Raw genomic sequence first — 137,653 nt, 5'->3', positions numbered from 1 at the left:
CATGGATGGATCCATGGTGGACGGATGGAAATGGAGATAGACATGGGCGGCCTAGCTAGCTGCTATACTGACTGACCTGCAGGCTGGCCTGTCTCTGGCGACGGCCGGCGTCGAGGCTGTTCGATCTTAGTACTAATTGGAGCGCGGGGTTAGAAGGAGAAGGATGATGAGGAAGAGTGGGGAAGGGGAAGGGGAAGAGGCAGCTTGCCGGCGGCGTCTTCGGCGGCGGGGAGGAGGAGGGCGCGGCAGAGCGGGCATGTGGCCTGGCCCTTGTCGACCCACTTGTCGATGCACGCCTTGTGGAAGGCGTGCGCGCAGTTGCCGAGCTCCCGGACCCGGTGCCGCGCCTCGAGCGCGCCCAAGCACACCGCGCAGCACGCCGGGGCCGGGGCGTTCCCGGCGCCGCGGCGGCTCCTGAGGTCCGCGTACCGGACGGCGGGGAGCCGCGCCTTGATGTCCGCCGGCGCCGCCATGGCCATGGCCGCCGCCCCCAGCGAGGGCGAAGGCGAGGGCGACGAAGAATCCTCCGCCCAGAGGTCCGGCGGCGGCGCGTAGGCAGGGTGTTCGTCCGAAGTCGGCGGCGCGGCCAGCCCCAGCGACGAGAGGCAGAGCAGCACGGCGTGGCGGAGGAAGTCGAGCAGCTGCAGCACCAGGATGAGCGGCTGCGGCAGGATCACGCAGTAGCACACCGACGGGAACCCCATGGCTGCCGCTCGCCCCGCACGCTCCAAGCTACCAACAAAGAGAAATCCCAGCACGGAGGAGAGATCGGAGGAAAGGAGGGGAAGAAGAGGGGGGGAGGTGGATGAGAGAGAGGTGGGGTCTATATATAAGAGAGAAGATGGAAGAAGAGCGCTCCTTGTTTAATTTTGTGGGCAGGCTATGTTTGGATGGAGAAGAGAAAGGAAGGGGAGGGGCTATTATTTTCTAAGAGTAGTGCTACGGGTACAAACAAAACAAAACCATAGCTATAAAACATGTCAAATGGGAATTAGACGGGCTACGTGCACGGTTGGACGAGCCTACACACCTTGTCTGCCCGTGACAACGAGTGCTACGTGCATGCTCTCTCTCTCTCCTCAACGAAAATATCGAATGGTCCATGGCGCATCGGCATCGTTACATAGCGGATATGTAGTGTGACATCTCTTGATTTAGAGATGGACAAATGCGTGATGTCGATGTTGCTTGTGAGTTTTTTCTTCAACATAATCATTTTTTGTTGGCATAAACCTATGTTCTGATTCTTAACTGCAAGTTGTCTCGGTCGAGCAAGTTGTGGTGACGATCATCGTTAATGTTCGGCTTTTTTTTCTTCTTTTGAACCCACGTTCTAACTTCTAGCTACAAGTTGCCATGGGAAAACAAATTGCTTTTAGCGATCATCATGGATGTTTGCCCTATTTTGAGCCAAATGAACTTCTTTCATACGCATGACGGATATATATATATATATATATGCACATAATGTCATCGTCTTTTGATCATTTCCCCTCGTGATCGTCATCTTTGCTGGCACAAATCCCATGTTGTGACTTGTAAAATAGAAGCTCCTTTAAGCGAGCATATCTGTGTGTGGTGATCAACTTGCATGTTTAGCTTTTTCCTAAACCACACGAATTTTCTCCGTGTGGACATATGCACGTAATGTTTCCATCGTTTGCAAGGTCATTTTCTAGCATATTCATTTTGTCGACATAAAAACAATGACGTTCCAACTTCTAACTGGTTGATGTCTTAGACAAGCAAATTGGGTGTAACAATCATCATAAATGCCCCCCTTTTTTTTTCTTCAAAAACCACATGAACGAACGATGGGCATTTATATTCGTGTAATGTCATCGTCCTTTGCAAGGTCCTTTTCCACCATGTTTGTTCCTGCTCCCTCGCATATATGTTCCTAACTTATAACACTGGAGAGCTTTAGTGTGGTACGTGTAGCATTTACAGGGTTGCTGTTATGTATATGGGCCGCACGTACGCGCACACATGCGCTGTCTCACTTGACCGCTGCCGCCGAGAGCTGTTTGGTTACATGAGATTCCCGTTTGAGCTGTTTCGTCCATGGACGATCCCAAGTTAACACTGTGGCTTCGACCCATCGATCGGTCGGTCGGTTGGGCACTGACTCGGATGGAGATCTTTACCGATCTACTCTCTATCACCGATATATCCATCGATCTTCCCGTTCTCGAGATCGGCGGTGCTTGGATCGGCTGAACAGTTGAGGAATCTTCTCTTTGCTTGTACGTGTGGTTTGGTTTGGTTTAGGGCTCTGTAGGGTTGGGTTTGGGTTACTGTAGATGAATCAGATGGATGGATGGGTTTGGTTGTCCTGTTGGGTTGATTAGATGGACGGTGGGCAAGCCATGTGTGCGGTAGGGCCGGGGCAGCTCAGGAAAAGTCATATGGGTGTGCGTGCTTGTGGGGTAGAGAAAAGAGGAAGAGAGGGGACTCCGGCCTGCCCTGGCCTACAAATGTTGGCTCGGCATTATTTTGGGCATGGTTTTGTTCCAGATAGGTGACAGGGGCATGTGCACTTTCCTGTCACGTAGCTGCAGCTAAATGACGCTGATTTTGTTTTTGAAAAAACAGAGGTGCCGCTTAGTTGGAATTCGAGTGGCTGGAACAAAGGTGTGGTTGGCAATATATAGATCCCTAAAATGAGAAAATGAAAAAAGATTTTCTCTTTGCGCAATAACAAAAGGTGGCTACAAATTTGATACAGTACTGATTCGTACCCGAGCCCGGAAAATGAGCGACATAATATAGGGCGTGTCTAATTGGCGGTCGTCCATGGGCTTTTAGAGCACCACAATCGATTTCGCCAGCCCCTTTTAAACCATCGGAAACTTTTTTTCGTCGGTGCAGATCCTTTGGCTTAATTGGTGCCGTGTGACTTTGGTGGGCTCTCTGGCTGTGGACCCCACATTACAGTGACTAAAAGGGAAAGAGACCTACATTAATCTAAGCAGGTGTCAAAGTCTTGTAGTACGAGTAAAAAAATAAAGAGCAGGCATTTCATCATCGTACATATTCTGGACTTTCAAGAAAACGTGAGAGGAAGAAAGATAATTAAGGCACAAATTCATGAAAGAAAGAACTACCAAACTTAACAAGTAACATATTTACCCATATATTTATGGGTTTTTCTTACAGAAAGAAAGCACGAGAGAAAGGAAAGATAAGGCACCCCTGAAGTATCAACTAGCCGATCAATTTTTTTTTGAGGGAACACCAATCAAATTACGCTAGCTGAATTAGCAAGCAACACCGTTGCAGAATCTAATCCTAGATCAAAATAAACGTCCAGCCGGAGTACGTCCGTTGTTGCTGTTGTTCTCGCCCATCAACTGAAGCAACATGTAGTTAGTATACATCTTTGGCACTAGCTCTAAAGCTTGTTTAGGTTCCATCATTAATTTGATTAACTATAAAAATGGCAATGTTCCATTATTCTTCCCTACATGCTTGTCACTTACCATCTGGTCAAGTCTGTTAGACTGAGTTGGGCTACATGCAAAAGATGCGCAAGCAGGAAAAAAAAACAGTTTAATCTCAATAATTGTATACCTGGAAGTTTTCTTCTTGTAATAATAGTATACATTTTCTTTGGGTCTCTCGTGAAAACAAAACAAACTGTGTATTCGCATAGATTAGGAATTTTCATGGAAAAAAACAAATGTACTCTCTCTGATTCTAAATTCTTAACTCAAATTTGCCCAAATATAGATGTATCTATTCTTAAAATGCGTCTAGATACATGTAACATTTCGACAACAATTTAGGATCGGAAGGAGTACTAAATAAGAAATTTTCGTTTTGCAGAAAACAGACATTTCATCGAATTTTGCATGTTGATATTACATTCTCGTGTTGCACATGTGAGAACTGTTTGGGATAAAAATTCCTAGACACATCTTCTATTTTATTTCTGTTTAGAAATAAACTAATCAGTCAACAGTCAACACAAGAGGGTATGTAGTTCTGTATGGTAGCCCAACTCAGTCAACAGTCGTCGACCGGACGATCGCATAGACGACAAATGTGTAAATGGAACCAAGGGAACAACGGTGCCCTAGCAATTAGCCAAGAACTAATGACAGGAAAACCAAGGCACAGCCTGGAAGCTAGTGATGGCACGACGGCCATGGCAGCAGCACAGCAGGCCGGACTCATCAGTAGTGCGTGGCCTGCATCCCATGCATGCATGCCTGCCGCGGCAGGAGGAAAGGAAAGAAAACCCTGCCGCCGGCAGCGGACCATGATGCTGTTGTTCCATGCGATCTTCCGAGCAATAACATAACAACAATAATAACAAGAGAACGGCTGGAAATTGTTCGATTGCTTGCACGATCCAGGGCTCAGTTTTATCGTCCTAGGATTCTAACAGTGCTCTGTCAAAAAAACAAAATAAATCTAGCAGCAGCGCTAATTACACCGCGGTTTTGCGCCCGGCCCGGGCGGCCCCCGGCTCCTTCTCTCTGCCTCGCAAAAGCGGAGCAGAAACAAAGCACCTCGGTACGTCACACCCATATTAGCATCCCAACACCTAGGATAGCGATCGATTAATTAAGTTTTCTTTTTTATAAACAAGTGGTTGTTTTGATGATTTGATCCGATCCATCGAGTGGCTGACACTGAAAGTAAAATACTCCAGTAGAGAGAGCAGAGTAGTGCCCGGTGCCGGTGCCGTGCGTGCGTGCCCGCTTCTTCTTCATCGTTCGTCTCGACAAAGCATCGTGGCCGTCCCCAGGCCCACGCCAGGATCGATCCATCCATCCATCCATCAGGATCAGATCCATCATCCTCGTCAGCTATTTTATTTTAGCCCCCTGCGAATAAACTTATCAGACCAGCTCGTGCTCGTGCGTGCAAGCTCGCGTCAATGATTCCTTGCTTGCTTGACGACTCCTCTCACCTCACTCACTCGGTCTTCTCTACTCTTTTAAATACTCTCATCGCCTGGAAACCGAGAAATTTCGCACGGACGGACGGACGGACGGAGATATTTGACCTTTCATTTCTTTTTCAATTTCGAATAATTTTTGGGGTTGTTTGAACAAGCTTAGCTTAGCTTCGGTCGGTCATGCCTTGTCTTAATTATGAGCAGCCGGTGCACGCGCTAGTTTGCTCCGTTCGTAAGTTTTTGTTTTGTTGACGTTTTAATTGAAACGCCTTTTTGGTGTGTTCGTATATATAGATGGCCCTCATGATTAAATTATCATCTTTTTTCGGTTGTACGGGTGTTTCTTTTTCGTGTCCCTTGCGGGAACATAAAGCAAAGCTAATTTCAACTAATCGGTCCCAATTAATCAGGGGGGGAATATTTAGGTGTAGCACATTCGGTGGCCAACTAAAGCCAAGCTAAATACTGGTGGATGACCAGCTACGTTTTACTCCCTCTCTTTCTTAAAAAATATCATGTTAGATTTCATTAAGACAATGTTTTGACTACAAATTATTATATTAAAGTGACACGTGGTTTATATGTCATGAAACCACAAGTATCATGAAGTATTTTTGATAACGAATCTAGCGATACTAATTTTATGTCATATAAAACACATCTTGATATAGTAATTCATCGTCAAAACCTTATCTTACTAAAAATTAATATGTCATTCTTTAAGAAACAGAGTAAAGTAATTAGCAATGGGAGATGATGATATATAATAATGGGCACGTTGCATGAATTTTGGTCGGATTAGCTTAGCTTTTGCGGGCCGGGCATTATTGCAATTAATCAATCGCCATAGCCGTCGTCGACACTCTCTCTCCTGTTGTACGAGAAGAGAAGAGCCAAATGGAACGAACCGTTGCTAGTGTTGCTGCTGTTGGCAGTGGCGGGATGATTAAACAAGTCGAGGAGAGGGATTAATTAGCAGGGGCGAAAGTGTGGTGTGTTCCCCGGGGATTAGGGGATCTGTATGAGCTACATTTGGCACACGATCGGAATGTGGATGGAGTGACAGAAGAAACACCGGACCAAGTCTGCTTGCAAAGAGAAGTGTCGTGGTGGTGTCACGGCAGATGTCATAAGATGACTTATGTTAGGACCGATGGACGAAAGAGGAATTGGAGGAGGGAGGACGTGATTAGCACCACGCACAACACAAGAGCACACACACGGTTTACCCAGGTTCGGAGCCCTCTTGTTGACACTATTACAAAACGGTCTATATGTAACGGCACATCAGTAACGGGTCCAGCGCGCCGTTACTGATGAACAACATCAGTGTCGGTCGCGGCCGCGACCGTTACTGATGAACAGAGCAGGGTCTGCCTCTCCCCGCCCAGCCATACATCAGTGGCGGTCGCGCGAGGCGACCGCCACTGATGAACCATCATACCTCGCGAGAGACATCAGTGGCGGTCGGTTAAGAGACGACCATCACTGATGAACCACGCATCAGTCACGGTCGCCCTAACACGACCGTTACTGATGTACCTACATCAGTAACGGTCGCCCAGTCCCGACCGCCACTGATGATCGTCGCGGTTTAAATACGCTGGGCACAGCCGCAGCTGGTCGCGCTGCGCGTCGTAACGGACCAGCTGCGGCCCCTTTTTCTCCGGCGACGACGAACCGTTGCTCGAAGCCACCATGGCCGCCGGCGAGCCCACCAGGTAGCGCCTCCTCCGCCCCCCCCCTTGCATGCCGGCGGCCGCCATCTCCATGGTTGGCGGGCGGCCATGGCCGGCGAGTTCCGATCTTCGAGCCCGAAGCTTCCCTCTCCCTCCCGATCTGTCTTGCCGGCCTCCAATTTCTCTCCGAAGTTCCCCAATTTCAAATTTTTGAGCTCGGGTGCCGGCCAAAATGCGGCCTCCTCGTCGTCGCCCGGAGCTTCCCTCTCCCTTGCGAGCTCTCTCTCCCTTCCGATATTTCTCGCTGGCCTCCAATTTCTCTCCGAATGTCTCTAATTTCAAATTTTTAGTTAGCCCCGGTTAATTAACACCTTAATCACCTTGTCAATGATTAGGCTAACTATTTTGCTTTGTGTTTTATTGAGTATTGTGTTGTAGATCGAAGGACCGTTATTGGATGTACGCCAAGGAAAGAATCAATGCTCGATGGATAACCGAACGGACGGTGTTTTCTGGAATCGCGGAAGGTGATATGGAACAAAAAGGACTTGTGATGATGCGTTGTCCATGTCGCAAATGTGGAAACACATGCATGATGAAGCCTGAAGATGTTCAGATGCAGGTGCTGGCATCGGGTTTTGTGGAAGGTTATTCTCGCTGGACTTGTCACGGGAGGATGCGGTTGATGTCGGTAGCGGTAGCGAAGATGATGATGTCCTGCGGTATGATCTGGCGAATGATTCCAAGGAAGAAACAAGGGCTGATGAGGAGGATAATGTGGAAGGTGAAAGAGCTCCACGTGGCAGGATAATGTGGAAGGTGAAGGAGCTCCACGTGACACTTGTTGAGTTACCTTGCTTCGGTTTTCCACAGCCAAACAAGTTGCCCGAGAGCACATACGAGGCGAAGAAGATTACATGCCCGCTTGGATTAGATTGCGTGAAACATCATTCATGTCCAAACGACTGCATGGTATACATTGGAGAGTACGAGAACCATGAGAGCTGCCACATATGCGGTGCATCGAGATACAAGAAGAAAAACGCGAGAGCTGGTGAAGACGATGGGGAAGAAGTGATGAAGGGCAGGCCGGCAAAGACTGTCTGGTATCTTACGACAGGTGGCCGAGTTGAGCGTTGGATGCAGAACGTTAAGGATGCGAGGTATCTCGTCTATCACGATTCGGCGTAGGCTGCATTCGATCCTGACGGGCACTACCGTGTGGAGGAAGCTGGGGTCCTAAGACACCCTGCAGATGTGACTCAGTGGAGGAACTTCGACACGGCATTTTCTGATTTCGGGGCAGAGCTCAGAAACCTGAGGCTCGGTCTCAGCACTGACGGGATAAATCCTTTCGGAAACATGAACAACAAGCACAACACATGACCATCTTGTTTGTCTACAACCTTCCTCCATGGTTAATCATGAAGAGAAAGTACATCCACATGTGCATGCTCTACAGGGTCCAAAGCAGCCGGGAGCTGACCTAAATGTGTATCTGTAGCTAGTGAAGGATGAGCTGAAGCAGCTTTGGAACCCTGGCAGAGTGGTTTGGGACGCAAACAGGAGGGAGTACTTCATGATGAGAGCAGCGCTTCTGACCTGCGTGCATGACTACCCCGCGAATGGAAATACTTCATGCCAGGTGACACATGGCTACAACGCCTGTACAAAGTGCGGGGAAAACACGACATCGGAGAAGTTGCCCACTTCATCCAAAATTGTTTACATGGGCCCCCGAAAGTGGTTAGATGCTAAAGACCCTTGGAGGGATGACAAGGAAAGGTTCAATGGGAAAACGGAGCACGGGACAGCGCCGAAGGAGAAGTCTGGTATGCAAATTCTCGAAATTGTGAACGATCTTGAAGTTGTCCTCGAAAAGATTGCTGCGAAGAAATATAAGGAACCTGAAGGCGTCGTGTGGAAAAGGAGGTCCGTATTCTGGGACCTGGAGTACTTGGCACATTTAGAATGCCGCCACAGCATAGATGTCATGCACGTGGAGAAAAATGTATGCGACAACGTGCTGGCGTTGCTGATGAACATTCCAGAGAAAATGAAAGATGGACCCAATGCACGGAAGGACCTGGAACTCATGTCTATCAGAAAAGAGTTGTGGGGCAAAGATCAAGTGTCAGCAGCCGACAAGAATGGTTTCGTGACGGTGACCATGCGGTGTCGTCTTGCATGTGACAACCTGTACAAAGACAAGTTGCATAGGATGTGCTAGTGCCTGCAGGGCATTAAAGTCCCATCAAACTACTCGTCGAGCATCAAGCATCTAGTTGACATGAAGAGTCACAAGCTATCTGGCATGAAGTCTCACGACAACCATGTCATACTCACTCAGTTACTTCCAGTCACCATCAGAGGTATCATGGAGCCGCACGTAAGGGAGACAATCATGAAGCTTTCTGACTTCTTTGACAGCATCGCGCAGAAGTCAATCACCGTTAGACGATGCCAGATACCGCAGGATAGTATGATACAGATTCTATGCGAACTCGAGATGTTCTTCCCTCCATCATTCTTCGATATCATGGTCTATCTAATGATCCACATATGCGATGAGATCTTGTCCCTAGGGCCCTCGTTCCTGCATAACATGTATGGCCCTGAACGATACAACGGGGTTCTGAAGCGCGACGTTCGTAACAGATCGCATCTGGAAGGTAGCATCGTGGAAGGCTTTAGGGCAGAAGAGTGCATCGAGTTATGCACGGATTGGTTGGCCAATCAGAAATCAATAGGTGTTCCCGAATCACGGCACAAGGGCAAGCTCAAAGGCGAAGGTGGCCTTGGACATACATTCCTTAATGTCTATGGAAGAGGAAGTGAAGCTGACTTTGAAAGAGCACATTTGGTTGTGTTGCAAACTGTCGATTGCTGCTGGCCTTATCAAGAAATGCACATGGAACAACTGCGAAAAGAAACTCTAAAAGAGGAGAAGTCTGGATCCACCGGGAGCACAATAAAACATTCGCAGCGTGGCTGAAGAATTATTGGTACGACAGGGAGATGACCAATGAATCAGAAGAGACGGTTGCATGTTTGTCACGGGAACCTGCTTACCACGTCTCTACTTGGCAATCATATGCGATCAACGGCTATAACTTCTACACTACGTCTCAGGACCGTAAAAACACATATCAAAATAGTGGTGTAGTCATGACTTCTAAGACGCCGACCGACGAAAACAGCAAAACCAAAGCGTTCTTCGACGTTATCGAGGAGATTGGGAATTGGAGTACACGATCACAAAGATCCCAATGTTCCATGTAAGATGGACCAAAGGTGACAAAGAAAGTCATAGGTTCACAACGATGGTGCTACCTCCTGAGATCCCTCGTGAACAAGTTGATGTGAGAAAAATCCCAACAAGAGAGGAACCATGGGTCTTTGCTAAACAATGCAAGCATGTATTCTACATAGACGACCCGGCAAATAAAGGTCGCGTAGTAGTAAGAAGAGGGAAAAGAAGCATTGTTGGAGTGGACGGAGTTATTTCACAAGAAGACTACGAAGGTTTCCATGATCCGACAACCGCCGCAGATGACGAAGAAGCGGAACACACGATATTAACGAGGAAAAGGAGAGGGAAAAGAAGAAGTGATGGGAGCGAGAGCGAGAAAATACCACAAAACCCTACCTCAGAAGCACTACTGCGAGGAGTCAAGTTATGACTTACCGAAAGAAGGAGAAGCACTAGTAGTCACATTGTAATGTACTCGTACTGAATTTGAATGCAAACTTTGTACCAAGTGAAATTATGTGTGATCGATGTACTTTTGTGTATGCATGTGATGAATTTTTTGAATTTAATTTAGCACAAATACTAGAGAAAAGAGAAATGCATGAACTTATTCATCAAACTTTAAATACATGAATTCCATGATGTACAAATACTAGACAAATGGAGTCCATGTCCTATGCTCATCAGTAACGGTCAGGATGCTATGCGCCCGTTACTGATGAGTGCCTATAGTCATCAGTAACGGTCAGGCTTCTACGCGCCCGTTACTGATGAGTAGTTGGGCATTGCACATAGGAGAACATCAGTTGCGGTCACTTTCTAGCACGACCGTTATTGATGATTGAATGATCATCAGTAACGGTCAGCTCCTTTACTCGACCATTACTGATGTGCTTCAGCATATAAAAGAACACCCCAAACCCTAGCCCGTCATTCTTCTCACCTCTTCTCGCCTACGCGTCGCTTCACAGCCGACCAGCAGTGGGCGATCTGACCCTTGCGCGGGCGTAGCCCTGCCGGAATTTCGCGCCGCCGCCGCCGTCCACCCCGCGCTGCCCGAGCCTGCCACCGACCTCCTCATCCTCCTCCTCGCCACCGCGCCCGAAGCCCACCGCCTCATCGTCCTCGCCACCACGCCCGAAGCCCGCCGCCTCGTCGTCCTCGCCACCGCGCCTGGAGCCCGCCGCCACCCCGCGTCCTTGTCCCTGAGCCCGACGCCGCCCGACACCCGAGCCCGCGCCCTCCTCCTCTGACATAGGTTAGGGTTAGGGTTAGGATTTGATTAATTCCCCATCAAATTAGGGTTAGGATTAGGTTCCCCCATCAAATTAGGGTTAGGATTTGAGTGTGTCAAATTAGTTGCTGTCATATAAATGATAGGAGAATAATGCTATCATATATGTTGTCATATATATGCTCATAGGAGAATAATGCTCATATGAAGTGTGTCAAATTAGTTGCTATCATATATGCTGTCATATATATGCTCATAGGAGATCGAATAATGCTGTCATATATGCTGTCATATATATGCTCATAGGAGATCAAATAATGCTATTATATATGCTGTCATATTTGCTATATCATATATATGGGCTATTCCGTGTTGTTTATGTGCTATATAAATGTTGTTTATATGCTATATACATGCTGTATATGAATTTTTGCTTTGAAAAGTGCTTCATTTATGTGAATTTTGGGCCCGACCATCGTGTCGGGTCATTGGAGAAGGGGCCGGCCATCGTGCCAAGGGGGTACATATGCGGGTGGGTTTTTTATGCAGGTTTCGAGCTCCTAGTAGACAAAATTTGCTAGTTTTTTTAGCATAGGTCATGTCAAAATTTTCGGCCGATATATATTTAATGGTTTTATGGCATTGGTACGAAATGGGCAAGAGTAGCTAGAAATCAGTTCTTGAGGACGTAGCTCGTGAGGAGGTACATCGTGTCGATGAAGAGTCTTCATCGGGAGACCAAATTGCCCGCTCTGGCGGCGAACCTAGCTCTGGCGAAGGTAGCTCTCGTTCAGAAGAGCGCGACAACGAGCGACGGGTGGAAGAGAGTAACCCGTAGCCTACTGCTTCTATGGCTAAGAAGCCAAGGAAGAAGACGCCGAGGGGGAGCCACAATTTGAAGGAGTTTTGTTACGTGGTCACCCGGCACTCAGACAGAGGTCGCCCGGAGTCGCCTGAGAGGGCACAGAAGGCCTTCGCAACCCCCTATGGAGCCGTTGCACGCAAATATTGCAAGATCACCGACGAGTGGAGTGACATCTCCGAAGTCGTTAGAAACACGTGCATCGCGGACGTTGCAAGGAGGTTCCAAGTCACTGATGAGTGGCGCGAGCGATTCCTAGCGTCCGTCAACATAGCAGTGCGGAATGGTCTTCCTAATTGAAAAACCACTGCTATAAAGTGGATGGACAAACCCTATGAGATCATCAAGAAGAAATGGCCGTCGATAACTGATGAGGCCGAATGGGAAAAATTCAAGAAGGAATCGTCTGACCCTGCCTTGATTGCGAAGAGTGAACGTATGAGGGCGTTGCGCGCGAGGAAGCCCTTGAACCACAGGCTAGGGAGTGTAGGGAAAGAGGGGAAGAAGAAGGTCTGGCGCAAGCAGGACCGAATTCTCGAGACGGCAGGCAGGGTGCCTCCAGTGCATCACATGCTGGAGGACCAAGGTGCTAGAGAATATGCACGTCAGCACATGACACCAGAGGAGTGGGCGGGCATTGAGGCAATGCAGCCGCCTGTTAAAATTTTTACGGTAAGGGTCCACGTGCATTAATTTGTTTTTGGCGTTAATTATGACACTCATGATCCATATAGACTCACGTCCTATCTTATATGATAACAGGAAAATGCCCACAAATGGGAGGAGAGCAAGAGGTCAGAAACATCCGCCGACTCCGTGCAGAGCAAGAGGTGGGAGTCGGCTGTGACAGCCGGCTTGCAAAAGGCGGAGCACACTGGCCGTGTTCTAGGGGAAGGCGAAGGGGCTTGCTGGGATGATTATTTCCCGCCTGCTCCGAAGCGAAGCAGGGTCCAGAAAAAGCTCCCCGCTTCTGCTGAAATAATAGAACAAGCTAAGGCGGAGGCGCGAGAGAAGACAACTATGGTGTGTCAAGAGGTGTCAAGAGAATATGCAGTGCAAGCCGTCCATCATTTGGTGTCGGCATTGGCCAAAGACCACCCCGCCCTAGATGCCATACTCGGGGGAGGAGTGGAAGGTTTGAGGAACCTCCTTCCTCCTCTTCCTCCACTTCCCCCGCGAAAGAGCACCCCGCTGAAGAAAAGCGCCACCTCCGACACACGTATGGAAGATGATGACACATACACCCCAGGTTACAGCCCGGCTCCTAGAATGGACAACCCCCCCGCTAGCCAACCGGACCCAAGCGAGGGCATCCGGAATAACGATCCGGGTCCGAGTGACAACATCCTTGTAAGCATACTTTTCAAACTCTTTTTCACTCCTTACCTTCATGAATAAAGATCTTACACACATATGCCTTCTTCTTGTTACGCGCAGGCACCGGTGAAGTGTCATATCCACGTAGACAAGCCTGGGAAGCCTGTAGGCGCCATTGGCCGCCTGATGCCCAGACAATCACCGCCACTGGTGCACGGCATTTTTATGAACGACACACAAGTGAGTGTGATGGTGGACTCCGTCGTCGAGGACCATCGTGATTATGCTATCCCGCTACCTCTGGAGGAAAGCGTGTATATTCTAGGCGGTTGTCCAAACTACCGCATTATGTGGCCTAGGACCTTGGTATCTCTCTACAACCAGCGCCGGCCCTCTATGACTCCATCTCCCTCTGCCCACAAAGGTGCTTCTCAATCATTGCTCGGCCTTTCCCCTAGGATATTTCCTCCTGTCGATGCCGGCGGAGATGAAGAGCGAGTAATGTCGATGCCTCCACAGCTCAAAGATAGTCAGACCACAGGGTCGGCACAGGCTGAAAGCGTCCCTCCTACCTTCTCTCTCTTGGTGCCGCTGAGTCCATGGATGGCTGCAAGATCGATGACAAGTACAAGGCAGAGGAGCAAAAGGCATGGGACAATAAGAGGAGGCATAAAAAGAGAGGGCGCGGCGGCAAGACCATCAAGGACTCCTCCAATGTCAATCAAGATGAGATGCACTATGTGCCTGACATAACTGGAGTCTGGAAAGACAATAGGCCTGGCATTCTCATGAAGAACCCCCGTCAAGGCCAGAGATTCGAAGACGGATCCTACTTCGTGGCTAGGGAGTTTGACCGGGTGCTTATTTACTATCCTGAAAGACCGATGGCCACCGAAGATTCCCTGCGTGCCGTGTCCAGAGAGATGCAAGAGCTTCATCAGTTCTACATGCAAGCATCACCTAGTTCTCAACAACATGCCCAACAAATCAATATTCGAATCCCACGAGACTATGGCTTCTTTGACTAAGAAACGGGGAACATTCAGGAACGTCCTATCACCTTTGGTGTGGAGTTCAACGAACTATTCCATCTCTTCAACCGCCAAAAACTTGATATCAACATCTTAAGGCCGTGGTGTGCCTACCAAATAAGGGAAATGCGGCGAATGGAGGTAAAAAAGTAGCCATTTTTTAGACCCCGCGGTGTTCAACTACGGTGACATCGGTCTTGAGCCAGAAAAGGATCCATCAACAACCCTGGCATCTAAATACTTGGTGGCATGTCTGGAGAAATACGCGGACCACGACTTTATCCTCTTTTTCCTTAATTTGGAGTAAGTTGAATTTTATATATGGAACCATTTGTTTTTTCTAATTCAGTCTTTCTTATACACCCTTAGATACTAAAGTTTGTTTCTTTTGAAAACAGAGACCATTGGGTGACATTACTCATTTGTTTGCCTTGGTCCACGGTGTACTACTTCGATTCACTACTTTCGAAGAAGGGTGTTCGAGGTCGGTACTTGAAACCCATCAAATCACTCATTAACATTGTCTGGAAAGTGGCGACCAAGGGAAAACTAGCTGGTAAAGGCTATAAAGACGAGCCTCACCACAACCACAGGTTCCCTTGCCAGCAACAGCTGTCCGGCAGTGTGTACTGTGGCTACTACTGTTTTCACATCCTTATGAAGAATGCCAACATGTTCAAGCCTGAGTGGAAGGGGTCAATCGCGGCTGTGGAAGAGTACTGGTGGCCCCGAATGACAATGGCACACCGACCTAAATGGGTCGTGTATAACATTCAAAGGGAGTTCGCCCATCTCATCAACAATGAGGTCATCAAGCCTAGTGGGGACTTCTACGAACGCGTGGAACAAGTGGTGACTAGGGTTCACCCACAACAATAGCTTCAAACTTGAAATGAGATACATTTGTATTCTTTATATGCTTCTATGAAATTTTCACACTTGTAATCAATGTCGTGAAGTGAGATACATTTGTACTCTTTATATGCTTTATATGATGTGGCTTTATATACATTTGTATGCTTTAAATGATTTGGCTGTGTATTTTTCTGTGTTGTGCTGTGATGTGTATTCAAATATATATTTTTGTGTGTATTTCTGTGTATTTTCTGTGGTATTAATTATTTTTTAATTAATAAAAATGTATCAGTGTTGGACGCCCGCCCGACACAGATGTGGCAAAGCGACCGTTACTGATGTACATATCATCAATGACGGGCGCGGAAACATGACCGTCACTGATGATGGTCTTCATCAGTAACGGTCGGGTCGGGCCTCCCGCCACTGATGATGGTACATCAGTAACGGTCGGAGCGACCGTTACTGATGATACCCATCATCAGTAACACGAAGTTAGTAACGGCGGCCCCGACCGTTACTGATGTTGTTTTTCGACCGTTACTGATAAGCCTTTCTATAATAATGTGAGGTAAAACTCCTACTCTTGCTTTGTAGTACTACCCGAGATACCGAGGGCTACAATGGTGCTCCTTGAGCAGTTTTCTTGAGGAGAAAGAAGAAGAAGGGGAAAACCCTAGATCACTAAGTGAAGGCCCCTACTCTGGAAGGGGTGGTGCTCCTATTTATAGGCCGCCAATGTCACACTAACATGTGGACCAAAAGCTAACATTATCTTCTACGAGGCCCGCCGGGTACGCCCCATGGTTCCCTCCGGGTTACACGGCAGGGACAAAACAACTTTGCTTTTCGTAGCGTCAGGCGGCGCGCACTGTAGCCACGCGCCGGCCTTCGTCATCGGTCCTTCTTCGGCGCTTTACTGTGCAGCCGCCTGGCACCACGATGTGAGCAACGACTGCTTTCCCGTGATAAAGGGGGCGCTGATTTACTTCGTGCCATGTGCTCAGGATAAGACCGTTGACGCATCTCGGCGCTGGCCGAGATCAGACTGCTTGTGCTTATCCTGCAACCACATAAGACAAGATAGATATGCCGGCATATCCTTGTGCTTATCCTGCAATGCGGCTTAAGGATGACGGCGTACTTGCATGGGCCAGCTTTGCTCTCGTTATCTCGGCTAATGTGTGTCGTCATAACCCTACCCGGGGTCATCCCCCCGACACTAGTCCCCGAAGCTGTTGCGGTTCGGCAGGAAAAGATGTCGGGCCACGACAGTTTCCCACAACTCAAGCCACAAAAGCCTAGTAGGGCTGATCCAAGGAAGATGCCGAGATAATCTCGAGCATTCTTAGCCGAGATCAGGCAACTCCGACATATCTAGCCGGCGTGGTTGTTCAGCCCTAAGCCGAGATTCCTTTCTTCATCGCGGCCGGCAGTAGAAAGCCTGTTTCTGCCGACATTAGTGCCACCTGTCGCTCACACCCTGCGCTCTACTTAAACAACGGGAAGATAAGATCAGAAGTACTGCCGGCGCGCCTTTTGAGGTGAGCGTGTCGTCCCATCAGACAGTAAAACCAGCAGGTCATTTAAGAGGGGAATTTCGGTTCCCACGCGGATCCTTATCTCCCCGGATTCGGCGGGATTTACTGCGCCACGTCGCGCAGTAATCGCGCGCGTGCGTCGTTTATGGGGTTAAGTCTAACAGCCCAAGAGCAACTTCTACATTTAAACCCTTGTGTGGACCTATTTGTAATTTAATTCTTGTTGCATGACCATTACATTTGCATCCATGCCATGCCATGTCTACTTTTTGTGTCACATGAGTTTTAAAGTTACATCTCAACTTGTGGTTTGAATTTGATAGAAGATTCAAATATGAATCTTCCCTTCTTTGAGTTTGAATTCCATTTCCATAATTTATAAAAGAGAGTCAAATGGATTTTTCAATCTTTAAATCCATTTGAACATTTTCAAATACTAGCACTATATTTTATGCTCTCCTATTCCTCAGCTCTTCAAATTGGTATTTGAATTTTGAATCCAAAGTTATTTGCAAAAGAGAAAACAGGAAAAAGGAAAAGGAAAAGAAAAGAAAAACCTTACCTGCTTACCTCGGCCCAACTTCGTGTGCAGCCCAGCCGCCTCGGCCTTTCCCTTCGCGCAGCCCCGCAGCGCCTCGGCCTAGCTTCTCCCGCAGTGCCTGCAGCCCAGCTCGGCCCAGCAGTCTCGCGCGCCTCCCCGCGTTGCGCTTCCCTGCGTTGAAGGCGTATTTCGCGAAATAAGCGTTCTCTCACGAGCTTCTTCTTCCCTCTGCTTTCTTCCTCCTGGCCGGTGGAGCCCTCGCGCGCCACGTCGTCGAGGGCAGCGACACCCACCTCCCTTCCTCGCCTACTTAAGCTGCGCCGCGCCTCCTGCCTTCCCCAGCACCAGGCAAACCCTAGTTAGGGTTTCCTATGCCTCCTTCTGCGCCGCCGCCGTCGCCTTCTTCTCGGGCCGTGGACGCCACTGCGTCGCGCCGCCGCCTCCGGCCAAACCACGACGCCCCGACCGCGTCACCGAGTGCGCCTCTTCATCCTCTACGCGTTGGTGCAAGGAATCGGAGCGAGATCGCCTACATCGACGCCTAGGACGACTTCTTCCTCTCCAGCCGCCGCCCGTCTCCGACGAAATGCCGGCGAGCACGTCCATGTAAACCTCGTCAGCTGCCTCTCACATCACCGGGTGAGCTTCTCTCTCTCCCGCCGCTTTCCTCGTCCGTTTTAGTTCACCGTAGCCTAGCTTCCGACGAGACCATGCCCTGGACGCCGCCGGCGAGCTTCGGCTCCGTGCCATGTGCACGCTCCAGAGGGGCTTGCACGGTGTCCTTCGTGTCACCTTGCCCTCTCGATCTCGCTAACAAGGAAAGGCCACGCCTTGTTCCTCCGCCGTGCCGTGTGGTCACCGACGGCGAGCGGTCGACGTGGCCGCCGCGCCCACAAGCTGCTAGCTTGGGTTCGTTCAAAAGGACGTGCACCCTTTACCTGTTGAGATCCGATGCTCTACCGCAGTGGCTTGTGCCTCCGTGTTCGATTTGGCCGACGCAGGTTCGATTCCCCTCACGCGGAATAAAAACCCCATTTTTGGGATTTCACCAGCCACTGACCTGGTGCACCGCTGCGCCCGGTGGAACGAGTCCACGCGCCTGTGCCGCATCAGCGCCACGTCAGGGTCCACACGTCCGTGACCGTGGCTTGGACCTGACCGTGTGCGTTTGGGTTTACTTTTTGGATTTGCTTTTAAATTCCAGAAATGTTTCAAATTTTGTTTAATTCCTAGTAATTGCATGCTAAATCCAAATTGAGCAAACCATATATGTTTTGGAATCAGAAAAATGCAAGGAATTTAACTGTGCATTTAGATTTACATTTTGAGGTTTCAAATTTCAAATCTGTGCCAGATTTGAAATTCAAACATAAGAACTTGTGTAGCTCCTAGTTTAAAATTGGTAATGAATTTGAACCTTCTGTAAAAATGTGAATTATTCCTTGGAACCTGTAATTTATTACCATGTTACTGTTTAATATATTTGAGCAAAGTGTAACCACTGTTACCATCCATCTTACCATCTAATGAATAATCTTTTCCACTCAATGGTTAGCACTCTTGTTTAAATCGATTGCATCATTCTATCACATACCATGCATCCTTGATTGCGCATTGCACTCTATGTATGCTTATTCCTACCTACCTTGTGTGTTTGGATCTTATCATTAGCGACTCCGACTTACTCCGCGACGATCTGGGTTTCCACACTTCTTTGGATCCCCTCTCTCGGTGCCCAGCGACCGAGAATCCAGGCAAGGAGCCATTCCTTGAACATGTTGTTTATATCCGATGCCTCTTTCTCATTCTTTACGTTCTCGGTTATTGTCACGTTGCCTCTAGGTTTGCATAGTTTTAGTCAGCTCTACTCAGATGCATGTTGTCTTGTTCCTTATCCTATTACCATGTCACATGTTTGTTATTGCCCTAGTTGGTCATTAGAAGTTTGCTTAGATTGCTAGTCTAGTGTCCTTACTTGGGGTTATACAATTGCTACATCCACCTGCTACTTTCTGTATGTATTTGCAATTATTAAGCGGTGACCTGTTATTACATGCACAAGGCAACGATGGGAGGCCGTGCTAACGCATTGGTGTTTGTTCCATTGGCGCCGACCTAAGAACTGAGTTCTCGTTTTCGCCGACCCAAGAAACTTCGCGCTAACCGTTCGTGGGAGAATATATGAGTTCCCCTTCGGTTTAGTACTCGTTTCATAGCTCTTCCAGGGGCCACATAGTTCGGGCGTTCCATTTGGCATATCGCATATACATTGGTGTTGTGTTTGAAGATTTGTTGGTACTTTGCATACATATAGGACTGCGGCACACGTCTGGAGTGGTCATTCTGCGGACACTGAACCACTACCAGCTGTTCCCGCAACTCTTGAGTCCGTACGACGCTTCGGCTGGGCTCTCTTCTCGGATTAGACTCAGTTGGGTGGTTCCCTAAATTAGTTGTGGGGCTTGGAAACGTCTTGTCGCTCAATCCTGCCGGCACATGCTTTTGCGTGTGTTCCATGCTAGTGGCGTCAAGGGTTGGACGAACGTGTACGGGTAAATTGGCACACCTTGCAGGGATAAATCTTTCGGAAAGCCGTGTCCGCGGTCATGGACGACTTGGTTGGTCATTACTTGATCATAGAAAACTCATACCAATTAATTAACTTAATCTCTTAAACTTTAGTAGTAATTAGCCTTAATCATGGATATGCTTAAAACTGCTTAAGTGTGAGTGTCCTTTGGATTGCTTCCTCACAGGGTGTTGAGGGGGTGATATGAGGATTGTGTTGTTTGGTGTTTAGTAAATTGGTTAATCACCTCACTTGGTAGACGCTTCTTATCCTCTACTTAGACGATGTCATTAGTGTGTCTCTCTAGATATATCTACTGCTGCATAACCCCACTTTATCCGTCCTTTGAGACTTGTTGCATATCTAGTTTAGATCTCCCGTAAGTCTTGCGAGTACTTTGTACTCAGTTGCTGTGCAACATTGTTTTCTCCAGAATTTCCGGAGGAGCAGGTGAGTGGTTACTTCGTGCAGTTCGACGACGACAGCTTCGACGTTTAGCCAGGAGATTCCAGAGCAGGGTTCTGTGAACTTGTGGCGGGCTCTCCTTTTCAGTTTCAGCCTCTTAGCCAATAATTGTAACTTGTCCGTACTCGGGCCTAATTTGCTTCCGCTGGTGTGGTGATGATTGTGGACATGTGTCCGTGAGTTGTAATAACTTGGTAATTCGCTCCATGTATGAGCTTGACTTAATCTTGTGTCTTAGAAGTGATGTAATGATATCATTTTTGTTCCAACCTGCGGTGAACACATTGCGTGTATGTTGTGAAGTGTTCATCGTAGGGAGGCACTGGGGCTTGATTTATGCGCGAGTTAGCATTTGGGGCTAAATTGCATAAATTCAGTCTCGAGGCCTCACAATTTGGTATCAGAGCCTCGCTGCCCTTAGGTTTCTCCCTGGTTAGGAATGGTCGAAGTTGAGTCTAGTAACTATTTTCATCTCTAAACTATTTGAAAAATGGAAAAGTAGACTCTGATTTTTTTTCTTTTCCCACCCACCCACCCTTCTTGTTTTGGAAAATAACCTCTTTCCTCAGTTTATAAACTAGGTATCTCGGGGTTTGTTTTCCGTAGTTCCTTTTAGTTGGTGGCATTCAAGTTCTTTTGTGGTTTTCATTGTCAGAGAAAAGACCATTCTTTATTGTTTAGCTCATATCTATAGTGCATAGATAAAGCTAGTTCTTCCAAAGTTCTAATCCTGCAATCACTTTCTTTCAGATGTCGCTCTACACTCCTCCTCGTCCACAAGTGGTCTTTATGTCCAACTGTGAGACAACCCAAGGTTTTCCTGAGGTGCTCCGTGAGATCATGAGGCAAATCGGTTTCCGATACCAGCCGAAGTACACGGTATTCGAGGATTATCGTTACTTCAACCAGGAGTACTACCGTGCCGTTGTCCGCCTCCACCAAGACGTGCCTTCAGAAAATTTTCCAATGCACAAAGCAGTGGGAACTGGGCATACCATCAAGTTGGCCATCCAACAGGTGGCGTACATGTGCGTGACCCTACTCCGCAGGAAGTACGAAAGGCTGGACAAAGGACCGTTCAAGAATATCCCAAGGGGCTTCATCACATGCGAGAACAAGTTCTTCACACTTCCAGGCTTGCCTGATGAGAAGGTTGCAAATGACAACTATGATCTCTGCAACTTTGTGACAAGCCAGCAGCACATGATGGCAAACATGCGAGCCGAGATCGACCACTACCGCAAGCAGCTGTGGATAGCACTCGGTCGCCTCTCCATCGTGGTTGATGCAGGAATGTACGAGAATGAAGTTCGCTACCCTCCGAGACCTCCTGCTCCTGAGATGCTCCATGAGTTTCCAGTGGATGGGTTTACTCCAGCACGTGGCCCACCAAGAGTATTCGAGAGTACGTACCTTACACGTCAGTTCCTATACGGGGAACAGAAGGCAGATGCGTACGTGTTCCCATACTCTCCGCAGCTACTCCCGAGGTTCTGACAGCTTTTTCCGGATAGGTCTCTTGTATCCGTAGTTCCATCTATGGCCACACTTCCTGTGCGTTGTGAATGGCAAAATGAGTAGTGTAATCTTTCCTTTAAATTGGATGATTGTAATCACTAAATCTTTGGATGGCACTATGTGATATCTCAGATTTCATGATCAACCTGTCGGGATTCGTAGTCGGTCCACCAGAGGAAATGAAGAACTGGAAACATGACCCCAAAGACTCACTTCCGGAGATCAATGACATTCATGTGGGCATCATCGAGCTCAAGGAGAACGGGATGACGGCCGACGACCTTCTGGCGACATTTGTGTTCCGGCGGGTATGCCCGCTCCAACACCGGACACACAAGATGTGCTTTTATAGCGGCCAATTCGACCCGAATCGAGTTTCAACCGTCTGGCTGGACAAACTCGAAGTCCGGCGCCGAGTTAAAGCGATTGCCAAGACGAACCTGTCCGAGCACTGTGTTTGGGGCATGATTCCGTTCAGCCGGAAGAACCGTGCGCATCCGGTAAGTCTTTATTTGTGTATGTCTTCAATTTTCATCCGTGATGATTGTTATGCTGGCTTCCATCTGACAATGACTTATCCTGGCGCAACCTTATACTTTTGTGCAGAGATTTACTCTTCAGCGCAATGAAGACGGGCATTCGCCGGATAAGCGCTTCGGGAGCGAGCGCTTGGCCGCTGCTCAGAACGATCCGGACTCGGAGGACCACATGCCGATCTCTCATGCCGGCCCCCGTCGTGCCGTAGGTATTGACTCCCAACATCTTCTCATAGATATCAAAATACATATCACCAAAATATTCATGCCTGCATTGACCCGGAAACAGCTGACTCGGATGATCCTGCCCCTGCTGTGGCGTTGGGTCCGGCTGCCGCTACGGTATCGGCCGGCGAGAAGCGCATCGCCGAGACCGACCTCCCCAGGACCTTGAAGCGGAAGAAAACCGCTGGGCGACAGCCAAAGCCGAAGCCCATGGTCGTCGGGTTAGATTTATAGCATTTCGATCTTCCAATGTCGGTATTTTTCTTAATCGTCATGAAGCTGACAAACTTTCATTCTTGCAGGGAGGCCCTAACGGCTACACAGGACTTGCATTGCATCTGAGATTCCGGCATCCTCGTCTCCGCGAGCAGAGCCTTCAGCTCAGGCCACGAGAGAAACCGAGACCGCCGCAGATCCGACATCTCCCGTCCGAGATGTCGGCCCTGGCATCGACGCTTCGAGCGTCACACAAGCTGGGACATCTGCGGCTGGGACCTCGGCAGCCGGGGCTGCTCCTTCGTCGGAAGTGCCTAACGCACAGCCACCGCCACTGGCCACGTATGCTCCTCAACAGCCGGCCACACAACCCCAAGGACCCCAAACAACAGCAACACCGCCGCTGCCGCAAGCGACTGAACTAGCGGCTGCATGAGCCAAGAAGACTAGGAGCTCCGCCATCCCGGCGGGACAAAAGCCTGCGAGTTCTTCCGTCTCGCCATCCGTCCGGGGTACTCAGGCAATTCCCCTTAGGACAGCAAGCAGGCATAGCTGGGGGTCGCTTGGCTAGTATGTGATGGACTGGAACAGCGCCAACAGCTACAAGGTGAACTCCGACACCATCCAGACAGCGCGGCAGAACGCTCTAGTGGGGCTAGCACCTGTGGCGGCGACCCCGGAGTCGGTGTCGGCCCGGATGTTCCAGCCGAGGGTCGCCCTGTTTGAGTCCAGCCGAGCTGCCGAGGTACGGAAAATTCCTTTGAAGTTTTTTACTCTATCTCCAGTATGCATATTCCTAGTCCCCGAGGTTTAGGGCGAGTAAGAATTAATCGGCCTGAAGCTTATCTCAAAAAATTCCAAACACTCTGCAAGACTTAAAAACTTCAAACACTATTCCCTGAGATTCAGGCCGGGTTTAGAATAAACGAACTGAAGTTTAAAAACTTCAAACACTATTCCCCGTGATTCAGGCCGGGTTTAGAATAGTCGGCCTGAAGCTTAAAAACTTCAAACACTATTCCCCGAGATTCGGGCCAGGTTTAGAATAATCGGCCTGAAGCTAAAAACTTCAAACACTATTCCCCGAGATTTACGCCGGGTTTAGAATAGTCGGCCTGAACCTTAAAAACTTCAAACACTATTCCCCGAGATTCAGGCCGGGTTTAGAATAGTCGGCCTGAAGCTTATAGCTGTTGACCTGCCACTGCAATAGAATTAACTGTGGATCATTGTCTTGCAGAGCTGCATGAACAAGCGCACCGCCACCTTTAAAGTTCTGCTCGCAGCACACCGGAAACTGGCGGCGGAACACAAAGCTTTGGTGGCCGAACGGCAGAACCAGAGTAAGTACATTTCCACCGACATAAAAGCTATGTTCAACTATCTATGTATTGTGAAGACTGAAATGTGCCCTCGTACGCAGCTAGGAATGACACTCAAGTGTAGGAGCTCCTGAAGCGCATCGCAGAAGTGCAAGGTGTCACCGAGTCCTTTTCTCGGGTTGCATCCATTTCAATCTTAGAGTCTTATAATCAATGTCTTTCAAACAGGGGAGAAAACTCGGCTGGAGGAACAACACCGAGACGAGGTGGCCCGGCTGAGGGCGCAACTTGAAGTGCAAGCTAAGGCGCACAAGGCTGAGGTAGTTCAACTTACCTTGGCCCTCTCCACTCAAACCGATGAGAAGATCTGCTTGGAAGGCGAAGTACAGAAATGTAAGGATCTTGTCGCCAAGGCCGAGGCTCGAGCCACGTCTGTTGAGGAGGATAAGGCCGAGAGCACCCACACGCTCAACCAGTGCGCTAAGGATCTCGGCAAGATAGATGGACTGCTAGCCAGTAAGTTGCCTGAACTCAAATCCCTTCCGTTGATCACTAAGCCGACAACAAAAGTATGCCGAGATTCATTATTCCTCCTTTGTCCTTGTCATAATTTTTTCCCCACTCTACCAAGAGTGCTCAGGCCGCCGTGATCAGAGCTCGCGGAAGAAGGGATCCAGCCAAGGCATTGCCCTCGCAGTACGATGTGGAGGACTACCTCATCAGCATCTGGACCCGCGTCAAGCCACTGAAGTCCGTCGGGGTCGACATGCTTAATGCCGGCATCCGCGCCTTCCGAGCTTTGTGGCCGGGAGAAGAAGCTCCGAGTGGCATCCCGAAACTAGCCAAGCGTCTCCTGGGGGTGGAGGACCGGCTAAGTGAGTGGCAGGAGTCGGCCGCTCGTGTCAGCGCTGACGAGGCTCTGTCGTTCGTACTTTCCTAGTACGACGGCGTTAACCTCGATGTGCTGCAGTCCATGCGCGTTGCCTCTCCCTTCCTCTCTTACCCGGAGCTGATCGCGAAGCGCCAGGAATGGGCCTACTCCTTCATCCAATATGCTGACGTGCATAAATTCATGGAGGGTCCGATATCAGACGCGGACGAGGAAGCGGCCGAGGAAGATGAAGAGGAAATCGATGAAGAGATTGTGGTCGAGTCGACTTCCACCGCGACAGACGCTCCGAGTGCCGGCACCAACAACCCTTCTGCTTGAGCTTAGCTATGTCGGAACAAACATTTAAAGCTATCAGATCCCAGGGATGCCGGGTGCATATGTAAACAGTTTGAAGTACTTTTGGTTGTGGCGCACAATATTTTTAATTTGCTTATGCCTTTTTAATTATCGAGTTCCCAACCGAATCCCCAAGTTTATTTTTTCTGTTGGTAAAATTATATGACCTCGGTTCTTTGTCTGCCTTGTCGGCGTTTGACGTATGAATCACGAAGTCATAGAATAGTCCTTTCAAAAAGGCTTAAACTCAAAAAACTCGCCTGGAAATGCCCGATATAGGAAGAAAATGCCGGGTTAGGTAAAATAACGCGCATCTCGGCCCGCTCATTTGCTTATTTCCGCAATCGTTTTTCATGTGTTCAGTAATTTTGTACCCATACTCTAGCTTGCCATGAAGCCGGGTTGCGGACAACAGCTAAGTCATAGAGGAGGTTTTCGGTACCGACACACTACTAAACCGACATAAGATTACACAATCAAGCCATGCCGACATACAAATAGATAAATGCAATACAACACTCATATAGCATGGAAGTCCCCGGGTTCCTTTTAAGAACCCGACGGAAAATTCATTGTCTCAAAATATTCAACATAAGGAAAAAAAACGATACAAATACTCATCTCTTAAGTATAGAACGGACGAAGCAAAGCTACATTCCATGGCCTCTTGGTTTCCTCGCCAGACCGGTCTATCCTCACAATGAAGGATCCTTCCCATGGGGGCGACAGTAGGAATCATTGTGCAACGCTTTGCTCACAATGAAGGGTCCTTCCCATGGGGGCGACAGTTTATGCATGCCGGTTGTTCGCTGCACAAGCCGGAGCACAAGATCTCCTTCCCGGAATACCCGCGGGTTTACCTTCCGGCTGTGGTAACGCCTTAGGTGTTGTTGATAGATGGCCGACCGAGATAGGGCCAATTCCAGTGCTTCTTCGAGCAGGTCGACATCATTTTCTCGGGCCTCTTTTACCTCAACTTCCGTATACATGGTCACTCGTGAAGAGTCATGTTCAATGTCGGCTGGTAAGACAGCTTCCGCCCCGTATACAAGGAAAAATGACGTATAGCCTGTGGAGCGATTTGGAGTTGTCCTGAGACTCCATAGCACAACTAGGAGTTCATCTAGCCAGCATCCTGGAGTGCGTTCCAGTGGCTCAATTAGCCGAGGCTTTATGCCGGCTAGAACCATGCCGTTTGCTCTCTCAACTTGTCCGTTGGACTGAGGATGTGCCACTGAGGCGATATCCAGCCGGATTTTCTTTTCCGCGCAAAGTCGCGCAAAAGGCCCTTCTGCAAAGTTTGTTCCATTATCCGTGATGACGCTATGCGGGTAACCGTATCTCAAGATAATGTCTTTCAAAAATGACACCGCAGTCTTGCCGTCACACTTCCGTATCGGCTTTACTTCAATCCATTTGGTGAACTTGTCAACCATGACCAGGATATGCGTCATGCCTCCTCCCGCCCTCTTGAAAGGTCCCACCATATCCAAACACCAAACAACAAATGGCCAAGTGATTGAGATAGTCTTAAGCTCCGATGCCGGCATATGAATTTTGCTGGCATACTTATGGCAACCATTGCACTTCCTGACCATGTCTTCTGCTTCCTGTAGCGCACTCGGCCAGTAGAAACCGTGCCGGAATGCCTTGCCCACCAATGTTCTTGAGGATGCATGATGACCGCACTCTCTCTGGTGAATACCCCGGAGTATTTCTTGTCCTTCTTCCGGCTCAACAGAGCGTTACAAGACGTTAGTAACACTTATCTTGTATAGTTCGCCATTGATAATGGTGTATGCCATTGCCTTTCTCTGAATTTGCCTTGCCGACACTTCCTCTTACGGCAGATTTCCATCCTTGAGATAGGACATTATCGGTTGCGCCCAAGCCGGCACAGGACGAGTTACGAAGACTAGCTCGTCTATCTCCATTGGTTCAACCGCCATTGCTTCAGCCGAGTTAGGACGCTCAGTCCCCGGGTTACCGGAACCGCTGCCGCTGTCAATTTCCATTGGAGTGACATTAGTTTCTGAGCTTGCCGGAATAAATATTGACTCTGATTCTGATGACGGCTTGATGGATGGCTTGCGTAAATGTTCCAATGCAACACCAGCCGGGATGGCCTGATGCGTTGATCCCAACTTCGACAGAGTGTCGGCTGCCTCGTTCTCTGCCCGCGGTATATGATGAAACTCACACCCTTCCAAGTGGCCACTAATCTTCTGCACATGAAAGCGGTATAGCGCCATATTGCCATCCAACGCATCCCAATTGCCAGAAGCTTGCTGGACTACTAAATCGGAATTGCCAAAGCATTGAATCCAGCGAACTCCAATCTCTTTTGCCATCCAACCTCATGTATGCCTCATTCTGCTCGTTAGACGTGTGAAGCAACTCCTTCACACGCAGCTGCTGCAATCGGAGCGCCGCTCCCGTGAGATTTGGCAACTCTTCTGTTGCAGCCTCGGCTGCCCTGAGATTCTTAACAGGGGTGCTGTATTTCGGCTTCAGCGCCGAGGCAAAACTTGGCGACACAACGGGTATCGCCCTACCATCTCTAGCTATCTCAGCGTTCAGGTTTTTGCCACGATTAGGCACTTCCCCAACTCGGCTAGGGTTAGGCATTGCAGTGGAATTGAGACCATGAGCTTTGTTATACTCACGGAGCGAAATATCGAGCTCTTGTCGAGCGCGAGCCACATCGATAGCTTCTTGCAGCAGTTTCTGGCGCTCCACCTCCAACTCAGCCTGCAGCTGGGCCGGGTTAGCGTTTGGTGCTACCGGCAAGGTCAGCCGTTCGATGGCAGCCTAAAGCTGAGTCGGCTTTGCCGGCATAGCGGACGTGCCGGCTTGAGCAGCGATGTTCTCCGACTTCTCCATTGGGAACTTCGCCGTTCTGCCGGATTTGCTTGGGAGCGCGGCACTCTCTGTCGTGCCCTTGCCAGCATCACCGCCGTGAGCCGTCACCATAACCTCCACACGGTCAGTGGGGGCAGTCAATATGCCGGCCGCAAACCGTGCAGACGGCAGGGGGATCTTCGGCCACCACCACCTGCTCAGGGTACCTGCAAGGATTGTCAGTGGTGACATAAACCTCATGCATGCCGAAATTGATGAAGCGGCCTGCGCAGGAAAGCGGCGCGTTGTTGAAGCAGCCCGCGTTGTTGTCGATGAAGCCCGGAGAGCCGAATCTCTGGATCAAACCAGAGACCACGCGCTCTCCGGTGACGAGGAAGCTTCCCATCCGGATGAAGACTCCAGCCAGCGCCGCTGCTGGCCCCACGGTGGGCACCAACTCTCGTGGTGGTATCACGGCAGATGTCATAGGATGGCTTATATTGGGGCCGGTGGACGAAGGAGGAACCGGAGGAGGGAGGACGTGATTAGAACCACGCGCAACACAAGAACACACACACGGTTTACCCAGGTTCGGAGCCCTCTTGTTGAGGTAAAACTCCTACTCCTGCTTTGTAGTATTACCCGAGATACCGATGGCTACAATGGTGCTCCTTGAGCAGTTTTCTTGAGGAGAAAGAAGAAGAAGGGGAAAACCCTAAATCACTAAGTGAAGGACCCCTGCTCTGGTAGGGGTGGTGCTCCTATTTATAGGCCGCCAATGTCACACTGACATGTGGACCAAAAGCTAACCTTATCTTCTACGGGGCCCGCCGGGTACGCCCCATGGTTCCCTCCGAGTTGCACGGCAGGGGACAAAACAACTTTGCTTTTCGTAGCGTCAGGCGGCGCGCACTGTAGCCACGCGCCGACCTTCGTCATCGGTCCTTCTTCGGTGCTTTACTGTGCAGCCGCCTGGCACCACGACGTGAGCAACAACTGCTTTCCTGTGATAAAGGGGTGCTGCTTTACTTTGCGTCATGTGCTCAGGATAAGATCGTTGACGCATCTCGGCGCTGGCCGAGATCAGACTGCTTGTGCTTATCCTACAACCACATAAGACAAGATAGATATGCCGGCATATCCTTGGTATGCCGGCCTGTTAGCAATACGGCTTAAGAATGCCGGTGTACTTGCATGTGCATGATTTGCTCTCGTTATCTCGGCTAATATGTGTCGTCATGACTCTATCCGAGGTCATCCCTCACAAGAAGAGCCAAAGGACCCAACAAAATGTACGGTGCAATGAAGCTCCAGAACCAACAAGACAACGAGTGGTAAGCAGGTACCACTACTGAAGAGAGAGTCGTTTGGTTTGTTTGGTAGGTGTACACATGTTGGCAGCGCATGGGAGGACCATCAATCCATCGTCGTCCCGCACAGCGGGCGAGACTGGAATCACTAAACATAAAACACACGGCAAACAAATGTGCTCGACAGCTCGAGATGTAGTACGGCATTTTGGAAGGAAAAAGAGCTCCTGGAAAGATCGTACACTTATCTACACCTGATAAGGAAGAAAAAAGAACTCCTGTAAAGATTAAGGAAAGATTAAGGACGAGTGTTTCCTTAATCGTCGTCCGCCTGTCAATTTTCTAATTTATCTTTAGGTTTTTCAAAACTCAACCGTCTGACGGAACTAGGATTTTTCCACATTCCCAATTTCTTTTGTCACGGCTCAACCCGCAGCCCGCGATCCAGATCTATCTTTATATAACTACACACACAACCTGCAAACGAATTGATCTAATCGGTCTACACTAATCGATCCTCAATAATCGATCCATGCGTACATCTAATACAACACGAATATGACACACACACACGATCGGATCGATCTACAACAGACATGCACACGTGCAGTTTTCAATCAGGCACATACATAAACAGACATCAATGACGCTTGCATGATATTTCTAACAATTTTCGTGTGCATATGTTTAAGAGCCCGTGACAATACACGGAGATTATACTATCCTACAAAAATGCAGTAATATCCCATCTCCTCCTCCTCCGTTATTGGTACAGAGAAAATTAGCACTACCACTGCCGGAACGTGATCGGGATGGGGTGGTCGGCCGGTCCACTTTGCACTGCTACGGGGGACACTAGTCGGTAAGAAAGGACCCTAAACGCCTAGGTTATTCGCCTTTGCACCACGACGGCGTGCGCGTGCAAAGGGTCAGTTTCCAGGCTGTTTTTGGGGCCGGCCTTTGCCTTGCCGCGTGCCCACCAACGTGACGTGCGCCCCCTGTGGCCCTGTGTTCTGTCTCAGCTCAGCTCATGACACGCAGCTCCATGTCCAACTGTAAGTGTTCCCCTTACTGTGCGATACGGTAAAAGGTCGCACAGTGTAAATTTCACCGAAAACCCAAGAGTTCCGGGCGATTACGTAGTACTCCCTTCGCTGCACAAGAATCTTGTCTCAAATTTGGTAAAAAAATGAATGTATGTATTTTTATAAAATTGTATAAATACATGTAATATTTCGATAAGAATTATGAAACGGAGAGAGTACAGATACTTGCGCTCCTAGCCTCCTATGCATTTGAATATTTCATCAATTTTTCATCGTTGACGTCATCCTTTGCGTCCGTACAATGATTTAAGGAGAGGGTTCAGTCGTGACCTGTGGGGGGAACGCAACCTGTTCGCCTACGGCGTGTTCTTCGTTTTTTTTTTTTGGGCACTCTACGGCGTGTTCCTTTTATCTTCAAAAATCTGTCGGGCCTAACGATTCACAGCCGGCGAACTAAGGGTTTCGAAAAGAAATGTGGGTGCACATTTCTGCTCTTTTTTACACCTAAGCTGTGCTTGTGGTCTGGGCCTGCCCACCGGTCTGGGTTTTCTGTGGCCCATCTCCCCCTCCGCACGATAGGGAGAGCAGCCATTAGCAACTGCTGCACAGCACAGTGAATGAACTTATTATAATCCCGTGTTTAGCTCTGGCTCTTCCTATTCGATGTTTCCCTTCGTGCAGAGTAAATTAAAAAAAAAACCACCGCATTAGGTGTTAGGATTTTACATTGGTACCGGTTTGTGTTTTGGTTGAAAAAACTACCGGATTAGTTTAACCCCTCGGTCGTTAGCGAATAAACATGATTCTGACCGTCGTGGCCCACATGTCAGGCCAGCGGTCCTCCAACTCGTCGTCCAGCATGGCCCATGACTCTCACTGTCTTCTTCTTCCTCGTCCACTCTCTCTCTCAGCGAGGCCCCAGGCTCCAAGCGGCCGCTCGCGCGGCTCGCTGTGCCCCGCGCGCCGCCGCTCGACCCGCGCTGCTCGCCGCCGCTGGCGCCCCCGCGCGCCGCCCACTCGCCTTGGCCGCCGCCGCCGCGCTGCTCCCCCACGCGCCCGCGCGAGCCGCCCGCTCGCGCCGCTCGCCCCCGCTCCGGCAGCCGCGCTGCTCGCCCCGCGCCCGCGCACGCCGCCCGCTCGCCCCGTCTCGCGCCGCTCGCCCCCGCTCCGGCGGCCGCACTGCTCTCCCCGCGCCCGCGCGAGCCGCCCGCTTGCGCCGCTCGCCCCCGCTGCCTGGCCACGATGCTCGTGTCGGGGGGCCTCGCGGGCGTCGCCAGCTGGGTCTGCTGCTACCCGCTGGACGTGGTCAAGTCCCGACTGCAGGCGCAGCCGGCCTCGGCGCACCTGCGGTGCCGCGGCGTCGTTTGTGGTCTTAAACCCTGTCTAGCTGCCTCTGAACAAGTGTTTTCTGAATTTTCATAAGTGTCATGTCTGACACCGTATTTTAGGCTAGTTTCAGTTCAGAGTTTAGTTGCTATTTTCAGCTCGTCAGTGGTTGCGTTTTGTGCGCCCTGACTTAGTCTAGATCGTCCAGCGCGAGGCTCGGATCATGGGGATGGACGTGGTCAGTAGTGGAGCACGTTGCCTGGACATGTTTATATACTCTCGATGAATAAAAAGGAAGAAAAACAGAAAAGCTGCTAAGTTGCGCGCAGCACCAAAATACTCTCGTGCTCTTGCCCTTTCGATCTCTCTCTCGTTCTCTCGAGTTTTTTTGATCTCAGGGCGACAATTGGCATCAGAGCCAGGCTTCATCATGTCTGCCGGTCAGCACACCGGTAACACCCCGCAGCGACTGTCCGTGACACCGCTGCCTGAGCAGCGATGGCGCTCACCAAGCCGCGGACGTAGCAGAGTTCGGCGTGGTGGCGGAGAGATCGTGGTTCAGCGCGAAGTGGTGCGCGAGACCGGCGGCGGGAGCGGCACTCACCTCTCCTTCCCGATGCTCACGCGCGGCGGCTACACCAACTGGGCCATGGTCATGGAGGTGAACCTCCAAGCGGCGTCACTCTGGGAGGCCATCGAGGACGACACGGTCTCCCGCAAGGACGACAAGCAGGCGCTCGCCGCGCTGCTCCGCTCCACCCCGTCGGAGATGCATTGCATGCTCATTGGCAAGGGGACGGCCAAGGCGGCGTGGGAGGCGATCCGGATGGCGCACCAGGGCAACGACCGCGTGCGCGACTCACGCGTGCGGCGGCTGCGCACGGAGTTCGAGACCGTCTCCTTCAAGGACGGCGAGAGGATCGACGAGTTCGCCATGCGCCTCTCCAACATCGCCGCCGTGCTTCGTTCCCTCGGAGATCACGGCACCGTTGAGGAAGAAAAGGTCGTCAGGAAGTTTCTTTCTGTTGTCCCATCTCGTTTCGTGCAGATCGCTTTTTCGATCGAGACCCTTCTCGATCCGTCCGTGCTCACGCTCGAGGAGGTCACTGGCCACCTGCGTGCCGTGGAGGAGCGCTTGGACAGCGATCAAGGCAGCAGCGGCAACCAGCTGCTCCTCACCGAGGAACAGTGGGAGGCCAGGAAGCGCCAGCCCCATGGAGGCGCCACGGGCGGCAGCTCGAGCGGCAGAGGGGACGCCCGCGGCAACGTGCGCGCCAACGACAACCGCAAGGGCGCGCCAGCCCGGCGACCTGCGTCTCCACCACGCGGCCAGAACAACGACGGCGACAGAGAGAGATGCCGCTACTGCAACAAGAAAGGACATTGGGCACGCGAGTGCCACAAAAGGCAACGCGACGAGGCGGCGGCGGCTGCCGCGAACCTCGCCCAAGCAGAGGAAGAGGATGACGGGCCAGGCCTGATGATGGCCTGCGTCGAGGAGGTGTACGAGCGCGTCGAGCCTGTCGCCGTCAACGCCACGCCCACGCCGGTCGTAGAACCGGAAACCGCTGTGTGCAACCGCGGCCAGGTCTTCCTCAACGAGTAGAGAGCTGTTGTCACGCCATCTCTCGGCGACGAGCACGCAAGGGAGACCTGGTTCCTCGACACCGGCGCAACAAATCACATGACCGGCTCGCTCGACGCGTTCGCGGAGCTGGACCGGTCAGTAGCGGGCAAAGTGCGCTTCGCTGATGGATCTGTGGTTGACATCCACGGACGGGGCACCGTCGTCTTCTCCATTGACGGGAGAGATCATCGCGCGTTCACGGAGGTGTTCTACATCCCGGCGCTGAAGAGCAGCGTGGTGAGCCTTGGGCAGCTGGATGAGGGTTGGTATGACATCCATATCCGCCACGGCACGCTCACCGTCCACGACCATCGCCAGCGCCTCATCCTCAAGGTAAAGCGATCCGCTAACCGCCTGTACAAGCTGTCGTTCACCCCAGTCCGCCCTGTGTGCCTTGCCGTGGGCCATATGTCCGATGCCTGGTGCTGGCATGCGCGGCTCGGCCATCTCCACTTCGACGACATTCAACGGATGGTGCGCGGCGAGCTCGTGCGTGGACTGCCCCACATCGAGCACGCGGACGAACTTTGCGAGGCATGCCTCGCAGGCAAGCAGCGACGCCTACCCTTCCCTCAGAAGGCGAAATTCCGAGCGGCAGAGCCGCTCGAATTGGTGCACGGCGACCTGTGCGGGCCCATCACTCCACCGACACCTGGAGGACGCCGCTACGTGCTTGTTCTGATCAATGATCGGAGTAGGTACATGTGGGTGGAGCTCCTCGCCACCAAGGACCAAGCTGCACGCGCCATCGTCAAGTTCCAGCCCGCGGCGGAGAACGAGTGCGGCCACAAGCTCCGCGTCCTGCGTACTGATTGCGGCGGCGAGTTCACATCAGCGACCTTCTACGAGCACTGCGCGGAGACAGGGGTTCAGCGCCACCTCACCGCCCCGTACATGCCGCAGCAGAACGGCGTCGTGGAGCGCAGGAACCAGACGCTCTTGGGCATGGCACGCAGCATGCTCAAGGCCAAGCGGATGCCGAACACCTTCTGGGGAGAGGCAGTGCTGACGGCTGCTTTCATCCTCAACCGCTCATTCACACGGAGCATCGACGGCAAGACCCCGTACAAGGGGTGGCATGGAGTGAAGCCTGACGTGCGCTTTCTGCGCGTGTTCGGCTGCGTCGGCCACGTCAAGACAACACCGCCAAACCAGCAGAAGCTCGCCGATCGGAGCTCACCCATGGTGTTCATTGGCTATGATACAGGTTCGAAGGCCTACAGGATGTACGACCCTGCATCCAAGCGCGTGCACGTGTCGCGCGACGTCGAGTTTGACGAGGACAAGCGCTGGAATTGGGAGGCGCCAGGCGAGCAGCACGTTCACCGTGGAGTACCCTGTGTACGAGACACGGACCTCCACGAGCAACAAGCAGGCCTCGGTTCCTGCTGCCAGCGCATCGCCGGAGCCCAGTGTTCCAGTTCACAGGGGAGCATCATCGCCCGCGACGCCCACGCCTCGCTCCATCAGCAAACCTGTGGAGTTCGTGTCGCCACCAACGACGTGGTCAGGGCAGCTCGATGCTGACGACAGCGTCACTGCGCCACACCGCGTCCGCCGCGTCACCGACATCCTCGACACACCTTCATCACCTCCACGACTTGCAGAGCGCCCGGTGCTGGTGGAAGAACACAGTGATGACGAGGCCCTGCATCTTCTGGAAGGAGAGGAGCCGTCATCATTCGCTGAGGTAGAGCGTGAGGACTGCTGGCGGCACGCCATGCTCGACGAGCTGCAATCGATCGACGACAACAACACTTGGACACTCACCCCTCTCCCTGCAGGCCAGCGAGCGATCGGACTCAAATGGGTGTACAGATTGAAGAAGGACGAGCACAGGAACGTGGTGAAGCACAAGGCCCGGCTCGTGGCAAAGGGATATGTCCAGCGCGCCGGCGTGGACTTCGACGAGGTTTTCGCGCCGGTGGCCAGGCTGGAGTCCGTGCGGCTCATCCTTGCACTGGCTGCACATCACGGCTGGGAGGTGCATCACATGGACGTGAAGTCCGCCTTCCTCAACGGCGAGCTGGAGGAGGTGGTCTACGTGACCCAGCCATCGGGCTTCCTTGCCGACGGCCGTGAACGGGACGTGTACAAACTGCACAAGGCGTTGTATGGCCTGCGGCAGGCACCGCGCGCGTGGAACTCCAAGCTGGACGCCAGCCTCGTCTCTCTCGGCTTCACTCGAAGTGCCACCGAGCACGGCGTGTACGCGAGGGGAACGGATCACGAGCTGCTGATCGTCGGAGTCTACGTCGATGATCTCGTCATCACCGGCGCTCGGAAACAGGAGGTGCTCAGTTTCAAGGAAGAAATGAAGCAAATGTTCAGCATGAGCGACCTCGGGTTGCTGCGGTACTACCTCGGGCTGGAGGTCAAGCAGGGGACGCGGTGCACCACGATCACGCAATCAGCCTACGCCGCTAAGCTCCTCGAGAAAGCTGGCATGGCAGATTGCAACTCTGTGCACGCGCCAATGGAGACAAGGTGTCGCCTCAGCAAGGAGAGTAAGGAGGCAGCGGTGGATGCAACTTTCTACAGAAGCGTCATCGGCAGCCTCCGGTACCTGGTTCACACCCGCGCGGATATTTCGTTCGCCGTCGGGTTCCTGAGTCGCTTCATGGAGGCACCGGCGGGAGATCACCTCGCGGCTGTCAAGCACCTGCTCTGCTACATTGCTGGCACACTCACGCATGGGTGTGTGTACCGCCGCGGCGACGGCGAGACACTGACAGGCTTCAGCGATTCAGATCATGCCGGTGATGTGGACTCCAGGAAGAGCACGTCGGGAGTGCTGTTCTTCCTCGGCGACAGCCCCGTCAGCTGGCAGTCCCAGAAGCAAAAGGTCGTCGCCACATCGTCGTGCGAGGCGGAGTACATCGCAGCAGCAACAGCTGCGTGCCAGGGCATTTGGCTCGCTCGTCTCCTCGGTGAGCTGCTGAACAAGGATGCTGTTCCAACCACAATCTTCATCGACAATAAGTCAGCAATCTCACTCTGCAAGAATCCCGTACTCCATGATCGCAGTAAGCATATTGATCTCCGATACCATTTTATCGAGATTGTGTCAAGAAAGGAACAGTTGCCGTGGAGTTCATCGGGACAGGTGAACAAAGAGCTGATCTTCTGACAAAGCCACTTGGGCGTGTACGTTTCCTGGAGTTGCGCAGCAAGGTGGGGATCGTCGATGTCAAGTCAGTGAGCCAGGGTTGAGGGGGAGATTGTGGTCTTAAACCCTGTCTAGCTGCCTCTGAAGAAGTGTTTTCTGAATTTTCACAAGTGTCATGTCTGACACCGTATTTTAGGCTAGTTTCAGTTCAGAGTTTAGTTGCTATTTTTCAGCTCCTCAGTGGTTGCGTTTTGTGCGCCCTAACTTAGTCTAGATCGTCCAGCGCGAGGCTCGGATCATGGGGATAGACGTGGTCAGTAGTGGAGCACGTTGCCTGGACATGTTTATATACTCTCGATGAATAAAAAGGAAGAAAGACAGAAAAGCTGCTAAGTTGCGCGCAGCACCAAAATACTCTCGTGCTCTTGCCCTTTCGATCTCTCTCTCGTTCTCTCGAGTTTTTTTGATCTCAGGGCGACATCGTTGACTGCTTCAGGAAGAGCGTCCGGGAGGAAGGGCTCCCGGTGCTGTGGCGCGGGCTCGGCATGGCCGTGGCCCGCGCGTTCGTGGTCGCGGCCTACGAGCTCGCCCTCCGGTTCTTGGTCAGCAACAACGGGCAAAGGCTCTTCTCAATCTCCATGGCCATGGCCGCCACCACACAGCTCCCCTTCCCCTTCCTGCTCATCCTCCCGCTGCTCACCATCATGCCATGCTCACCATCACCGCCGACGGGGCCAGGAAAAAGAAACAGGAAAAAAAAGAAATTTTGTTTTTTCGTTTTGACCCTTGGCTTATAGTTATATTAGCGGCGGGATTCGGATTCTGCCACGTTGGCACCACGCTGGCAAGACACGTTGGCCCGACAATAGGCCATACCTGTCAGAAACGAGGTTAGACGCTAGCGAGTGAGGGGTTAGACTAATCCGGTGGGGTTTTTTTAACCAAAACGCAAACTGGTACCAATGTGAAACCCTAACCCGTAACGTGGTGGTTTTCTGTAATTTACTAATGCCTGCGAGAAGCACCGGCCCCCTGCGTGTAAAATTGGTAAGGTGTTTTGTTTCTCGGATTTTAGTTTTGGACAGCGTATCCTACAAGTGTATCTATCATCATCAGTTGTTGAGTCTGTAGTAGAATTGGTGCATGCTGCTGTGTAGTTAGAGTAGTAGTTATACTTTGTCTTTAGTTTGTACTATACTTTTTTCCAGTTTGAGTTGTCCTGGTTTTTGGTTATTCTCTAGAGATTTGTCCGATTTGATTTGCTTTACATGTGATGTGTTTTACTGGACTGACTCACTTGGACAACGATGGCAATGACTTGACAGATATCGGTACCAGGTCAATTAAGTTAGGTGCGAGTAAATCTCATACGACTGAGTTTATAACTTTATAAAATCTACTCCCCGCACCCGCTACCTTTTGTTAATTGACTTAAGGACTTGATGATAACCCAAAGGTCAATCGGTTATCAGTAAACATTGTTTCTAGAGGAAGATCATTGGCACTTCATTTTCACTTGCACATTCAACAGAGAAGAGGAATAATCATGTCATTACATCACTTGTATATATGCAACCTTTTAAGAGCAGCATTATTAATAGTACAGTTCGGTCCGACAGACGTCGACACAACCATTAGAAATTCAGGGTGATCAGCAGATCATGGAGAAAACGAAAGAAAAACAGAGGAAAAGCCAAGCAAAAAGTACATATGCAGATCGACCAAGGCAGAAGTGGAGATCGATCTCATCTCATAATCTCAAATGGATGGATGATTTGATCTACTTGGTGAACTCGATGGCCCACGCGTTGGCGTAGATGTATGTGGCCTTGACGCCGGTGAACCCGGCGCCCCGGGCGAGCTCCTCGAACTCCCTCTCGTACCTCTCCTTGCCCCCCGGGTTGTGGGCGAGCATGATCATGTCGACGTGGAACACCCCTTGTGCCTTTGGGGTGGCCTCCGGGTTCACCGGCAGGATGCACTCGACGATGACCACTTTCCCGTGTGCGGGGAGCGCGTCGTAGCAGTTCTTGAGCAGCGTGGCGCAGTGCGCGTCGCTCCAGTCGTGGAGGATCCACTTCATGAGGATGGCATCGCCCGAGGGGACCTTCTGGAACATGTCACCGCCCACGTGGGTGACTCCTGGGAAGGGGATCCCCTCCGAGATGACGTGGGGGAGGTCGAAGTTGATCCCCTTGATGGCCGGGTGGCGTGCCACGATGGCGCCCACGGTGGCGCCCACGCCGCCCCCGACATCGACGAGGGTGCCAAGGCCCTCGAAGCCCGGGTATAAGTCGAGGAGCTTCTTGGTGATGATGATGGAGTGGTTCTTCATCCCCTCGTTGAACACGCGGTTGAAGCGGGGGTCCGTGCCGTGGTACTCGAACGCCGACATCCCGTATGCCTTGTTGAATGGGATGCCGCCATCCAGGACCGCGTCCTTCAGGTAGTACCTGCAAAATTCATCCAAAGATTAGTTCACGCAGTTTTATTGTTCAAAAACTCATCTTCTATATCTAAGTAGGAGAAACCCACTATTTGATTTTTCTCAACATGGAAGCATGCCACATCATCATGTCATTAATATGTTCACACCAATTTAAAACCCACTACTTGATTTCTCTCAACATGCAAGCATGTCACATCATCGTGCCATTAATATGTCCACACCAATTTAGTGGGAAACTCATATTTTTTGCACATGCATGCTATTTTTTATCAACCTATCCTCACTAAGCAAAGAATCTATCATACAATTTCATATATAGTTTTAGTTTTGAATACTCGTTGCTACTTAATTTCACTCACGTATACTAACTAAAAAATTTCGCCTCTAGTTGTATCAATGCTTGGTCGCCATGAGAAACAAACAATTCAATGCTATTAGTTCCTTGAATCCATGCTAATTTTTCTCAAAATAGTGCCGTCGATCGATAGGAACGCCTCAAACAGTCAAAGTTACGTCTTAGCTACCACCTACCAGTATTATCTGTTTTATGAATCATTAATGGAACATGTAGTCTTGCTTGCCACTAACGGTAAGATAATAATTGATACACTATTGTCTGAAGAGTGGATCAGGTCATCAGGAACTGAATTGTCTGAACCTGAAGTCTCAGCTTGCCTAAGACGTCATGTAGTGGTTGATGAATTCAGCAAGAAAATTCTTCCTTTTTGGGGGTTGGGGATGACTATTCGAAGCAGCAGCAGCGGCATGGCAAGAGAAGTCATCATCATGCGGTCCAACTACTCTGCCACTGGCTAGCTCAGTTTCTACTTTGTTCACACACACACCAACAAATCCCCCAACAATGTTTTCTAGCTGACAGACACGATAAGGATCATCAGATGAAAATCTTGGAGGTTCTCTAGCTAGCTCGTAGCATAACAATTTAGCTACCCCTGTTAATTACCCTGCTACTGGAGCTAACATAAAACCCTGGTAAGCAAGAACAGTTGAACACTACGCCTGCAGGGCGCGCCCAAATGACAGCAAGACGAGAAAATGATCAAAGGCATCAGCTTTACTAACTCACCAGCTCTCCATGAGGACCTTGTCCTGGTTCATGAGCGCGAGGGCGGCCATGGAGACGCCGTCCTCGTTGGGCGTGAGCCACTTGCAGACGGGGGCGGCGGCGTATCGCCGCGACAGCTTTCCATTTTCCCCTTCCTCCACGGCGCACGACACGACGCCGTAGGAGGCCAGGAGACGCAGCATGCGGTCCACCATGTCGGGCGCCGCCGGGTTGGAGGAAGAAGGGAGCTTGGCGGCGACCTCGGCCGGGGTCAGGGACTTGCCGGAGGCCTGGACGAGGGTGTCCAGGAGGCCCAGCTCGATGGCGTTCTTGAGCGTCATGGGCAGGATCGAGGACGACGCCAGCTGCAGCGCGAACATGCAGGCCTCCTCGTCCGCCGTCGCGGCCATGTCCGCCGCCGTGGAACCCATGGATCGAATTGCTGCTGGGGGTTGCTGGCTGCTTCTTCTTTCTGCTTGGTAGGTGTGTTCTTGCCTTCTTGGTGTGAGTGAGCGACTGAGAGGAGATGAGGGTGTGATTTGGGAGGGAGGATGTGGGAGGGGTTATATGGCTTTTCTGCATTCACCAACCACCACACCACACCAACTGAGTTTTTTTCCCCTTCTTCTTCGACTTTGGGAGAAAAGGTGAGGGAGAAATGTGGTACCGGGGAAAAATATGTGTGTGTTTACATCATAGTAGTAGTTGTTGTTGATAAGTGGGGTTGTTTTCCTGATAGTTTTTTATTTTGCGTATACTCAGATCAAATATATACGTCACGTTAGGATAAAAAAGATATACTTGTTGTCGCGAAGGGTTGGTGGTGCAACATCCTGTCGGAGTTACCATCCCATGCACACGACATGAGGATCGTCTGAACCATTATTTCTCGAAAAACTTTCAAGAATTCGAAAGATGGTATTCAAAAATTAGATAAAATAAAGAGGTCAAAGAAACGTGACACCAAACAAAGTATACAGTTACCCCGTTTGGAATGTTTATTTTTTCGTGAGACCGTGAGAGGGACCGGCGGTTGTTCCTGCCCTCTCAAAAGTTGAACTAAATATAAGCACTCTCACTAAAAATATAATCTGGCAAAAATCTACATGCACCACAGCCTACAAGTGGCGCCAGTGAGAAATGGAGATAGCAATGACGAGAGTAGGAAAATTCAGTTTGATCGGTCTCGTGATGGTGATGGAGGGTGGGTGGAACGCATGCAGATGCAGGGTTTAGTTGGAGTTGAAGCGTGAGCAAGTGTGATCAAGTGGCCAGCAATGTGTGTCACGCTTGGTCAGTGATAGCGGTCGACAAGTTTTCATTTTTCAAGTCCGGATTCCTTGTCATCATAGCCTATACACCCGTCGTCAGGATCAGACAAAACGGAAAATAAGAAGAAAAAGGATACTTTTGGTCTCTGAATTTGATCCCTGGCTCAACTCCTAAACTAAAATTTCTCTCAAGATTTTGACATGAGCCTGGTTTTAATTTTGACCTGCTGACAACATGTTATCATTTCACTTTTAGGTTAAGGTCTTTACGGATTCGTTTGGATCAGCTATGCCATGTCCTCAACTTGAGGATTTTGGTGTTTTCATTCTATTAGGGTCATTTTATTATCGGATCTAAATAGATACTCCTTTGATTCTAAATTCTTGATTCAAATTTATCCAAATATGGATGTATATATTCTTAAAAAAGTCTAGATACATGTAATATTTCGACAACAATTTATGATCGGAGGGAGTAGCTTATTTATATACTCTTTCCGTCGCATAACATGTGACTCAAATTTATCCAAATTTATACTAAAAAACATTTAAATACATGTTATATAAAGTCATTTGATATGAAAACTCAATGTCAGAAACAGAAATCCATGCTCCGATGCTCTCAATCCGGTGGGAAGAAAAGTTACTCGCTCTTATCCATAAAAGTGTCAGCTACAAAGTTGTACTGGTAAATCTACTGTAATATTGTACGGAGTAATAAATCTCTGACATTTATATGAATTATGTCTTTATATCGATCCTTTATTTTGCCTGCGGGACCAAACTGATATCGTTAGGTTTGGTGGTCTACTCGCGTGTGCGCGTGGAGACTTTTTGTCCGACCAACCAGGCAGGGCCCCGCTGCACACTTTGACGATGTGAGTGGACAACAAAATACTACAAAATCACTACGAGTAGTAATCGAGAGGAAGACAGTGCACTACTGCACTGTGCAGTACACTCGAGTCGAAATCGACAAAGCAGACGTCGTGGTAAAACAAAATCACAAAATGAACCGGATGCGAAACTATTTCCTAACTTCTAACCCTTTTGTTTAACGCCCGACAGCAAGAAGCTATACTCTATACTCTGTGACTCAACGCCTTTTCTCTCGGCGTTATGACTCTGTCAGCATGGTCAAGTCATCCAGCGTGGCCAGGCATGTCTCCACCCATTAGTCATGTAGCGTCCTTCCATGGGGTGCTATACTCAAGATCTTCACGCCTAGATGAGAGGCGCTATGCATGAGTTTGATTTTCATGCGTATAAATCTGATTGCTTCAGCAAGGATTAATTAACTGCGTAAGGTTGGTCGCACTTTTGTTATAAAAACATTGCAATGATCGTTCCTTACATGCATGGCATTGGCCTGTGTGGTTATTTCACTCTAACTAGCATAGTTAGGTGTTTGATGCATCGCCCACTAGAGTTGTATATTGAGTTGAATATTGCTAGCACTGTTTATAAGTTTCTGATGGTGTCATGTTTCGTGGTTTCAAAAGTGCTTCTCATCTTTTCATGCAGCAGCAGTGTCCAGATTTGAAAACAAAATGCACCGACGCAGCCTGATGATGGTTGTTCATGCAAAAGAGAAGAAGTAAGAGTACTTGCACCACGTAGTACTTCGATGAAACGAAGACCGAAACTCGGATGCCCACAGGTTTTTGCAGCATAGCGCGTGTCATCTAAGCGTGAAGATCTTGGGTATAGCGCCCCAAGTAAGGGCGCTACATGACCAGTGGGTGGGGATATGCTTGGCCACGCTGGCAGGGCCATAGCGTCGAGGAGAGAGAAGCTGAGTTACATGGCATAACTCATTATTGTTGGACGTTGAGCAAAAGGGTCAGGAGCTCTAGTTTCGTGTCGGGTTTATTTTGTGATTTTGTTTCGCCACGAGTCGTCTTTTGTGGATTTCGACTGCACTCGATGTCTCGCAGCCTCTAGCCATCAACGTCTTTTTACTTACCTACCACGGGCAGTAGTACTAGTACTGCCATGAAACCCAGTCTGATCGATCACTATCACTACCATTTCTGCATAAAAAAACTTATCAATCTGGACCTGGAAAATCTTTTCTGACCATGGGAACAACAATTAAATCAACATGATATATATGGGCTCTCCAATCGATCCCCATTTGGCACGGTGCATATATGTATACACGGCGTGCATGTTCTTTATTTATAGGGTATCCCCACGGCTCCCCTGTTTTTTTCTGTCATTTTCATGTAGTTCTACGTGCTGTATTTTTTTGTTCTCTCTTCTCTGTAGGGAATTAAAGGGCTTAAGCTTACCTGACGCATGTATGTCCTTTCTGTTTCGATCGGTTTATTTACGTACAGAAATTGAGCAACATTTTCTTTTGCGAAAAAGAAATTGAGCAACATTAGCCCCCACCTTTGATGGTCGATTTTCCAGGTGACAATCTGTTCTACCTATTGCGGTACTACGGAGCTCTATGTATGCACGCATCGACAATAGCTCTTGATCTGCCCCGACAACTGTTAATTAAGGAGGACATGACATTGCATGTCTAGGTCTGTTCTTTAAGGATTTTTTTAAGTATTTCTTTTTCCGAAGCCACGGTTAAGGATACCATCAGGACTGAAATTAACCGATGACAGGATATTTAGGACATTAATTGTAGCTAGCATACTCCAGGATTTTCGAAGCGATTGTTCAATCCATCGATTAACCTTGTTGAATCCATGCCACGCCTTTTGACCCCTAGGGCCTCTTTGATTTGGAGAAAGAGCGGAGGAAAAATATCGAAACAGAAAAAAAAATCTTTGGTGGAACTATTCGTCCATTTGATTCAGTTTCAAGGATAAATATAGAAGTATTTCCTGCAATATACTCCCTCCATTTCATAATTCTTATCAAAATATTACATGTATCTAAACGCTTTTTAAGAATATATATACATCTATTTTTTGGTAAATTTGAGACAAGAATTATGAAACGGAGGGGCCACGTTTCAAAACAAGAGCGCAGGATTTTTCAATCCACTGAGACCTCTTTTTTTGATCTGTCTGCATGAAAAATAATACTGGATTTTTGCATTTGGTTTGACTTAATTTTATTATTGGAACGCACATAAGTGCTCCATGACGCGATAACATTAGAACTTCATTTTTTGCATTTGGTTTGACTTAATTTGACTATGTTTATTAAGATTTCTGTGTCTTTTCTACTAATTCTTGCGTATCAAACAACAAAATTTACACAATTCCAGTGTGTTTCTCCAGATTTTACCGATGACCTAGATAGGTTCTGTATGGATGCACTTGCAATTTATAAACAGTGGTAGCTAGGCAGAGTCTCGATCGACGTACAATCTGTGAAGGAAGCATGGCGTGTGGCTGACGGCAGAAGACGTATGGCTAGATGGATGGGATAATGGATCTAATTAATCCACCAATCATGACACATCATCCACTAGATCGATCGTGACCCCAAAACTAACTATATAATAATGGTGTCGCATCATTGGCACCCGGCGTACCACCGTTGCCCAACGTGTAGGTCGCCTCACTTGCTTCCTGCAAGGACGGTACCTCGGACAGCGCGGTGCAAACTGTCCGGAAATCCACCAGCCCGATCAGTCCAGCCCGGCCGGACTGGCCGGGCTGCGGGGGCTGCTCCGAGTGGCATCGTGGATGTTCCCGTCAGGGTGCCTCCCGGGAAGGTCACTTGCCGGGGAGGGTGTTCCCTGGCGCAGGCGCTTACAGCAGGACCGGCGCCCAATGCAAGCAGAGTATTGACGTCACGTGGCCGCCCGAAAGGCTCCTCTTGTGCAGGGCTGGTCAGGGCGTGGAGTATAGCACAAGCAAGCATTAAATGCTCCGACAGAAGGATGGTTCCCTGTCTAGTCAGCCCACAACGAGTGGCTTGCAGTGAATCTAAGGCACGTACCGCCCCAGTTACAACACTTTGCACCATGCAGCGCAGCGAGGGCAAGCTGCCCTCGACACTTGTCCCCCATGTACCGAGGCACCTGTGGTATCTCCTTGAGTATAACAGGAGGACCAGCGCCATCGGTCGGGAGGGGGGGGGGTTCTTGGCAAGGTTACACTCCAGTGGAGTTGGAGGAAGAGTCTTTAGCCCAGAAGTAACAAGTAGCCACTTAGCAGAAAAGGGAAGAGAACACCCGGTAGCTCTCCCGGCAACCTGTAAACACCTGTTCATTGGTTAATATAAACTCAGAAGCATGACGTAGGATTTTACACCACCGGGTGGCCCGAACCTGGGTAAACGAGTTTTTGTGCATGGTACGCTCGTCATTGGCCTCGCCGGCGATCGCCGGAGCGATCCTCAACACCCACTGCCGAACCAAAAAGGAGGTGACTCGCATCCCTGTGTAACCCTCGGATACTACAAATGGCTTTTTTGCATGCATGCAGCCAGTAACAAATATTACTCCGCGGCTGGCTGCATGCATGAACGCCAGGAAGGGCTAATTAAGCAAAGCTTAACTGATCTCCTTTTCCTGCATGCTTTTGCTTCAATCCAAAGTCTTACACATGTTCAGTCGCATATCAAGTTTTCTCCCGGGAAATTTTCTTGATTATTTCCTCACAAACAAAAAGCTTGTCAATTTTTTGTTTTGTTTGGAGGATTTTAAGGTGTTTCTATTTATTTTATTTTTCAAAAAGATCACAATTGAGGATTTTAAGGCTTTAACGTTTATGTATGCTAATTTAGCTGGAGCTTGTTTTCTCCCTAGCGAGAAAACAAAATTGTGCAGTGATTATTGGTCAACTTTTAAAAAGTACATGTACGGAAAATCTTGATATGCCTTTTATATGAAGAGGCTTAAAGTTGTGTTTCAAATTGAAATCACTTTCGGAGAGGACACACGTACATTAGTTAACCAGCCCTCTATGCACTCGGTACACAGACCATCCTCTCCTTCAAATATGATTTTTCTTTCAGAACTTTTGTAATGATTTTCACTGAGTTTTCATCTTCTCACCGTAAAGGTCAAGATTATACTCCTTAGCCGCAGATTAAGTGACCCAAATTTGTACTAAAATACGTCTAGATACATGTAATATCTCACTCCATCCCATATTAAGTGACTTCAATTTGCCCAAATATGGATGTATCTATGCCAAAAAAATGTCTAGATACATGTAATAGAAAGTCACTTAATATGGGACGGAGAGAGTATTAATTTGAGAATCTACCTAGTTATGATTCTCCGCTCTTTTCTCCACCAATCAAGAGCTCTTTTACGATACCCCAAAATATGGTTGATCTTGTCCGGTACTCCGGCACAAGACTTGGGGAGTACCGTCTCTGTAAATTAAGGAGTACCACCGTCTTAGGGGTAAATTTGTAATCGTGAGTCTGTAATTTAGTTGACTGAGTTTAAATAAAATGGAAAGTTACACAAAGAATGAACGATCCTCGTAGGGTGTCAATAACCTTGATCCTTGAATTCACTAGCTGCAGCGATTAGGATGGGATTCACCACCGCGCGGTCACCGCCGATGGGCTCAGGGAGCAGCTAGCTAGGACGTACACTACTTGCATAGCCTACGTTCGAGATATCCACGGTTCTGCGCCTGCGTGAAGTTGTAGTAACGCCTCCGCTGGAGAGGCTCTCCGTGAACATGAATTACTCACAAGGTCTAAATGTCGCCCTTAGATGTACATGAAAGAATATGCACAGATTGATTTTCCTGAGCAGAAGATTGATACGTCAATTGACTACATCCCACCCCTTATGGTTCTAGTGGGTATCAGGATTAAATCGGAATCGATGTGGGAGAGAGAACGCATGGCGGCGGGGGAAGGCAGGACTGCAAGAGGCCGCCGCGAGCCCGCGATTGGAGAAGAAGCAGTTGCTACAATTTGGCAGTTGGGTGCGATTGACCAGGAATCGCGGAGATGGAGATCAATTTTAGCCCATCACTAAAGGACGAAATTACCCATATAAATAGACGGTTAGATTTGTTAGGTACTCCAAATAGTCATTAAGGAGTACCGAGTACCCTAAAATTTCTCCCAATCAAAGGACCGGATCGGGGTAAAACTAATCATATCGATTGATCAAATCAAATGCGGTGGCAAATGGGAGGAGAGGTCGGAGCAGAGTCATCTTCAGGGTGTGTTTGGTGAAGTGTAGTAGGTGAACCTAAGGTTTCAAAGGTACTCCAACTCCTCCAAGACCAAACAAACCAACCAAGGAAATTGTACGTACGACAGAGCAGGTCTCCACTAAGTTTAATCAGCTGGTGTCGATGGATATTGATAGCGAAGTGTTTGATCCTCTTGGGCATCTATATGTCTGAGTGGTAGCTGCACTCCAAAAGTTAAATTACATCATAACTTTCTGTAACGACTATATATTGACTTGACTCCGTGCACACACACACTATTAGCTCCGGGTATAAGAAAACTACTACCCTGTTCATATATAAATACATGTAGGTATTCAAGAATTAATGTAGTTGACTACAATATCATTATAGAAATATCTCATGGAATTGTAATCTCGTAAGTTTTAAACCACATGCCATAGTTGCATATTAGAAGTAATAGCCAGTCAAAGTTCTTACATTCAAAACCGTACAAGTCTCTAAAACAACGTACTCCCTCCGTTCTTTAAAAATTGGCATATTAGTTTTCATTAAGACAAGCTTTTGACCATAAATTACTATGTCAAGGTGTGGTTTATATGACATGAAATTAGCATTGCTAGATTCGTTATTAAAAGTATTTCATGATGCTTGTGGTTTCATGATATAAACCACACTTTAACATAATAATGTGTGGTCAAAACCTTGTCTTAATGAAATCTAATATGCCAATTTTTAAGAAATGGAGGGAGCATTTTGAAACGAGGCGAATCCGTGAAATTTTTAGCTGACGCTAGCGCGAGTTAAACAAGAGAATGATTTATGGTCATTTGACCAGTTTTAAAGTTTAAACCCAGCTAATCTTTTGTCAGAAGTAAATGACTCGTTACCAGTTGAGACATGCATTGGCAATTTGGCATCTTGACAAAGCTGGGACATGTTTACAACGAACGTGTTTTTTAGGGGAGTTTACAACGACATGTTGGCAGTTCTTGGAATCGTCTCCTTCTGCTACTGGCCACGCTCATGGAAAAAACCATATCCATCGGTTGACTGAAAAGTGGACCACGGTTGGGCCCTATCTCTCGTCAAGGAAAATCAGTTGTTTTCCTTCTTTTTCTCAGGAAGGAAAGCAGGTCTGTTCCTTTTGTTTTTTCAGGATCTCAGGTCTGTCTCTTTTTTTTTTTAGCAGAAGCAGGTCTGTCAATTTGACAAGTCGGAAACGTTTTGTGGAAATGGAGTCCGAGCCCAACTTTGAGGTAGTAGGCCCATTGTGTCCGAAGCCCAACTTTGAGGTAGTAGGCCCATTGAGTCGGAAGCCCAACTGTTGTAAATTTCATTTATTCTCCGCGGTTCCCCTAAAAAAATCTCAGCGGTGTCTGAGAGAGAGAGAGAGAAGCGGAGGCTTCGGCGCGGGTGGATTCGATTTCGAGGGGCTCCATGGGGGGAAGGGTGGATTTGTTCTCCTTCTTCTCGCTGGGAGATAATGGCGAGAGCGACGGGAAGGGGGTGCCGGAGCAGGAAGGAAGCGGCTTTGTCTAGCTCGGTATGGCTTCTTCTCGAATCCGCCCAGTCCATGCTCAATTGGCTGCGAAGCGATTTCTCGCTTGTGTGTTGCTGTCTAGCTCAGCGCCGTGATGCTATTTTTGTTCTTGTGGTGCATTGATTCCTTGAGTTGATTTTTGTCCCGCGCGCTAGCTATACGTGTGTGCCTCGTGATGTTGGAAATATGCGGCAATAATAAATTTATTATTATTCATATTTTTTTTTATAAAGGTTTATTATCCATACTATAATTGTATTAACAGGAAACTAAATACATGTATGGATAAATAAACAAATACTGTGTCCCTAATACGCCTCTACTAGATTAGCTCGTTGGTTAAAAGATGGTTAAGGTTTTCTAACCATAAACATGTGTTGTCATTTAATAACGAGATCATATCATTAGGAGAATGATGTGATGGACAGACCCAAACCTAAGCATGGTTTTGATCGTGTCACTTAAGTTTAAATTGCTAATGTTTTTATTATGCAAGTGTCATTTCCTTAGACCATGAGATCATGCTACTCTCTAATACCGAAAGGATACTTTGTGGACATCAACTGTCATCTCGTAACTGGATGATCATAAAGGTGTTCTTCAGGTATATCGGAAGGTGTTTGTTGGGTTGTATGGATCAAAACTGGGATTTGTCACTTCATGTGACGGAGAGATACCTCTGAGCCCTCTCGGTAATATAACATCCTAATGAGCTTGCAAGCATGTGACTAATGTGTTTAATCACGGCGATATTATATTGCGGTACGAGTAAAGAGAACTTGCCGGTAACAAGATTGAACTAGGTATGGTGATACCGACGATCAAATCTCGGGCAAGTAATATATCGCGAGACAAAGGGAATTGGATACGGGATTAATTGAATCCTCGACATAGTGGTTCAACCGATGAGATCTTCGTGGAATATGTGGGAGTCATTATGAACATTCAGGTCCCGCTATTGGTTATTGATCAGAAAGTTGTCTCGGTCATGTCCGCATGTTTTCGAACCCGTATGGTCACACACTTAACGCTTAATGTCGCTAGGGTACGATGAGATAATAGATGGTGATATTGAATATTGATTCGGAGTTCAGGATGGGATCCAGGACGTCACGAGGAGCTTCGGAATGGTCAGGAGATAAATAATTATATATGGGAAATCTGTTTCAGAAAATTTCAGGATATTTTCCGGTATTGACCGAGAATATTTTAGAAGGTTCCGGAAGTTCTCGGAAGGTTCTGAAATGTTCCGGATTATTCCTGAGAATTTAATTGGGCCTCTGTAGTAATTAATTAGAGAAATCTAATTAATTATTCCCTAATAGGGGAAAAGGAAGCCTTCGGTGGGAGCTGTCCACCACGTGGTGGAGCTCACGTACGTGGGGAGACCGAACGGAAGAATTGCGAATGCTTCCGATACTCCCTGGCCGGCCATCTCTAGGAAAGGAAAGGAAAAACTGAATTAGAGAATTGATCCCTATGTGATCAATTTTCTATTTCTTGAGAGGGAAGAAAGGAAATGTGAGATTGTCTCTTTTATCTGCCTTGCCGTCGGTCTCCTCCCCTATACAAGGAGGGGAGGGCCTGCCCCTTGGCCGAACGCTGCTCCTCTCCCTGACCTCCTCCTCTCACGCGCACGGTGAAGCCTTGCCCGTGGAGAACTCCACCATAGCCTACACACGCCGTCGTGCTGCTGGAATCTCATCGACCTCTTTCCCTCGCTTGCTGGATCAAGAAGGAGGAGACAACGTGAAGCTGAACGTGTGGATACCAAGGAGGTGCCGTCGTTTTTGCACTGAGATTGATCTCATCGAAAGTTCCACTACGCCAACAACGATCCCGTGATCGTAACGCTTTTTGGTTTACGAGGGTATGATGTTCATAATTCCTCTCCTTACTTACATCTAGTAGATATGTTTTTGGATTTCTTTCGCACATCTCGTAGAATTTTTTTTGTTTTCCAGTGCAACGAACCCATCACACGAACAAGTCACGATTTTTCCTTTCGATTTTTGTGAGGTGGGATTCGTTAAGTTTTCCTGCTGCTGGTAGTGGTAACAACTCCTAGATTCGTCCGTCCGGTCTCATACTACGACTTGCTGCTGCTAAATCGTGTGGGTTTGAGGCAGGGGATCCATCTCATGCGTGCTCATGCGGCTGATTTGTTGCTTAGTTGGGTTCTCGTCTTCTGGGCATTTCGAACAATTACAAGGCCCACTAGCTACTTGTTTGTCGAGGACACCAGATCTTAATCAGCCACTGTCATCTCGATATAACATAGGTGCTGTGTTTTTGCTTACTCTCTAGTCTCTATACACCTGCAGGGAAGAAACCATGTGCGATTTTTTGTGCGGTACTTACTGATTTTTTGTGTGCTCACTACATGTTTATTTACATATTTTCAGTAGCTGGCAGGCAAGTACTTGGGTGGTGTTCTTTTTTGGTAGGATGTGTTATAGGAACTTTTGTGCAAGTGTTTGTGCCATGTGAATCTAGATTTTTAGGGGAAATCCAAAAAGATCCCATGCACATGTGATGGTGCTGAAGAGAAAAACAGAGAATGGAGGGGATTATTGCTGTTACCTAGCTTCAGAATAAAACATTAGTCCAAAATTTCTATGGTTGACCAAGTTCAGTTTGTGAGTTGCTATGGGGGCTTCAGATATTCTATTTTTTGGTTGATTTTTGTACGTAGGTTTGGTGTTCTGATAACTGTTCCTCTTGCAGTCCGAAAGCCGAGCAGAGAGATCATTTTGTGCGGACCGCGTAAGAAGCCGTGTCCTATTGGATTAGCCGTCATCTTTTACATGGATTCAATCATAGTTGAAGCTGGTTCTTATCAATAGTTTTCTTTTTTATGTTTTGCATATTTCTATATGTATGCCCTGGACCTGTTTATACCTTGTATGCCCTGGACCTGTTTATATCTTGTATGATCTGGACCTTTTTTGCTCTACACCTTTGTTGCATGTTTCCCTGCTTCTCTTTTTCGTTGATTGTAAGTACTCCCTCCGGCCAGAATTACTTGTCAAAATATTAGATGTATCTAGACACGTTTTAAACATAGATACATCCATATTTGGACAAATTTGAGACAAGTAATATGGCTCGGAGGAAATAACAATACTCATATATTAATCAGTAAGAGAGATACAGTATAGATATAAGAATTTGTAGTGTGTTGTGTTCAAAAGGAGATGTTGGAACCAGAATCTGTTGGCAGTGTGTGTGTGTGTCATTACATCATTTTTTTCATGGCTGAACATACCATTGAGAGTATATATTACATCATGTCTCTTCTCACCAAGGGGAACACAGAACATTGAAGGGGATAAAAAGGTCTATTTTTCTCAGCTACTTATCCAGGTATATATTACATCATGTCTCTCTCATTGTGTAAGATCAGATAGTTTCATTTTTCTTTTGTTTTCGTGGCCTTCAATTTTGATGTCACCTTGCTGGCATTCTTCATTTTTTGCTTGAAAGTCTCACTGATTTCTTGCTTGTTGATGTGGTGCTTGCTTTCACAACAGCCTTCGTTGTTCCTGCACAGTAAACTTAATGTCAGTGGGGGCGGGTAGTACCTGTGTAATCTCTGGCATGTGCTGCAAAGCATTCATCAGGTAAGATGTTCCTCTCTAGGGATTTTTGTAGCTTGGATCTGTTGTTTTCTTCCCCGTCTCCATTGTCTCTTGATCGTTTCCTCTCTTATCCGGCGGCTGGGGGGAGGTCGTGTTGTGTTTTGTGGGCTCGGCTGGTAAATTTTTTTTGACCCATTTTCCTTTATCTAGAGAGGACATGTGTGGTTTTGGCTGATAAGGTACAAAAAAAAGTCTGACTGAGTCCCAAAAAAGTCAGCTAGCTGACAATTAGACACTTTCAAAAATAAAAAGGGGCAAGTGTCATATGGGGCTAAATAGTGAGCTTTAAACTTGCCTCGTTAAAACCTTCCAGGTAAACTCCCCTTGGAGATAAACCTTGCTCAAAAGGAAAAAAAAATTACAAAAAGGAAAGAAAATTGCAAAGGGAAACTAAATTTACAAAGATCACAACTATTCTTCTGGAACCTCGTCTAGATAAATATTTTGGAATGCAATTGTCAGCTCTGGGTTCACCGGAGTGTGTTGAGCTTTAAGTTTGGCTAGCTCCAAATCTTTCACGGTCATTAGTGTGCTCACCATATCAGGTGTGAGACATGCTCTTCTCTCCTCAAGTATTCTTCCAGCGAGATTGAAAGCCGATTCCGATGATGTTGTTGAGATCGATACTGTACACACATCTCGTGCTAATATGGAAAGCACCGGATATGTAAGCTTGTGGTCCTGCCACCACTTCAATATGTTGAATTCATCCTCAGGGGTTTCCTCATAGTTCACATTTGTGGACTTGAGGTACGTGTCTAGCTCCCAGTCTCCTGAATGTATAACAGACGTTGATGATGACGAGCCCGAGGAAGATCCGGGCGGGAATATCTTCATCCAGAAAGTTTTCTTCTTTCCTGCAGCTGGTTGTGATGCAGTCTGTTGCTGTCGAACTCCGGCATACTTTTGATTGTACTTACGGTAAAGTTCACGAAGCTTAATTTTAACATCAGAGAAATAAGCCGTGTAATCAAATCCTACATCGCCATTTAAGAGTGAGAGAACAGTAGCAAATGCATCAAGTTTAGCCCTAGGATCCAAAATAAATGCAAATGCATACAAAAGAGGAATTTCTTTCCAATATTTCATATATTTATTTTGCATTTTAAGAACAGCTGGGCGTAAAATTGGATCATCTTCATATTGTTTTAAGTGTCCAGCTATCAATAAAAGTTGATGCACCATTATAGGAGATGTGGGATAATAAACCCCAGACAAATCATTAGTTGAATCGGAAAGAATTTCCAAAAAATCAAACAGTACTTGAGCAACATGCCAATCTTGTTCTGTCGGTAGGATTTTTCCAAAATTTGAATTAACAAAAAGCGTGAAATTATTTTTATCTGGAAGCACCGTTTTAAGCATGTCATATGAAGTGTTCCATCTAACATCCATGTCTAAATTCAACATACGAGGACGTGATCCACCTGCCAAGCAGAATTTCTGGTAGTTTGCAATGTGTGTATTAGAAGCATTCAGCCAAGATATAGCAGTTCTAATATTGTCCAAGTATCGACTCAAATGCTTTAAAGCACATTTAGCAAGAAGATTAAGAATATTGCAAGCACAACGTTGATGCAGTAACCAAGACGCAGCACACTGGCTAAGTACAGGAGTGAGGTGAGTCATTGCAGTAGTGTTTGATGCAGCATTATCCAAAATTATTGCAAAAATCTTATCGGTGATACCAAAGTCATTAACAACTTTAATGATCTTCTCAGCAATGTTCTCACCACTATGGGATACATCAATTAATTCAAATCCAATGATTCTTTTTTGTAGTTCCCAAGTTTCCTTATCAACATAATGAGCAACAACGCTAATGTAATCTTTCTTACGCCGACCACTCCAGATATCAGATGTTAACGAAACTGAAAATGTGCATGTAGTAAAGTCTTCTTTTAATTGCTGAAGAGCACTTTTGTTTAATCTTTTCATATCCCTACTTATAGTTTGTCTAGAAACCGATTTGAAATTAGGATTATGAGCAGTTTGAATATATTTGACAAAACCGGGAGACTCACCAATACCAAGTGGTAGATCATTATGAGCGATAAAATAACAAAGTTCATCTCGAGCTACCTGAGGATCATAGTTCCATTTTCTTACCAAACCATCGGGGTTGAAGCGGCCATCGCTGCCGGTTTCAGACTCGGAATCCTCCTCACCATCCTCTTCTTCCAAGTCGAACTCCTACCACGCTTTTGAGGTCGTGCGACGCTTCTTTGCACTGATGGCGGCGGCGGAAGTGGAACCGGTGGAATGGACAGAAGGTGGCATATTTGGATTTGGATGGTGAACATTGTGGGGGAAGTGGTGGAACTGGTCGGGGTCAGCCATGAGAAAGAAATGCGAGCTGAATTAGAGAGGTGTGGTTTGAGGGTGGAAGATGAAGTGGGTGCGAAGCCCTGTTTATAGGAAAACAATTGGGCCAAATTCGGACCGTTTTGCACCAGCAACGGTCGGAAGCTCAAATTTTCGTGCTTGCTCGTCCTCTCCCGGCCCCAACGGCCCCTTCAAACGGTCACATTGTTCTTACCGGGCCGCTCCTGGCCCGAGCTCCCCCGTGCCTGACCGTGCCTTTTCGGGCCGCTCCCGGCGGACCCGGCCCGACAGGCCCACGCGTGCCCCCGACGTGCCGGGTTGCCGCCGTCTCTCCCGTCCACACCCCCCCAACGCTGCCGCCGCCTCTACCGTCCACTCCGGCCCAGGAACAACGGCGGCACGGGCGTGGCCGTCGTCGCTGCCGGCACCCGCCTCTCCGTCGGATACAGCATACTCACCCAAGGTACGTGCTCCGTCCCTCCCTCCCCACTCTCGCTCCGTCCGCGCTTCTCTTTTCCATACGAATTGCTGCCTGTTTGGGGCCGGATCCAGGCACCCTAGTTCCAACTTCCAAACTCATTTGGCTTGTGATGTACTAGATGTAATGCTTTGCGTTGTCCTCATCCGGGTGTTCAGAGTTAGTTAACCACTCTTTCAGTGACTTTATTGCAAACGTGATATAAAATTATCTGACGGTTTTTATCCAATCTGTCCAGCATTATGCCTCTGTATTAACTTGAATTATCTTGAGTTTGAAGACTGACTGTTCTGATAAGTACAATGACACAAGATTGCGTCTGCAATAACTTGAATTTTTACATGGTCCTTCTTTGTTTGGTTCTGATCATTTGTACATTGACGATGTAGCTGCTAGAGTGCCTCAACATCTATTTAATATGGCCATACGGCATTGCAGACTGTGTGTGTAACCAACTCCATTATGTAAACTTTACCATCATGTAAACCTGCATCATATCAGTACTAGAACAAATGACTGTTGTACTCCACGCCCCCTCAGGTTCTTTGAGATATGGAACAAGGGTGGTATTTGTGCTCAACATGTGCTTGTGTTAACGCCTGAAAGAAAACTACTCCCTCCGATCCATAATAAGTGTCGCTGATTTAGTATAACTTGCTTGTGAGGCAAGGAGTAGCACACTGCTGGCTTCCACTTTACATGTAATAAAATTCTCTCAAAAAGATTGTTTATGTGTTACAATTTGCCTTGTTTAGCAGATTTATGAAGAGGCGAGAAAATCAATGTATCAAACTGGTAGTGTTCGAAGTTGCATATGGAAGATCTTTGGAACTGGAAATGTCATGCTAGCACAATGGCCATTCTGAACTGCTGAACTGTAAGTCTGTAACTGAAGCCAGAGCTAACTGGTGCAGTGAACCTTGCAGATTATTGATGGAAATGAGCTCCTGAATGAAAGGATGGACACCGAGAATCACTACCTGAAGGTATGCAACTATTGTTCAATCATCTGCTGACTGCTGGCTATGCAATACCAATTCGGGGCTTCTGGCCATGAAGTTCTGCTGTCTCCTCTGCGGTTCACATACAATGGAGCTTCTGGCCATCTCCTCTGTGCTTTCCACCTCATTGTTGTCTATGTCAGAAACCAGAGTCATGCAGGCTCACTTGCAGACTCGTAGGAAACAAAGAAAATTCCGGCAAGGATGGCTAACGCAGCCACTATTTTTGGTCATGTTAAAATTGTAAGCGCCCTTATGAAATGCTGTATTTTCTGCCGGTCGTCTTTCAACGGCCTCCCGGTGTAAGAAATAATTGTACAATCTGTACCATTGATGTTACCAACAAGCTACGATCCAGTCTACTTGAAATAACCACCTCTTGTACTCCCTCCGTCCCATATTAATTGACTCAAATTTGCCCAAACATGATGTTTCTATGCCTAAAAAAATCTAGATACATGTAATAGAAAGTCACTTAATATTGGACAGAGAGAGTAGAAATTTGAGCCTCATGTTGGGAAATGTGAAACTACAGTGTCTTCTCCAAGAAATAATTGTACGATCTGTACCATTGATGTACCCACAAGATATCATATGATCCAGTCTACATGAAATAACCACCTCTTGTAGAAATTTGGACCTCATGTTTGAAATGTGAAATTACAATGTCTTGTATCTAGAACATTCTGTATCCATTGTTCCTCAATGTAAACCAGCCCACATTACAGTAGTAACATATACTCTAAGTTTCTCTGTGCTCTGTTTCAAAGCTTCAGAAATTTGTTATGTGATGAGACGCAGAGCTTGTGTAGTACAATGCTCTCTCGAACAAGCTCCACAGACAGAGCTATTCAGATCCTGCATGCCTTCATTTCATTTTATCCATATCGACATATGCTGTGTGGCCACTCTCGGTCGGTGGTGCACTTGTGACTATTAGTCATACCCTTGGAAAAAAGTAATGTTATTGCTACTGAAAAATCGCCAGGAATTCTGAAAACATTTGGAAAACAATGTAAGTTTGGTGAACTGGTAGAACTTTTTCGTTGGCCATTTGCCTATTGAAGAATTATTCTTAAATATGTGAAGCACTTATGTCAACGCACAAATCTTGTTCTTCGGTGTCCGAGAAATAGGAAACCGATATATATTTTTTGTTCACTCGCAAGTCGCAACGCATGGGTATTGTATTAGTTGACTTAAAAAATAGTGCTCCTTCTATCCCATATTAAGTGTCGCAACTTTGTCGACAACATTGTAAAAAAAATATTAAATTTGTAAATTTGAGTCGGCACCATTTTTCTCATCAACATTTAGACACATGTAATGATTTACAGGTTCATTTATTTTAAAATTGATGTTACGAAAATAGTCATATGCAAACATTTGTAACAAAAGGTACATGCAACCGGCTAAATAGAAAAACTATTACTGCCCTGGTTCATAAACATAAGATGCTCTAACTTTGTTGTAGGTATAGAAAAATCTACAAACATAGACAACTTTATTTAATTTATCAAATGAAACATATCATGACAGATATCTTTGCAATATTGATACTGTATAGTCTTCTACAAAAATTGGCATAAATTAGAACATATTATATTTAGAAATGAGACAATAACTTTGGTCGAAGAAAGAAAAGCCAAAGCAGGGGTAAGAAAATTTCCACCCGATATAACCAAGCGAGGAGAGAACAAAGTGAAAGAAAAATACACAACCAAATACTCTCTCTGATTCTAAATTCTTGATTCAAATTTGTCCAAATATGAATATATCTATTCTTAAAAAACGTCTAAATACATGTAATATTTTGACAGCAATTCAGAATCGGAAGGAGTACTGCTCAACATGTTTCATTTGTTTTTTCTCACGAGAAGAAGAGAAGAAAAAGAAGCACCAAATATTCCGTAGCTCCCAGCGATCGACACTTGCCACCTTCGTCGACCCCGAATAAACAAAGCCACCCCTCGCCACGTCACGGCCAGCACGGCAGCCCCAATAAAGATAAGACACGGACAGCGTGGGCGGGTCCCACCGAGCAGGCAGCGAGCGAATGAAACCCAGCAGCGAAACTCCACCCCCCGTTGCTTCCAGGCCCTCACGTAAAGCCACGTGGGCCCCAATCCCCGCCGTCGTGGGCCCCGCCGGCCCGATGCGCTTTTCGCCCACAGCCGCAAGTTCCGGCCCGGGCGAACCTGGGCCGCCCGTTCCCCCCGGCCGACGCCAGCCACGAGTTTCGACGCGGACGGATCGGACGGCTGCGGGAACGGGGACGCACGGGACGGACGGTCGGGATGGAGGGGGGCTGCCGGTGGAGCGCGGGAGGCCACAAGTTATTTTGTTTCCGGGATGTAGAGGAAAAGCGCGGGCTGCGGCCACTGGTTGCCCGCCAGGTGGCACTGGCCACTCTGGGCTGTTCCCGACCGCAAATGCTCAGCGACGTATGGGTGTTCTCGTGCTTAAGCTCCTAGGTCCCTCTAAAGTCTGCGTTTCACGTGCATGCCCCTGGGACAGAGAAAAATGGTTTTATTCGTCAGAGAAATTGCTTCCTTTTCTTATAGGGGAAAAAGGAGGTATGTATTAATATTAAGTCAAAGAGTTACAATCAACGTTTAAGGCCATGGCAATATGTTGAGATGCAATTCCAATCCTCTCTATACACGAATACTAAAATCCTCCTCCCCCTCTCAATTAATATATGACTGAATATCAAAGATATGATGTAGTAGCAGAAGTATGGATGGGATGGTGACCTCTCCTGGTACGGTGAGAGATTAAATAATACTCCATTCGTTGCATAATTCTTGTCTCAAATGTGCTCAAAAATGGATGTATCTATTCTTAAAAGGTGTCTAGATAATGTAAGTTTCGACAAGAATTATGGAACGGATGTACTATATGTCAATGTTTATGTCAGCTCAAATCCTCGAGAGTCGGCTCTCGAAAATTCATGGGTGCATATGAGTGTAGAAAATCCCAGGTGTCGATAGAATTCTCAAAAAAAAATATGCATGTCTTACATGTACTTGTGATTTTTCATGTAAATAGATGAGTTTTATTACATGTAAAAAAAGTTAATTTTACATGTGAAGTTGTCATCTCTTCCACGTAGGAGTCCAGACCTACCAAGGCTCTGAGTGCGTGAATGTAGTTAAGAATTCTATAGGGACTAAAAAGAATAAATGACAATATAGAAGCATATAGTCCCAGAAACTTCCCCCCAAGCTCAAGCTCGCGTCTCTTCACCCCCTCTCCAACTCCAATGAGAAATTGCTCCAATCCATCAAGAAGAAGGAGGCTCTAAATCTATCCTCCTACAGCTGCCCGGCTCTCACGCGCGTCGCCGTTCCAGTTCTTCCTCGTCGGGACATCATCGCGTTCCGGTTGTCTCCGCCCCGTCCGCAGTTGTCTTCTGGCCATTGGTTTCGAGGTATGAGGTCGTGTTCATCCAGTAATTAGTTAAATCCTACTGATCTTCGTCTAGATCCACCCCCTGCTATGCGGTGGCGGCGGCCGTGGCCGTGGCTGGCGGCGGTTCTGATTCCGGGTGCGGGGCGAAGGAGCACAGCAGGCCCCACTGTGATTCATGAATACCCAAATTTATTTATTTAATGGCAAAAACACTATATACTGCTTTGTCTATATAGATAGTATAGGCAGACCTCCAATTCCAAACAAGAAGAAGATTTAGCTTAGCTGGTTGTGAACTATGCAGATAAGTGAGTGAGAGCTCTTGGGTTCAGTACCTCTCCTGAGACCAGATTTTCTAAGCAACGGCTTAGCCAGGACTTTCCCGACCTCTTTCTAGCATGTTTTTTTTTTCTTTCTTCTACTTCCTCTTTGGTATCTTAATACTCTTTCTGTTGCCTATTTCTACCCAAAAAAGTTTCTTTGCTTCTACTTTTTTTTTGGGTATCTTGATACTCATTATTTTAGACCATTTAGAAATTTCTTCAGGAAAATTACAAAGTAACTGTGCCTCGATGGCTTCATTTTTTTTTCCAACTAGCCACAAATATGCAATTTTTTCCCACATAGTGATAAAACATTTATATAGATGGTTTCTTTATATAATCATTGATTCTGGCTATTTTAAATATTATATTTGCTTAAAAATATTGAATACCATCTTCAAAAAGAATCGGGAGCGAACATGATTAGAATCATACCGAAAAATTCAGTCGTTAATTCGGTTAGCAAAGTCAGAAAACCACATTTATCTTGGTGAGTTCCGGTTTTACCCACGGCTAACCGAAACCCCCAAAAAGAACCAAGCACACAACTGGACATGGCCCAGTCTCCAGTCCATATTGCACATAGGGGAAAAAACCACTCCACTAGTCAGTCGCCGCTCTCCCCAATCCCGACGCCGATTCCTCGATTCCCATACCCCGACCAGAGTCACCACCAAGGCCAAACCTTAGTCGTTGGTTCACACAGTTCGGTTCTTTTCAGTTAGAACGGAAAACCAAGTCAGAATTTCGGTTCGGAAAATTTTTGTTCCCTGTTTTCTCCGAAATTGACTTGTCAGCATTTTTGGAGAATCAGATTTTCTAAAAACCGAGGAACCGAACCGATTGGTTTGGTTAAACTGAATGCCCAGGCAGGCCTACCCACAGCTGCGTGTGGATGCTATGGGCTGTGGCGATGCTAAGCGGCCTGGCCAGTCAGATTGAACTTGGCAGGCTCGTTAATGTTAAAGAGCAAAAACCTTGGCTCGGCTCAGTTAGTTAAAAGCCCTAGGTTTGCCTTGTTTAACTCGTTATTTTTTTACCATGTAGAAATCATATCATAATAAAAAGTTTAACAAAGAAGGAACAAGTATATCATTTACAACAATTAACAGGAGAACGAGTTGTACTATCTTATTATATAACATATGTACCCTCAAAGGCTCAAATTCGTGCAATGGATGAATGCGATTTAAATACTTAATAGGTACATGAGCTGATTAGTGATTAAATACCAGCTTAACAAGCTTCACGAGCAACTCAGTAACTCACTCTCTAGGCTTACTATCTTAACAAGCAAAAGATGTTGCTCAGCTCCATTCGTTATAGAAATGAGTTCTTTTTTTTTGCGGGAGAATTATAGAAATGAGTTCGAGTCAAGTCGAGCCGAGTTTGCAACAAGTCAAGTAGCTTTCTATCCACCCTTAGCAGTGTGTCTGCTCCCAAAACTGACTGCTGCAGGCCCCGCGTGGGCTGATGGGCTCACAACGTCTAGCTGCGGGCTGGTCTCGATGACTCTATGGTATGGTGGTGTGATGGCATGGATGTGGTGACAGACGCGTTTCTCGGATCCGGCCTGCGTCATCTTGCCATTGCAAATGCAGAGGGGGTCGCGCTGTGGCGCTCCATGTGTTTTGCGGCTCGGTGGTGGGAAGTTGGTGCCAGCCCCTTCCCCAGGAGCTCAGTTGGGTGGGGGAATGCTGCACTCTGGGCAAAAGCTTTGTCCTGATGGGTGTCTGTGCTGTCCGTGATGGCACTCACGAGTGTCTTTTTCCTTCTTGGAGGCGTCATCGAAGACGAAGAATCTATTTTCATCGTCTCCAGTGGACTATGGCTAGTCGGATCCGAGGCGGATGTGGTGTCTCCTGGCGTGGCTGGACCCCTTCCCTCGGGATCCTGTGGGTGGCGGTGTGCAGAACTCTGGGTGAAAGCTCTGTCCTCATGGGGATCGGTGCCAGCAACAATGCGCCTTTGGCGAAATTTCCATTCTTTGAGGCGTTGTCGAAGAATTCGATTCACACCCTACTCGACACAGGTGTGTTCTGGGAGGGAGGCCAGGTTGGGTCTGACCGTCTGACGGTTGCGGCTTCAGGGAGCGCAGGTGCTTCCACTAGACGAGAGGCACCCGGTTACGACGTGTCTAGTTGGTTGGAGGTGCTCCAGCCTTACGGCATCGCATGTTTAGTTCATGGCCACAGTTTACCAAACTTTGCCACAAGCATGTGGCAGCTCCATTAGGCTGTTTGTTTGACTGTCACAACCGGCGGATGTCTCACAGTCAGGTCCCACCTGTCATAGACGCATACTTTTGCCAAACTTTGCCTAACTTGTGGTGAGCAATTCTTCTGACACACTTTTTGTCGCTTGCCACAGTTTAGTAGAAAAAGTGTGTCAAATCAAGGCTATGAACCAAACATGCCCTTAGTTTTGCACTTTTGCTAGTTGGTTGTCCTTTAATCAATTGTGCATATGTTTTTTGGCCTAGTTTTCCTTATAAACCAGGCCGGTCTTCCAAGCGTCGTGTGCCTCCCACAAGCCTACTTTTTGAAACCACATCATCCAAATCCAATGATAAAAATGAATGCTTTGAGTTAAATACTGCCAGGCTAGCTTTTTAAGATTTTTTGTACTGAGTTCGAATATAAATCCAATTATCCTTTGTTGATGAAGATCTAACTGCACCTCATGATTAGTAAATGGTGTTCTGAATCATTTCAAGTTTTATGGGCTTGTTCTTTGGTTGCCTTACAAAGTTTGGTAGCATGTGAAGGTAAATCATCACATTCTAGGTTAGCCTGATCAATTATAGCAAAGCTTTTGTCTTATAACATCAACATTTTTCCGTTAAAACGGTCACTTTTTTTCTCCCTCTTGGCAGCTCAAATATGCTGTTTCTTGAGTTTGACAAGGCTTCTTGAGTTAATCTAATTTCAGTAACTTTCAAGTGTAGGGACTGCTCGGGGCATACATAATAATTACCGTGCTGTGAGGTCCTGCATTTGTTCCATCATCTATATTGCTTCACGGCCCACTCTTTTCTGTGGATCTATTTAAGCAAAAAACTGGAACTACTAAGCTCAGTTTATCAAGGTAGGTGTGATGTTTTCGGCTTTCGATTGATTTGAGTTTTGAAGTTTATCGTGTTGTCTGGAACCATTGTCAGTTTTGATCATGAGCTCTGATCCAAGACTGTAAGTTTGTAGGAACTAGGAACTAAGAAGCGGATTTTGTTGTTTTGGCAGGTTACAGGAAGTGTTTTTCCCTAGCAGGTGAGCTGGATCATATTGCTTCTTGTGGTATTACTTTGCAGGTTCTCTATGCTTTCAACTGTTTTTGTTAGTCTAATCTGTTCTTTTGTGGAATGGTTGCATAATCTGAATACTTGCAAGTTTTATGCTGATTCTAGAGTTAAAGATAAAGAGAGGAGCATGGTTAAATTCCGTTGACTCAGTTTTTGTGTGCAACAGACCAGCTGCAATTGAGTTTTTTAGTAGGTGAGTGAAATGGTGCTCCTGAGATTGTTATATCAACCTATCTTCGAATTGTGGAATTCAATAGTGTTCTTAACTAATGATGCCTGAATTTCTCTTTTCTCATATAGTACCTGCAAATTTTAAAATTTGAGAGTGCGTAATTTTTTAAGGAGGTAAATGCATATTAAGATGGTGCCATTCTATGTTGCATTATTTTGCAGATTGATGTCGATTGGATTATTTCAAGTCGGTGAGCAGACTTGACCATTATGATCCAAGTTCAAATCGCCAGTAGAGTGGTGAGTTCTTTAGGCTTTTTCTTGGGTTTGTAATTTGCCTAGTCTTTTGCGGTTGGGCATACAATTTTTATTATTTCAGTATTAAATTTGGGAATATTTATTGTGTTGGTTTGATAGGTCTATTAGGTATGAGATACTACTTGCATCAGGTCCAGCGTTTGGCTGGAGACATGGAAGGAGTAGCTCCTTTGTTTGTAGAAGACCTCAACTCCAAGTGACAAAGCAGCCAGTTGTTGACGCTTCCTTCTATTTTTGTTTTCCCCTGGAATTGGAATTGTAGATGGAGATGAATTCTTCTGGTGAGGAAACGGTAATAAAGGTGAGTTGCTCATGGACGCGCCTGTTGATGTGTTGTAAATGTATCAACATTTTTCTTGATGCAATTTGCAGGTGCGAAAGCCATACACAATCACAAAACAGCGCGAACGGTGGACTGAGGCAGAGCACAAACGCTTCCTTGAAGCCCTCAAACTGTATGGCAGAGCTTGGCAGCGCATAGAAGGTGAAATCTTCATACATTCATATCCTGAGTAATTATATGCTGTAACTGAATTCATTGATTTGTCACTGATTATTAGTTTTTCTATTTATGTTAATTTTGTGGATATGTACTTATTTCTTTTGTTTTCTACAGAGCATGTTGGGACAAAGACTGCTGTGCAAATCAGAAGCCATGCTCAAAAGTTCTTCACCAAGGTTCTTTCTCTATCTGATTGGCTAGTGCCCTTTGTTTGGTTTACTGCCATCTCATTAGTTTTCAGGATGTTTCGTGTTGTACAGTTGTGTACTGCATTGATTTGTATATTTAGAGCACGAACCATGAGGGATTTGTTTCTTTCGATTATCTGAGGACAATGTTTTATTTCGTCAGTGCTGTGCTTTGAACGATTATATTAAAACATGCTGAAATGGATGAAATGTGCTATAAATTCTCTGCTTATTTGTATGAAATTAGCAATGCCGCAGAGAAGAGGATATCAAACACTTCTGGTCCTCATTAATTAACTTGCTCATCTGTGTTCTCATTAAGCATACATATGTATATGACTAAGAAAACATCGTGTTGCTAGTTCAATTTACATATGAAGTCAATAGATATGTACTTGAGTGAACTATAGGAAATGCCTACAGAATTGTATAGCAAGTTTATGCTAATATTTTATTGGAGACAGCATCAACGTATGTAAAAGCTTTATATCTAACATGTTTCTCCATCCACGTTGAATAAAATGACTAAGAGAGCATTTGAGTCCATTTCATTTTTATGTTCACTCTGCAAAAATACAAATCAATGCCATGGAGAGTTGGAATACCCTCTTTTTTACTTCCTTAATCTCTATTCTTCTTTTTGTTCTTTTTCCTGTTTCCAAGCCTCCTGTCTGCCTTTAGGGGCTGCATACTGCCACATAATTACATTGCCATCACGTTGCAACTTGCAACAGACATGAATTGTTACCTTGTTTGGATTGCACCATCACCCTCTCAAAGGTCTTCTTGCGAGATAAGCCGAGGTTAGTTGTTTTTTAACATGATAATTTCTGGGTTCTCAAAATTCATGCCCTGACAACCAGCCATGACCATCGGACTTAGCTTGGTACAGTGGGTTAGCTGCAGGATGAACATCTGTAACCTATTGTGCATATAAGTAAATGACACAACTAATTGTTTACTTACACTAGCTCATTCATTTTTGCTCGCCAATAAGTTCGTAAGAAGTTATGGTGTATGACAAGCCTTTAGAAGTAATACTTATTGCTTAAATGTTTTTATGTTTCCAGCAAATTAACATTTATGTTGAACAGAAAGAGCTAGGCGAGTGAAAATAAACCACTATCCACTCTTTATTCCTTCACTCACATGTACTCCCTCCGTTCCTAAATACTTGTCGCTGTTTTAGTGTAAACTTGAACTAAAACAGCGACAAGTATTTAGAAACAGAGGGAGTAGCAATCATGAAAACTGTGGCATGTTGGTAGGTGCAGGGTTGACAGCAAACTTATACAGTCATCATTCATCAAGTTAGTACATTCTTATTAAATATTAAGTAGATGAGCTTTCAAAGGTTTCTTGATGGTTTAGGATGCAATGTTGGTCAGGATTTACCATTTTAGGATACCTGTCCAAAAAGCCTACTGTAGTTGGTTCTGGTTTCTGGCATTCTGAATCTCCATTTTCCTTTGCAAATTTCAAATGGGAATTTTAAACCGGAAGTGGTTACAATCCTGTTGGTATTTACTATTTAGTGGGGTAAATCGAAAGGGTCGGTACTGGCTGCATATTCACCGGTACCCACCTGTTTGGCCAAAAGCCGGCGCTAAAGCCAGTTACCATCTAGTTGTCGAACCGTGGTATTGATAGTCTTACAAGTGAAAACTTGCAATTGTTGAATGCCCACTAAGGTTGATGGAACTAAAATAGCTTTAGTGCAGGGCTCTCTGTAACCTGTCGCATTAATCTGAGACCATGAGGATAATATTCCTGTAGACGTATAAATGAATCCAAGGGTTGCACCTGCAAGGAGGACACTCTATGTAGGTGAACGTTTGGAAGAACCAACGTTAGCAAAGCTGCTGGTCCCATATACTGAACTTGATATCAATTTGCACTTTTGATGTCACGGAGAACTGTTTCAGATTTCTACTGAACTGTAGAATTTTTCCATGCCTTTTCAGTTAAGTTTATTGTTTCCTTTTCAGTGAAATTCTATATGAAAAGAGTCTAAACATCATAAGAGCAAGATGATGATTCTTATAATAAAAGATCAAGATGCTTACAAGAAAAATAACAAAAAGATGATTGGCTGAGTGCCACTAAAAGAGGTCACATAACCAAGAAGACATTCTTTTACCATAAAACTGTAGGGTGTTGGGTTGGGGGTGGGGCACAGTAAATTTTATTAACACAAAACATATATACAAGGGAGGGAGGAGGAAATTACATCAGGGAGAAAAAGAGATGGAAAGGCCTAGCAGGGGAGGCAAGTGCCAAGCTAACAATCGAGGGAAGCCGCAAGCTCAGCTTCAATCTTACAGAGAAGAGAGGGAGGGAGGGAGGGAGGGAGGGAGGGACTTGTGTACTGTTTTCTGTAGCAGTGATCTCAAAAGATCTGTTGCACCATGCATCATAAATTCATAACATGTTTTCAATAGTTCTGCCGCCATGGTAAGCACTCTTATGTGATTACAACCCTGATGATTCATCACACCATACAGATAAACTTATATGAGCATCAGTAGATTTATGAGTGCTAATGGCTGTACACATTTTCATGTCTGATACTTGCTAATTTTCCTCCTTTGCACGTTGTTCTTTCACAAGAAAGTGTCTGTTATGTTATTCTCAAACAACTCACCAGTAAATGAACTTGGCATTGTGATCGTCCTTCTCTCCCCTGAAACTCATGTATCTTCCCAATGGTTCGCTGTTCGTTTTAGTTCGTGAATTGGGACAAAAATCCCACCAGCTAGAAAATGCATGTTCCCTCTACCACTGGCCTCTAGAAACTGGCCAAAAGGTTTCTCAGCTACCTTCAAAGTTCATAGCATTTGGAAAAGTAACAATATCTAGTACTCCAACTGTTAAAGTTCTGTATACATCAAATTACTGTTCTTCAAGCATTTAATTCTAGTATTGTTGCTATTTGTATGTATCTAACTAATCAGGAAATTGCAGTTGGAAAAGGAAGCTATCAATAATGGCACTTCTCCAGGAGAAGCTCATGATATCGACATACCTCCACCACGGCCTAAAAGAAAACCTAACTGTCCATATCCGCGAAAAGGTTGTCTCAGCTCCGACGCACCTACGAGAGAAGCTCCAAATGATAAGTCAACAAAATCAAATATAAGCTTGACCAGTAGCAATGCACAAACAGCAGGAAATGCAACTCTTCAGGTAAAAACCTTTGTAGTACTATTCTCTGATTGGAGCTTGTGTTTATTCTTTCCTCAATGTATGCATTTACTATTACTATGCTTCATTTTCTTTAACAAGAAGCTCACTTGCATTCAGAAACTTCAAGGAAAGGAGTCATCAAGTTGCTCAGAAGTTCTTAATCTCTTTCGAGATGCACAATCTGCCTCATTTTCTTCTGTTAACAAGAGCTCTTCAAACCATGGTGCGTCAATGGAGATTGAAGCAACTAAAACAGAAATAAAAGATATGACAACCATGGACAGAACTTCTGTTTCCATCGATATGGAGAAGGATGTAAAAGATATTAATGATCAGGAAATGGAAAGGCCGAACAGAATCCACATCAGTGCTAAATATGACCATCTGCATGACGATTGTTTGGATAACTCAAGGCAACATGTGAAACTAAAGCCAAAATCAGTGGAGATAACACACACAGACCAACATCCCACAAGAGCTTCACACTACCAAATGGATAGAACTGGGGCAAGTGGCATTCCAGTCATTGGGACTGAAAAAAGTCCTGCTGATCAAACAAATGATCAAGTGGGAGTAGCCAAAGGTAACATGAACTGCCTTCATCCAACACTTTCTGTGGATCCAAAATTTGACAACAGCTCCACAGCGCAGCCCATTACCCACAACTATGCAGCCTTTGCACCGATGATGCAATGCCACTGCAACCAAGATGCCTACAAATCTTCTGTTAATATGTCATCCGCTTTCTCCAGCATGCTTGTTTCCACATTGTTGTCAAACCCCGCAGTACATGCAGCCGCAAGGCTTGCAGCATCATACTGGCCGTCAGCAGACAGTCCTGTCGATCCAAATCAAGAAAGTCCTTCTGATAATGCTCAGGGAAGACATATTGGCTCTCCTCCCAGCATGGCTTCTATCGTAGCCGCTACAGTTGCTGCGGCATCAGCATGGTGGGCAACACAAGGTCTTCTCCCTCTTTTTGCTCCTCCCATGGCTTTTCCATTTGTTCCAGTTCCTAGCGCTTCGTTTCCCACAGCAGATGTTCAGCGTGCATCAGAGAACTTCCCAGTTGATTGCACACCAAAGGAATGCCAAGTAGCTCAGAAGCAAGGTCAACCTGAAGCTGTGATGGTTGTAGCGTCTTCACAGTCTGATGAAAGTGGAAACGGAGAGGTTTCTCTCCACACTGAGATAAAGATATCTCCGACGGATAAAGCAGAGATAACACCTGCCACAGGAGCTGACACAAGTGATGCGTTTGGAAACAAGAAGAAGCAGGATCGCTCTTCATGCGGTTCCAACACACCATCCAGTAGTGATGTAGAGGCAGAACATGTTCCCGAGAAACAAGATCAAGTGAATGACAAGGAGCAGCAAGCATCTTGCAATAACCTTTCAGCTGGTGATACTAACCACCGCAGATTTCGGAGCATTGCAAGCACAAGTGAATCATGGAAGGAAGTTTCTGAGGAGGTTGTAGTCTACCAGCATTGCCTAACTTCATTATATGTTACTCGTTGAGCATCCATCACTGTATTCTAATTCACATTTCTGCTGTCAGGGTCGTATGGCTTTCGATGCACTGTTCAGTAGAGGAAAGCTTCCCCAAAGCTTTTCTCCCCCACAGGCAGAAGGATCGAAGGCGGTCTCGAAGGAGGTCTCAAAGGAGGACCAAGGTGAAGCAATTACGGTGACGGTCGACCTCAACGAGTGCGCCTCGATTATTGATCGTGAACTCGATACATCGGTCGGTCCGATAGCTTCCCTTCCCATTGAATTGTCACACCTGAATATGAAATCCCGCCGGACAGGCTTCAAACCTTACAAGAGGTGCTCGGTGGAAGCGAAGGAGAATAGGGTGCCGGCTAGTGACGAGGTTGGCACCAAAAGGATTCGCCTCGACAGCGAAGCCTCCACGTGACTCCAGCCTCGACAAGTAGTTTGTTTTGAAGAAATTATAGTATTTTACATCTAAGCTACTATAGGACTTCAGTCCTTGCAATGCAGTGTTTACAAAAGTCAAATTTACCGTGTGTTGTATGTCAGTGCCTGGCAAGCAGCTGGATCCTCTAGACTGCTTCTTTCACATCCTATCTCTTTAGACATTAAGCATTAAGCGCCTACGGTACTTTCTTGGTAAAAGGCAATTCTGCTTGTTTTTGTATTTTTTTTGGTGAAGGATAATACTTGCAATTTCGGTTCATGTTATTGGATCATTTTAGGCTTAGTTCCCAAAGGGAGATCGTGATCGCCTTGTATTTGATTTGTATATACATCTGATATCTGGAGATGCTTGGATGGACACCTTTCTTTTTTAACCCAGGAGTTATTTTTACCTAAATGTGGGTACTGGTGGCAGATGTTTTTTTTAGAGGTGGTGACAGATGTGTACAGATATTATATGTTTCTCAGAAGGAGATAAAACAAAGATCATTTTCTAGAAGGCCCACTTGCCTAATCAAAGGGGAATAAAGAGAAGCAAGTGTTCGACGTGACCACTTGCAAAGAATGGTTGGATAGTACCTACAGGTTTTGAAGCAGGTAGTAGGGCTGTGTGTAATTGTTCTGTCAGGGCGTGTTAGATAGGAAGCATATTTTTTTACTGTCAAGTTGCCCTAATATTCATTTCCCTGAAGGAAATATAAAAGAAAATTTTGTCGTGCAAATGGCCAATTGAGGTAGAGAAGTAGATGAATCATCCAGTGGTCGTTGATCTAACCTGAACTTGGCCTATTTGTGAACAATGTTGATAACTCCGAATCCTTTTGTGCCGGGTTTTGTTTGAATGGACTCCGAAATCGGTTTTTGCTTCGCGAGTTTGAACACATGTTGTCTATTTGTACCTCCTGTATGGCGCATAGGATGATTTAATGATTCCTTTCTAAATCCCTAATTTTTCTGTAAAGTTTTCCCCTGCAAGGATTTTCCCCATCAAAACTTGGTTGACTCCTTTTCTTCTACTCCATATACCATATTTCCCTGTCGATATCTAACAAGAAAAAGGCGATAAAATATATTTCTGAATAAAGCAATCAATACTTGTAAAGTTATTTTCATCGGGCAAGCAAAACAATTTTGCCCGCATCCTAAGCGAATGAATGACAGCGACAGGGCAAGGTGCTCATCCAGGACGAACAACAAAATAAAAAATATTAAAAAGTTTACAAAAAAATGCATATTATGTTTGCATAGAAAATCAATTTAATGCTGTAAATGAGAAATTTAAAGTTTTTAAACTTGCTTTTAACAGAATGCAGAGAACTCGAACATATACGTGTGCAATTTCTTTTGGAACATTTTACATCTGGTGCCTGATCTTCTCTAAGTTCTGCCCATATAGTTTTAGTAGCCTGTCACCTATTGCACGCAACAATCTGCTAAAACAAAAATCTTTCTTCCAAATAGCCACGTCACATGGGGAACGTGCATGACGTCACAAGTAACCAGGGGGTGACGTCACACCTAGTCAATTAATTTGCCATGCATAGACTTAATCGACCAAGTTTAACTTTCCCTTGTTACTTGCTGTAATTTATGCAAAAGTTGTTGACCTGGTAAAATGCACTCAATTCCCACTTGGTTATAAGCTAAGCAGCAACCAAAAAATAATAATATTACATGTAGTTGACATGACCTAGCTAGTTTACTACGTACTCACGTAGCAACAAGTTGCGTGCATATCGAGATGGTATTCAAATGAAGTTGGTCAACAAATTTACTATATTATTGTCACCTTGCATCCTCTCTTGCCCCTGCAAACCGTAGAAAGGACAAAGGACCTCCATAATCTGTGCCAAATAGAGATGTCAAATAGCTATTTGGCATTTGGCACCGTTTTTTAACATTGTGAGACCGGTGCCAAATTGCGGAGCAAATAGCTGCTCTGGTTCCTAATTTGGGCTGGTGAATAAACAAATCGACAACCGCCGCAAGATACCGAGAGAAATGGACACCGGAGAATCGGAGGGAGACAGAGACCGGAGGGGCGACGGTGAGTTGGGCGCAACCAGCAGGTGGTACCGGCACGGCAGACGACAGCGGCTGGCCCGTGCTAGGAGGAGGCGGGCGCAGGCGCAGGCGAGCGATGGTGCACAGGCGTGTGGGGCGGGCGCACACGCCGTCGGGCGCGGGCGGAGGTGGAAAATGGCGGTGGCAGCGTTGGGCGCAGAGGAGGCGAGGGGCGAGCGCATGCGCGGCGTTGGGCTACTTGAGTGGACCGTGGAGGAAGAGAAGGGGAAAAGAGCTGGGTAGAATTATTTGAATAGTTTATTGTTTTGGTGGGTCCTATCTGCATGAATATTTGGCATCATCTACGTTGTACCGAAACTGAAATTTAGCACCAGTGCCAATAAGATCTATGCATGGTTTTAAATAGCGCGCTATTTTCTCACTATAGCGTTGTGGATGCCCTTAGGTACCTCTCCTTGCAAGAAAGAGCTCCTTGATCTTTAGACCCCACGAAGATTTCAATTGATAGCGGTGGTCCATCATTTCACACAATATCACCCGTTGGATCTAGATGAACGGTCAAGGTCATGACTTCTACTCACTCTGATCCATATATATAACAAGTGTTGTTGATCTGGTACGGTAGGAAGAGTGAGTATGTTTTTTAGTCCGCGACGGACGCACTAGCGTGGCGTTGTGCTAGTCTTTCATGCATACATCTTCCTCCTAGCTAGCTGTACCAATTAAGTCTCCTCTCTGGCCAGCCATCAGTCAACTCATCAAAGATCTGTGTCAAGAACACACATCAATACATATGATCCATGAAGCTAGCTAAGGTAGCTAGGTAGGTGGGATTCCTCCCCTTGCATGCCAGCCGAAACCATATTAGTTCTTCCATTGCACGCACCACCTCAGATCCAAGAAAGATCCACCCAAAGAATTACTCCAAAAGCCAAAACCAGAATCAATCTTTCTTCCCAGCTAGAAGCCTAGAACAATAAACCCATATATGCTACTACACTGATGATCATGGAAGAAGCCACTGCTCAAGAAAGAAGCCATGAAGAAGAAGAAGAAGACGACCTTGTTGATGTCCATTACCAGCAAGGAGAAGCTGTAGGTGAAGGAGAGCTGGAGCACTTGTTCGACAAGGTGGTGACCCCCAGCGACGTCGGCAAGCTCAACCGCCTCGTCGTGCCCAAGCAGCACGCCGAGCGCCACTTCCCGCCAATGGCGGCGGCGGGGATGACGGAACTGTGCTTCGAGGACGCCGCCGCCGGCGCTGCCGGGAGGACGGCGGCGTGGCGGTTCCGGTACTCCTACTGGGGGAGCAGCCAGAGCTACGTCATCACCAGAGGGTGGAGCCGCTTCGTCAGGGAGAAGCGGCTCTCAGCCGGCGACACCATCTCCTTCACCCGCTCCGGCGGACGCTACTTCATCGGCTACCGCCACCGCCAGCCATGCCGCCGCCACGACATCGTCTTCGGCTCCGACGCCGATGCCGGGCCAGCACAGCCACGGCTGTTCGGCCGTGGGACGTCGACGATGATCTGTCACGGCGAGGCCGTCGCAGAGTCACCGCCGCCGAGGAGCTTCAGGCTCTTTGGGGTGAATGTAGAGTGTGGCACCGGCGCCGGGGAAGACGACGAGGAAGGAGGACAGGGGTTGGGATGATGTGGAAGGATGCATTGCAGGAAGAGATTGATGAATCTGCTTTTGATCATAACAAGCTGATGATGATGATGAGTTTGAATATAGATTTCGTTCTAGTGGGGTGGGGAAGATGACTGCTTCTTGATCCTGAATTTAGCTGATGATTTATTTAGTTTCCTCTTGTTCCCGGTAGATAGTTGTTGATTTGGTTGCTTCCGTCTTGCCTTTGCTGTTTAACGATTAATTTAGAAAAAAAGGAGTATAGTCATAAGATTATACAAGTTGAATTAGCTATATATGAGCTTTATGAAGATGTACTGATGATCATCAGGATTGAATGATACACCTTCTGTAATTTGAAGACCCTTGATTTCTTCTCTTCATCTATGCATGCACATTTTGTCGGCCAGAATTTACAGGCGTGCATGATATTTACTACTGGATTTTCATATACATACATTTTTATTTGTAGTTTGAAACTTTGAATACGTTGGCCAAATATTTGATATAGATGGTACACAATGAATGCCCTGGCACACATTGTAGTACATGCTGTTGTAGGATCGGCCATTAGGAGCACAGTGGAACAGAACTATGCACTTAATTAATTGTGTGCCAAAGAACAAGATACTGCTTAGTAGCATCCAAGTAGGACCAAAATATACAACCACTGTTTCTAAGGCAAGATGTGCTTGATAAAAAGTCAAAAGGGGGCAGTGTTTTTCGCCAGCTGAAACGCACCATTTTCGTCAGCCTTGGTTAGCAACCAAAATATAGCCAGATCCCCTGGCTTCCGGAAATCCTACTTCCTCATATATGTACAGGTAACACCTTTCTAAGCTGGCAGATGCCATCAGCTCCAGCCGATTTCTTCTGTTAGCACGTGCTCCCAGTCCGATGAGCCGTACTCAGAATTGCCAAGAAAAATGTCATCTCTTCGGCCGATGTATGAGCGGGAGGACGCGCCATCCAAAGTGCTTCCGTTCAACTCCTGGCGAGCTCTATTTGGCGCTGGTTGCAGCCCGGAATGTGCATTATGATGTGTGATGGTTTCTTCCTGGCCTGTCAGAACATGACCACGCTGCAGATTCTTCTGCAGAGTAGAGTAGCGTTTGGTGCTTGGAGAACAGCTAAGAGCACTGTTGCCTCCTGACAGAATGCAGTCGCCAGGGTAAATGAGATTTTGACTGCTGCTTGATCCTGATGTCTCTCCAGCAGGCTGCTGCTTGTGAAAGCTCAGCATCGGCGGGTGAGCTAAGGAAGCTCCATATAGATTAACTGGATCAGTACTCAGATCAGATACTTGGAAATAGTTCTTTCTTGGAGCACTAGCAGGAGCCATGCTGGACTCTAGGTCTATTTTTATACAAGTGTGCTTCAGTTGGTACTTCAACTCACAATTTGCACGCTCCGCTTCAATCCAGAGATTCTTATAGACAAGAACCTGTGGATGTTCTTCCTCGGCGGATATCTTCTTTGGAACATTGTTGAGTGAAGGCTGGTCAACCATTAAGAATAGTTTGATAAGAAAATGCAACAGAAATTTTAGTTAAGCTATTTAAGTATTCTACGTGATTTCTCACCAAATCCTGCTAGACTTATCACAGGATAGGCAAAAAAAAAATTGCATGGAGCAAATTTAGTTAAACTATTTAAGTATTGTAAGCAAGTTTTCATCAAATCATGCTGGACCTGCCACAGGGTAGGTTAAAAGAGCAAATTCTTCTGCACATGTCTTCTAAAAAATAGTTGGACCTTTTTCTTTACTTCATCTGAGTTGGTGGTCGTCAATTCACTTAATTGAGGCCATTATCTATAAAGCTAGAAAACGAATGTAATTGTACGCATTTAATATGGTAGATATACGTATCATATTCTCTATAATTGACTAGATTGATTAATATTTCTGTAGCAACGCACGTGCTTTTAGCTAGTAAATTTAATACGTAAAGTGAAAATTGCACCTGTTGGGAGATACAAAAGGTTCTGCAACCCTCTGTGCATTTAGAAACAACAAAAGTTATTATGTGTATAATGTATAAAAGGTTACCTGGCCCCGTGTCAAGCTGCTTCTTCCAAAATCATTGATCATATGACTAGAACCAGTAAACCGATCAATAATTAGGCCCTTTCCATCATCTGCGACATAACTACCATTGTATTTCCCTGCATCAGATTTTAAAACTGTAGTCTGAGGGTGTGGAGCCTTCAGCCCTGCCTTGTCAGAAGCAGCGTCAATAGGACCCTGGTAACAATAGAGACAAAATTATCATGGGATCACTTATTTAAATAACATAGTAATATTGTGCTCCGTAAGTTCTAATAGTTTTTATTTCTTTATGTTGACAGGGAAAAATATCAAGGAGCATAGCTACCATGTAAAGTTCATCATTTGTGTTAACAAGAAAAAAAAAGAATTCGCAACATCAGGAATCATAAAATTTGCTAATCTTACATGTGCAATAGCAATAATAGTAAAAGTTTCACAGTTATTCCTCCTAAGAGGACATCAGAGGCAAACATCTAGCATGAGTCGAAGCAATTGACTTCAAAGTGAAGCAAAAAAAACAAATGGATAAAAATTTAAGCTTAGATCTATCGTATCATGTCAATCATTCAAAATAGTTCCGCATAACGCAAGAAGCCATAAAACTGCAAGCTGCAGGTCGTCTGTATGCTCAACAGAAAGTATCCAAATTAAACAGAATGCCCATACTAAATGAGGACTGGAAAACAAAAATCCACGAAACAGCGCACCTTTCTTTTTTTATGAAGGCAATTCTGAAGATTACTAATTACTGATTCGAGGATGATGTAGTCATGCTCTTCCAGCTCAATTCCATCCTCAGAGTAACTACTCTGGAACACCTCGGTCAGATTTTCAATCGCTTTGAGAACTCCCGATATACTCCTTCCTGTTGAAGAACAGGGTCCTGTAATGTGTCAAAAAGTTAACATATTATGTATGCATAAGATGGAACTGCTAACTTTATATATCAAGCACCAGGTGCTATCATATAGAACTACAGAGGAGTTGGGTAGACCTTTGCCAATTTTTGGTTTCCCAATTGATGAAGGTACAAAATCCGGAGCGGCGGAGTTTAGACTAGATCGCTTCACGTGATTATCTCGCAGTACCAACAGGTGCTTCTGCTTGGTTTCGGATTTTGCTGCACATTGGTCTGCACACTCACGCTCCTTCCCATGGGAATCTTTTGTCTGCTCTATACTTATACCTCTGGATTTCATTGACACAGACACTTCAGGATAGGATTGGGAGTGGTCATGCTTAGTTTTACTACTGGCTGATATTTGAAGCTCCACTGGAGCTTCATAATGTTGAAAAGTGCTAGAGCTTTGTTTCTGTCCAGCACTAACGGCTTCTAATTCTTGATTAGCTGACTGGGGAGCAGGTGTTTGACGAACATCAAACGGAGACTGACGAGAAGCTGAAGCTCCTTTCCAACATGGTGAATCCACAGAACAGTCCGATGGATCTGGCTTCACGTCATCAGCCACAAAGCTGCATGGATTAGCAGATGTAGTTGGAATACAAAGAGGCTTCCCATTGAACACGGGATTTTCCACCTTGGAGCAGATAATGGTACCTTGTGAATTGTCCTTGCCATCGACAGGATTTTTGACTTGTAAAGTTCTGGTAAATGATATTTCTTTCCCAGTGTCTTTGGATTTAGGGTTTTCTGCTATAACCAACTTGCTCCTAGGACCACAGCTGGCATTGTTAGTGTCTGATGTTTTATTTGGTGGCCTTTCAATCTTCACTGTTGAACATTTGCTCCTGTTTCCTGATATCAAGGAACTTTGCTGCTCATAACTGGATGTTATCCTGACCGATGTTGAGGAGCCATAGGCATCCACACAGAGTCCTGGCCATGAACTCAGCTGTCCAGCCTGCATTCCATATGTAGAGGGTGGATAAACAGTGCCACTTGATTTTGTCAAAAGGCATGATGCTGATTGGGGATCCCTTGCTTTCTTCTCTTCCGCACACACCACGAAGCTACCATCCGTCGAACTAGAAACATCACCTGCGCATCGGTAATGCACACTCAATGTCTTCGCAGTTCGTTGTGCAAACAATGACTACTACAAACTAATGTAGCCCAACAAAAAACAAAAGCATCCCGTCCAAATTAGTATTGTGCTGATTGGGGATAGTCATGGGATGAAGTCATAAATCTAGTGGCAGACTGACAGAGCGAAAGAAAACGTTACAACTACTAGTACATCCATAAATTCCGAAGATAACCGATGCATGCCTGAATACTTTAACTAGAAAACGGACAGATATACAACCATAAATCAACCAAGGATCCACCGATTCTTGGCCTACCACTCCAGACCACAATCCTCCCAACCACCCAAGAACCGCACAAAGGTCAAATCTTTCGCCGAGCTATACAGGCCAGCGCCGCAAGATTAAAATAAACGTAGCGACCTAACGCAATCGGATTCGCATCCTCTAACATAACACAGGGAACGCAATTGACGCGCAGACCAGACAAGAAGCGGAGCACCAGAGCGCCGGCGGAGATAAACAAGACGAGGATAGGGATGGGAGGGAGGCTTAGGTTTACCATCCTGGAGGAGACCGGGAGGGGCGCAGGCCGAGCGGTAGGGGAGGGTGAAGGGAGCGGCGTGCGGGGACAGGGCGGAGTCAATGGCGGCGGCGGTGGCGGTGGCGGGGGTCATCGGCGACGGCAGCGGACGGTGGGTGGGTAGAGAGTGGTGAATAATGAAGTGGTGGTGGAAAGAGGGGTGTTCAGACTTTTTCGCCTCTTCCGGCTTCCAAAGCAAAAGCTTCCCAGCGAAGAAACGGGAGAATGGGATTTTATTTTATCTTAGCTAAGAGTAAATTTTAGAAATTGGAACGAATTTGCTTCGGAGTACTCTCCCTCCCGTCCTAAATTGTTATCGAAATTATTACATGTTACACTTTTTAAAAATAGATACATTCATATTTGAGCAAATTTGAGTCAATAATTTAGAATCAGAGGGAGTAAGTGTTTTCATCGTGTGTTTTCATCGTGTCAATAATTAACATGATCTAAGAAAAGCGGTTTGATGTTTTTACTTTTCAGTGAAACTGGAAGTTTAGTACTTACGACATTTGTTGATTTTTTTTATGGTCACGTGCCTAATCTGATATTCTAATTTTAATATTTGAACAAGAGCCGGTCTAACGATTAATATAGATGTAAGAAAAATATTTGTTGGTACTGGGATAGTGAAGTGGTCACATCTGTCTAATCAGAAATGCCAAGATGCAAGTTCCTTGGACACCTTTTTGGAATGCAAAGATGCATTAACCGGTGGACGAAGCTTGATCCAACAGAAGCCAAACTGTGTGCTACAGAGTTACAGCTCCTACCACAATTAACAACTTGGAAATTAGAAAAAAGAGAGGCCAGGAGCTCCTTGGTTTCTTCAATCACCATAGAAATAAGAGACTTGTCAGTGGTCGATGAGAGCAGAGTTGCCTTGAGGATCAAAGAGTCAGTTTTCAGCACAATTCTCTGGATGCCCAGCTCGATGGCCATCTTCACGCCTTGATTAGCAGCCAGAGTTTCAGACTGAAGAGCACTCAGCAAATGAGTTCGATTCCCAGCCCCGCACGCCACCACATCTCCATTGCAGTCTCGCAGAACAGCACCCTAGCCTCCACTGTTAGATTCCGCAATAAAGGATCCATCAGAGTTAATTTTAATCCACCCCATCTTAGGTTTCTGCCACATTGTTAAGAGTCTGCTGCTTCTGCTGTTGGTTTTCTCAGAAGTTTCCAAAAAGGAGCTGGTTTGATTTCTGACAGAGAAAATAAGGTCTTCGACAGGGCGCAAGGACTCGCCATCCCGCACTTTATTTCTTTGCAGCCACCGGTTCCACAACAGGAAGGCAACCAGGGCAAGCTTACCATAATTCATATTCAGAAGGATCTCAAAAACATCATGGGCATTGGTTTTCGTACTGAACACAAGCCTCTCTTCCTCCATACCAAGACCTCTCCACAACTGTCTCACTTGCTTACACTTGAACAGCAGATGGCCTGTGTCTTCAAACTTGCAACTACAGAACAAACAATTAGAATCGATGTCCATGCCTTTATATCTCAGGTTCATTCTCACTGCAATCGTGTTATGGGCCAGCCTCCAGAGAAAATGTTTGGTCTTGTTAGGGACGCAAGAATTCCAGAGCTTATTCCACAAAATTTGACCCCCCAGCTCGCTAGCAGAGCCGCCGCCCCCGTTAGTACTCTCTTTTTCTTCGTTGGCAGCAGTTAAGTGGTAAGCGGATTTTACAGAAAAGAGCCATTTTGGATCAGGATGCCATGCCACTACATCACTGAAGGCAAGGTGGATTGGAATTTTAAGAATCAAGTCAGCATCCTCCTCCCAAAAAACATGCCTGATGAGATGTTCATCCCAAACTCCACACAGCGGGGCAATCAGATCAGACACCAAGGACGGATAATTAGAATTACCTCTCGGCGTAATTGGTTTCCTAGTGCTGTCTCTCGGAATCCATGGGTCCTCCCAGATTTTTATAGTTCGACCAACTCCCACGCGCCAAATCAGGCCCAATTTCAGAGTATGAATCCCTTTCAAAATGCTTCTCCAAGTATATGAAATGCCCGCGGTTGGTGTCGCCTCCAAAACATCGCATCTAGGGAAATATCTGGTTTTGAGGATTCTAGCACAAAGGGAATAGGGATTCTGGACAAGGACCTTGAAGGGAAAGGAGAAGGTTCAATGTCAGTTGTTTACAAGATACTTACCTCTTTATGTTAGTTTTATCAAATCCGTTGTGATTATATTTCCATATCATATCGTCCTTACACGTGTATGATAAATGATAATGTATTTTCTATAAATTTAATCATGTATTAGAATGTTTGACTTAATACAAAGTTATAGCATCTTACATTTAAGAACGGAAGTAGTACAGTAATCGATAATGTTACAATTAAGAGCGAAGGTAGTAATAATCTCGTCTTAATAATAAACGCGATTCTTTGTTTTACCCGGAATATTGTGTTTGTGTCACATTCTGATTGCGGTCACGAAGCGGACAAAGCTTCGGTGTATGGGCTTGGGCCTCGTGGATGGCTGAAGCTTGTTGGTACAACGTAGGCCTTACTTGCATTGGCATTTTGGCAAGGTAAAGGCCCATCCAGGACGAGAAGAAAAGAAGTGCGAGCCCACACAGGAAACCCACTTTGGTTCCCGAGATCCAATGTTCCCTATAGTTCAAATTTCATGAAAATCAGTTTCAAAAAAATATGAATTTTTTTGGTAGTGTTAGTATAGACGTATATTACATATCTGTACATTTTCGTGTAAAGATACATTTATTTGTGATCTGTACAAAAATAACAAATCTGGGGATGCACAATAGCGCTAGTATTATACATCCCCAGATTTGTTATTTTTGCACAGACTACAAATCAATGTATCTTTACATGTAAATGTACAGATATGTAGTATACATCTATACTAACACTATTAAAAAAATTCAGATTTTTTGAAACTGATTTTCATAAAATTTGAACTGTAGGGAGGACTGGATCCCGGAAGCCAAAAATCCACGTCCGAGCCCACACCGGCTTTGATCATCATTTCATAAAACGAAACCACCCCAATCCCAGCATGCAGGAAATTCACCGGAGCTAAGCAGACAGCAGAGCTCTAGCGCAGGCGGAACACCGTCTCCGAGTGTCCTGTTATTATTGTACGGAGCAAGTATATCATCATGTGATAAGAAAAGAATTTTCCTTTTGAAACGCACAAAAGAGGGACTTTGTGAGCACCACGATATGAGGGGGACAGCCGAGAATGCGTTGCATGCCAAAGCTTAGGCGCAATGATGCAGCGACAGGTTCGGGAGACAAACACCCAGGTATACCGTGGGCTATCTTTCAGAAGAACCATCCTTGAAACTTCGCGGCCCAGCTTCCACTTTCTGTCCCGCGCCTAGTTTGATTCCACAAGACTTAATCGACAAGGAAACGGAGATTTCGTGCTGACAGTCAGACAGACTTCCGGTAACCATGTAGAAGAATCAGCTGTGCATCAAAAGGACAGTAAGTTTCGCTTGCAACGTACCAATTCAAGTGCCATACCTTATCTGGGATAGGCACAAAGTATCGTTCCACAGACCAACATGTAATCAGTAACAAGGATAAACCACAACAGTTTTACAAGATGAAAAGAGGAGCTGCATCATATTAATTAGGTTCAGATCTTGCTACAATACTTAACCAGGAACAGCTCGAAAAAACATGACTTACAACTGCTTAACAAACCTGGTTACTAACATCTGCCTTAACAGAACGGCAGAGCAAAAACTACCATTTACCTATTGTCGTCACAGACATCTACAACAGCACTTCTCTTGCATCACCCCTTCTCATTTGCTACCTCGCTTTCAGTTTACCTTCTTTCCTCTCTCTCTCTTTTTGTATTTTCTAATGCCTCGGTGTCCAGGAAGTGGAACAAACACTTGCATGGATTAAGATGCGTTATGTACAAAGGGGATACGGTAGGACAATGCTAAGGAGCTGTGTGGGAAAAGCATGTCACGTTAAATTCCATCAGGAGAGAGCTATTATGCCAATCCATAGATCCCAACACTGACAAGGACGAGCAGAGCCACCGATAGAACTGGCCAGATAATGTATGCTGGGAAGCCCCCCTTCCTTGGTGCTCTCACATGTGGATGGACACCTAATTCCTGTTTGTTCTCATTGCCGCTTTTCTCCGCTGTCTTCCGCAACCTTGTAACAGAATTAGCTTCTGGAACAGGCCTTGCAGCATCTGCATGTCAACAGCATATTGGATAGTATCAGCAAAGCAGTAGACAACAATAACAAAATTACAAGATGTATGAAAGGCCCAACAGACTGGTTACCATGCTCAGGGATGTTATCTTGCTCATCGGCATGGTTGTTGCCAACAAAATTAGCATCGTCACAAAAGCTTGTGTCCATGTTCCCTTCATTCTGGCAGTCAATAACCAAAATATGTTAGTACCCCTTCAGCAATGAAACATTACAAAATGTAGTTCGTCATCAGGCAGGAGTTCTGTTTGTTAAAACAGATCAAACAGGACCCAGGAACAGGTCACAACCAAAGACACCTTCAGTGCATTCTACAGTAAAACGAACTGTGCAACACCTAATATTGATCTATTGCCACCAAAATTCAATTGCAGATTTAGTTTTAGAATAACAAAGAATCTCACCTCAGCTCTCATCCCTTTGTGTTCATTTTCCTTCTCGTCTATCATGCAACTTGACGAACCATCAATACTGGAACATGGTCCCGCATTAAGGTTCAATTGTAACCGCAACCTTCGACCTGCTGTCCCCTGTTGAGTAATTGAACTATCTGAGCTTGAACTTAGAGCAGGGCATTGGCTCAGAACAGTAATCCCTGCTGACTCAGCAACATCTCTATCAGAAGGCACATCTGAACTCAGGGCAGGGCCTCGGCTCATAATAAGAACCCCTGTTGACTCAGCATCATCTCCATCGGAAGGCTCATCTGTACTTGGAGCAGGGCGTCGACTTATAATACTAACCCCTGTGGAATCACCATCATCTCCATCGGAAGGCTCATTTGTACTTGGGGCAGGGCATCGACTCATAATAGTAACCCCTGTGGAATCACCATCATCTCCATCAGAAGGCTCATTTGTAGTTGGAGCAGGGCGTCGACTCATAATAGTAACGCCTGTGGAGTCACCATCATCTCCATCGGAAGGCTCATTTGTACTTGGAGCAGGGTGTCGACTCATAATGGTAACCCCTGTGGAGTCACCATCATCTCCATCTGCAGTCGACTCAACAGATTCACCCATATATTCCGAAGTTACAATATGTGATACTTCATCTTCATCTTTAGTCATGCTCTCTTCACCTTCAATATTTACAGCAGACAATGAATCTTGTAGCCGTAACCTCCTTTGTGCACAGCCCTGTTGAGAAACTAAATGGTTTGGATGCATTGTGGACTGTAACTGTTGATGTATGGGATTAAATCCAAATCCATTGTTCCATCCACCCATCTTCTCATTTGAATCTTCCATGGTATTGAATAAATCTTGCATGGACTCATGATCAGAATCCATTGAAAGTTCGTCAGGATTAGCTCCAATAAAAGGAAGCAATGGTGTATTCTCATATCCACTCAGTTGTGGAGTTGTATCATCTGGGCAAAAGTTTATATTCTCGAACCAGTATGGATCATCTAGCATTTCACCCTGCAGAGCGAACAAATATAAGAACGCGGACAGTATTCACGAAATATACAGCAGACGCGAAAAATAGATTACCTGCATAGGCCAATTGTTCTCTAACTCTGGAAGCATAATCCCATTGTCTGAATCATACTGAACTTTTGATGCTGTTGACGAATGCTCCTCTGGATCAGCAATTGCTTCATTCAAGAACTTCTCCACTAGATCACCAGGTGCCATACTGCCACCAAAATCAAATGAATGTCCTTGAAGAGAAGGATTGCAGAACAAATCATTTCCTTCATGCGGTAACATGGGGGCAGCAAAGGTCAAGAATTCTTCAGAATCAACATTTTTCTTCTGTGGGTCAATTGGCTGAACCAAAGGACCAGTCTGCTTGCAATTATATAACATAAATCGTCATTCAGCAGCTTAAATTAACAACTTAGAAAGAGAATGCAGTGAAATTTGCATGACAATAGAGGTTTATAAGGCTTGTTTCACGGTTCTGCTCACCTTAGGTATTTCATCAACATGACCATGAAATGGCGTGCGTAAAATGTTTGCGTCATGTGTCACCAAGTTATCAGTTCTGTCTGCAAGCCATCTTGTAATCGGTGCAGCTGGAGTTTCAACTGTGCCTGGCAAGTCAATTGGGCATCCTTGCACACCAGATTCAGGAGATTCCTTGTTTAACAGTGTAATTGCTTCCTCATTTGCCTCCATATTGTCAGGAGTGGATCGAGATGGAGTGGGAGAGTAGCCACTTCTATCCATTTCGTCTGGGCTGGAGCGCTCACTTTTCTCCACTTGCTTTTGGAACAGGCGATAGAGAACATAACCGCCCTGAAAGTAGTGATAAACAAAATGTTCGATTCAAGTCAGCTTATAATGTGCAGAACTACCAGACAGGATTTATCGGATCATTTCATTTTATGAGTTAAATCTAACTGGTAATTTTCAGAAGACATTTTTAATGAAGGTATTAAATTTATCAAAATCTCTGAACCAAACCGTGAGCAGAATCTGACGACCCTGCCACTTCAGAAACTTGATTCATAAACTGTATCATGAAAACACAAGAAAGAAACAGACAATAGGCGCATACCTGCTCGCCGGACTCAAACTCTGGTTCGGTGGTACGGTACTCATGCATGATCCACCCGGTGCGCTCGCCCTTAGGGGCACGTCCCCGGTGGAACACAAGAGTCTTCTTCATGCCTATCATATGCTGCTTCTTCTTCTCGCCCTTGGACTTGATGATCCGGTCCTTCCCTGTCGCCTTCCAGTACCCAGCCTCTGTCGCCCTGTTCGACCTGCTTCCATTGGGGTACTTGCGGTCCTTGGGTGCAAAGAAGAACCACTCTGGATCCTCGGAACGGATCAAAGACTTATCTGCAAGCACCACCATGCCGACGTCAGGAGAAATGGAATCTTATACCAACAGGTTTGACATTCGGATGGGTATAATCACTTAATCAGCACCAGGTCCAAGAATTTTCAGCTGAATCGCACCAAATCGCATCTCGGAAAGAGGGTATATTAAAGAAAAATTAGCAGACGTCGAGAGAATCGCATCAAGGATTAGCACCCCAGAGACCTTTTTTACAGAGTTAACAGCCCTCAAACTAACAGTGAGCACGACGCAAAGCACCAGAAGCAGCTAGTAAATCGCATGCTACACAAGGAATCAGAATCCCGCAGAGGAACCCCAAACCCCCAAGCTACTGTTTTGGGGGTAACGAGGGGACACGCCGAAGGAGATATGCAACAAGAGACTGGTCAAAATGGCTGGGAAACCTGCAGCCAATCCAACGGAGGGGCAAAACAGAATGGAGACAAAATCCAACTCAGGAACCCCGAATCAGGGACGAATCGCAGAACCGGCAACCCAAAGCCCCGAAACGGAAGCCACGGCCACGAGACACCCAATTCTACGAACTCCAAAAAACCCCAAAAAAACAGAGGAGGCGATCATAATAGCAGGCAGGGGATGGTAGTACCTGGGAGATCCCACGGCTCGCACTTGCAGACGTCGATCTCGGGGATGACCTCGACCTCGGCGTTGATCTGTCCGGTGATCTTCCCCTTGAGGTAGTGCCTGACGAGCTCCTCGTCGGTGGGGTGGAACCGGAAGCCGAGCGGCAGCGTCTTGAGCTCCATCACCGTCATCCTCCTCCTCCTCCTCCTACTTCTGCGACCCAAGCTCTCATCCAACGCCGGAACCCAATCGACCGAGGAGATTCGGAGCGCGGGGGAGGATATACTTAGCAGCGAAGGAAGCGCGGTGGGGAGAGGGGGGAGATCAGAGCAAAGCAGAGGATTTCTGGCTAGGGTTTGGTGGTGTGATTTGGGGATTTCTTTAGAGGAGCGCGAGGAGACGTGTGGGGGAAGAAAGCGAGTGGTGGCCTCCTTTACCGCGTCCCTGAATTTGCCTTGTATATACCCCGCGTAGCACACGCGTCGGGGGACCTTATGGCGGTTCTGCCACTGACGCGCCGGCCCCACTGTCCAGCGACCCAGCTCGTCCGTTCCGTTTCCGTTGCTCTTGCTGGGCTTTTGTGTTTTTTCTCACCCTGCGAACGAAATGAAGTGCAGAGAGTCGGTGAGTTTTGATGGTGTTTTGTATGGTTCGCTGAATTTTGGATTTAAATTGTTAGTTTAGTCTCGTAGATTTTACGACGAATTAGAGTAATGTGCCTTTAGTTTTGCTCGGAATACCATCGTGTCAAGATCATCTCTGCGGTTACTAAACTCTTGGATTGATACACGGTGCAAATGTCGTCGTACGCCTTTCATTTCGTCGAGATCGCATCCCGGTCCATGACACTACACGTTGCCCCTCACACGCATGTGACTCGAGGCATATTCTCGTCTCCTTAAGTTGCCACATTCTTATCCCTGCTTTTTATCAAATCCTGCCGCATATAGAAATTTTCTGCGGTCTCTAATCAACCAATTAACATCATCACCTGGTGAGTTTTGGCAAGGCCGGTCGGTCGTCCATCCATTTCTCTCATGAAATTCGATTATTTCTGCAAACACGAGCTCGAGTGTATGCCCATTTTTTCTTAAGAAACTTAACGTCCCTTTCCTTTTCGATCGGTTCGCAAGATGTCCAAAAACAAATCGCAGACTTTTCAGCAACAAATTAAACGAACGGGGACAGACCAAGACGAAATCCTTCCAAGCAGAGGGATTCCAGAAGCTTTTGACTGCACACAACCCCATATGCCAAATTGTTCAATCCATCAGCAGCCGCGCTAACAATTAGTAACGCCTAATTCTGATTGCCTGCCTAGCACTTGGAATGTACATGGTCCGTCAGAAGACTTGTTGAGATGCGGACAGCAGACGTGTGAAAGGTGTCCAAATACACCATCTCGTGGAATGCGAGCACCAAGTGGCGAACTCAGTCTTATTAGCTCCGAAGAGTGTGATGCAACGAAATTGAAAACGTTTTACTACTGCCTCAAGAGCGTGATGCTTGAAGGAGCCCACTGCTGTTTTCTAGTGCTGCTGCAGCTGGAAGAAATCGGTGTGGCCTTTGAAGGATCTGGAACCGACAACGAGTTGAAGCTATCGATTAACCTCTAACGACCCAGAAATGTCTTACAGTAATCTAACCTGAGAAACGGAACCTCGAGTCCTCGACGAGGAAAAAATATTAATTGATGCACTTTTGCTTTGGGTATGGTAAAGGGTCTCACCGAAATATATGGTCCAAATTCGTGAAAGATCAAGGCGACGAGATACTCCTAGTATATAAAATCGTAGCTGTATAAAAAAAATCAGTACCACAATACATGCTTTTGGCCGACTCAATACCGCTTAGCTGAAACGGGGGGGAGCTTGATATCGACAGATGACCAGTGGGCACCCAGCAGCAGCAGCTATCGCTTTTTAAGCTTTCGTTTTCCATCCCTGAGGCTCCTTTTGACCCCCCGATTAATTATTGGCGCCCAAAAAGAAGGAGAGCCGTGACATCCCTGTACGCGATAGACGTACACTGCTCAATCAAGTGCGTAGCCCCAGATCGTAGTGCTAGCTACTGTGTATAGTAGTGCTAATCAACCTCTTCCTCTTTCGATTGTGAGACCGTTGTAATTAGCTAGTCCTACTAAGTAGGTTAATTAGATTAATCAATGCATAACCCAAATCAAGCCGTTTCTGTAGCAGTACCACTGCAGCTGATAAGGTTAGACTAGTCATAGTCAGAGTAAAGAACATGGTAATTAAAATGACAACTAAGCAATTTGATGATATGTCATGTTTTTAATGAGAAAAGAAAGGGTTAGGGTAACTACATATGTTACCATCACATCACACTTTACAGGATATAATGAGTCTATAAAGCTAATAAATGAGGCTTTTATGTTACCACAAATATGTTAGTACCCACTATTGAAGTAGTAGTAGGAGTAACAAAGGTGGTAACTAAAATACCAACTAAACAATTTTGATGATGTGTCATGTTATTAATGGCGAGAGAGAGGTTTGTGGTAACTAGATATGTTACCATAACATCACACAAATCAAAACAAAATAAATATACAACTTAATAAATGACACAATGTATGACATCGCATATATGTTATTATCCACTGTGGAGGTAGTAACTTGGACTAGTAACATATACTCCTCCGTTCCTTCATTCTTGTCTCAAATTTGTCAAAAAAATGGATGTATGTATTCCTAAAAACATCAGTTAATGTAAGATTTCGACAAGAATTATGAAAAGAAAAGAGTACATGTTACTACTTCAAGTTACTTCCCAGTATGACCAAAGTGAGGGTAGACTAGACTATAGAGACTAGGGAGTGAGAGATGAATGGAAGTTTGTCCAGTTCGAAGGATGGAGATCAACGGGAAACAACAACAATGGCGGCTCGACGCGTGGAAGATTAAACGGTGCACGGAGAAAATGGAAAGCGACGAGACGAGACGATTTTGGTGTCCTGTCCCCCGGCGGCCAAGTGCGCGTGGGGCCCCAGCCCAGCCCAGCCCAGACCATCAGCCTCGGCCCTCGGGCGGCGCAGCAGACGAGTCTAACGAGACGGGCAACCAACAAAAAGCAGCAGCGCCCCGCGCCGGCCGACACCTCGGGCCCCTTCCCGCCGCCGCCGTTGATTTAATTTACGGCGTGGTGTACCCACATTTGTGAGGCATATTCTCGTGAACCCGTGTTAACAAGAGGCATCCTACCTAACTCCTGATGAAGCATGTCAAGTCAGAAGTACTGTAGCGATCCATGCATATGCTTAGCGTTGGTATACCTTGCTAGTATCATGAAGGAGCAAAGCAGCTAAAATGAACCTCGACCGCATGGATATATTTGGGTTTGTTTTCTCCTCCGTTTTTTCTCATTCTTGGCAAAGATACAGGGGTTGTTTGGTTGGTGTCCTGAGCATGTCGTGTCTGGTCGGAGGCCTCCCTGTGATCTGCGTGAGACTTGTTTGGTTGGTGTCCTGAGAAATCAATTGCTAGCCTGGCCTGGACAACACGGGAGCATCATTAGCCTGGCTCAGGCGCTCAAAATCGGAGGCCTGACTCTGCACACGCGCGTCTGAGATGCTAATCACTTCTAACAAGAGAGAAGATTCAGTGGAGAGGAAAAGCGACAGCATAGCGGCAAGGTTAGCTCGCCACCGCGTCGCCGGCGTCAGCTACAGCCGTCGCAGCCTTGAAGCCTACGTACAAGTTCAGCGGCCGCCGCGTATGAATCGTAGGACTGGAAGACGAGCTCGCTCTGTAGATCGCCAGCGGACCTTGCTCCAACCGATGGGCTTGCCGGTGGAGCAAGATGATCCATGGATCCTCGTCCCTATTTTCTCCGGCCACAGGGTTTGCCTCTCCTTCCATGAAGTTCTATCTCCGCCAACTCCTTACGTGCTCACATGCATCTTGATCTGACTTTTATTGATTTGGGTATTAATTACTTGATTTGTTCACGGTACAAGCAAGAGAGATAAGCTAATGTTCAGACAACGGTGTATTCTCTTACAGCAATACTCTATCAGGCCAGGACAGGAACCAAACAGTCCTGTTGCAGGCTGCCTGAGCATGCAAAAAACACAAAAAATTCAGGCGCAAGTCAGGCGCCGCTAACCAAACAGGCCCATATATAGAGAGCATGCATGCATGATTGATCCCGTGAAATTCTATTGTGTCGTAGCCGTGTACCAACTTAATTGTTTCGTCGTGCAGTTTATGATCATGCGCGTGCTTATGCAAAGATTTTTCTTACGCCACTACCAATAATGCTAGTAGTCTCTTAGCACGTCATGTTAAACATTTTGTTGACATGGCATCTTTTTAATAATGAAACGGTCTCTTATGCTAGCGATCGTCTGTGCACGCAAAACAACACAAAATCATTAACTCTCTATAGCAAAGCTATTAAATAAATACTAGTATTTTAGATACCACTTAAGACAATGCATTGGGATATGATTTCTTAGTATTTACTCCTATTTTGAACTAAGGGACGATACATTGGGAGTGGCCTTGGCTGTAAGAAAAGTTGTCACGTTGAGTTAACAATTTTAGTACTCGATGCACATTTTCAATTAAAGGCAGATCAAAATTTGACTTGTAATTTAACTACCACATCACATGATGAACTGTATTGATGCTGTAACTTTCAACGATTATTTACACCACTATTCTAGCTAAAGGCGGCTACTAATCAACGGCAAACAACCCTGACGACGGCAATGACCGTACCATGTTTCTTCAACGTCCGTGTGTACGTCCTCGCGCTTAATTTGCTAGTTCTCATCGGGCTGAAACTTTTTTTTAAAAAAGTGGGTCGTGTATTAATAGGAATTAGAAGTTTGATTACCTGGCTCAACACGCAGGAAGACACAGAGTCGCACAAAACACCGCTACACAATACACTACGGCTCCAATTAGCTAAGCCATGCTCCATTTCATTATCAGACCTGTTGATCTTGTGGTAAGTAATTCCCGGGTCGAAGGACATGATCTGCTTGATGTCTTCGATGATGCCACACAGGTGGGAGTGACATTTCTGGGTGCTGTTAATAGCATTAATAACAGAGACATTGTCGTTCTCAATAGTTGCCGGGAGATTAGAGAACATGCGGAGGAGTTTGGCACCTTCCAGGCAAGCAGTAGCTTCAGCAGATTCGGCGTTGGGGCAGTTCATCAAGCTGTTCCAAGCTCAAGCGATGACGACACCGTGGTGATCTCTAATGATAGCGCCCCAAGAAGCCGAGTCGTCGGAGATGGTGAAGCTCGCATCCACATTAACTTTAACCATACCTTGGATTGGGGGGCGCCAACCAGAGGAGGCAGCGGCAGGAGCTGGACTCTGCCGAGGAAGGGGATTTAGTACGTTGTACGTAATCTCTGTTCCAAAATACATCTCATATTGATTTGTGCATTTGTACCAATGCAGCTCTCGTTTCTAGTGCTTGACCACTCATATTGGGTTAATAATAAATGAATGTGAATAGTTATTGGACGGGTGCGGATACCAAAAAAAAAAGAGGTGTATTGTGGAACAAATGAGAAAAATATATACACGTTGTATTGTGGAATGGAGCCCGAGAGTACTCTTGCTGGTCCGTACTAAGTTTACCATGTTTAATACAAATTTGTACTAACACTTAGAGTATTATGTATCGGAGGGAGCAAGTAACAACTATATGCAATTCACTTGTGTAACTGCTCCGATCCGTACTGTTTAGACGGAGGTGGTACGACTGTTTTATGTCTGTTGATGCTGTTCTGAGTATAGTATAGATGAAAGTTGTGTGCACGCATACGGCGAGGCCATGCTGTGACGTGCCATGTTACCGTTGGCGCGCCCAACTCTGCCCCATCGATCACTACGGACCTTTCTGGCTTTCTCCACATATATGCATGGCGATCTACTCCGCTTTTCCTTGCCTCCATGGATGATGGATGTGCTTTAGCTTACCTTGTCATATTCCTCCTCTCTCTCGACTCCTCTCTCTTCTTCCCAGCCTAGCTAGCCTAGCCACCACGTGATCCTCGAAAGGAAAAAAGAGAGAGGAAGAGAAGAGAAGAGAAAGCGACGGCAATTCGCAAAGCAAAGCCCAAGATATATAAAGCAGAAAAGCAAAGCCGGGCCATGGTAAGAAACGAAAAGAGAAGAGAGGGCCTCTCCCACTGCCTTTTTACGCTCCATGATGGGAGTGTTTGTTTTGCAAGTGCAAGTGCAAGTGTGTGGCATTTGCCTTGGCAGCGTCGTTTTCGTGGCCCGCCCGGCACAGCGACGTGCGGTGGTCGTGGTGTGGTGATTGATCCATGGATATCTACATACAAGGAGGACAGTACGTACACGTGTGGGCGGCGATCGACCGGTGGAGATTGTTTAATTTACATGGCCGTGGAAAAGTAAATGCTAAACGCTTGTGGTGAAATTATGAAGTGTTCAAAACAGTGAGAGAGACAGAAAAGGTATTCCTCCTCCAACAAAGGATGTCTCAACTTTCACTAATTTTTTTTTCATCTGTACACTAAGTTTATGTACAGATACATCAAAATTTTAAAAAACTTGAGACATTTTTTGTTATTGTTGGATGGAGTAAAAAACAATGGTGCATGAAACGGGACGTGCGACGACAAGGACGTTACTCGCCTTTTTCTTTTACCTGGTTTATTTATTTATCGCTGGATTGATGGACCCGTTCAAAGTTGGGGCGGGCCCCAGCCTCCTCCAACGGGTAACACTATTTCCTGACTCTCGGAGAATTCAGAAATGCTGCTCAACGTGGGCTTGTTTCGGGGAACCAGATTTTCATCCAAGGCCCGATACAGCTGATGCTTTAAAACAAGCCCAAATACCTAAGAACTCGCCGTTTCCGGAAAGCTGATGCTGTCAAGTTTCGTAAGCCCAAGCCTGAAATCGACGTCCGAAAAAGGCCATGTTGCAGTAATGCAGCTGAGGGGATCAGAGGAAAGAACAACAAGTGCAGCAAATGTTTCTCAAAAAAAAAAAGTGCAGCAAATGACACTTCGCTTCTAACCGTCCTGTAATCCAGGATGCAAGTTTACTTATCCCGACAACGCAATCAGGATGAACACGTTGCGAGGATCGATGGTCGTCTTGGCCCTGACCAGCCGATCAAAGTTATCCCCGAAGTAGGCCCGCCCAAACGGCGCTCTTGCATGGGCCACCGCCGGCGAAACGGGTCCCGTTATTCACGCCCAGGTCGAGGTAGTTCACGTACGCGGCGCGGGGATCCTTGGACACGTAGGGGGCCATGTACTCGTAGAACGACCTTAGCCACCCGATAAAGTACTCCCCGGCACGGTCTATTTGTGATGGAGTATCCCAGTTCACACCGTACTGGATGCTGAGGTTCCCGGCACGGTGCGGAAACGGCGTCTTGTCGCTGCTGACCCGCGCCATGGCCCCACCATAGGGGTCCAGCTGGATAGACCCTGTTGGCCCGGTCGACAGGTTACGGACGATCTCGATCATGTCGGGCCTCGAGATCGGTGTCTGGACGTAATCGACTCCGACCCAGCGGGCTCGACTGGCCCACGGAGCAGTACAACTCCCCCACCGTCGCGCCCGGGTCGGCCCAGCCCGTGGCGGAGCCTGGGTCGACTCGGACCCGGCTCAAATTCGCTAGGTCGACCACCACCAAGGGGACACGGTTCTCAGTGGTGTACGACTGCCCCTCGCCGCTGCGCACCCGAATCGCCAGCATGCTGTGGCGGGCGCACAGGACAGCTCCCCGGAGCTCTTCCTTCGACCCGGGGAACACGACGGCGGCGGGACCGGCGATGTAGGGCGGCGCGAACCGGAGGTTGAAGATGGAGAAGCTGCCGCTGGTTGTTGCCGCATGGGCGCCGGAGCGAATGGTTTCATGGAGTGTCAAGAAGAGGCAAGCTAGGAGCAGAGCTCCAATGGGATGCCGATTCATTGTTGTCGTCAAGGCTTGAGATCGTGAGAGATTCGGCGTGGAGGTATATGTGAGTATATATGTACTTGTGCACGGTTGCAGATGGTTAGTTTTCATGGAAGGCATGGAATTAACAATTGAACTCCAGTGCCGGAACTGTTTTCCCTTGGGCGAATTGAAACGACGATGGAGAGAGACATGTGATGTGATACGGCCTATTCAAGAGAGGCCTTTGATAATATGATCATGCTAGCTAGCTAGTTAGGCAGTACTCCACAGCTACAGGGGCACGGGCACTTTCTATGCCATTATGCAGAGGCAACAAATCTGGAGTAGACAATGACTACACAGTAACGTAGGAGTGCATGGTTAGGCTGGGTTTATTGACCTGGAGTTGTTTCCTCGCCTTAATTTCCCGTCGATGAATGCGAGCGCAATTAAGGCGGCTGTTCGTGTGAATGTGACTGCGGCTTGCTTCGACTACGGCAAAAGCGTACGCTATGAGTTTATTTTCTTTCTCAGATTATAGCGTACACCGATGTTCTGAATCACGGAGTGGCGGTTTTAGACACCAACACCAACAGAGGATAGGAGCAGAAAGAACAGAACAGGCCATCGGCTGACTGGGCCTCCAATGCTGTTCGTGTTGGGCTGGAGGTTTGGGCCAATAAGGCAAGCTCAGGTTTGTCTTCAGACTGTGTTTTTTCTTTCCTTTTCGCGGCATTTCTCTGAATTTCACGCTCCCAGGTAGATACCCGATGCAAATATGGGCAACAGATTTTCTCACATCCAACTTCTCACAAAAAGATGGGCATCACTGAATGCCAGACTGTATTCTAAACATCCAACTTCTCACGTAAAGATGGGCAACAAATTTTCTCCTCTTTTTGTGAGAAAACATGCATGCTGGCATTTTTAAGGGTGTCGGTCTTGTCAAAATTCAGTTGACAAGGCAGACCCTTAATTATATGGGCAGCAGATGGTTAAAGCGAGAAAAATGAAAGCAACCGGACGGATATAGCTATGGGCTAAAACTGGTCCGCGTACTGATATATGTAAGAAAATCTTAACAGTTGATTAGTATGACTTGTAAAACTATATAGTGTGATTTTTCATCCGTTTAAGTTATCGCAGAAATTAAAAAGAGAGAGAGAATATACTTTGCGTCAGTGTGTGGATATACTATATATTCTAGTTATCACTTATCAGCATCAACAGCAACTCTACAAAGACCCCTTCAATAAGGACAGATCGACGTGATGTAATTTCCATCATTTCAGTGGTCAAGAGCGGCAACGCACCAAATAACAATCCTCTCGTTTTCTGCTTAGCTCTACCAATCCAGATCACCTTCTTTCTATACAAAAGAGAGAACAAATTGGCCTCCTGGACGGCCACTATGCATGACACCATGACAGCAACATTGCAGAAGTACAACACAAACACACTCACTCACAAATGCGTCCGTATGTGTATGTCTTTGCTATATGACCCCTGTGCCTTCCCCTTGTTCGCATCTTTGGATGTAATGCCACGTGGAGTACCTCCTAGTCATGCCATGGATGCTCGGTGCATCGCGCTACATACATGCTTTCTCTAAATCAATCTTATGAATCTTGAGTATACGTGTTTGGCTCTCGCTAGCTATCATATGCCTTGTCGTCCTCGGACGCGACTTTAGGCGAGATGCCGCGTGGCGTCCTCCTAGTCGTCCCTCGGGCTCCGGTGAAGAGGGGCGGGATGCTTTGAGCATTGCGGAACACGTTTTCCGGGTCGATGGCGGTCTTTGCACGAACAAGTCGGTCGTAGTTGCCTAGGAAGTACCTCTCGCCCCATATTCTTGCCGTCTCGACCGGATTGGCGTTCTCATCGTCGCCTTTTGCCATAAGACCGGACCAATCGTTGGTACCTAGATCAAGGTCTTGGTAGTTTATGTACGCCGTGCGTGGACCATTTGAAACATATGCTCCCATCAAGTCGTAGAATCTCCGCAGCCAATCCATGTAGGAGTCTCTGTGGCTGTCCTCGTCGGCCGTCCAATCGATGAGATATTGGATGCCGTGGATGTTGCCTTTGCGATGAGGAAAGGGCAGATCGGTGGCCTCGATACGATCCATGGCCCCGCCATAGGGGTCAAGGATGACATACGCCTTGGGCTCCTTGGAGAGGAAATCGATGGCTTTGGTCAAATCATCGATGGCCATCGGACGACGCACGAAGTCTGATTTCGCCTTGAAGTAGTTCTTCCCATGGAGAACCCGGTCGGTGAGCTCCGACACGGGGCTCCCTGCGGGCAAACCCGAGAAGAACACCACGGACTCGATCCAGCTCATCTCCTTGGGGTCAAGATCCGACAACCCGATTTCAGGGAACCTTGTGGATAATATCTGAATCGCTTCGTGTGCCGGGCCGAGGAAGAACCCTTTAAATGTGACAGAGATAATTCCGGTCTTGTCTGACTCCGGTAGGCCGGCCCCAACGAACGCCGAAAGGTAGAACTCGTCGGGCAGCCACGGCGCCACGTGCTGCCACGTGGACACCAGCCGCGCCACCGCTTCGACCGTGCCAGGCCGGTTGACCACGAAGACGGTGACGCGGTCGGGGACGGCGCTGAGCTGGACCCGCCACGCGTACACCGCGCCCCACGCGCCGCCACCGCCGCCGCGTAGCGCCCAGAAGACGTCCTCGCCCATGGCGCTCCGGTCCAGGACGCGGCCGCCGGCGTCCACCAGCACGGCGTCCACCACGTTGTCCGCGGCGAGGCCGTGTTTTCTTGACAGGAGCCCGAACCCGCCGCCGGCAACGTGGCCCCCGGAGCCGACGGTGGGGCAGGAGCCCGCGGAGAAGGCGAGGCTGGCCGGGCTCGACGACGTGGCCATGGCCACGGCGTGGTACAGCTGGCCGAGCGTGGCGCCCGACTGGACCCAGGCGGTGCGTGACGCGGCGTCCACGTGGACGGCGTCGAGCGCCACGAGGTCGACCACGACGAAGGCGCCGCCTCCTCCTTCTTCTTCGTCTCCGCTGGTGGTGTAGGAGAGGCCCTCGTAGCTGTGGCCCCCGCTGCGGAGGCGGATCGCGAGGCGGGACTCGCGCGAGCAGAGCACGGCGGCGCGGAGGCCGGCCAGGGACGACGGCACCACCACGGCGGCGGGCCCGGCGCCGGCGCCGGAGGAGGCGAAGCGGAGGTTCTGGACGGAGAAGGCCAGCGCGGCGGCATAGGCCGGCGAGCGGCGCGAGGTCACGTTGCGCACGCCGGCCGTCGCCAGGCACGAGGTGAGCAGCGCGGCGGCGGCATCGTCGGCGTCGGAGAAGTGGCCGCTGCCGTGTGCTGCTGCTGTCGCGAGTAGAGGGGGCAGGAGAGAGAGGAGGAGGAGGAAGCTGACGGCCATGGCCATGGATGAGCGTTGTGGAAGCTTAGCTACGAGTGCAACTGTGCGAGTGTAGTTAACAAAGGTGCCGTTTTATATTTGCTCCCGGCGCGCGCTCAATGATTAACTAGAGTCTCTCTGTTTTGACTTGCCGCCGATGACCGGCGTCATTAATCAAGGAGTTAATTAATCAGTTAGAAGTAATCCATGCGGTTTTTGTGTCCCCGGCGCTGTTTCGTCCAATTTAGGCGCCGGCTAACATTTGGCCCTCATTTTGATGTGTCCAAGCAAAGTCTTTTCGGGAAAAAACACGAAGCATCAGGATACAAACCTTTCCTCGATTTCCCAGGCAACCTAACGTACGCACGCCTTGGTTGAAAATGTATTATACTCCGTGCTAGAATATTGATAATCTTGTCTCTTATGAGTTGTCGTTGAGAAACGAGACGAGAGAAGCCGGGCAGAGGTGGTGAGTGATGGAGACGAGAAAGGGCCGGTTGAAACGGTGGGTTTTTGGAGGGGTTTCCAGGGCGGCGTGCGGATAACTATCCATCCGTCCGTCTCTATGGCCGGAAGGCCACACATACACGCACCACCGTCTTGTTAATTCTTTAGGCCGGCGAAGGCCCTGCCAAAAATGTACCTGCATACGTACTACGTACCTACCATCAGTCTCTGCCTTTCGTCTCTTTGTTCTGTTTCGCGTATTTCTTTTCTCGACTTGTTCGTAACAGTGTGGTTGTTAACATCACGTTATGTATTTATTTCTAAAAAACGTATTCGATAAGAATTATGAAACGAAAGAAGTATTTTTCAAGTTTCAACGATTTAAATTATGTATAGCTGGATAAGCTGATGCAGAGGGTGGAGGTGCTTCCTATTTTTTGAAGAAAAAGAAAACTCGCAGCTCACCGAAATACTTACACCTACTTAGACTTTAGATGACCGGAGAAGGTCAAACTAACATTGTCTTGGCCAACGACTTGGTCTAAATCGTACTTCCTCCGTCTCATGTCAGGTGGATTTTTATTACATGTATCTACTAAATGTTTTTTAGGTATAGATACATTCATATTTAGACAAATTTAAGTCATTTAATACGGGGCGGAGGGAGTACTGAGTAATGTGTGGTTCTTCTAAGATTTGATTTGGCTCGCGAGACATGACCACTTCGGCCGTTGTGGCTGAACCTTAAGAATCGCTTTTAGAAGAAAAGCTAATAGAGGGAAGGATAATACATGTACTCGGTACTATGAAATTGCAGGCCGTCAGAATTTTCAGGCCCTCTATTAACATCAGAAGCAGTATATTTCTTTCGCTTCTTGCCGGCCTCATGTTAATAATTAACATGGATGATGTAAGCTACTCTCTCCATTTCATAATTTTTACCGAAATATTACATGTATCTAAACGTTTTTTAGAAAAAGATACATCCATTTTTAACAAATTTGAGATAAGAATTATGTGAACGGAGGAATTACTTATATCGATCTATCGTCCTGTCTGCTTGTCTATGTAGTTCGACCGCCGACGTACGTATGTACTTACCGCTGGACTGTAGATCGGCTACTGTCGTCTTGTTGGTGCCGTCCCTTCTTACACTGCTCGTCACACTGACTGACTCATTCGCCGTCATTTAACAATTAAAGACCTCTTTGGTCTTGTGTCAAGCAATTGCTTTCCAGAGTTTCAGAGTTTGATCAGCGTCCGTAGCTTCTGTCCAGTTTTGCCGGCTGCGCCAACAAGCAGCAACACCAGTTCGCTCGAGGCGAGCAGCCGGGCCGGTGACGGGAATGCTTTCGAGAAGGCCCAAAAGCCCGAAAAGAAGAGGCCACACTGACTCTAGCCCACCATCATATAATCCTCTTCGCAAGAAAGAAATAAAGCCCACGCTGATCGAGCCCAAGGGAAAGACAATGTTTTGCTGGATTAACCAGCGCAATTATTGCTTCATTCCGTGACTTGCGCTTGGTAAAAAGACCAAAAGCAAAGCAGTAATATCCTGCCTTGGTCTTGGGACGCAAGTCGTTTCAAAACTACTCCGTATTCATTCTTCTTGGAACACAAGTTGGTCGAACAAATCGGGAAAAAGACTTGGAAAAGAAGTGTGAGAGAGAGTCTGCCTATATCAACGGAATCCCCGTTCCATTTCTTTTCTTTCTTTTCAACCCAAGTCTCCCCCAAACCCACTCCTTTCCTTGCATTCCCCACCGCCGGCTACGATGGCGACCATCCTCCGGCGATCCGCCGGCCCCGCGCGGCAGTTCCTCCTCCCCCGCCTGCTCGGCCCCGCTCGCTCCATGTCCCGCTACTACGCCCGCGACGAGGTCTCACGGTACGACGGGCTTAAACCCTAGCGCACCAGCTCCTCCTCCGCTCGCCAGTGCCATCCAGAGGAAGGCTGACGAACTCTCGCTCGCTGTGTGTGGGGTTTGCAGGTTCGACGCGCTGACCACGCCGGTGAACTGGGGCGTGAGCATCGTGCCGGAGAAGAAGGCCTTCGTGATCGAGCGCTTCGGCAAGTACCAAAGGACGCTCGGCTCCGGGATCCATGCGCTCGTCCCCGTTGTCGACCGCATCGCCTACGTGCACTCGCTCAAGGAGGAGGCCATCCCCATCCCCGACCAGTCCGCCATCACCAAGGACAACGTCTCCATCCAGATCGACGGCGTCCTCTACGTCAAGGTATACCCCTCATGTTCACCTTCCCTTTTGGTGCTGTGCTGCTGCTGTTTTACTTGTTGGTAGTTTGGTGCCTTCTGGTGTGTCTCAAGTTTTGTATGCTCACGAGCCAGCATCCCCTTGCATTACGACAAAACATCTGGTCTGGTCTTACAAACAATGTCTTGACACCCTGCTTGTAGATTACAGTAGCAGATTTTGTACCTTCCCTCTCGAATTAGGACAAATCATCTGGTCTTAGAAACAATGCCGTGATGCCCTGTTTGTAGATACAGGAGCAGATTTTGTGTGCCCGCTCTTTGAATTAGGACAAGTTATCTGGTCTTAGAAATAATGCGCAATGCGATGATGCCCTACTTGTAGATTACAGGAGCAGATTCTGTATGCTCCCTCTTGAATTAGGACAACCTTGTAAGGAATCAGGATATGATGTTGTGGCTTATTGTGGTATTGGGTATGCAATTGGTGTGGGTCTTCCTATTTCTGTTTGGTTATATTATGCCTCTTGTTATGACTGCATTGGGCTAAATTTAATATGGTAAACGAGTGGTCTCACTTTCAACGATAGTAGCATTGGTAATACTCCCTCCGCCCTGAAATAAGTGATGTGGATTTGTACAAATCCACGTCAGACAGTGCCTAAATATGCTGTTCCTTGCTGCTTCTGTTCTTTATTTTCTGTGGCTAATCAAGATTTGAAGCCATGCTTGAACTTTAGGTGCAGTTGCAAAGATGAATTAGGACAAGTTATCTGGTCCTGTAATCTACAAGTAGGGCATCATGGCATTGCGCATTATATGCAGTTTTTATTTTTGACTGAGATGTTGGCATTTGGATGATTCCCTAATATCTTCCACGCATTCCACTTTAATTTGGGTTCTATGCAGTTGCAAAGATGATGCTCTGTATTTAGGTGCACAAAGTGTCAGGATTTGACATAGAGCCATAGAATTAACAACCTGTGAAAGTGAAATTGCAAGTGCCTGGGCATTCTGCTTTAGTAATTACATTGGTAGAGTGTGTTTGCTTTTGCAATTTAGTTTGAGGATTTCTTGCTGAAAGTTGTTCAGTTACAATCTACAAGTGTTTCTAGGTTATTGAGCCATATCCTTGTTTGATGGTTTTGGGGTGCAAATAGATGGTGAAATTGTTGTGTTTATATAAATGTACCATTCATTTCCTTGTCACCTAATCCTTTAGGATATTCTTTGGTTGGATTTAACTAGATTCTGTTGAAATGCTTCAGTTTCACTGGTTACTGTGATGAATAGCTAGATTGTCAGTCTGGCTGTATAATTATAGGATTTGTTCTTGTTTTGTTTGACACTTTGATTATACAAGTCATTAAGCTTGCTTTATGATGATGGTATCTCAGATACTTCCAGATAAGTTAGTGACCCACCTGCTTCTTCTTTTTTGTCGACAAAAAGCTGTTGTTACTATCTGTTGCTTGGTTAGTAATGTTTATTTTTTCCCTTGCTGTTCAACCGCTTTATATTGAGCATTCTTGTTGGGTAGGTCATTGTTATTTGGTGGGTGTAGATGTTATTCGAAGTACTAATGTATTTGCAAATTCACCCAAGTGAGAAATTTGTTCAAGGTTTATTTTGTGAAGTGCTGTCAGCATTCTGGAAATTAGAGGCTGTTGCTGGCAATTTCTTTGTGTTAGTTTCTATCTTACTGTATTGTGAACTTTGCAGATTGTTGATCCCTACCTTGCTTCCTACGGTGTGGAGAATCCAATTTTTGCAGTCATTCAACTTGCTCAAACAACCATGAGAAGTGAGCTTGGAAAGATAACCTTAGACAAGACTTTTGAGGAGAGGGACACACTAAATGAGAAGATTGTGGTATGACAATCTGTTCACATACCTTTTACTTTCTATCCCAAGAAGTTCAATATGCAGTGGGATGTATTTACATGTAACTATATAGATATACCAAGAAATCAAGGTTCTGTTGCCTCATTTATTTGAATTCGCTAGTATATGGTAGGTATGCTTTATATATTTCTGATGTAAATTAACTGCCCTACAAATTTCAACGTGGTATATAAGTACATACACATGGAGAGTAGTTGCAATTTTAACATGGACTTGGCAGCCTAGTTTATACAGTAAGACTAAATGGGGCAAATAATGAATAGACCTGTGGTGTATTTGCGTTTTCTGCAATGGATTCTGTGTATAGAGTCCCTCTCTGAAGATCAGTTGTACATTCCCATGTATGTTTGATTGCCTTACTTCTCTAAGGATTGCTGTCATGAAATGATTCTCTACTGCGTTTTCAAGAAACGCAAAAATGAGAGTAACAATAGGTTAGGTTATGTCTCCATCTTATTTTGTTAAGATTATTCTGCAGCTGTATTTTGGTTCATGTTGCTAATAAGTGGTCATCTTTTAGTGATAATTGATTACTCAAGCAAATCAAGAAGCAACTAAAATGATACAGATTTTCTTTGGGAGCCTTTGTATTGGTGGTTCCGTGCTGTTTTTATATAATATCTTCTTTGTCTTCCTATATTCTGATGTATGCTGTGGCATTTCCTTTTGCACAGAGGTCTATAAACGAGGCTGCAGTTGATTGGGGCCTGAAGTGCCTCCGTTATGAGATCCGTATGTTTTTCATCAGTTTGAGCTATCTTAGTTATACACCTGTAATACTTCTGATGTTTTTAAATTGACTATGCAGGGGATATTTCTCCTCCGAAGGGTGTGAAGGTGGCTATGGAGATGCAAGCTGAGGCAGAAAGGAAAAAGCGTGCCCAAATCCTTGAGTCAGAAGGTGATGAACACTCCTTTTGTTCTTCTTTGAGGTGGATATTGCTCTAGTTCGTCAGTTTTCTGAGAAGGGATAAGTTTGACCTTTACTTCTAATATGATTGTGCAAGAGCAGTATTTGTTTGTGAAATTATAGTTGACACTTTACATTTGTTCAACCAGGTGCTATGTTGGATCAGGCAAACCGTGCTAAGGGTATGTGACATATGTTTACTCTAAACCTTACAATGTGTTCATGATGATGGTCTGTACATCTTGTTCAGCATGCATTGTTTGTCCTATTTTTTCTGCCATCATCCTTCACTTTGAATATGCTCATTTACCTGTTCTCTGCTCTAGCTTAGTCTTTTGGTTTATTCCGCATGAGCATTCTGTATTGTTATGTAATCATTGTGCTCACAGTATGTGTATTGTTCTGTTTACTCGGTTCTCATCTTGCACACTTTGAAAATTAGATTCCTTCTTTTGGTTTATTCTGCATGCATATTTTGTATTGTCATGTCATCATTGTGCTCACAGTATGTGTAATGCTCTTTGTTCTGTTTATTCGGTCCTCATCTTGCACACTGAAAATTCGATTGCCAGTGTATTTTTAAGGCCATTTCTGTATCATTATGGCTCATTTGTTTTGGTAATAAATTTTTCAGGTGAGGCTGAAGCGATTCTCGCTAGGTCACAAGCGACCGCTGAAGGTATCAGAATGGTCTCCGAGTCAATGAAGGGTGAAGGAAGTGCTGAGGTATCTTGATTTATTGCCTTCCAATTTAATATTTTGATTGTTTCTGGAGAAGTTGTAAATCAAAACATTACTTCATTAAAGTTCTGCTACTACCGACATGATATCCATTCTCTCTCATTCCAGGCTGCGAACCTGAGGGTTGCTGAGCAATACATTAAAGCATTTGCTGGTCTGGCCAAGACGGTGAGATTCTGAAAGTGTCATTTCCCTGTTTTATGAATATGCAGCGTGTTTTGCAAAGTACTGACATTGCTTTACTAAATCTAGACCAACACAATTCTTCTTCCAAGTGACGCTGGCAACCCATCATCTATGATCGCCCAGTCATTGCAGATTTACAAGCACATTTGCCAGTCCAACAAGACCAAAGGAGTGAGCCTCGAAGCAGAAGAAGCTGAGGAAGAAGATGATATGTCTGGCAGTGGGATTCCTTCTATTGGCAGCACATTCTCGCTGCAGAGTCGCAAGGACTGATGAGCTCTGTTGAAGTACTAAGGGAACCCTTTTTTGTCCATTGTTTTCCTTTTGCAAATGTTAAGATCCTAGATAGGAGGATGTCACTGGAAACACTAGCAGCATTAGAGGTTTCAAACTTCGGCAGTTGAGATTTGGTAGACGTTGAGTTGGTTTAGGCTCCTATGATAATTGACAAGACATTGGTTTTGTGTGTGCCAAATGGGTGCAGGCTGGCAACCAAAACGGTTATCTGTGACATTGTTTTGCTCTTTCAGGAGCATAGCTTTTCTGTAAATGAAAGATTATCACTGGAGGAATCAGCAGCACACGATTTGATACCAAAGTTCAACTGCAGCTTCTGATTCATATGTTCTGGGTTTGGTTTCACTTGTTGCATGCCTGTGTTCACTTTTTCAATGCCTCTTTACTGTTTGGCCGTTGGAAACAAGTTTTGGCTCTGGTCTTTATGTGTAAAGCGGTTCTCCAGTTTAGCTTAAGTGTTTTGGGGAAAATAAAAAAACTCGGAGTTTGGTCCATTCTGAAACTTTGTTCTTTGCGCAAAATTAGATGGATTCTTGCCGGGGTGCATGTCGCGAGATGAATGCAACATGTGAAAAAACTAGTACTCGCTCGGTCCCATAACAAAAGTTTAGCAGGTTTATTGATAGAAATTAATCGTTTATTCCCAGATGCTTTGTCGTTCCTTTTTTTTAATTCTAGTTATTGCTATGCAAGAAATCGAATTCTTCATGACATGAAGAAATTTTTACCCTTTTCAATCCTTTTTTAGTATCGGAAAAAGAACGAAATGCTGGATTGGGCTGAACCTCAGAGTCATGAAATTTTTTGGTAAATCCCATTTTGGAAAATGGAAATTCAATTAAAAGCGATATCCAAAGAAATCAGAGCATGACTCAAATTTGCTCAAATATGGATGTATCTATACCTAAAAAACGTCTAAATGCATGTAATAGAAAGTCACTTAATATGGGAGAGAGGGAGTAGCAGCTATGGATTTGCTGGTCACAACAAACTCTTTTCATGGCTGAGTAGTTTACTCTCCCTTAAGCACAAAAAATCAATGCAAAACAGTGAACTCAGTCTAGCTCTCGATTTTGCTTGATATGCCAAAGTAATTCTTGTACCCAGGTTACAAAATTGCAGCCGATTAGATGTCAACTATGAGTGATTTACATAAAACATCAAGGAGGGAATCGTGCAGGTATCCCCTCCCTTGTTGTCTAAGTTTACCGAGAAGCATTGCTATCTGCTCCCTGGATTTCATTGTCGCCCTTGTTGGCTTTGATCCGAGTCATCTGGGAGGTTAGTAGATGATGCACTCTTTGCTTTAGCTGGAGAGAGAGAGAAAATCATATTAGTCTGGATAGGGTCTTGGCTTCCCTAACACAGGCAAATAAGGTGATTCGAAATGAGGATGTCATCAGGTTTGCTGTTGCTGACCTCTTCTGTGCCAACTTGGCTCTGCACAGATACTCGGATGGCATCCTCTGGCCCAAACCTTCTGTATCTCCCTACTTCTTCGTCATCATAATCGTCGAAGCCAGAGGGTACGGTCTTGTCCAGAAGATCACATTTGGATATAACGTTGATCCATAGGCGATCGCCAAATCGTTCCTTTATATGCCTGTACGTGATGTACTACACAAAAAGAAGAAGGATGTTTAGTAGAACCCCCTCTGAGGTAGGAGAATGCAAAATTGGTGACTTGGTCTCACTGATTGCATGATCGATGATTTTCATATATTTGAGCTTCAGAAGCTAGAATGAATGAATGACATAAAAAGCCCTCACACGGTAAATAAAATATGTACCTGATCAGCCACCTTAGTCCCACAGTCTTCAGATAGATCATGAACATACAGGACAGCAATTGGCATGTAAGAAAGGACAGCGAGTGTCAATCTCTCTATGTTATTCCTGTCATCTGTCAACATAACAAATGAGAACAGATTACATGTAATACAGCAATTTCAGAATAGTATAGTTGCACTGACATCGAAATTTTGCTAAAATGGGACATGGAAAACATAGACCCAACACACTGTAGCATGCATATATATTCGAGTACCAACAAGTTGGAATTCAAAAGGCTTATATACTGTCTTTGTTGAACAAATCTTACTTAACATAGAACATTTTGTTGTCAATTATTTATCTACATTTAATGGGGGAAAATTGGAACCATGCCAGTGCAAACTCTGCAATTTCGAGAACTGTGCAAACATTACAGTGGCAGGGTTTTGCTTTCCCATATTTTATTCAAGGACAGGAGAATACTACAGAAGTAACATGAAAGCAGTCTCCCAAGTTAGTAACTACTTCAACAAGGTTAAATCTGACTGACCATCATGTCTTGTGAGAAGTCCTGGAGTGTCAGTAACCTGCAAATATCTTACTTGTTCAGTGGCGGCAGATCTCAGAAGGAAAGGAAGAAATTAGCTTTGATTTAACAGCAGGACGAAATTTAAATGCATATGTTAGAACCTGAAACCGTTCATGATTGGAGACGATATGACCCATTAGAATCCCTCTTGTTGTGAAAGGGTAGCTACAGACCTGCAAAATGGTAAGCAGTGCAAGACAATAGAAATGCTAAATTACATTTAAATAAAGAAATGTGAGTAGAATGAGGCTTTAAAAGTATTTGAGTAGATAAGAAGCATATAGAAACATGGCCTAAAAGTAAATCAAAATATTTGTGCTTTCATGCTAACTATAAAACTAGAAACTCACCAATGGATGAACATAAAAAAACAGCAGTAATATTGACGAGACAGATGAGCACAACCATTTGGAACATTCATATAATTACTAACCCGCAATACATGGTTGCTTATCACCAGACTACACTCCAACTAAATCAAACAGCATTCACTATTCGGGGATATGCTCACCTCAGGTTTCCCTGTAGATAATATGCGGACTAATGATGACTTTCCCACATTGGGTGATCCAACAAGACAAAGTGTTGGTATATGTGGATCAACAACTGGCATGGAACGCAAAGCCTGTATAGCTCATTGATCAATCCAATTATCCAAAGTACTTAATAGTGCAATAAATAAAATATAAATCTCATAAATATAAATTATTGTGAACAAATCAAAGTATAAGGTGCCATAATCATTTTCTTGGTTTCTCCTCTCCAAATCTCAAATTCCAATGTGTAGTATGAAATATACCTTTGCAACGTTTATTAAGTCGTCAATCGCATTCTGACCACGCTGGAAAACTTCCTCAAGTTCCTTCCGGCCCTGAAAAATAGTAGAGGCAAGCAATGAAACATCAAACACAGAAAGTCAAACATAAATGAGTTATAAATGTAAACGAAGAATAATAATAAGAGAGAGCAGCGATCTAGGAGGGCACTTATTTAGAAGTGCCTTAAACTTGAACAAACCTCACTGAGTCGTTCCTCTGCTTCACGTTTCGTTAATGACTGCAAAGGTCAATGTATATCCTGAATTAAATTGACAAATTCTCTGCAGCTATTTCACTAAAAAGGAAGAAACTTCTGAAGTAGGTAAAAGAACTAAAAAAAAACTTATATGTCAACAACTCATAACAATGCCTTGTTATACATCATACTCAAATATTACGAGGCCAACTCAGTGTATATGCAACTTTCTTATGAACTGTACAAGCCTACAAGGACCATGTATGTATGCAACACTGGTTAAGGGTTCTGCATCAACAGTACCCAACACTGAAAATCATGAAACAGTCTGCAGAAGTTTGGTCTTACATCTACCAAGAAGACAACAAAAGGATACAACTGTAGAAGAGTTTCGAAGTGGATTGGAATGGGACAAATAATAAGAAGCAGACGGATCTCAGATGCCGAGACCAAAGATAAGAATCCAGGAAGAAGAAAATGATAGGGGAGGAGCCGAAGCAGGGCCTTAAGGGAGAAGACCAATGCCCTTGCTCTAATATGCCAGGTGCCTCGGATCCATTTAGCGAGGAGTTTTTAGCTTCACATCATCATCATCATCAAGCCAGTTTTTTACAAGCCAATTAGTCAACCACAGAGAACAAGCTCACATATTTGGCATTTGGCTATCTAGGTTTAGGGTCTAATCTTTAGAACACAGATGAATAGCATATTAAAAAGGAGGTTATTAGCTTGACCACAACACCTGCACCTTACTGAGTATGTTGGTGCATATACTGCGCAATCACCTTCCCTAGGCACATGCTCATTTGAGTCATTTCCTACCAGAGTGCCACTGTAACAGGTTTTGCTGTCGAAGCTTTATATTACATGAAATGTGCTAAAAATATAAATTTGAAATATAAATTGTCTTATCTGTCATCGATGGTTATTGGTTACTACATTGGTAAGGTTACCTATCAATTGCTTAGTAAGAAAAAAGGATACTCCCTCCGACCAGTATTACTTGTCTCAAATTTGTCCAAATACGGATGTATCTATGTGCAAAAAGTGTCTAGATACATGTAATATTTCGACAAGTAGTTCTGACCGGAGGGAGTACATGAATAGTTTGTAGTTGCATTGGTAGAATACTGACACGTGGGAGTTGAAGTTAACAGAGCAGGGTGGGTGTCAGCAGATGGTCTGATTCAGTCATTTGTGTAATCTTCATTGAGCATTCAATTTTGATTCAATCTTTAACTCTTCTGTCAGTTGTTTCTCTAGCTGCTGTAGTCGGTTACTTTGCTATGTGACTGTTAGAATTTGGTACTGGCTGATATATGAGCGTACTGCTTTCTTTTCTTTTAGCTGTAAGAGACATGATAATGTTTTGAATGAAGATGGGATCCTCAAGGTCTGAAAAAATATAAACTAATTGTCATCTACACTAACCTTAGCACAGACAGAAGCATGTTGCTTCCCTACAGAAGTTATCTTTTTTCTAAGAGCATCCACTCGTCCAAGTACCTGCCAGAGCACTGTCAACAACATCATAATAACTCAAGAAATAATATGCATAAATTTCATGAAAAATACACTTCAAACTTAAAAGAGCTAGTAAGATTGTCAATTTTGAATTCGGGTTCTGGAATTATCCATCCAACGCTTATACTCAGAAGAACAAAGAGGGGCAGGTCATATAGCAACCATACCTTTTCATAATATCCCTCCCCAAAAGTCAACTCAATGAGAGATCTCTCATAAGGATGCAAATCTCTCCTCCTAGGGAAGTTCTCTGTATACGTTCTCAGTGGCACAGAAAGTTCCTGAAGATAAAAAAGGCTCTTGGTAACCCAATTAAACTACTTGGATTAGCAGGGAAACACAGCACATGACTTACTTTCATTAAGGCATCAAGTTGCTTTGCACCTTTGTTCCTTTCACGCTTGGCAATGTTTGTTATACCTGCAGAACATATGGATTATGAAGTAAACTTGTTGACACCGAACGCTATAAGAAATGTCATAGCAGCCACAGATGGAAACAATAAATGGGAAGAATAATACCCTTTGTGGGTGGTATATTTCTTGATTTCCTCTGTGCTGACATAAGTATATCAGTTGCAGGCATTACCATTGGTATTCTCTGAAATGCACCAACCATCTCAGTTTTTTGCACAAGGCCCCCCTGAATACATATAAAATAGCAAAGAAATTATCTTTGTGACGCATCCGGTAGCAATTAGCAAATATACACAATATGCTAATGGAAGTATCTTTTGCATAGCATTCAACTAAAGAAGTGCACAGAAGTTACATGTCATCTCTTGAGGTGCGAAGAATTAACTAACTACACCAGAAACAGATAACCTCAACTTTCATATCGCTGAAGGTTTATATATTACACTAGTAACCAGCTCCTTGTTCTTTAGCAATAGTCAAGCATCCAGCATCGTGGTTCTTATATACTAGGCAGCTTACATAGGCTTAGGAACAAACCCGGAAATAGCCACACGCATCCAGAATGTAGCTGCAGTACTATCATATAAGTATATAACCACAACAAGATCAGAAATCGTGATGGTATATCAAAACTTCTAGTGAAAGTACACAGAAACTAGACAATATACATAAGAAAAATCCTGTAATACATTACAAGCATTACAGGCTTTTTGCATCACCATGTATACCAAAAAGAAAAGTCTGCAGAATTGGAGGAGCCAAAATATTAATGTCGGCACACATGCAATTAACAGGTCACCGGGGTGATAAAACAATTTAGAGATACGTTCAGATTTCAGCAGCATATATGAATCTTGACAATTAAGAACGTGCTTAACTTTGGTTCATTAATATGCAACCAAAATGTGAAGCGTGAAAAGCAGCAAACGACAGGTAAGTACACTGTACACATATAGAAGTAGTGTTTGCATTTCAGCAACGCACGCTACAATAGAACCTCTGAATATGGAACACGAAATACATTTCAAAGGGACGTGAGCAGTGAAGGACTGGAAAATAGCGTACACTTAATCCATCTGTTAACTCTGTCCGTGACCTGTCCTCTAAGGAAACACTAGACGTCGCAGAATGGATGTGATGGCACAAGTATATCGCAGAAACTCCTGGCTCCAGAGTCGACAAAAAACCTGAGTTGCATGGAACCACGAGTTAGTAATATCCAGAACCACGAGTTGCATGGAACCGCGCCTGTTGTTCCTGTCCTAAACCGGCGGCGAGCATTTCGTCGAACACCCTGGTGGCGAGCGGAGGCGAGCAAGATAAAGAGGAACCAACCGTTGGGAGGGCGACGGTGGTGGAGGCGCCCCGCCGCGGGGGCGGAGTGGGAGATAGGCGCGGTGGCGGGAGGAGGAGGTCGCCATGGCCGGCGCGGGCAGAGGAGGTGGAGCTGGAAGGCGCGGCCTCCTGCTGCTGCGCGCATTTCTTCTTCCCGTTTTGGTCGCGTGGGAGTTGGGAATTTAACCCATTAAATCCGCGAAGAAAGGGGCGACGCTGGGGCTGTCCACGTCGGCGTTTTGGTTCGGCTTCGTCTGGCTGTCTGCAACCGGTGGCACCATGCCAGTGGGCCTTCTTCTCTTCTCTGGTCCGGCTGTCAGTTGGTGTGTGCGAGGTGCCCCCGGTGTGTTGATTTGAGTGGTGCACTGTTATGTCATATGGATGGGTGTGGTCCGCAGTGTACCCCTTGAAATTTGTTGGAATAGTGGCACCTGCCAACATTTTTTACAAAATTGGTCCTGTTCGAAATTAATTGACAAAACTTTCCGCCATCTCAGTTGGAAGGCCAGCTTTCCTACGATGCCATGGACAGAATGCCCTTAAATTCAATGGCATTCGAAATTGATTTCTTAATATATAATTAACTTTTAAAAATGCCTGTTTTTACCACCTCGAATACAAAAAACTTTTTATAGAGTTGTATGTGCACCGTACGAGCGCATGATAATCACTAGACAGTTTATTGCCAACCCACGTTCCGACCTTCGAAACAGTACTGTTTCATTTTTTATTTTGTGATAGTAGCACACAACAAAACAACTTCCCACGTCCAACTGCATGTCCACCAGTTTCGTTCAAGGAGGCGCGCAAAGGCGCGCCCCATCCCCTAGTTGGATAATCTTATAATATTAGAGACCTAAGAATCTTAAAAATGAAGATGCTTTTTTTAAGTCGATCTAAGAATCTTCATTTTTATGTCAACAATCTCCAATTTATCCGGTACAAAGTTAATAGCTATATGTCTTATAAATTGTATGTGTAACTTTAGTGAGCGATGTGCAACTTTCCAAATTAGAAGACTTGAAATTATGTGAGCTTTTATGTGAAAATGAAAGGTACACGTTTTTAAAATCAAAATGGTCACATTTCTTTTATAGAGCTCAAGTTTCATACGGGCGCTTCACATTTGTATCGACAATTCAATTGTACTACCCTATGTCAAACCTTGCAGACAGCCATCGTTCGCCGCATCTCTTGTTGCTCCATTCCGACGATCGAGCTTGCCTTCTTCTTTCACTACAGTAGCTTATACCTAGCCACTCACCTCCAACGCCCGAGCGCGCTGCCATGCCGACCTCTCCTCCCGTCCCGCCACCACTTTTTCCTGCCGTCCCTGCTTGCTCAACCCTATCTCGTACGTGGTTCCACACTTCCACTTCCACTTCCACCTCCCTGTTCGACGACGCCGTCCGGTTGTTCGACTAAATGTGCAGCCGCGAGTCGAGGATGAATGGCTACGCGCGGAAGGTGTTCGATGAAATGGGGCACCGTCCACCCGCTGCATCCAGACCCCACGAAGGTGAGCCCTGCCTCCTCCTCTCCTTCCCTTTGCCTCTCAGATTGTAAACCAGTGAACCTGAGAAATCTCCGCTCCTCCGGAATGTACTTGACTACTTGCTATCATTACCAGCCTTCTTCCTCACATTGTAAACCACAAACCCGTAAAAGCCACCAAGGATGGCTGATGATAGCCTGATGGTCTGTGCAGACTGTCGATTGACCTCGAGTGCAAAGATGCTTTCCTGTGCCTTTAGGGAGGCCCTTATACCGCATCTGCTCTTTGATGCATGCATGGTCACGAGCATAATCTTGTGAAGTTATGCTGTAGGTAGCCTTCACCACTAGCCTTTGCTGCTAATTTTGTATTTTGTTGTGTTTACCCGCTGAGATATAAAATAATCTAAATAGATCCTTGAGCGTAAATGAGTTAGTGATGCAGAGATATTAATATTTAGGCACAAATAGGCAAGACGTTACGGTTGACTTGACCATATTGTCCTGTTTGACTCCTTGTATGCAGTGGTAGCAATACAAATTGGAAGAGGGAAATAATTGAAGCCACGCCGTTTGCCTAGGAAATGAAGGTGAATGCTGTATATTATTTTCATCCAAACATCTTTACCCATCAATTTTTTGCGGTTGATGTTGTGATGTATTTGTGTGCTCCAAAATCTGCAGAAATATTTGAGTACTTATTTTAAGAAAATAATAAATGTGGACTTAATTATATTTAACTGTCCAGGATATTTTAGGTACAACATACTCTATGATAGTTACCTTTTAGATTTATTGACACCTAACATTGTAGTTGCTAAACGAACTACATCTCTCTTTGCTACATGTGAATCTGATAAAAAATAATACTCCCTCCGTCCCATATCAAGTCACTCAAATAGTCAAATTTTCCCAAATATGGATGTATCTATGCTTAAAAAGCGTCTAGATATAATGTTCAGAGCAATTTCTGGTTGGGGTGTGTCCCACCAGCAATTGCCAATATTGTCGCCGTTGAATCTGTAAATCTGACAATTTCATATGAATGTAGTTGCTAAACGAATTACATCTCTCTTTGCTACATGTGAATCTGATAAAAAATACCAAATTAATAAGCTTAAAATCTCATGCTTTTCCATTTTTCCCCTAATAGGTGCTAGTAAATATTTTTCTAAAAATTATGCAAAAAAAACGTCATTTCAATGTTTACTGAAGAATAGAAACATGATGATTGAATGTTCGAAAGTACTGCCCACAATGCTCAAGCACAAGGCATGCTCTATAAACACTGACATGTCCCTCCTTAACATAATTTGCAATGTTATGCAGCTAGTATATCTTATGAAACTAATGCTCTTCAAACACAAGTTACCTATGTTCCATCACTCAAAACTACTCTCACTAGTTGCTTCTGCAGCATAGCGAGCCATTATCCGGTGCATCTCAGCTACAACATCTCTCATGGACAACCTCTCAGTTGGTCTTTTCCTGCTGCATGCCAGGGCAAGTCTTGTGACGGAGTACATGATACTATTCAGATCTCCCTGTATCCTCTCCACTGATAGCAGAAGGGGGTCAATAATTTCCATTAGTTGTGCTGGATAAGCCTTCTTTGCATACTCGAGCAAGGTCAATCCATCGGTAAACATGCCATGTGTAGGTCCCTTCCCTGTAAACATCTCAAGGAGCACGATACCGAAGCTGTAGACATCCCCACTCGGAGAAATTTGACAACCTTCACCGTATTCTGCAGTGCACAAACAACATAAAAAATATACTGAGTAAACCACCCCATTTACTTGAATAAATATGAAATAAAACTGAGCTACCTGCAGCAACATATCCAATTGTTCCCGCTATCGAACTCTTTGAATTGATCAATTGCTTGCCTTCTGGATCAGTGAGAATCTTAGCAAGGCCAAAGTCCCCAACGTGAGCAACCATGTCCTCCCCAAGAAGAATATTACTGGGCTTGAAGTCACAGTGAACTATCGCTGGCTGGCAGTTGTTGTGCAAATAGTCTAGAGCAGCAGCAATGTCGGAAGCAATGCTCAATCTTTGCACTAATGTTAGAATTTTGACTGGATTTGATCCATATATTTCTGGGTGTAACCACTTATCAAGACCCCCATAAGGCATGAAATCGAGAACAATTGCTTTGAAGTCATTCTGGTTAAAGTCAGAGCAAGAGCAGCAAGTTATGACACCAATCAAGTTACGGTGGCGAATTTTACCAAGTGCCTTACACTCGGCCACAAAACTTTCTGAAGAACCAGATTGTTCAAGGTCAAAAACCTTCACAGCCACAGTACTCACTGACTTCTTGAGCATCATCCTTCCCTTATAAACACATCCATATCGTCCTGTACCGACCAAATTGTTGGTTGTGAAGCCATTTGTTGCATGGTACAACTTGGAATAAGAAACTCGAGGGTACATGTCACCCATCAAGGAAGGAGTTACCAATGCTGTTCTAATAGATGTCAGTGTTAATTTATTTTTGAAGTTTTTTAATGAGAACAAACCTAGTGCCATCATGAAGCATACAAAGACGACAATAGCAGTTGGGATCACTACATTTCGAATGAGTTGGGTTATCCTTTGAGTGTGTCCCATTGTTTTTGTTGGACATGGAGGCAAATGCAACTCTTGAATACCACCACAAAGGTTATCATTCCCGTAAAAAATGAACCCGGTTAAATTGGTGAACACACCATGTTCTGGAACTTTCCCATCAAGTTGGTTAAAGGATACCTCTAGCCGGTACAATGATTTCATGTTTTCGAAGGTCTCAGGGATATGTGCAGACAAGTTATTATGTGCAAGATACAGTTCCTGTAGGCCAGTCATGAGTCCTAATTCTTGAGGAATTGCGCCAATGAGTCTGTTTTTGGTCAAGTTTAGCAGCACCAAGCCTCTCATTTTACTCATAGACGAAGGAATAACACCATTGAAGTAGTTACCATCCAAACGGAGCTCCATCAAGCTCTGACAATTGCTGAGACCGGCTGGCAACACCCCAGATAAGTTGTTCCCATGGATGTACAAGTATGTTAACTTTGTGAGACCACTAACTTGGGATGGAAGAGAACTACTAAAATGATTCCTAGACAAATCCAGAATGTATGACAAGGATGACAGGCTAAAGATCTCTCCAGGTAATGGACCTGAAAGTGCATTGTTCGAAAAGGTTGCACTGACAAGCTGTTGTAGATTCCCAATGTTTGGGGGAATAGGTCCCTCCAACATATTGTTATCTACTGAAAGGTGCTGCAACTGTGTTAAGTTCCCAAGTGTGGATGGCATCATCTCAGAGATTAAGTTATTCTCTAGTGTCAAGAACTGGAGCATCTTCAACCTTCCTATGCTGTCTGGTATGGGGCCAGTAAATTGGTTGCTAGAGAGCCCTAGCTTGAATAGTTTGGGAAAGCTGCCAATGCCAACTGGTATCTTGCCAGAAATTTCATTATATCTGATATCTAGGGCTACAAGTTCCCGAGATAGGTTGGCAATAGAGCTTGGAAGCTCACCGCTGAACCTATTGTTTTGCAACGTGATCCAACGAAGGCTTGTACAGTTTGTCAGCAAAGTGATGAACCCCCAGTCCTGAACAGTGTTTGCCTGCAGCTGGTTTCCATTGAGCATCAGAAAGTTTGGGCAGAGTGTTCCAATCTCTGGAGGCACGATTCCGGTGAGGTTGTTACCTGAGAGGTCCATGGATTTAATTGTGGTTGCATTTGCAATTGAAGCTGGAATTCTTCCTGTGAAATGGTTCAGAGCAAGGATAAGGTATCGGATTTTTCGAAGGCCATTGCCCATGTTGGAGGGCAGTGTACCCTGCAGTTCATTCATTTGCAGACCAATGAGGGCGAGTGAAGAAATGTTGAAGAGCGTTCTCGGGATGTTGCCTGAGAGGTGGTTTACTTGCAGTGCCAGGGATTCAAGGTTACCAAGCCTGCCAAGGCTCTCAGGGATTGGACCGCTCAGCTGGTTCTCATTGAGGTACAATCTAAGTAGTGATGAAAGGTTTCCAAGTGATGATGGCATGCTACCAGTGAAGCTGTTCTTTCCTATTGATATGGTTTCAATCCTTGACAAGCCTCCAAGCCAATCAGGGATTTCTCGACTGAGGTTGTTCAGGTCAAGTTTGATACTGACAAGGCGAGTGCAGTTCCTCAGGCCATGTGTGATCTCCCCATGAAGCGAATTGTTTGATAGGTATAGGTATGTTAACTGTGATAACCGGCCGATTGTCCAGGGCATTTCACCTTGGAGCGAATTGTTTGATAAGTCAAGATATGACATTTGGGTCAACTGGCCAATTGTCTGTGGGATTTCACCGTGTAGTAGATTGTAGCTGAGGTCTAAACTTGTCAGGTACGTGAGGTTCCCAACGGAAGGGGATATATAGCCAATAAGACCAGCCGAGGAGAGATTCAGTGCTGATACCCTTTGCTTATGCCAGTAGCTGCAGATGACACCACGCCACTTGCACAAGTCAATGCTTGTGTTCCATGAGGCCAGTGCATCTGAATGGCGGTTTATACCTGCCTTGAACGCTAGCAAGGCATTGAGATCAGTCCCATTGCTGAATGGCAATGCCTGAGAACATGCAGTCGATGTGAGTAGGAGCAGGTGTGGCAAGAGAAGCAATTTTAGAGCAGGAGACATTTCGGAGCATGCAATTCCCTGACATTTAAACAGATAAACATAATTAATTAACATGCAAGAATCAATAAATATGAAAAATGCCAGCCAACATGACGAGATTATATCAAGTAGCAATGTAGCACTACACACAATACAATTATATACTCCGTGCATGCACTAGACCATTTCTGTGATAAGAAAAGGCTGGTCTTTTGTAGTAATCAATCAATTTCATTAGTTTTGTTAATTCTTTTCAAACCCTGGCCAATAGTTGTTACTTGTGTATATGAAGTATGGTTAGTGACAATGAAGAGACAAGTACGAGCAGTTGGGCACCTCCTGCTATTACACACCATTGAATTGTTACGATGTTGCTTAATTTGTTATGTAGAATTATATGACCACATCCCTCACCCTCTTTACTTTTCGACAAGTGTTCAGTCTAGGCATTTCTGCATGGCATATGAATGATGCATTCCTCCGAAGATGTACTTTGGCATATGAAAGCAGTTCCTCTTATTTCCAGCACATGCTGTACTCCCTTATTTCTGTGCAAGTTTGTATATCGATGTCTTTAGTTAACTAGGTGTAAGATAAAATTTGCATAGTGGGCACATGCATCAGAAGAAAAGAAAAGGCTGAATTTATCTCCTTTTACTTCACTCCAATATAGTCTTAGAAAACAGCAAATTGTAGTTATTGAATGATAACTTGCACCTTTTTTCTGCTGTGCAATATATAGGTTACAAACCAGGATGGATTGCATCACATGGTGTTGGAAGAGAAACGACATAAACAAGAACATGAGATGAAACAACCGGCGATTGTGTAGTGATCACGCGGCACACAATTAAGCTGGCCCTGTTGCAGGACGCAAAAATGTTAAACATACCTGAAGCTGAAGTCCTGACCAAAGGAAGCTTTACTGCTTCTGTATCCTGGCTCTGCCTTGCTCTGGCCGGTTCTCTCGCGTACTCCGGATGCAAGGAAGACGAAGAACAGGTCAAGCGGGGACTCCTGTAATAAGTAAGCCTATTTTCCCACCAGAAGCCATGACCTTTTGAGCCTGGGGTGATGGATGACGCTGGAGTCAAAAGTCAAGAAACGGAGATTTGCACACCTGATGGATGACCCAATTTGTTTGTTCTGATCCTATTGCTAGTCCTGTGCCGGGACAAGAGACTCAGAAGAAAAATTGCCGGCGCATGACGAACGACGGTCAGTGGACCATATGGTTTCGCCACGAGTGATTGACACGTTCAGAGGTAAATTTGGGCTCGTGTGGAGTCCGAGAAGAATGTACCTGCCGTTTTTCATGGAAGTTCGTCGAGGCTGCGAGGCTTGTAAATTGTAACCTGTTTGCACGCGTTGTTGCTGTTTCTTTCTGCCTGTGAATGTGACATTGCCCTTTCCAGAAAGCCACAATTAAGTCGGTCCACGTCGTTGCTTTCCGTTGCCACATCGTTGTGGCTTGTGAAGTCCAGTTGTTGGGTTGGTAGCTGCACCTGATGTCGGGCGCTTCATCTTGTATTCACCTCCGTGTACCGCGTATCCGGTCGCCAGCTTTGCTGCAGCTAGAACACACACGCTGAAAGTTTTCACAAGCTTGCAAGTAAATTTGTCTACTCGAAGTCTGTAGTGACAATCCAAGCCTTTTCTGTTTGGGTCTGGCTACAACACGGTTGACTAACAGTTCCTTAGCATATGAACCTGACCGTCCATCTTCTACATCCAGTACAAACAAACAAAAATACAAATTCGGAAGTAACTTCAGATTTGTTGTTTCTCAGCAAACCTAATTAATTCCTCTGATACACCTTTGTAAATCATTGTGCTCCGTTCGTACAATGGTTTGCCTCATTTAACAAACTTCCCGACCATACCTGGGTGCCGCCCCTGCAAAAAAAAAAGAAGAAAGACCTGTGTGGCCGCTATCAATCGATGTCTCGGACATGGATGCCGAGTCACATAATACCCCTCAGTTCAACGAAAGATATCTCAAATTTGTTAAAATTTGGATGTATCTAGACATGGCTAAAGCCTGTTTGGTTGGGATTAAAACTGCTTTTTGACTTTTGGCTTATAAACCACAAAAGCATCTAAATAGTTGCTTTTGACTTTGTTCTTTTTGCTTATACCATCATCTAACAATATCAAATCAAATGTCAAAACCGAAAACACATAATTTGGTGCTTTTGTGGCTTATAAGCCGAAAGTCAAAAAACAGTTTTAAGCCCAACCAAACAGGACCTTAGTGTACAGATGCATTTAAATTTAATTAAAGTTGAGACATCCTTTGTCGGACGGAAGAATATTAAAAAATAATTATAGGAACTATCCTGCATCTTGTAAATAAATCACATCCATCTCACACATTTTAATAGAATTAACTGATCTTGGACGTAAATTTTGTGAGGATGTAACATGTCTTTTGAGTGTGAAATCAATTTCTAAATCCAAGCTTATTTTTTCTAAATTTTGCTCTGGCCGGTTCTGTCGCTTACACTCCGGATGCAAGCAAGACAAAGAACAGGTCATGTGGAATCCGGCAGGCCTTTTTCCCAGTAGAATCCATGACCTTTTGAGCCTGGTGTGATCGATGACGCTGGAGTCAAAAGTCAAGAAACGGAGATTTGCACACCTGATGGATGACCCCATTGTTTATTGTCTTGGTCCTATTGCTAGTCCTATGCCGGGACAAGAAATTCAGAAGAAAAATTGCCGGCACCTGACTGCAAGCCATGCCATGTCGTCGAGTAGTTTGTAGGAGTCCGCGTTGCAGGAGTCCGGAGTATATCACTTCTCTTCTCTCTAATCCATCTGAGCAAAAAGTGACGATTTAAGAGTTTCTAGCTAGGAGTAATATTTAAACTCCCATGACCTGCTTACATCATCTTATATATACTTGTCTTAGTAATTTAAAATCTGCCACTTATGCGCGACCATCTTTTGACGGAGTGGTGGTTAATTTAAACGGTATGAAAGGTTTGAAGTTGTGTTCTAACCGGTATTGAAGTTCGGAGGGTAATTTATACTTTGTGATTGGTTTACGATTGTAATATGGACTTCATATTTATTTCATAGTATTGTACATATTAGTACATTTTTATACAAACTTGATTGAACTTTAAGAAATCCAACTTAGGACAAAACTATAACATCTTATGAAAAAACCGAAAGGAGTACATAGTATATGCAAATTGCTACTCATTTCATTCCATAAAACAACTATAAATATGTGTACTTCAACCAATATGAGCTCTAGTTAAGTTTCTAGTGTTTGGCCAACCATGTTGATTTAGGAGTAAATGAATGCGGGCAATTATTGATTGAGAACGGGAATTAATGGGAAATAAGCTACATAAGAGAATAGATAGAAAAAGAAATACTATATGAACTGTTTTACGGAATGGAGGGAGTATCAAACAACAAGGACAACCGACGTGGAGGCCCAAACGGGTTGGACTTTTACACCGGCAACAATTCAAACTCCTCGGAATGGATCAAATTCTTTTGACCGCTATATCTTCATGAAAAACCAATACTCTCTCCATCTCATATTAAGTGACTCAAAATTTGTTTAAATATGGACGTATCTATATACTAAAATACGTCTAGATACATGTAATATTTCGGCACTTATTATGTAACGGAGGAATACAAAAGATGTGCTATCAAATGTGAAAGTTTTTTGTTCCACAAAATCCTTTGAATTTGGACAAAGTTTGCCAGTTTCTGAATGTTGAGAACTTATTTTCACAACATCCATTGTATTTTGACAATTTTTACCAGTTTCTGAATGTTGATTGCCATGTTTGAGAGAGAAACCAACCAGAATCGGCAACAGGCCCCCTTTTGTGGTCTGGCCCGTTTACAGTCCTGCTGCTCCGCATCTCGCTTAGGCGGGCTCCTCCGACCTCGCCGGCGGCGGCAGCCATGGAGTTCATCGACGACGAGTGGGACTCCCAGCCGCGCGCGCGCGTCATCCACTCCCGCGCCGCCCCTAACGCCAACTCTTCCCCCGCCACAGCGGACCACGCGTCCCGCTCCCTCCCCCACACCGCCGCCTGCGCCGCGGCGGCCGTGCTCCTCCTCGCCGCCGCCTACTCCCTCGACGCGGCCTACCAGGTCTTCTCTTCCATCCTCATATGGATCGCCGCCTCCCTCCTGCTAGCCCCCTTCGCGCCCTCCTCCGCCACCGGCGGCGACATCTCCGTCGGCCGCGGCAGCCCCCTCCCGGAGCAGGAACCGGCCGAGGAGCCCTCCCCGGACCCTACGCCCGCCACCCGCCGCGGTCGCCGCCAGAACACGACCCCGGCGCCCGCAAAGCCGTCAGATCCGATCGATCCTCCCGTCCAGCAGCGTCCGCCGCGGAAGGAGGCGACGGGTGGGTCCACCGGTGCTGTGGGCGGAGGTGAGAAGGAGGAGGACGTCGGCGAGTGGACCGATCAGGAAATGGAGCTTCTCCGGCGGCAGATGGTGAAGCACCCGGCCGGGGAGCCCCAGCGCTGGGAGAAGATCGCCGCGGTGTTCGGCGGGCGGCGCACGCCGGAGAGCGTCATCCGTGCGGCTAAGTCGGGCGGCGCCGCGGCAGCAGCAGCCGGGGGCTCGTTCGAGCAGTTCCTGCGCAAGCGCAAGCCGCTGGACCCGAGGGCCGAGGCGGCCGAAGCTGACGAAGGTGGCAGTGCTGGAGGAGGCGATGGTGGTGGGGACGGTGGGTGGAGCGCTGGTGACGACCGGGCTCTACTGAATGCACTCAAGGAGTTCCCCAAGGACACCGCAATGAGGTGGGAGAAGGTGGCTGCGGCGGTGCCTGGGAAGACGAAGGCCGGGTGCATGAAGAGGGTCACTGAGCTCAAGCGCGACTTCCGGAGCAGCAAGACGTCGTCTGATATAGCACAATAGCTGGAACATGCCTTGCTTACCTGCAATTCATGGAGATTTAGACTGGTACAACCCTTTCTGAACTGCATTTTGACAGCAGTTATAGTATTATCTTAGATCTTTACATGTTGATACTTGATTATAGCTCTATGTTTTTTTATCAGCATGTTTGTTGTTGTTGTTGTGAGCAAGCACCTTGAAATCAGTGTCATATTTTGGTATGTGCTTGAGGTGAAACTGAAGAGCTTGTTCCTATCATTTAGAAGCTACAAGTGGGACAAGTATAATGTGTGTTGACTGTCAATTTTAATTTCATTCATGGAACATTAGTGTCGTCCACATTTGGTGAAGCATAAATGTTGTCGAATTAAGCAATGGAAAATAATGGTAGTACAATAGTTTGAGTTGATCATAGTGAGTTGTCATATTTACTAGTGCTGTTGAACATTTGTTGGGTTGTTGTGCCAGATGACATTGACGCCTCATGATATGCTTTCAATACCTGCCACTCATTTTTACTAGGATCATGAGCAATTTTGTATGTTATAGTTACAGCGAAAAGAGCAAATTTCTTATTTTCCCATGTTTTGTTTATACTATACATTGTCCTTCAGGAAGGAATGTTGGACACGAGCTTATTTGTAAAATTAGCTAATTGCTGACACCAATATGGCAGTTAGACAAAATACGTCATCATTTATGTGCGGATGAAATAGATGATGCTTGTTCCCCTTTTCTTGATGAATCATTTAAATACATGCAGTAGACTTGTATGTTTCCTGTCTTCTTTGTTCTCTAGGACCCAAATACATCCCCGACGCTATTATGGATCGGAGGGAGTAGTAATTTGTATTTTGGTCTGTATGTGAACTAATTGCATGTTTTTATTCTTTTTGATTAAACATCGTTAAGCCACATACCAAAATGAAATGGGAATAAAAATGAGAGCTAATGTGGATATGCAAACTGGTAATGTGATACGGACTACTATGTTTTTGCACAAGAGGGAAGAACATTGTGTTTTTCTTATTCCCTTTATGCCAAATTGCCAAACTTGTTGTCATCACTATGATCTCTACACTGCCACGTTTGCATAGATATGTTACTCCGTATATACGGTATTTAGCAAGTAGCAGATTCTGAATAATTCTGGTGTCTGTTTCATTTTACCCCATGATCAATTGATATCAATGAACACACTGTAAGATCATTCAAAATGTATTTCAGGTACCGGACTCGATGCAGCAAGTCACTATGAGCATCTCTCTTTCTGTAGTGTAATGAGAAGCGGAACACCATTTCACCCACTGAATCACAGGGACGCTGGGTGTAGGAGGCCACAGAAGTAAACACCATATCAGTACTTTTATTGTTACCTTTAAATGTCAGAAAAATCGTTGGAACAGTAAAGACACTTACTAGATACATGAAAACAGTCATTCCGAAAAGAAATACTAGCATACCCTTGTTTGGTGTATGTCAAGCTCCAAAATACTAGCATATTCAGTCAGTGACGGCCTGAGACCTGCCGTTTGTAATCCAACTGAAAAGAAGTCTAGTAGTTCTTCAAACCTAAACCGACGACGAGAGGAACAGGTCGTCACTGACTGCATGCTTCCAAAGAGGATAAGAAGATACCACTAGCGGAGACTAATCGCGTGGGTCCCATCTGCAGTGACAGATGCTTTGCTTAGATGGATCAAAGCCACTAGAATCCAAGCTGTGTCTCGTCAGATGCTACCGTGTCGCAGCTTAAGTCTGGAGACATGAGACGTGTCGATTACTATAATTCAGTGCGAATTGATCACGTCATCAGCCGAGCTAAACGGTGGATTTTGGTAGAGGGACAGAAGTGGACTTTTGAACGGTTTTATGTGCAGCAACCAATTGTTTACTCTTGATGTTACGGTAATTATTCATCTTTCATCATCGAGAAAATAACATAACCTGTTTTTTTTACAGTAAGAAAAGAACTCCAGCTTTCTGTGTTCAGAAAACCACAAGCCAGAGCTCATTTAAAGCTGACTTTTTGTAATAAACCAGCGGTAACAGTTCAGTTCAGTTCGACTTCCACACGAGAGAACCAGAGAGAAAGAAAACGCACGGACGGCAGCCCACTTCTTCTTCCCCGGAATTCATTACCGAATCGCAGGTGCACGAGCACGGGCCAACATTCCAATCCCCCAATCCGCCGCATATCCCGATCCCCTTCTGCCCGCCTCGATTCGCTTCCATCCAGAGTCCTCCCGCTCCCCGAATCCATCGAGGAGCGCCTCCTTCTCCTCTTCCTCGATCGGTCAAAGGCGCCCCCTTTCCGCGCCGCCCCTGTCCTGCCCGGAACCGACGCCCGGCGCCGTCGCAATCTCTGCGTGAGGCCCGGCGACGGTCTCTCTCTCTCTGCCCCGGGTGTCACATCAATCAATCAAGGAATCCGGCCATGGCGTGCAGGGGCTTCTTCGAGTGCGTCCTCAAGCTGCTCAACTTCGTGGTCATGGTGGTCGGGCTGGCCATGGCCGGCTACGGCGCGTACCTGCTCGTGCTCTGGCTCCAGGTGCTCTCGCCGCCGCTGCCTCCGTCTCCGGCGCCGCCTGCGGCCGTGGCCCCTAGCGGCGGCGACCTGGTGCGGCTGGGGCGGCCGATGCTGCTCCTTCTCGATGCGTCCCTGTCTGATAATGGGACCGTGGAGAGGCTCTCCAGCGCATGGTGCGTGCGTCGTCTCTTGATCTTTTCCTTGTGTCGGTAAAGCTGGGATTCTTGATGTGGTCTTGGCACCTGATGTGAATTGTGATCTGTAGGGGACACAGCGCTGCTAGCGCTCCTGTGAAAAATACAATGAAAACTCATTTACATGTTTCCTTAATTACTTATATCTAGTCACTTGTTTAGTACTACTAGTCAAAAAGCTTATAATTCAGTGACTTAATTGCGGAAAACACGATGCAATGGGTGCACTGTACCTGGATACAGATCTTTGTTTCTGTATTTACTGCCAGTGGTTTTTTTAGCTACTGTTTTATCTCCTTACCCTATCGAGAATTTGAATTGTGACAAGTTGTTTTTAGACAACATTAGATGGAAGAATTGTCCTATCGGCCTCACATTGAATTGTCATAAGTAGAAGGCTAACACAAGTGCTCATGCAAAGCTCTGTGGATCTTCTTTTGCAACTTTTTTCACCTATTGTTCATATTCGTTGCAGGTTTATTTTTGCGTTTATTGGCATTGGCGTCATACTCTTTATTACCTCCATTTTCGGTTGTGCTGGTGCTTCAACGAGGAGCGGATGCTGCTTATCCACTGTATCCAATACTAGATTACATTGTTATGAACATACCATCTAGAGATTCTTTTTAGTTGCTCTGGTGCATGTTCCTATTAATATCAACTATCAAACAGTTTTATACCCATTCACCGTGCAGTAAGGTATCAACCATAAAATTTTCATATAGGAATGATTATCCCAAGGGAAATCGAACATGTAATCAAATGTAGGACTACTGTTGCAGACCAACAGATATGTGACCAAATTTAATTGGAGCTAAATAGTATGAACATGAAACGTTTCACATGCAGTTTTAAATGTCTGTTATTGCATGGTGTGATTGTTTTAGGTGGCTATTACACATCATACCCTACCTTATTTACCTATACTTTCATGTTATGATTTTCTTGACATTCAGAAAAGTATTCATTCCTCATCATTTTGTTCATACTAGTAGAGCTTGCTGCAGGATGCTTCATTTTCTTCGACCATGACTGGAAAAATGTGAGTACGCCTTGTCTCTTGTTTTGTTGAGCATGATTCTTTCTCTTGGAACTTAGAATTTAATGATTGTTGTTATGCAGGTAATTCCAGTTGATAAGACTGGCAACTTTGACATGATCTACAGTTTCCTGAAAGAAAATTGGAGAATTGCAAAATGGGTTGCACTTGGTTCTGTTGTGTTTGAGGTAAAAATGGAACAACTTTACCGTATAACTCTTGCATATAATTTGATAAAAGCATATGTGAATCAACCTGGATTTATCTATTGATAAAAAAGTAAATGGCATTAAGCTACTTATTAAAACTGGTCCAAATAAAGGCAACTATTATTTTAACACTAGTGGAATTAGAAACTTATACGACCATGCTACTGTTCCTATAATTAATTTTTGTTATTGTTACAAATCTACACAGCTTATGAAAGATTAAGTAGGGATATGCTTATACTACTGTTGTTTAGATAACAATGCTATCAATGACTCTCTTGCTTTCTTATCCTCTTCTCGGTTGCTTCTGTTTGTTACATTTTTCTTCTTTCAATGCAAGTCATTTTCATTATAGGCTACTCTTCTGACATAAAATTTATAGTTCTAATTTTCCAGATTAAGTTCCATTTCTTTTAGTATGTTTTGTTCTAGCAACTGCAAGAGTCCTAGCAAAAAAAAAAGGTTCTGGTGCTGACTGAAGTCTAGGTTTGGTAACTAGTATCACACAGGAAATCAACACATATGCAATAAATTGCAAGACATCAAGTCTTACCAATGCCTCATAGTATTTACACATATGATGCATTTTTGTGAAAGCGGTTGCAGCTGTTGATATTTTCTTTACTCAATGTGCGTATCTTTTGTTCATGTGAATTTCATCATACCATACCTCAGCACTTCACACTTTGTGTAGCATAGACACTGCAAAAAATACCCTACAATTTTTATTTGTATTTGGATTTCAGATTCATGCTCCAGATCAGTAATGCTAGTTGCCGATGATTCTTAACTAACACCGTATTTGCAGGCATTGTTGTTCACTGTAGCGCTCATAGTGCAGTCAGGCATTCAAGATGATTATGACAGTGATGACGAGTATATTGGCGCGAGGTCTGGAGTCCGTCAGCCATTGGTGAATAAGCAAGCTGCTGCTGATCCTAGGGTGCCCAACCTTGACTACCGTCCAATCCGGAACGATGCATGGAGCCAAAGAATGAGAGACAAGGTATACAACTGCTGATCCTTATCGCTACTCCTTTAGTGCACATCTCCTTTTGTTCTTCTTAAGTCTTAACTGGTACCTTTTGTCGTGGCAGTACGGGGTGGATACCTTTGATCCGAACCGGTTCCAACAGGCCACGATATCTCCCGCAGAACAAAGAAGCCGATGCACAATCCTCTGAGGCCTGGCTGTGGTCGATACAAGTCAGCACTGGTTTTGAATTCACATCCAGCTGTGCAATAACGTCCGCTCCCATGTAACGGGTGGCTGGTTGATCTGGCGTTTTCAAGTTTGTGTAGGATGTGGCGATCCCTTGCATCCGCCCACCCCGGTTTCTTCATTTACGTAGATAGATGTCTTTATCAACAGGAGTACATGCTGCGTCCTTCAGCCTTGCAATAACTGTATTATAGTTCTGCTTTGTAACGTATATTTTGTTGTTTACATGCTTCGCATAAAAGCTTATATGGAACTATCATCTTGATCAGGTTTGCATCTCACGGAACACGGATAGTCCTATCAGGTTTACATATCTTGAAGAGTTCCTTATTTATGGAACCTCTAAATTTGGTAGATCGGGTTCTCTTATTTGGAATTAGGAAGGTCCAGCTTTCCCCGTTAGGCAATCTTGTTATTGCAGGATATGATCCGCATTGCCCATAAGATTTCCTCTTCTGACTACCAGTAGTTGATAGGGAAGTATAGTACAAAGCAGAGTTTCCTGTTATACAATCTGGAACAATGTCTTCATATAGCTCTGCATTGCATTGCATATATCATATACCCTGCGACCATGGTGGATCTGGAGAATCCTGAGGGCGCCACCAGTCCTCAGGGCGAGCATGCCGGTCATCGCGGTTGTCGCTGCCTTGCTCGCGGCGATCAGGTCGTCTGGCAGGAGTGCTTCACCTTGGTCTGCGTTGTCCCGGTGACCTGCCTCGCCGCCGCTGTATGCCTGCTCATCTACTCCCAGGCTGGAGACAAGAGCATCAAGGCCAACTGGCTCCTAGTATGGGGGGGCATGTTCCTCCTGGCCGCCTCTGTGGTCACGGCCAGCCCCTCCGTCCAGTGCGCCATCTGGTGCATCCGGCATCGCCATCGATCTCGGCCGATATAGGGCTGAGATCACGTCGTTGCCGAGCCGGAAAAAATGAATCGTTGTCAAGGGCGAAGAGTATATAGTACTATCAAAATATTAATTAATGATAAGTGCTTTGTATGATTGGTGTCGAATTGCAATTGCAGGGTTTTTGCTAGGTGCACTTAACGTAGCTCAAAACACTTTCAGATTTAGGCACCAATCCGACAGGATCTGCAGTGCTGTTAAGTCCGTTTCTGAACTGGCACCAGCACTCCTGCACCACACTGACCCGACTCAGCACCAGCAAAAGGCATCAATGGGTCCTCTTCTCTTCATCATTGTGTTTATCTGGAACATTTTTTGCTGGCTTTCTCTGCCAATAATTTGGACCTGTGATCAATGGAGCCATCACAGGTTTGACAATCCTTGTCAGCCTGATTGAAGGGCTCACCCAGATGCAGCAGCACATGACTTCAAGGGGCCAGGTCATGACGATGGCGCCCAGCACTCACCCAATCCTGTGTCCTAGCAAGCAACACCACCACTGCTCCATGCCCATCATTCACCTCCCATCTGATCTGATTTGCTGCTGCATCTTGGATTATTATGTTTTTCCATGTTCCAGCAAATCTTGCTGTCAATGTATGATTCGGTGTAGTTCCCTTTCGGTAAGGGGAGCGCAAAACGTGGAGCGAATGGAGTTACTACAGAGAAAAATCAAAACAAGGGAAAGAAGCTACTACATTTGAACATAAGCATGGTAGGGTTTATGTATGTTTCTGACGATGATGATCGATCCAGTTATACAGATGATTCGACGAATTTTCGAGCACACTAGGTATTACCAAAAACTCTTGTTTTATTCCGCAGGCCCGCCAGTTCCAATGAAGGAAGGGAAGAAATGGAGATTGCTTCAGGGAAGAACTCTATACATGTGCACTCAAAGCATCCTTCATTATAGTCTTGCATGTGTTTCAGTTGCTGGACTTCTGGTCTGCACCAGGTGTTGCCTGAAAAAGGACAAGCAATAATAACTCTCTTCAGGTCTGGCTGGCATTAAATGAAATTCAGGTTTGCGGTACAACAGCAACAACAATGACAGTTGGATGATGTAAATCCAAATAAAATTTTCATGGCAAAAATAGGAAATGATACTAAACAAAAAGTGATGAATACTTACCCCAACTGATGTCACAAAACTGCAGACCGCACATTTAACAGACCTTGCGCCGTACTGGTACATGAGCAGCATTCGGCAGTTCCCGCAGTTTACATGCGCAACCTGATTCGCTGCGGTGACGAGACACATCTTTCATTCAGAGTGTTTGAGATTAGATGAACACTCATCCTTCTGAGTTTTATGAGTAAGTCAGTAGTAAATGATTGATGGTGAGTATCTTTGTGTCCGTGAACGGTTTCCGTAATTCTCTGACATGTTATCATCTTATGGTAACTCTAGGAGATATTCGTCAAACTTTGGTAGATCCAGGATATCCTTGTCAGGCTTTTGTTTTTCTAAATCAAAACAAACACATACATCCTACAGTCCAATTTTGATGAGTGCGACTTCGGGATAAGCCAATTCGATGATGCTAACGGTTATTGACTGATTGCTAGAGCTTTTCTAACCTCAGAAAATATTCTCTTCAGAAGTAGGATTTTACATGCAGGAATAAAAACCAAACATCGTTTCAAGAAGGGAAACAGAACACACCGAATATACCGTTTGCAACCAAGAAAGAGGAGAAATGAAAGAAAATAATAAGCTTTGGTTGGTGTACCTTCCATGGCCAGGTTCACAGTGTGGCAACAAGAACATTGCACACTTGTCGCGCCACGTATGTACATTAGGAGAGTGTGGCATCCTCCGCAAACTAACTGCGCCATCTCCGTCCCTGCACCAACAAATCCAGATGAAAACTGAACTTCAGGACAATTGCCAGCTAGCGGAAAGCCCTTTGAATTGGTTCAAGGGAGAAGTATTTAAACCCTTTGATCTGTCTACGCTACTGTGTAATCTGCAACTGCATTTCTGTACTTAGAAAGGAAGCAAGCCGCAGAAAAGAACATTTTTCTGTCTGCTATACTAGTCTTGCATATAGATGGAACTCGATGTTCGGCTGCCACATTACTTACAAATCCTCGAGGGGCAAAATGAGTTTGATTCATATGCATACCGGGAGCCGGCACAGCGGTCACGGTACTGCAAACTGCGCAGCATACCGACGTCGCGCCGGCAGGGTACATGAGCAGATTCCGGCACCCGGAGCAGACAAGCTGGCTTTGAGCCCCTGAAATTGCACAACCACGCCACTTGAGCTCAGTGTCTGGATCTCACATACTGATTACTAGCAGCTTCGTTTCAGAGATGCATTGCAACAGCAGACAAACGTCTGTAACTCAACTGAGCATATCTTGAGCCTAATCTGTTCTATCAGATCTTCAGAGAGAAAATAAAATAAACAGAAGAAACCATCTGAGCTTTATTTCTAGTAAAAAAATCATGAAGAAGCCTGAACTTTATGCCATATTCATCTTGTTAAAGATTGAGTGTCTGATACTTTTGGCAAATACTAAAGCATTTTCTGGTTGCCCAAGACAAGAAACATGAAATGACTTCTAAAAAAAAGCATCAAGGGAAGAGTTGCAAAGCTGGCTTTCTTGGCAGTGCCCAGGGAGACCATACCTGCATTGGGAGTGGGTGGTGTGAACGGTGCAGGTGGAGTTGGATAAGGGGCAAGGGGAACCGGCATTGCCGTCCCGGAGGCTGCCTTAACAGACGTCGTCGTTGCTGCTCTCGTGAGACTCCGGTGGCAATTGATTTCAAGAGACTCCGGTGGCAATCGACGAAGAGCAGCTTTCCTTCCCCTACATGAAAACCCTGCAGAAAGCCAGAATGTGCAGGAGATGTTGATGAGAAGACTTCACTATTACAGGAACAAGCAAAGAGTTTCAGTTACTAGAGCATCACTTCACTTTCAACAAACACTTTTAGAACACTTCAGACAGCACAGGATTGTTTCTGCCATGCATGTCAGTTATAAATATTTCAGTCGTCTGCTACAATAATACTCATCAAATCTGATGCTTGATTTCTATAAACAAGGTACCATAACAAGATCTCTACTACAGAATCCCAGTACGTAATGGATAATACGATTTTAATGGATCATAGTACAATTTTAACACATAGCCAGCCAAACTTACTTAAACTTCTGCTAATTCGGGGATACTGATCCTAGCTAACGGAATCTCCCTGGCAATCCACATTCACCGGGATTATTTGCCACTGTTGGCCTAATAACAGATGAGTAAGAACATGTCCAGGATAAGGTAGGAGGATGTTGAAGTGGCAGCTAATCTATTGGCTCAAAGGAACAAACAAATACTTTCATCTCCAACCGAAAACATGCCAGGAATCATCCACAATACCAGAGCAAGGCAAAGAAAACTCAAGTGCAATCAAAGATTCAGATATCACTATTGAATAGCACACATACAGAAGACAGGGGGAGTTAAGAAAGATTGAGAGGAGAAGCAGCACCTAGCAACAATGATTAGGACTCAATCCTATGATGAACTTCTGGATGCATAAGAACAGTTTCATTAGTTAGTGCATATCTTGCTTTCTCCCTCTCCCCCCTCTCTCTTTCTATCTCTATCCTTTCTCCCTCACACAGTGTGGGAGCAGAGGTTGACAAATATATAGGGGAGCAGGGAAAAAGGAGAGATTATGATAGATGGCCAAAAAGGTACCCAAAAGCTTTTCACGGCTTACAGAGACTTTCTTCCTTGCAAATAAAAGAAAGTTCTGTGCCTTAATTTTTTTTTCCTAAGTTATCATCATATTCCATTTCTAGTAGACAATTTTTTAGACGAACAGCCACCCAAAATAATAGATTTTGGCAAAATTCCACCTTCCTAAATTTAGGATTAAATTTTAATATGTATTCCTCTGTCCAACAAAGATGTCTCAACTTTGATTAAATTTGAATGCATCTATACACTAAGTCATGTCTAGATACATCCAAATTTTGACAAACTTAAGACATCTTTTGTTGGATGGAGGAAGTACTATAAATTTGAAGAAATAAAATCTGTTGTAATAGAAATTGCAAACATTTAACCAATGCAAACCAATTATACGACGGGTGTGGGTGAACCTTAAAAAATAAATCATGCTATGTGCATAAATCAAGTTCTCAGAGAAACACTTTACTTTCGGTGACACCATCGTGATGTGATACGGCAAAGAGATAAATCTCCCCTTATCTACAAAATAAATGCCAAACTGCAAGCTTTGAAAGCAAGAAAGGTGATAAAGACGGATTAGTGTCAATCCATCAAGTAACCATGAGCTACTTCAAGATCTTTGAAATATTAATTGCCGTGTTTGTATGGCTTAGAAGTAGTCCCCAATTTGAACTCCCCTGTTACATATATCCTAGTCATACGTGATGCAATCATTTCCCCCAAATAGTATCAACCAACATGAGAACGACACCAATCTAATTCGTCATGTGTTCCGCCCATGGTTTTCCAAGTTTTGACATGACAAGAGAAAAGATGGGCCAAAAGAGAATCCATCAAAGTGGAGTAAGCTTACAAACAGATGTAAACAATCATAGTTCCTCTTTGATTCAAAAGATTTCCAAAAGAAAAATTGGGGGATTCTAATCTGTTTAGGAATTTTTACCTACATGTGAATCGTTTGATTCGTAGGTCTATAAATCATAGGAATTTTTTTCCCCCATAGGATTCATTTGCACTAGTTTTCATAGAAAAACTTCCATCCACTCTAATCATGTTTTTCATGGTATTTCTATTTTTTTCACATGAACAAACAAAAATCCATTCGGTCATGTTCTATTCAAGATGACATGCCACTTTAGTGCGGTGTATTTCTTGTTCCTGCGTTCTGAAAATTCTGCAAATCAAAAGGCCGTTAAAATTTAACACAAGAAAATTGTCTATTGTTGTTTACATGAATACACCGACAGTACATGCATTAAGGTACGCCAAAGATGATACAATTCCTCCCGGCCTGTACACATTGTTATTTTGCCACGTCACACGCATAAATACCTCAAGTTGGTGGTCACCCCAAAGAAAAAACAAAGTTCGTTACAAGTGAGCACAAAGATAAAAAAGTGTGGGCCCACCAGCCAGTGTGGTTAGACGCCAATGCTGCAGTACTTCACGTTTGAGATTTAGTTGAAAATAGTGGCTGAGGAAACGCCACGTGCGCAGCAGACAAGTCACGAGGCTCGTACGCAAAACTCTGAGGCCATAGATGCTGTCACACAGTAAGGAGTGATGCTCGACTGTGTGCAAAGATGTCCTTGGCAGTACTGCGTATTTTTCATAATTCCTGTCAAAATATTACATGTATCTAAACACTTTTTAGACATAGATACATCTATTTTTGAATAAATTTAAGACAAAAATTATGGAACGGAGTAAGTACATCACACCATGACATATGGTATAGCTAATGCATGTGTCATAATAATGTTGATTAGCTAGTTGGGACTTGGGAAACATATGTACCTGACCCTTGATTTGTTTTCATATACAGCACTTACATATTACCAGTGTTGCATTCGAACTTAACCTATGTTTTGGATTTTGATCGAATTTTGAATCCAATTTTATTTTGAAGATAATTATGTAGTACCCCTAAAGGCAAACGGAGGATCATCGGTTCGTCATTGTTCATCGTGGCTTTAAGTAAAAATAATAATTAAACAGAAGGGTGGGGGGGCGCGGTCGCCGGACAGTAACTGAAGGAAAAAAAATACCGTCCGGTGATCATAATCTTGACTTAGACATGTGACAATGATTGATCCTCATTCTGAGGGACCAATATTTTCTTATAGTCAGTCTTCAGTGTTCTTCATTTAACGAGTTAATTAGATTCGACATATATTGCAAACAAGCACTAGGTAGAAAACAAAAACAAAGAGGAGGCAAACCCAGCCAAGGTTTTGGTTGAGCAGTGTGGTTGGGACTTGGGAGCAAGTTGACGTATGCTGCAGGGTAGAGGTGGACAAGCGCTCCCTGTGTCCATTTGTTGCTGTAGTATCTGAAACAAAATAATAATGGACGAGTGGCTGCCAATGGGCACGTCCCCATTGGTAGATCCCCACGATCTCTTCTCTTTGGACCCCCACATACAAACAAATTCTCCTTTGCTGCTTATCATGCACCATTTCTCCATCGCGAAATCTTAATCTTATCCTCAGCATACACCCAAGGAAAAAGAGAGCGAAATGAACCGAATAATTTGTGGATGGGTTCCACATATATACGTGTTAATCAAGTGTCGATGCCATTCTAATGTGCATAAATAAATTTGTTGGAAGCTATTTTCGTATGTTTTATTTGTACTATATAAACCAACCAACAATCCTATTTTAGTAATCAAGGGTGTGGATTGTGAAATCTACTGGAGTACTATATGCATATTGACTATGTGCCCCCAGTCATGTGAAGATTGAAAGCAATTTAGCCATAATTGGCAGTAGTGTAGAAGTAGGGAGGGGTGGCCAGATTGACATGCCCTAGCTAACCACTTTCCACAGTGGATAATAGATAAGGCAGCCAACCCACCCAATAAGGGATACTTTCCCACTCCCTAACCAGCTAGCTAGCCCACAGCTTCTTTCCGAAAAAAAAAGGGCAGCCCACAGTTTCACAATTCACACACAAAAACAGTAATTCTAGTCTAGAAATGCGCTCAAAAAGGCAGCCACTTCTTGTCATTGTCAAAGATAAGCATTTTAGCATAGTACGATTCTGCGATCCTGCCGAGTCATTTTGATCCTAATCCTACGTAGGATTGAAGTCATGACCGAGATGACATGTTCGTTCTGGATCGATCTTGCGATTGAGAAACTTAACCAATTTCATCGAGGTGTGATATACAATAGTATGATGCCACGGTCTGATCATATAATTGAGAATGCAAGCAAGCCCCCGCTTAATTAACTAAGTACTATAAAGAAATTGTTCAAAAATTGACTAGAAAATTTAAAGACCAGTCTAGAAACGGGATATATATGTGAGATCCTATTTGGATGCACGTATTATTAATCTAAATGGTAAAAGCAATGCCAACAATCCAAACCAAACTAGCACATTAGATGTTGTTGTGAGCCTTTGGGGTGCTCCCAAGTAACTGGGTCATTGTCAACGCCAACTTGCACTACGGCTGTTGTTACTTACCATGCGGTCGAGACGGAGACGAGGGAGAGACCACCATTCAATCATGGTGCCGGATAACCTTCACACCTATCTAGTACCCCATTCTTAATTTAAGAGGAAATGTTTGAACTCAATCAATGTTTTCACTGTCTATCGCTTGACACATGATGGCTGGCGACGAGTTTGGAGCGGGGGAGAAATCCATAAAAGTTTTAAGAACTTATAGAAATATTGTGTTCTTTTGTAGGTCTACGGATTTCACCTCTACACGCACGAAATTGCATTCTCCCGTGTCTCACTCAAGTCAAATGGCTTCAAGAGCATTTCGTCGCTTTTTGGTGACTTTCACTTTCAAACCGATTCACCTCATATGTGCCTTTTACACCCAATCATTCTGAATCAGAACACTCCATTCCCCTCCACCCTCCATCTTACATGTTGTTCCTCGAGTCAAGACATGATCGCTCACTCAGCTATTCCGATTCTCGTCAAAGCCATAGCATGCGTCGTGTATTCTGAAGAAGGCGTTAGACAAGTTTCTTGCATATGGTAAACATGTAGCTACTGTTCCTTTCGACCCAGAACCAAACTTAGATTTTGACTACAATTGAGCAGGAGAGTGGTAAAACCTGGCAATCCGGGCCTACTACAACAAAGTGTCGATTCTCTCTTGTAGCCGCCACTAGATATGTTAAGGAAAGAAGTGAGTAGATCAAAATGTACAATCAAGGAATCAACTACTACTACTATTACTATTATTATTATTATTATTATTATTAAATAATTATAATAATTATTTATTATTATTTAATCTGTACCTAATGGCGGGAAAACTCGGATGTATCCGTGGCGTCAAAATCAGGCGCACACGGGGGCTGAGTGCAGATGAATTCCTGTTTCCTGAGTGGATAAACACGAGATCTAGATTTGCTTAATCTGGACCACTAACTCGAGATTTGCTGCGGCGAGAAATATCCAGCGGTCAATTTAGAACGCAGGCTGCAGGCAGCTAGCCACAGGTCGGCCGCCTGGGATCGATGACGAAGTTGATCAGGACAGGGCCATGAATTCGCATGCAGCTAAAACTCGTGTTTACATCGATCATATCACTCTCCCCGTCGATCGTGTTGTCACTCTTACGCGAAAATTACCAGCAGTTCATAATAAATCTGTAAAGGGAGTAGTACAATAATACTATAGAAAGGACAGGGCATGGAGGAAGAACAAAATTAAGCTTTCTGCTTTATCGATATAGTATCGATTAACAGTATATACACTCTCGTGTCCGGATCGAAAGTCGATGTGTCGCCTTAGGAACATGTGAAAAGAAAAATAAATAAATTTGGTCCTGTTTAATGAAAAGAACATATGTGTGTGTGTGAGAGAGATTCTTATGTATGGAACAGTTCCAAAATTCCAATGTACGTGGTGCCATACCTGAGAGGGCAAGCACAGAAGCCGGCCTTGTCTCGCCTGCCTTTAACCCCTTTTCAGTGTACTTCTTTCTCGATCATCCGGTCTTATTAAGTACTAGGAGTACTCAGTACTCTGTTTCATCCGTTGATGACTGAAGATGTAATAGAGATGGATGGAGTGTGACGAGACGAGACGATGCAGCTAGCAGCCATGTACTGTATGTTGCTACTCCGCTCCCAGCTAATTAAGTGTGTCCTTACGTATAAAAAAAATGTACTGTGTGTTGCTACTCTCTCCGTTTCATAATTCTTGTCTCAAATTTGTCCAAAAATGGATATATCTATTTCTAAAACGGTTTTGCTAGTGAGCGGTCGTCTGTTTTTTAGTTAGAGATCAATCGACATGTTAGCCATTGGATCTTGATTCAACGACAGCAAATGAGAGATGAGAGAATATGGATGACAATCAGATCTTAGTACAACGGTTCTAAGACGTCGACTAATATTTAAGCCTCATTTCGTAAATATCGGACGACTTAGAAATAGTCCCACCATTTCTAAAAAACATCTACGTACATGTAATAGTTCGGCAAAAATTATGAAATGGAGAAGTACTTGACAATGAATGGGCATATATATGTTATATGGTATGGATTATGGACCACACACGCAAAAGAAGCAGCTGCCATTGGAGCTGCAGAGCAGTAGGTGCATTATTGTGCATCTTGCTCAGTTTGAGAGCGAGAGCTAGAGAGAGAGTGATTCAGATCGACTCCAGAATCCAGAGCAGAGGAGCTGAGGGCCACTGCCCACTGGCCGGCCTCAATCACAACCTCCAGCCGCGCGCCTGGCGACGACGCACAGCCACACGATCCACGGCGTGTGGCCGCCGATCGCCGCGGCCGGCGCTACCCATTTGATTCTGAAACGGGCTCTGTTATTAATCGGCTGCTGGGCTTAAATTGAACTGAACATCATTCAGAAAAATACACTGTGTCAAGTCTCAACCCAAAAACGGGATCTTCAGATCGACTTCGTTTCATGCATCAGACGACGCATCGTTAAGACAGACTACACGTGATGGATGCCTTTTTCCGGACGAAGAATCAGGGACCATTATCGATGATTGGATGTCCAAAATGGCTGCAAATGGGGGCATGGATAAATCCGGAAAAGGAGGAGGAGGCCTATTGCCTATTGGCTCGCGTACTGACAAAGCTCTCTCTCGGTACACGACACGGAAATCGACAGGCAGATGCGCGTACGTATACGTGCATCTGTGCTCGCTCGGACAGAGAACCGAATCGTCACCAAAGATGCTCGAATTTTCCACTTTTTCTGGGAAGATGCCATGGCTGTTTTTTCTTTTCTTTCGAGAATATAGGATAGGAAGATGCTTTGGCTCTGGAGGGTTTTTTTTTTTTTTTTTGAGTGGATGCTTTGGCTCTGGATATGCCGTGCTCCAGCACCAAGATCCAATACAGCCCACCATCGGCATCTGCGTGGATCTTCGCAAAGCCTGGTGCGAATCCACTTGGAGGATGGAACGGGGCTACGAGGGCATTTTGGGCTTAAGTTTGCAAAGCCCAGTGTATAGGCCTATCTGCACAAGGCCCAAAGTGTTATGGCTGAAGCCCATCGGAGGCTCGT

The 137,653-nt window shown here is 45.6% G+C and overlaps 15 protein-coding genes, 4 long non-coding RNA genes and 1 pseudogene across 27 annotated transcripts in view; 9 read left to right on the top strand and 11 right to left on the bottom strand.

Annotated features, from left to right (window-relative positions):
• The window catches only part of LOC100823272 (E3 ubiquitin-protein ligase RHA1B), a 1,528-nt gene extending 507 nt beyond the window's left edge, over positions 1–1,021 (bottom strand). Inside the window, exon 1 of the mRNA XM_010236083.3 lies at positions 1–1,021. This exon is cut by the window's left edge and continues 507 nt beyond it. Within this exon, the coding sequence (XP_010234385.1) occupies positions 150–704 (555 nt within the window). The 5' untranslated portion in view covers positions 705–1,021 and the 3' untranslated portion in view covers positions 1–149.
• Positions 1,022–27,142: 26,121 nt separating this feature from the next.
• LOC104584041 lies at positions 27,143–27,553 on the bottom strand. The gene has a single exon (XM_010238141.1). The coding sequence runs from the start codon at positions 27,551–27,553 to the stop codon at positions 27,143–27,145; it is 411 nt and encodes a 136-aa protein (XP_010236443.1).
• Positions 27,554–38,065: 10,512 nt separating this feature from the next.
• LOC100838607 (flavone O-methyltransferase 1) lies at positions 38,066–40,629 on the bottom strand. Its single transcript, XM_003573422.4, has 2 exons — positions 40,097–40,629; positions 38,066–39,013 (listed from the first exon to the last, which is right to left on the bottom strand). Exons 1-2 carry the CDS (start codon positions 40,504–40,506, stop codon positions 38,341–38,343), a joined length of 1,083 nt encoding a protein of 360 aa, XP_003573470.1. The 5' UTR covers positions 40,507–40,629; the 3' UTR covers positions 38,066–38,340.
• Positions 40,630–48,817: 8,188 nt separating this feature from the next.
• On the top strand, positions 48,818–52,187 carry LOC112271865. Its single transcript, XR_002965363.1, has 2 exons — positions 48,818–48,978; positions 51,703–52,187. It is a non-coding gene; the product is annotated as an uncharacterized LOC112271865 (long non-coding RNA).
• A 3,064-nt stretch (positions 52,188–55,251) lies between these two features.
• On the top strand, positions 55,252–56,808 carry LOC100822341. The gene is made up of 2 exons (XR_731385.3): positions 55,252–55,404; positions 56,178–56,808. It is a non-coding gene; the product is annotated as an uncharacterized LOC100822341 (long non-coding RNA).
• Positions 56,809–59,640: 2,832 nt separating this feature from the next.
• On the top strand, positions 59,641–70,138 carry LOC100838310 (protein CCA1). Of its 4 annotated transcripts, none has more exons than XM_010236080.3 (11): positions 59,641–59,853; positions 63,105–63,244; positions 63,397–63,423; positions 63,561–63,648; positions 63,849–63,926; positions 64,044–64,245; positions 64,317–64,428; positions 64,561–64,622; positions 67,599–67,820; positions 67,938–69,293; positions 69,382–70,138. In XM_010236080.3, exons 6-11 carry the CDS (start codon positions 64,207–64,209, stop codon positions 69,739–69,741), a joined length of 2,151 nt encoding a protein of 716 aa, XP_010234382.1. In that variant the 5' UTR covers positions 59,641–59,853; positions 63,105–63,244; positions 63,397–63,423; positions 63,561–63,648; positions 63,849–63,926; positions 64,044–64,206; the 3' UTR covers positions 69,742–70,138. The 4 variants fall into 4 exon arrangements, with proteins under 4 accessions (XP_010234382.1, XP_010234384.1, XP_003573469.1 ...); XM_010236082.3 differs by having other exon boundaries at positions 63,544–63,648; XM_003573421.4 differs by having other exon boundaries at positions 63,397–63,464.
• A 2,101-nt stretch (positions 70,139–72,239) lies between these two features.
• LOC112271428 (putative B3 domain-containing protein Os08g0157700) lies at positions 72,240–73,833 on the top strand. Its single transcript, XM_024460465.1, has one exon. The coding sequence runs from the start codon at positions 72,792–72,794 to the stop codon at positions 73,440–73,442; it is 651 nt and encodes a 216-aa protein (XP_024316233.1). The 5' UTR covers positions 72,240–72,791; the 3' UTR covers positions 73,443–73,833.
• Positions 73,834–74,003: 170 nt separating this feature from the next.
• Positions 74,004–78,220, bottom strand: LOC104583558. Of its 2 annotated transcripts, none has more exons than XM_010236078.3 (5): positions 78,020–78,220; positions 76,466–77,470; positions 76,179–76,336; positions 75,472–75,666; positions 74,004–74,919 (listed from the first exon to the last, which is right to left on the bottom strand). In XM_010236078.3, exons 1-5 carry the CDS (start codon positions 78,132–78,134, stop codon positions 74,275–74,277), a joined length of 2,118 nt encoding a protein of 705 aa, XP_010234380.1. In that variant the 5' UTR covers positions 78,135–78,220; the 3' UTR covers positions 74,004–74,274. The 2 variants fall into 2 exon arrangements, with proteins under 2 accessions (XP_010234380.1, XP_010234379.1); XM_010236077.3 differs by having other exon boundaries at positions 76,179–76,354; positions 78,020–78,219.
• A 418-nt stretch (positions 78,221–78,638) lies between these two features.
• Positions 78,639–80,798, bottom strand: LOC112271427. 2 transcript variants are annotated; one of them, XR_002964357.1, is made up of 2 exons: positions 80,461–80,798; positions 78,639–80,164 (listed from the first exon to the last, which is right to left on the bottom strand). XR_002964357.1 is itself a non-coding variant. In XM_024460464.1 (2 exons), the coding sequence occupies exons 1-2, from the start codon at positions 80,607–80,609 to the stop codon at positions 79,097–79,099; spliced, it is 1,155 nt and encodes a 384-aa protein (XP_024316232.1). In that variant the 5' UTR covers positions 80,610–80,798; the 3' UTR covers positions 78,639–79,096. The 2 variants fall into 2 exon arrangements, 1 of the variants encoding a protein (XP_024316232.1); XM_024460464.1 differs by having other exon boundaries at positions 78,639–80,102.
• Positions 80,799–81,609: 811 nt separating this feature from the next.
• Positions 81,610–86,099, bottom strand: LOC100838012 (NAC domain-containing protein 14). The gene is made up of 7 exons (XM_010236076.3): positions 85,679–86,099; positions 84,784–85,070; positions 84,192–84,521; positions 83,772–84,068; positions 82,680–83,699; positions 82,347–82,437; positions 81,610–82,252 (listed from the first exon to the last, which is right to left on the bottom strand). The coding sequence occupies exons 1-7, from the start codon at positions 85,845–85,847 to the stop codon at positions 82,044–82,046; spliced, it is 2,403 nt and encodes an 800-aa protein (XP_010234378.1). The 5' UTR covers positions 85,848–86,099; the 3' UTR covers positions 81,610–82,043.
• Positions 86,100–88,931: 2,832 nt separating this feature from the next.
• On the top strand, positions 88,932–91,267 carry LOC112271426. Its single transcript, XR_002964356.1, has 2 exons — positions 88,932–89,519; positions 90,759–91,267. It is a non-coding gene; the product is annotated as an uncharacterized LOC112271426 (long non-coding RNA).
• A 1,074-nt stretch (positions 91,268–92,341) lies between these two features.
• LOC100822037 lies at positions 92,342–93,948 on the bottom strand (annotated as a pseudogene).
• A 926-nt stretch (positions 93,949–94,874) lies between these two features.
• LOC104581267 (reticuline oxidase) lies at positions 94,875–97,144 on the bottom strand. Its single transcript, XM_010238139.3, has one exon. It carries the CDS (start codon positions 96,973–96,975, stop codon positions 95,221–95,223), a length of 1,755 nt encoding a protein of 584 aa, XP_010236441.1. The 5' UTR covers positions 96,976–97,144; the 3' UTR covers positions 94,875–95,220.
• Positions 97,145–99,063: 1,919 nt separating this feature from the next.
• On the top strand, positions 99,064–103,973 carry LOC100837704 (stomatin-like protein 2, mitochondrial). The gene is made up of 9 exons (XM_003573419.4): positions 99,064–99,283; positions 99,387–99,633; positions 101,331–101,480; positions 102,188–102,245; positions 102,322–102,414; positions 102,573–102,605; positions 103,058–103,149; positions 103,273–103,332; positions 103,417–103,973. Exons 1-9 carry the CDS (start codon positions 99,171–99,173, stop codon positions 103,621–103,623), a joined length of 1,053 nt encoding a protein of 350 aa, XP_003573467.1. The 5' UTR covers positions 99,064–99,170; the 3' UTR covers positions 103,624–103,973.
• Positions 103,974–104,620: 647 nt separating this feature from the next.
• Positions 104,621–110,478, bottom strand: LOC100837400 (nucleolar GTP-binding protein 1). Its single transcript, XM_003573418.4, has 14 exons — positions 110,299–110,478; positions 110,029–110,150; positions 109,069–109,189; positions 108,903–108,967; positions 108,715–108,828; positions 108,455–108,529; positions 107,027–107,065; positions 106,809–106,880; positions 106,521–106,634; positions 106,111–106,182; positions 105,971–106,007; positions 105,438–105,550; positions 105,067–105,264; positions 104,621–104,957 (listed from the first exon to the last, which is right to left on the bottom strand). Exons 1-14 carry the CDS (start codon positions 110,441–110,443, stop codon positions 104,853–104,855), a joined length of 1,392 nt encoding a protein of 463 aa, XP_003573466.1. The 5' UTR covers positions 110,444–110,478; the 3' UTR covers positions 104,621–104,852.
• A 909-nt stretch (positions 110,479–111,387) lies between these two features.
• On the top strand, positions 111,388–117,880 carry LOC106866304. The gene is made up of 3 exons (XR_001406591.2): positions 111,388–111,817; positions 112,319–112,382; positions 117,185–117,880. It is a non-coding gene; the product is annotated as an uncharacterized LOC106866304 (long non-coding RNA).
• Positions 112,998–117,473, bottom strand: LOC100821719 (probable LRR receptor-like serine/threonine-protein kinase At3g47570). The gene is made up of 3 exons (XM_010236075.3): positions 117,335–117,473; positions 113,622–116,481; positions 112,998–113,539 (listed from the first exon to the last, which is right to left on the bottom strand). Exons 2-3 carry the CDS (start codon positions 116,461–116,463, stop codon positions 113,175–113,177), a joined length of 3,207 nt encoding a protein of 1,068 aa, XP_010234377.1. The 5' UTR covers positions 116,464–116,481; positions 117,335–117,473; the 3' UTR covers positions 112,998–113,174.
• Positions 117,881–120,279: 2,399 nt separating the features above from the next.
• Positions 120,280–122,897, top strand: LOC100836880 (transcription factor MAMYB). The gene is made up of 2 exons (XM_003573416.4): positions 120,280–121,392; positions 122,554–122,897. Exon 1 carries the CDS (start codon positions 120,379–120,381, stop codon positions 121,345–121,347), a length of 969 nt encoding a protein of 322 aa, XP_003573464.1. The 5' UTR covers positions 120,280–120,378; the 3' UTR covers positions 121,348–121,392; positions 122,554–122,897.
• A 459-nt stretch (positions 122,898–123,356) lies between these two features.
• LOC100836568 (tobamovirus multiplication protein 2A) lies at positions 123,357–126,788 on the top strand. The gene is made up of 6 exons (XM_003573415.4): positions 123,357–124,029; positions 124,526–124,625; positions 125,012–125,092; positions 125,173–125,277; positions 126,107–126,304; positions 126,396–126,788. Exons 1-6 carry the CDS (start codon positions 123,764–123,766, stop codon positions 126,480–126,482), a joined length of 837 nt encoding a protein of 278 aa, XP_003573463.1. The 5' UTR covers positions 123,357–123,763; the 3' UTR covers positions 126,483–126,788.
• A 166-nt stretch (positions 126,789–126,954) lies between these two features.
• Positions 126,955–131,087, bottom strand: LOC100835743 (protein LSD1). Of its 4 annotated transcripts, XR_002965579.1 has the most exons (7): positions 130,927–131,087; positions 130,069–130,263; positions 129,560–129,673; positions 129,164–129,277; positions 128,563–128,672; positions 128,228–128,392; positions 126,955–127,420 (listed from the first exon to the last, which is right to left on the bottom strand). XR_002965579.1 is itself a non-coding variant. In XM_003573412.4 (6 exons), the coding sequence occupies exons 2-6, from the start codon at positions 130,133–130,135 to the stop codon at positions 128,357–128,359; spliced, it is 441 nt and encodes a 146-aa protein (XP_003573460.1). In that variant the 5' UTR covers positions 130,136–130,263; positions 130,927–131,087; the 3' UTR covers positions 128,100–128,356. The 4 variants fall into 4 exon arrangements, 3 of the variants coding, with proteins under 3 accessions (XP_003573460.1, XP_010234376.1, XP_024318071.1); XM_003573412.4 differs by lacking the exon at positions 126,955–127,420 and having other exon boundaries at positions 128,100–128,392; XM_010236074.3 differs by lacking the exon at positions 126,955–127,420 and having other exon boundaries at positions 128,100–128,392; positions 130,069–130,250; positions 130,927–131,056.
• Positions 131,088–137,653: the final 6,566 nt, after the last annotated feature.

This window comes from Brachypodium distachyon, chromosome 3 (assembly GCF_000005505.3).
Source record: "Brachypodium distachyon strain Bd21 chromosome 3, Brachypodium_distachyon_v3.0, whole genome shotgun sequence".
Classification (NCBI taxonomy): domain Eukaryota; kingdom Viridiplantae; phylum Streptophyta; class Magnoliopsida; order Poales; family Poaceae; genus Brachypodium; species Brachypodium distachyon.
Note: the sequence above shows the minus strand (reverse complement) of the source record. Positions and strands in the feature narration are given on the sequence as shown.

What these genes read in the sequence shown, in the direction of transcription:
- LOC100837400 (XM_003573418.4), bottom strand. Translation starts at nt 110,443, where the DNA reads ATGCGCGCAGCAGCAGGAGGCCGCGCCTTCCAGCTCCACCTCCTCTGC. An exon ending in GGGAGGGATATTATGAAAAG is followed by an intron (nt 108,530 to 108,714) that starts GTATGGTTGCTA and finishes GTGCTCTGGCAG; the next exon opens with GTACTTGGACGAGTGGATGC. An exon ending in GCCAAGTTGGCACAGAAGAG is followed by an intron (nt 104,958 to 105,066) that starts GTCAGCAACAGC and finishes CTCTCTCTCCAG; the next exon opens with CTAAAGCAAAGAGTGCATCA.
- LOC100835743 (XM_003573412.4), bottom strand. Translation starts at nt 130,135, where the DNA reads ATGCCGGTTCCCCTTGCCCCTTATCCAACTCCACCTGCACCGTTCACA. An exon ending in TGTGAACCTGGCCATGGAAG is followed by an intron (nt 128,673 to 129,163) that starts GTACACCAACCA and finishes TCGTCACCGCAG; the next exon opens with CGAATCAGGTTGCGCATGTA. An exon ending in GTTTTGTGACATCAGTTGGG is followed by an intron (nt 128,393 to 128,562) that starts GTAAGTATTCAT and finishes GTCCTTTTTCAG; the next exon opens with GCAACACCTGGTGCAGACCA.
- LOC100838607 (XM_003573422.4), bottom strand. Translation starts at nt 40,506, where the DNA reads ATGGGTTCCACGGCGGCGGACATGGCCGCGACGGCGGACGAGGAGGCC. An exon ending in AAGGTCCTCATGGAGAGCTG is followed by an intron (nt 39,014 to 40,096) that starts GTGAGTTAGTAA and finishes TGAATTTTGCAG; the next exon opens with GTACTACCTGAAGGACGCGG.
- LOC100837704 (XM_003573419.4), top strand. Translation starts at nt 99,171, where the DNA reads ATGGCGACCATCCTCCGGCGATCCGCCGGCCCCGCGCGGCAGTTCCTC. An exon ending in GTGCCTCCGTTATGAGATCC is followed by an intron (nt 102,246 to 102,321) that starts GTATGTTTTTCA and finishes TTGACTATGCAG; the next exon opens with GGGATATTTCTCCTCCGAAG. An exon ending in CCAAATCCTTGAGTCAGAAG is followed by an intron (nt 102,415 to 102,572) that starts GTGATGAACACT and finishes TTGTTCAACCAG; the next exon opens with GTGCTATGTTGGATCAGGCA.
- LOC100821719 (XM_010236075.3), bottom strand. Translation starts at nt 116,463, where the DNA reads ATGTCTCCTGCTCTAAAATTGCTTCTCTTGCCACACCTGCTCCTACTC. An exon ending in AATTGGATATGTTGCTGCAG is followed by an intron (nt 113,540 to 113,621) that starts GTAGCTCAGTTT and finishes TGTGCACTGCAG; the next exon opens with AATACGGTGAAGGTTGTCAA.
- LOC112271427 (XM_024460464.1), bottom strand. Translation starts at nt 80,609, where the DNA reads ATGGGCCTTTACCTTGCCAAAATGCCAATGCAAGTAAGGCCTACGTTG. An exon ending in ACACAAACACAATATTCCGG is followed by an intron (nt 80,103 to 80,460) that starts GTAAAACAAAGA and finishes ATATTTCCCTAG; the next exon opens with ATGCGATGTTTTGGAGGCGA.
- LOC104583558 (XM_010236077.3), bottom strand. Translation starts at nt 78,134, where the DNA reads ATGACCCCCGCCACCGCCACCGCCGCCGCCATTGACTCCGCCCTGTCC. An exon ending in GAAACCAAAAATTGGCAAAG is followed by an intron (nt 76,355 to 76,465) that starts GTCTACCCAACT and finishes GACACATTACAG; the next exon opens with GACCCTGTTCTTCAACAGGA. An exon ending in GCCTTCATAAAAAAAGAAAG is followed by an intron (nt 75,667 to 76,178) that starts GTGCGCTGTTTC and finishes TATTGTTACCAG; the next exon opens with GGTCCTATTGACGCTGCTTC.
- LOC100836880 (XM_003573416.4), top strand. Translation starts at nt 120,379, where the DNA reads ATGGAGTTCATCGACGACGAGTGGGACTCCCAGCCGCGCGCGCGCGTC.
- LOC104581267 (XM_010238139.3), bottom strand. Translation starts at nt 96,975, where the DNA reads ATGGCCATGGCCGTCAGCTTCCTCCTCCTCCTCTCTCTCCTGCCCCCT.
- LOC104584041 (XM_010238141.1), bottom strand. Translation starts at nt 27,553, where the DNA reads ATGGCGCTATACCGCTTTCATGTGCAGAAGATTAGTGGCCACTTGGAA.
- LOC100838012 (XM_010236076.3), bottom strand. Translation starts at nt 85,847, where the DNA reads ATGACGGTGATGGAGCTCAAGACGCTGCCGCTCGGCTTCCGGTTCCAC. An exon ending in CGAGCCGTGGGATCTCCCAG is followed by an intron (nt 85,071 to 85,678) that starts GTACTACCATCC and finishes TGGTGCTTGCAG; the next exon opens with ATAAGTCTTTGATCCGTTCC. An exon ending in AGAACAATTGGCCTATGCAG is followed by an intron (nt 83,700 to 83,771) that starts GTAATCTATTTT and finishes TTCGCTCTGCAG; the next exon opens with GGTGAAATGCTAGATGATCC.
- LOC100836568 (XM_003573415.4), top strand. Translation starts at nt 123,764, where the DNA reads ATGGCGTGCAGGGGCTTCTTCGAGTGCGTCCTCAAGCTGCTCAACTTC. An exon ending in TCGACCATGACTGGAAAAAT is followed by an intron (nt 125,093 to 125,172) that starts GTGAGTACGCCT and finishes GTTGTTATGCAG; the next exon opens with GTAATTCCAGTTGATAAGAC. An exon ending in TTGGTTCTGTTGTGTTTGAG is followed by an intron (nt 125,278 to 126,106) that starts GTAAAAATGGAA and finishes CCGTATTTGCAG; the next exon opens with GCATTGTTGTTCACTGTAGC.
- LOC100838310 (XM_010236080.3), top strand. Translation starts at nt 64,207, where the DNA reads ATGGAGATGAATTCTTCTGGTGAGGAAACGGTAATAAAG. An exon ending in CAGGAAATGCAACTCTTCAG is followed by an intron (nt 67,821 to 67,937) that starts GTAAAAACCTTT and finishes ACTTGCATTCAG; the next exon opens with AAACTTCAAGGAAAGGAGTC. An exon ending in GGAAGGAAGTTTCTGAGGAG is followed by an intron (nt 69,294 to 69,381) that starts GTTGTAGTCTAC and finishes TTCTGCTGTCAG; the next exon opens with GGTCGTATGGCTTTCGATGC.
- LOC112271428 (XM_024460465.1), top strand. Translation starts at nt 72,792, where the DNA reads ATGATCATGGAAGAAGCCACTGCTCAAGAAAGAAGCCATGAAGAAGAA.